The following is a 144,179-nucleotide window of genomic DNA, read 5'->3' on the forward strand; positions in this document are numbered from 1 at the left end:
ATGAATCTGTCCTCTTTCTTGGTTTTTTCTTTAGGTGACAATAAATTGGTCCTATCAAGACTCAGGACTCGATTCTTAGTCTCCATCAAATAGCGATAACTATATCCCCTTTGTACAAACTTGTTGGCTACCTCATCTAGAGCTGCTGGGAGTGTATCGTGCTCGCTGATGATTCTTGCAGCACGTAACATTTGTGAGTATGGTAAGGCTTCCTTCAATGATTTCGGATGGTGGCTACTGGCTTCCAATAGGGAGTTGTGGTCTGTATGTTTGTAAAACATAGATGTAGTAAGTCGTTCTCCTTTCAAATATACTGTGACATCCAGATAGTTAATGGTCTCTTTGTGGCAATTGTATGTAAATTTTATGGGTGTAGGACATTGGTTAATTTCCTCAACCATGGCTACAAATAACTCTCTCCCACCCTTCCAAATCATAAAGAGATCATCGATATATCGAATGTACCAAATAATGGCCCTCATTCAGACCCACTCGTGAGCGGCTGTCCGCTCGCAAGTGGGTCGATGGTCTGCACTGCGCATGCGGACGACGGAGGGACCTCCGTCGTGCGCATGCGCGAGACGCGACGAGCGAAGGACTTTCCTTCGCTCGTAGTGTCTCATCAAAGGGGGCGTGCTGTCGATGTTGACTGACAGCACGCCCCCTTTGGTGGGCGTGCCGGGGGCGTGCCTGCCAGACGGAGGCATTCCCAAGGGAACACCTACCATCTGAAGCCGGCCCCACTGACATCACTAGTGATGTCAGTGGGAGTGATTTTGGCTCTGATAGAGCCAAAATCACTCCTGGCCTTACGGTTGAGAACCTCAACCACAGGCTTCTACTCGCAGTTTCGATGGTCGCGATGGTCAAGACCATCGCTACCATCATCCTGCACGGTCGTATATGCTGTGGGTGGTGACCCACAGCTATACGAGCGTCCAGGAGGACGCTCCATATTTATGGAGGTGGGCCCTGATTCAGAGCGAGCGCTCTGGTCAGAGCGTCCAGCTCTGAATCAGGGCCAATATGTTTGTTGTATTGGTCATTATTCAAGAAGAAATTATTTTCTCTTTCAAACATGCAGTAAGGAATTTTCTCTTTTATCTGCAGTAAGGAATTTTTTAGGTGCTCTGCAGCATCCGTTAGAATTCGACGAAAATCTCTTTCTCCAGCTACTTGAGATTATACTTATGAACAACTATTTCTGGTACGACGGTAAATATTACAGGCAGATGAGTGGCTGCGCCATGGGCTCTAGTGTAGCTCCGGCGTACGCCAATATTTACATGTTTGAAAGAGAAAAAAATTTCTTCTTGGATAATGACCAATACAACAAACATATTATTTGGTACATTCGATATATCGATGATCTCTATATGATTTGGAAGGGTGGGAGAGAGTTATTTGTAGTGATGGTTGAGGAAATTAACCAACGTCCTACACCCATAAAATTTACATACAATTGCCACAAAGAGACCATTAACTATCTGGATGTCACAGTACATTTGAAAGGAGGACGACTTACTACATCTATGTTTTACAAACATACAGACCGCAACTCCCTATTGGAAGCCAGTAGCCACCATCCGAAATCATTGAAGGAAGCCTTACCATACTCACAAATGTTACGTGCTGCAAGAATCATCAGCGAGCACGATACACTCCCAGCAGCTCTACATGAGGTAGCCAACAAGTTTGTACAAAGGGGATATAGTTATCGCTATTTGATGGAGACTAAGAATCGAGTCCTGAGTCTTGACAGGACCAATTTATTGTCACCTAAAGAAAAAACCAAGAAAGAGGACAGATTCATTTGGTCCACAAAATTCTCCACATCTAGTCCGATTATCCCACGGGCTACTAAGGCGCTATGGCCCATTATATCTACCGACCAGAGCTTAACATCCTTTAAAGAAGTCAAGCCCATGACCTGTTATAAACAAGGGAGAAACGTACGTGATCATTTAGTAAGAGCGGACGTCACGGATTACAAAGTTCCAATAGGCATCTTTGGACAAAAGAAGAAACCGGGCTGTTATCGGTGTCCTTCATGTACTACATGTAATTACCTCATAACGGGAGCAGAATTTAGACATCCCCATAGAGACATCACGTTTCATATCAAATATGTACTATCTTGTTCTTCTAGATTTGTTATCTATTGCATCATCTGTCCTTGCGGATTGTACTATATTGGGATGACCAGCCGCATGTTTAAAGAACGCATGGCGTTGCACAGGTCTGCGGTTAGATCGGCACTTTCGGGGAAGGATTTAGACCAGCCAGTAGCCCGACATTTCAAACTCAAACAACACCCATTGGCATCGCTTAAATATCAGATAATCGATCATGTGCCTGAATCTCCTCGAGGCGGTGATCGGAATGCAGCACTACTCAGATTGGAATCCCGGTGGATTTTCAAACTCGATACAATCCATCCGAAGGGGCTTAATGAACGTATCAATTGGAGCGCTTTTCGTTAACAGAAGTGTCCTTTTAAATATTGATCCCTACAATGAGTGATACCCATTCCCTCCGTTAGGCATGGAGTGCTATTTACCTTCATATTGCATTTATTCTCTTTATGTTAGTGTGGTTCTTTCACTATTACACGTACTAGTGCGCAGACAGTGTGCGCAGAGTATGTGTATAACAGGTGTTTATAATTACGTTTTTCATTATGTGTGTCATACTATATTCGCTTCGTGTGCCTGATTGCAGCCTTGCTTTGACCTACACTGGCGACTTGTGTCTCAGCGCATCCCATGGAGGTGTGGCTTGTTCAGCGCCAGCCATGGGATGGAGAGACTATTTACAGTTGTTCGTATTTTTTCTAGCCGCATCCCGGAGAGTCAGACGGCGTCTGGTTGCTTAGCAACCGTGTGACGCGGGTAGTCCAGGCCGAAGAGTGACGTCATTGACAGGCGTCCCGACGTGCACCAGGACAAGGCTGACCTCCGGGATGGCGCGCTTCTGCACAGCGGTGGGGATATAAGGTAATCTGTTTTTTCTTTTCTTTTTCATACCATTATTGTATCTGACAGCCTGAGGACAGGACCCTGCGCGGTCCAGAAACGTTGCTGATTACTGTACACATGATGTTCCATTTTTGAATACAAGTTTCATGAAATTTCCTGCAGTGCCGGGCATGGTGTGTTTGTTTTCACATACACCGAACAGGATCTCTATCACATACAGCACGAGCACGCAGGTCGCTGAGCTTATTGTAGGAGAGTGCCGGATTCCCTTGGACAGTATATGTGTATATATATAAATATACATAGATATATGCATATATATATATATATATTAGGGATGTGCAGGCTCGGATAGGTTCGAGTTTGCACGTGGAGTTCGGATTTTTCCCTCCAAAAAAACGGAACTCAGAAAGAGGCAAAACGTCATCTTACATGGACGAACATCATCATTCCTGGACAAAGGTCCAGGAATGATGATGTTCGTCCATGTAAGATGACGTTTTGCCTCTTTCTGAGTTCCGATTTTTTGGAGGGAAAAATCCGAACTCCACGTGCAAACTCGAACCTATCCGAGCCTGCACATCCTTAATATATATATGCATATATATATATATATATGTGCACGTATATATATATATATATATATATGCATGCGTATGTATATATATATATATATATATATATATATATACACACGTATATAGATGGCAGCCCCCAACCGATGTTAAGGAAACATCGGTAGCTGTGGTCACAATCGATGTTGCTATCAATGGCCAACTATACTATATAGCATAAAAATTGCCATTTTTATGGTATACAGCGCTTAAAAAAAATTTTTTTTTTAGAAAATCATGTTGGATAAGTTTTAAAAAGCTGTTCCTGACCTAATTCAATCATAAAAAGACCCGACAATTTTGGAGCGGTTTTTGGAGAGAGAATTCGTCAGTTAAGTGGTTAAAGCACTCCTCCCAACATTTTGGAGGGGAGGGGTATCGGGACGTTGTGCACACAAAAAGGTGTGTGTTCATGCACCACAACTCCATTACTCATCACAATGGCGTCATGGCAGTGCATCACATCCTAATTACACATGCAGTGTGCAGATCAGAGGTGGGAGAGTTACCTTCTGGCCTTTCCCCCGAGGGACAATGTAGCCCATAGATGGGACACTGCAATTGTCCTGCCATAATCATGTCAGGAGGTATGCTTAGGTGTGGAGGTTAGCGGAAAAAACTGAGTGGGAGCAGCCTGAAAAAAGGGTCTGTACCTGGAAATGGGACCAAGTAGTGAGTGTGGAAGCAAAACACAAACCTTAGAAATTTGTATACTAATGGAAAATAGAAAAGCAATAACTCCATGCTCCGTTAATCCCATACTATCCAGGGTACCAGTTGCATGCCAATATAAATGTCCTAAATAGATGCAAACTGTTAAGTAAATCTTCCTTTTAAGACCGTTTATGGTGAAAGCAAAAAGATTTATTTATTGGGGTCCCACCATAATTTTGTGCACACCAGTGTGAACCTTCTACAGTGAGAAGTCAAAAGATTTCTTGCCTTCAGGGCAAAATACAATACAATTTATACATAACATTAGGAGATTATTAATAAAAGTGTGTACATAATTACATCACAATACAGAGATTTGATTTCTAGAAACATAACGACTTGGGGGCAAATTTGGGAGAAGCCCTTCAAGTTCATGGAAACATATGTGAAGTGTGGAGTAATCACTTTGAGGGGAAAACAAGAGTTCAATATAGTTGTTATAGCATTAGTCAAAAGGGGCCGGGGTCCATCTTGATTAGAGTGGTGTGATTTGGTTTCATCGATACTGTAAAGACTTTAATGATGAAAGCTGTATTCGTTTTCCATTACATGTATCCAACTGCCAACGTGTTCAGGCCTGATAGACAAACCTATAACACTAATTTTCCTCCTTCTACAATTAACCCTTTTCAAAGTCTCTTGGCCACTGCAAAGAGTTAGCTTGAAAAAGTTTAATTTGAACACAGAGATGCACAATCATTGAGACAATACAGAAGTATTTTGATTTAACTCTTAACAAAATATGAAAATACAGTAGTCAGCAATTTCTATTGTAAATCTGTATGTAGCTAGCATAAGTAGGGGTCAATTTTATTAAACGCAAAGGGGCATTGTTATTGTATTGGCGTAGAAACGGCAAAGCGACTCGCTTTCCTCATGGCCTGTTCTCGCCCTGGACTTAAGGACTTTTATATTCAGCCCTACTCCGCAAGTAGGTTGGTACCGTAACTGCGTCATATAGCCACACTTACTCGCGGCCATGAGTAATTTGCGGCTAACTGAATTGACTCCTTTTAAAGTATGTTTTAACCACAACAGTTAAGCTTTCTCTCCACTTCAAGGGTCCATATGCTTGCAAACATTAAGACAATTGGCATGGGTTGCACGATTAACTGTTTTGAGCATAATATTAAGTAATTATAGGTGTGTTGATAAACAGTTAATTATGTAACTAGGTAAACTAAAACCTATACATGTTTTTCCAGAGGCGAATCAGTGACCTCCCTAGTATGTTCAATGACCCTTTATGACCTCACCTTATTTGAATCTGTATCCGCATATCCACAGAAAAGGGTATGATCTCTGTCCTTTACAACAACCTACAGTAAAGCAAATCCCTATTAATAAATATAAAGGAAAGTAAACGTGTGTGTGTGTGTATATATATATATATATATATATATATATATATAAAATGTCACAAAGGCTGGCACTCCACATTTAAGCAAAAAAATTAACTGGCCCAGGTGCCATCCACCATGCTCCAAAGGAACAGTGTATGCAAAGTCAAATATAAATGGCGGCACTCAACGGGTCTTGTTGAAAAAGAATCACACTGACAACTGTGTCAAATCTTGTCCAAGATTTGACACAGTTGTCAGTGTGATTCTTTTTCAACAAGACCCGTGAGTGCCGCCATTTATATTTGACTATATATATTTTGGTCCACACTCACGTCATGAAGGTTTACTCTTGCTGGGGTGACACCTTTAGTGAGTACGGCAGCTCCAAATGCATAGAAGAAATTGAGGTGCATTAACAGTAGCAGTTTTCCTTTATTCACATGGCAATTAATACAGCATTGACGTTTCGGTCCTCTCTTGGACCTTTGTCAGGATACAATGAACAAGTCACACCAATCCCATATTATACACCTGTGACTGATTGAATCCAATAAGGACAAATCCACTCCTCAGTATACATAAAGTACCCATAACAAAAAAACAACATACACCTTATCAATATAGCGCTGGCACTGTGACCAAATAAAATCACAATAATCCCAAGTTATCTAAATGTATACCTGAGCATCAGAACAAGTCCCCCAGGCGTGCTCCCGCTGCATGCGCCTACAATTGACATCATATTCAGTTGCCAAAGAGCCGGTGTGTATCACAGCAGCGCTGGAACGCAAGCTGACTCATCACCCTGAAAGCCGAGTGATACATACGCAAGCTGCCCTCATTTGTCATGCATTAATACAATGCGGACTTGAGATACCCTGATATCAACACTTAATTAATCAATAACGTGGTCAAAGTGACAGCGTTCACATACAAGTGTATATACAATAAGTGGAGTAAAAAATCTCTTAGTTCTCCATATTAACTTATTAGTAACTGTACATTATCTACTATATATCCCCAATAGTGTCTGAAAAATCTTCCGGTCTATCACCTCCTTGGGGTCACTAGTATTGTTGGTAATGTATGTGCAACACTTTACACCAAATTGGGTGCCAAAGTTACACAATACCCTCCAGTGACAGCTGTTAAATAATTTAACACTAGCCTATGTTGCACAAGTACTTTATTATAAGCTTGTAACTCCCTACCTGTATACGTGTCATCATACATCTTGGTGATATTATCTATTACTTTAGCAAGATCTTGGATAAATCTAAAATGTAGTGTACCCTGAGTGATCCTGGTGGGATCCAATGCGACTAAAACTTGAAAGCCAGTTGTTTCACTAATCAATTGTGTGGCTTTATGTACATCACCAGGTATCATATTTCTTTTGTTTCTATGTTCATACTGTGTGTGAAGATATGGTGATGGTGTGTTTTTATGAATACCAAGCATTTCACCATGTGTAAGAGTCATAACCTCTGGGAGTACTCTTCCCAGATAACACAAACCTTCGGAACTCGGAGAGAGCCACTTATACGCTTTCCTTCCATATATAAAATATACATCATCGGGGAGAACATAAGGAATAGAATGCATCATGATCATCCAACACATTTCCCAAACAAATGATCCTATTTCAGGTTCTCCCATCTGGCTAATACACGTTTCTGGCTGGATATCCCTGGCACAGTACCCTTCTGGTACTCTGCCAACCATTTCTTTGATGTTACTTAATGTATACCGGTACCGCAAGTGTCTCCCATTTAACCTAATTCTGCGTAACAGTTCAAAATTTATAGGCTCATATTCAGCTCTTAGTGAGAAGGTCATCGTCTGGTTATTTCCAGTCACCTCCCAACTTCCTGGTTTATTGGAGTTGGAGATGTTCAAACATAAAAGTGATTTATCTACTTGGTACTGATGGAGTTTAAAATGAGGTGGTTTGGTGTTTAGAAATTTTCCATCCAGCGTCTTCCCTTGTTGTAATTCTAAGACCTCAGAGACATCCAATGGGAATGGCACTAACCCTACATTATGCTGTCCCTGAGGCACATGAGAACACACCCAGCAGTCAGTCTGGTTTAAAACTTTGCCCACCATAGTATGATAATCCTCTAAAGGATACCCACCACAATACTGGTTATACTTAGGTTGGCACTGCTGGATGCACTTCTCATCAATTAAGGACCCACAAAACTCACAAATAAAATAATCCTCAGATGATAGACCTTCACACTGTCTCTGAGTTTCCAACATAGCAGATCTCTTAACAATTACTGTACTGGGTTTGGTCAGATACTCCCCTGGTTGGTTTAGCACTCCTTCTCCCAACTCCACTGCATTGATATCACCATCAGCTCCCCTCTCCGTCCTCTGTGCTCCGTCACAGAAACCAGAGATCCCGAAACAACCCAAGATAATGAGAACTCTGGGAGAACACACAAAGATAACCACAGCAGACAAATCCATTGCTGAAAACAATGATCTACACATTTCTTTAGCTCAGGTGTCTCACTGTAACCTTTAACCTTCCCGGAACAGATTCGCAATTGACAGGTCTACGTTATCTCCCTCGATTCCGCCTTGTCTCTCCACTGGTTGTTTGACCTTCTTACAGTGAGTGGAATGGACCCAGGTATCTCTCTCCACCACTCATCGGCAACACCTGATATGGACCTTCCCACTGATCTGTCAAACAACCTGAACGCAAGAAATTTCTGATCATAACAAATTCTCCAGGTTCAACATCATGACAGTTTGTTTCAGGCATATCATGTGACAACAATTTTAGTTTCTGCTGTTGCTGTTTACTCATTGTTATAAGATACCTTACAGTTACCTCATTGTTACTTTTCAAATCTTCCTGCGGGCTTATAATCAAATGAGGTTGTCTACCAAACAGTATTTCAAAGGGGGACAGATTGAGAGGGGGTCTAGGAGTTGTCCTGATACTATGAAGGACAAGTGGTAGTGCTTTTGGCCAACCCAGTCCAGTTTCCGCCATGATTTTACTTAATTTATTTTTAATAGTCCCGTTCATCCTCTCCACCTTGGCACTGGCTTGCGGTCGGTAGGGGGTATGGAGTCTACTATTAATACCCATCAACTTACACATGTTTTGGAAGACATCACCAGTTAAATGAGTACCCCTATCACTTTCAGTAATTCTAGGGATACCATATCTGCATACAAATTCCTGAACTATTTTCTTAGCAGTGAACGCACCAGTATTAGTGGCAGCTGGGTATGCCTCAACCCAATTAGAAAACACATCCGTGCACACCAATACATACTTGAGATTCCTGCAGGGTGGTAATTGGATGAAATAAATTTGTATTACCTGAAAAGGTCCATCGGTCGGAGGAATGTGGGATGGTTCGGTAGGGATTGTTTTCCCAATGTTTTTCCTCAAGCAGGTCAAACAGGACATTGCTCTCTTTTCCGCTTGGGAAGAAAAACCCGGTGCACACCAGTATGCTCTCACCAATTTGCACGTACCTTGCTTTCCCAAGTGAGTCAGACCGTGCGCTGCCTCAGCCAGGCTTGGGGGCCACTGGCTTACCTTGTTAGTCTCTCCAGAGTCCAGAAGACTCTTGCCCACATCCCTTGGACCTCCAGGCTGCCTTTTTCTGCATGGAACACAAATTTTGCATCTCAATTTCTGCATGTCAATCATTTGAAACATCATTTGGTTAATTGGCACGTTCACTTTTAACCCTGCTGCCCATTTGGCAGCTTCGTCCTCCCTGTTGTTGCCCAGTGACACCGGATCATCCTCACATGTATGGGCTTTACACTTAATTACCGCCACTGCCTTTGGCAATTGGATCGCTGTCAGTAGGCCTTTTATATGTCTGGAATGTGCTGGTGTGCTTGCTGCTGTCATAAAATTTCTCAGACGCCATAGGGCACCGAAGTCATGTACCACCCCGAAGGCGTACCTAGAGTCAGTGTAGATATTAGCAGATTTACCTTCTGCTAATTCACAAGCTCTTCTTAGTGCCACCAGCTCCGCCACTTGGGCCGAGTGAGGTGGACCAAGAGTTTTGGCTTCTATGATGTCTTCATCATCTACCATAGCATAACCTGTACATAACTCTCCAGTGTCAGTTTGTCTATGACAACTCCCATCCGTGTAAAATGTCACATCTACATTTTCTAAAGGTGTATCCCGTATGTCAGGTCTGGCAGTAAAGGTCTGTTTCAGATATTCCATACAATCATGTGCATCAATATACCTGCAGAACTCACCTTCCACCAGCGACTCACCTCTCTCCACCCTTTGTGCATCCTGTTGCACATATGGTAAATACGTTGCTGGATTTAACGTACTGCACCGTTTGATGGTGATGTTTGCAGGTGCTATTAGGACTAGTTCCCATTTTGTGAACCTAGTTGAGCAGACATGTCTGGTTTGGGCAGAATTCAGCAACACAGATACAGCATGGGGTGTATAAAAAATCATCATGGCCTAATACTACATCCTCACTCTTACTGACCAATAGAGCAGTTGCTGCTAACTTCTTAAAAACGTTGGGAGTGATCTTGCCATAGTGTCCATTTGTGCACTGTAGTATGCTACGGGCCTACTGGCATAACCATGTTTTTGTGTGAGGACACCTGCTGCACAACCATTAGCTTCCGTACAGTACAAATCAAAAGGTTTTTCATAATCAGGTATTCCCAATGCAGGTGCTCTTGTCAAACTATCCTTAAGATTAAGGAAAGCCTGCTCTATTTCTTCTGTGTGTACGACACGATCGGGCTTTGAGGAAGAGACTAAGGACCTCATTCAGAGTCGGTCGAAGCGGCCGCACGGTCGTACGCCACCGATGTTCGCTATACTGCGCATGCGTAAAGTTCGCAATGCGCAGTGCGCAAACTAGCCGCTATGATCAGAAATTTCTCTCTCCTTGAACACAGCCAGGTCGGTAGTTTGAGTGACAGATTGAGGCGTTTGTGGGTGGTAACAGGGGAAGGTGCTTGAAAACGGGGGAGTGGAAATCCGAATGCAGGCGTGCCTAATTATGTGAATGGCGTTTTATGGGAGTGCATAATTAACAAAGTAGCATCATGGCACATGTGACATGGGAGGTTTTTACACTGACATGATCGTAGAGCTTAAGAGAGGGTATGGTCAACCTTAAGCTCTACGACCAGTTCTGATGGTTCCCGATGGTCTCGATTAATCCTTATATGCCCGGAGATGACGTGCAATGCGTACGAGAAGGGGGCGTATTTTTTTGTCTTCCGACCGCTTCATCCCCTTGGTTGGCCAACTACCGATCCGAACTTAGGGACGCAACTTGCGAGGGAATCATTTCAATATCCGGCCCCTTTTTCCGTACGACCGTGCGGCCGCTTCGACCGACTCTGAATGAGGTCCTAAGTCCTGTAATGGCAAGGCCAAAATTGAAAAACCTGGGATCCACATTCTGCAATATCCACACATTCCCAAGAAGGTACGGATTTGCTGTTGGTTCTGCAGCAGTGTCATGGTCTCTATGGCTTGGATTCTGTCATTGGTGAGATGTCGTAACCCCTGGGTTGGACAGTGTCCTAAGTATTTAACCCTGGACTGGCATGGCTGTAATTTGTCCTTAGTAACCTTGTGTCCTGTTTGTGAGAGATGAAGCAATAAAAGTTTAGTATCATTTAAACATAACATAAACGAATCAGAACACAACAATAAATCATCCACATATTGTATTAGAACAGATCCATTGGCAGGTTGAAAAGATTGTAAACAGTCGTGTAAGGCCTGGGAGAAGATACTGGGGCTGTCTATGAAACCTTGGGGCAATCATGTCCATGTGTATTGTAACCCCCTGTATGTAAATGCAGTCAGGATGAAGAGGGACAGAGAAGAAAGCAGAACAGAGGTCAAAGACAGTAAAATGGGTTGCATTTGGTGGGATCTGCATGAGAATGACAGCTGGATTTGGCACTATGGGGAATTGGCTTTCTACTACCTTATTAACCCCTCTAAGGTCCTGTACCAGCCTATGACCCCTCCCACCACTCTTCTTCACAGGAAAGATGGGACTGTTGGCTACACTTGCTGTACGGACTAAAATTCCCTGTTGTAATAACCGCTCAATTATGGGATAAACCCCTATCTCTACCTTCTGTTTTAGCGGGTACTGGGGAATTTTTGGAGCTTGCCTACTGCTTTTTAAATTTACCATTATGGGAGCTACGTTTGCCATCAATCCAGTCCTGTCCATCTTTGGTCCAGAGGGACCCCGGTATCTGAGATAACATTTGTTCTACTTGAGATGGATTTTTATCTGTAACAGTAGAGTGAAACATTAACCTTTGGGCAGTGTCCAATATATCCCTCACCTCGTGCGCCACTCTCTCTATATCTAAGAATATACCATCAGGGGTACAATATATGACACATCCCATCTTACATAACAAATCCCTTCTCAGTAGGTTAGTAGGGGCCGCTGCTGCCAGGAGAAAGGAATGCCTGGTATGCAATGGACCGATAGAAACCTTTGCAGATTTGGTTAAAGGATAATGTTGCACTTTACCCATTACACCCATTGCTGGTACTGTTTCGCTGGTCATCTGTAAATTAGATGGAGATTTTATCACTGATCTGGTCGCCCCTGTATCTACAAGAAAATAATGTTTAGTACCAGCTACATCAATTATCATTACAGGTTCTTCTCTAACATCCCCAGTTAACCTGACTGGCTGTAGACTACAGGTATGACCTGCCCCTAGCGTTGAATCTCACACTCCAATACAGCATTTAAGGCCACAACTGGAGCAGGTGACTGTGGAACATTCCCTGCATTCTGTATATATCCCTTATGTGAATATCTAGGTACTACCTGGTTAGGGGGTCCTACCCTTTTCACCTTACAGTTCCTAATTACATGTCCCACTTGGTTGCAGTTAAAACACCTTTGTGAGTGGGATGGGGGAAAAGGTTGTTGTGTGGGTTGGGCAGTAGAGAAAGATTGTGAGTGTGGGTAAGAATTTTGAGGGTAATATGGTGGCTGCGGGTAGTATGGTTTTTGTGGCTGTGTGTGATAATTGGGGTAGGGCTGTGTTTGTGGCGGTGCAGGATTGGCGAGGGCGTGTAGCTGTGCAGGTGCATGTGTGTCTGGTGGCTGTGATGGTATATTCCTTCCTTCTAGAGCTTGAATGCTAACAGCCATTAGCTTCTTTCTCTGGGTCTCTCTTCTTGAGGATGTTTTTATCGTGCTCAATAGCAGACTCCCTGAGTGTGTCTACAGTAACTCCCCTCCAGCCAGGTAGAGAGGTCTGGACTCGGGTCTTTAGATTGTCTTTAAGACAATCCATAAGTACTGTGATGACCATTTCCCTATGGTGAGTGCTATCTTTAATATCTTCTATCCCAGTGTACTGGGTGATAGTCTGCAGAGCTCGGGTGCAGTAATCTTCTGCAGATTCACTCTCTTTTTGTTTATGGTGAAAATTTTACTCCAGTTAACTACTACCGGAAAATATACACCCAATTGAGTTATTATGCAGGTAATGTTACCTTGGTTATCCTCGTCTGTTAAGGGGTTGTCTCCCTCCAATACACAATCCGTGATAAACTTTTTCACATCTGTATTTGTGCGGAAGACACGCCCTTAACACAACTAATCTTTATTGGTTGGCTCGTGAGCATTACCCAAGTTTTTCACAAATCTTTGGCATTTTGCTAATTCCTTCTTAGGGTCAAGGAAGTCGGTCATTATGGAATTTAGTTCAGCTCTTGTCCAAGGACAATGCATCACTACATCTCTTGTGGGCACCACACCATTCGCATCCGGATTCCCATTGGGAACAGTTATTGTCCGGATGGGATGTATGCCTTCCATAATGCTACCTTTGGCCAATTTACCTAGTTGAGGGTTCAGCCTACTGCTACTATATACGGTATTAGTAATCTCCACTACTGTTAAAGCGGGGGTTAAAACTTCCTGTACGGGTGGGGCTAACTCCATTTCTGGAACTAGGGAGGCAGCTACCTGTGCTTACTGTGGTGGTACATTTAACATTTGTGCAATATGGGAGAGAGCGGACATCACAACCGGGTCATCATCAACACGTTCCTTATAATTACTCAAGAGAGGGTACAGGTTACATTTTTATGGGTTTTGACATCGACTGTACCTTCACTCCCATCCGCATAGGGCGGTGGTGGTGCGCGTGAACTACTGACATTACCTTCCGCAACCTTGCTGTGCATGCACACTATGTTGCGGCATGCATGCAATGCTGTTAAGCGCTGCGTGCGCACTCCCCTGCATCGTGCAGGCGATGCTGGTTTGCGCCGCATGCACACCCCTAAGCCACATATCCCCCTCGTGCTGCCATAGCTTTAAACAATCGTTATGCTTTATCTTTTTCTTTCAAGAGTGCACCATAGAGATGCTATCTCGGACATTGGGCCTGATTCAGACCCGCTCGCGAGCGCTGAGCGCTCACAAGCGGGTCGATGTTGGGCCAGTGCGCATGTGCACGACTGACCCAGCTCGTCGTGCACATGCGCGAGACCCGGATATCGACGGGCAAGCCGCCGCTATGGGTCTCGCTACAAAGGGGGCGTGCTGTCAATGGTGAGTAACAGCACGCCCCCTTTGGTGGGCGTGCCGTGGGTGTGGCTGGCCAGACGGAGGCATTCCCATGGGAACGCCTACCGTCTGGGGCCGGCTCCACTGACATCACAAGTGATGTCAGTGGGAGTGCTTTTGGTTCTGATAGAGCCAAAAGCACTCCAGGGCTTGCAGCAGACGAGACCCTACCACAATGGTCTCGTCGCAAGCCCGATGGTCGCGATGGTCTTGACCATCGCGACCATCTTTTTGGCCGCTCACTATAGCTGTGGGTGGTCACCCACAGCTATGCGAGCGGCCAGGAGGCCGCTCTAAAATCAGGAAGGACGGCCCTGATCCAGAGCGAGCACTCTGTCAGAGCGTCCGGCTCTGAATCAGGGCCATTGTTCAATACCTCCTTATCAAAGCTGCCAATTCTGGGAAAAGGTTTAACACTCATTCTCGTCATCTTAAACCATACATCACAGTACATAGTTGCGTACGCACCGTACTTTGTATGCATTATATGCCGTGCCGACCCAACCAGCGCTTCCAAGAGCAGTACATCATCTAACATCTCTACCGTTTGCTTGGCTCCCATCTTGGGAAAAATAACACTAAACTTTTCAATAGAGATTTAAATCGGTGAAAGAATGTCAAGGCTACTTTCACTTACCTGTGAACGATATTAACAGGATGCGCCCACACACCTATGGAAGAATAACCAGGCTGCTTCCACGCACCTAAGCCCTTTTCGAGTACTTTGCACTGCTAGAATTTAAGCATTCCAATAACACCTACCCTTTTCAGTGATTTCGTCCACCACTACTCAGTTTACAATCACAATATGCCACAACTGTGCGGTTCAATCACAATGTCCAATAACCCTAACTGATCACTTGATGCTGCGATCACACTGAGAGCCGATACCTAACACAAAACAACAACTACACCTGCTGTGTGTATATACTTCGGTATCTACTACCGAGCCACTAGGCCGACACCAGGCGCCTAGCCCCTAAGGGTCCTACGATATCCCTAGCTAGGGAACGTTCACTGTTACACACCTTTTTCCTGCGCAGAAAAATAAATATTTTCCCAGATATGGCAGCACCGACTAAGATCTTTAAAACAATGCTATCACACTATCAATATCACAATGCAATCTCAACAGCTTTGTTTAAACACGCGGCAGCAATACAGGAAATACGTATACGCTATTGTGCGACTAGTCGCATAAACAATAATGCGACCGCTACACAAAACGTATTATTACCCTTACGCTATTGTGCGACTTCCCCTTTTAACATGAAGTTTTATCAATGAAGGAAAACAAACTTTTTCCTTCCTGGTCCCTGGGTTCTAATCAGCGCTCCTTGAACTCACACAATAACGGATAGTGGTCTCTCAGCAACAAAGAGGTAGCAGGTATTCGAAGGCACAATGCGTTCTTTCCTGCGTATGGCGCCTCCACCCTTTGCTGAGAGATCGATAACCGTGTGTCACCGTGTGAATGTAGCGTGATTTCACTATGAGCCCCCACCTATTGATTCCTACCTATTTATACAACCCTAAATGTCGCTATTTAGCGTTATAAGTCACACAAGAAATAATTGCTTTCCAGACTTTGATTTTGTTTCCAAAGCACAAAAAGATATTATTCACCAAAAAGCAGATAGTTACACGCTGTGATCTAAATACAATTAGCGCTAACAGATTATACAATCACTAGGTGCAGTGGAATACATACGCATGCGCTCTGAATCCAGATTCCCGGAATCAACTATGAAACCTCCGTCAACAGCAAAGAAAAAGATGACTGACTAGCAGATTCTGGGTGCTTGCATATAAACCCTTGCAGAGATAGGCAATACAATAGAACAAATTGGCATAATCCCATTGGTTCTTCTTCCTGGTTCTCCTGTTACGATGCAGTTCATAGGTCAGTTTGTATTGTAATAGTTCAGCCTCCAACAGCTTCTTTGTGTCCGTTTTCCCACCATTTTCTAAATACAATTGGCGCAAACAAATTATACAATCACAAGGTACAGTCGATACATACACATGCGCTCTGGATCCAAATTTCCCGGCATCAACTATGAAACCTCCGTCAACAGAAAAGAAAGATGACTAACTACCAGATCCAGGGTGCCTGCTTATGTATCCTTACAGAGATAGGCAATACAACAGAACGAGTTGGCATGTTCCCATTGGTTCTTACTCTTGGTTCTTCTGTTACGATACAGTTCATAGGTCAGTTTGTATTGTGATAGTTCAGCCTTCCAACAGCTCTTTGTGTGTGTTTTCCCGCCGAAGAACAAGTCTAAACTGGCTAATTAAATTACACGAACAGAGTACATTTCAATGCCTCTATGATCCATAATTCCCAGATGCATGTTGTGATTTCCTTGCCGATGGAACCGGAAATCTGCAAATGACCACCCACAGCTATAGTGAGCAGCCAGAAAGATGGTCGCGATGGTCAAGACCATCGCGACCATCGGGCTTACGACGAGACCCTTGTGGTAGGGTCTCGTTGCCGCAATCCCTGGAGTGCTTTTGGCTCTATCAGAGCCGAAAGCAGTCCCACTGACATCACTTGTGATGTCAGTGGGGCTGGCCCCAGACGGTAGGCGTTCCCATGGGAACGCCTCCATCTGGCCAGCTACGCCCCTGGCACGCCCACCAAAGGGGGCGTGCTGTCACTCACCATCGACAGCACGCCCCCTTTGTAGCGAGACACATAGCGACGGCTTGCCCATCACTACCCGGGTCTCACGCATGCGCACGACGGAGCCGGGTCCGTCGTGCGCATGCGCACTGGGCCAACATCAACCTGCTTGCGAGCCCTCAGCGCTCGCGAGCGGGTCTGAATTAGGCCCTCTGTCTCAGCCAATCATCCGGCTTCGACAAGTGAAGTATTCTCTTCTGGGAGGAGTACCAAACCTGAAAAGTTAAACTCCTGCAGTTACTCTTTTGAACAAGCGTACATTTGGTACGCATATTATCAAAGGATTTTCAACCATAATATTACACTGCGGGCCGACCCTCCAGATACGCCAATCTGAGAACCACCACCCATTACTTTTTAACAGGTTACCCCAGCACGTATGGTTAACTAAACCTGGTAACTGCCACCAGCAGAAAAATATAATGCTAAAGCATAAGGTGAACGTCTGCTCTTAACTGCATACACATTTATCAATACTTGGAAAAATAGGTAACATGAGCCATATGAGGCCTTGGGTCATAAAAACACAGATCCAGAATTAGAATTAATGTTTAATTGAAGAATGTCTTCAAAGCTTATGTACAAAAGTTTCCAAAGAATATAATAATGTTAAAAAAAAACATCACACAGTTACTCACACTTTCCAGAAACTCTGGATCATCTCTATCCTTCGATAGCCTCGTGCAGGATGAACCAATGGGTCAGGGTTGACTCACCTATTTATGTGTGCTTTTTCTAGGCACTCCCCTCACCCACTCCCTGGGGATGATGTTACCCGTTTTAGCTCAGAGTGGACTGTTCAGCTGGCTGAAGCTCATGGTTTCCTGGCCACCTGAGCAGGGGTTCTTTAATTACACACTCAGCTGTATTTGAAGTTTGGAGAACAGGCCTTGGTCAATAAACATGCCCAGTGACTAGGTGAGGAATTTTACACCTACGGAGGCCGAGTGTCACCCTGGTCCATCCATTCTTTTGATCACTGTCCTCAAACAGAACACAGGGTTCTTAATGACTGTTTTAGGAAGACAGACCTTCTTACATCCTCGCTTGCTCAGCTTCAAAGGGGATAAGTCAAGAGGGGTTTTGTCACCTTTCCACACACCAGACCTCATGCTGATTAGAGTACACAGACTCTAGAATAATGCTATACAAAGGATTGTTACATACAACTGTACAAGAGGAAAAAATACATATTATTGCCAATACAATATCATTTGCAGTTATGCCCATTCTGATGTGAAATTAGCTTTTCCGCTACACTATCAGGCGCTTGTTCTGTCTCCATTTGATTCTAGAAATTCTGTTGACTCACCATCGGTTTACTGCAAAACTGAGCTGCCACTCATCTTTTTCAGTGCAGTTTTTTGGCCTGTGGCATGGCCTGCCCTGTGCTCCAGGCAGCTTCTGATACTCAGAGGGGAGGCTGACCTTGTTGCTGCCTCACCTCTTCCTGTCATACTCCAATGAAAATAGCAGCTCACCTCTCATTTGCAAGTGGTAGGCGAAGTAGATGCTGAGTATAGATGGCACAGGAGCATTATGGCAGCGGCACTGCGCTGTTATAACCCTCTGCATATAGAAAATGCACGATTAAAGGAATATATATGTGTTTAACTTAACGAAGATGTCAGAATGCCAAGAGGTCACGTTATATAACATGTTATTTCTTATTTCATGCCGATTGTAATCTACAGGCTCACAGATGCTTCCTGAGATGGTGGATCATGAATGATAATGCTAAAAGATACTGTTCACCTTGCTATATGAATATCGCAGGCTAGAGATATTAAGGTCCATCTGTCACCAGTGATTGCGGTCTCAGATAACTTGGAGAAAGTCCACATAAAGGTGGCAGCAGCACAGATTAACACAATCCCCTTTGATAACGTTCACTGATGAATTGATTTCCAGAACACTGCAGGGATCCATCAACCAATCCATAACTGATGGGAGGATGCGAGGAAATGTGCCAACCACTTATATTTATAATGTCTGATTAAAAGCAACAGTCTTTAATTAAAACTCATTTGAATATCTAATTGATAGGCACAAGTACAGGATAAATAGCAGGACTGAAGTGTAACCAGTGGGTTAAATAATTCATTTCTACATAGGTAAATAAGTTGTAATACACAACCTGTGCTAGGCCCCATTGAGGTTTGAAAATAGATTGTATTCATGTAGTTCTAGTCTATGCATAGACTGGTCAGATTCACCTTTGGGGTCAGACAAGGCATATATTGGGGGGCCTACTTGTACCTGTCATTAGCAGAAATGTATAATGAGCCCTTAAGACCTTATATGGTGTTAGTTGTAGACATTCCAATAGAATAACCATTGTAAGATGTGTAGAGATGCTAAGCATTATGGGTTACTGACAGCGATGTCCAAATTCTTTAGACAAAGAGAGGCTTTGAGATAGTGTAACTCCAGACATTCTTGGACACGTCATAACTGTATTTCTTTGTCCTGAGTATATCTTAGTGCTTACTGAGCATGTGCAAGAGATAAGAATGGTCCATGCTATGTTGTACCAATCAGTGCTTGATACCCAGTATGTAACAAATATGGGCTTAATATCCGGAAAATCAATACCCATACAATGGTATATAAATCAAGAACTAGACAAAGGCTCTTCGGTTCGTACATGGACCTGAGACTGCATTAGAGTGTCTGCAATGTAAATTGAAAGACCTGGGCATTGTGAAACGAGGGCTCCCCAGATTAACATGAACTACATCTTATGTTGAAGATAATGAATCACCGGTGTCATCTGAACACATAAAGTATACTGTATACTTTGTATGTTAATTGTATGTTTGTTGCTTGTAAATACAGTGTGTTAATTTGTACTCAATTGCTTACAGTATGTTGTAAGCATTCACTTCCATGAGAACGAAACCCACCATCATGCCCTGAACCTATATGAATGAGAGCCTTTGGATTGAAGCCTTAGGCATGCCTAATATCAATATTGCTGATTTGTAATCCCCTGCTAAAATATTATATAAAAGAAGAATTTTCTCTTTACTTGGTTTGGAAAGCAAAAGTTATTTAATTGCTCTAATTCCACTGATGTGTATATGGGGACGAGAGTGAGAGACTGCACAGATCCACACAGTTCTCGGTTCCTGCAGGATGTGTACGACAGGTAGGGAGCGGATCATGAGGCATTTTGTCTCCACCTGGGCCCCCAGGTTCTTGGTTTAGCACCCTACAATGGTGATTTTCTGGTCCTCCTGGATGTTATCATTTTGTAACCCCTCACCCGGGCGCAAGTCTCTCTTGGCGTTACTGAAAGATGCCCCCTCACCCGGGCGCAGGTCTCTTCTGGTGTTACTGAAGGACGCCCCCTCGTCCGGGCGCAGCTCTCTCCTGGTGTTACTGCAGGCAGAGGATTTGCTCTGCTCGTTGATGGTATTACCACAGATGCCTCTGCCAATGACTCTGCAATCAGAAAGAGATCCAACATTGTTAGCGATATGTTTATGTGGATGGACGTACTCTGTGTCCTACAAGTTGCAGGTTGGCTAAGGCTACTATAACATGAAAAGAGCCACACATCAATTACACTACAGCGGCAATAACTCAAGATTGGTAACTTAATGATTGTTTTCACTAATGTTTCATTCTACCACATAAGTGAAAAATAAGTTATGATGTTAGATACTGTACTACCTAGTAATACGTGACAAATGACAGGGGAAGTACTTACCATCAACATCCTCCGGCTTCTCCAGAATAGAGGCACACTCTGCACAGGTCCATGTGCTCTCAGCAGATCTCAGGGCTGAGCAGGCGAGGTGGGTTCCCGCTGACCCACAGCAGTGACATCGAATTATATACCATTCACTGAAAGAGGAGACACAGAGGATAAATCTCTTCCCTACAGCTGGAGCTATAAATCTCAGCGATGGAGCATTTCGCTACAGGAAGAAATAGCCCCGAAGATACTAAATGTTTTGTGTCCAAATACCTCCTTGCGTGCCCCTCTAGTCGCCCGCCATGCTATGGCGTGACTCTGTAGTGCTGAGCGTTTTTGTACCTTCAAATTCATCTCAAGTCGCACAGTGATGCGAGTAGGACGCACAAGGAGCCTCTGATGTGGCATGCCTATATTCTGTGTGCGACTGCGGGTTTATCCGCATGCGAAATGCTATGTTACAGTGCCAGGGCTTGCGACACTGTAACGGCTGGTACGCCACCCAGCACAATGGATGAAACACTGCCCGGTTCCCCTCATTCTTTTATATTGTGGGCATTGGATATCATAATGTGTCTCTGGTGCCGAATAGAAGAGCAGCCGGGAAGAGAAACCTCCGAGCCGCCCAACCAGAACAGTAAAGCACGATAAAGAGAAGAACTGAATTATAGGGCAGAGGAAGAAGATAGAGGCGGAGGAGCAGGTAAGTGTGGGGTGAAACCAATAACAAAGTGGGCAGCGCTGTCAAGAAAACTTAAGGTACTGGGAACTCTCTGATAAAGAGTCCAATAATACAATTTATTGAATACACAATAGATTCACAAAACATATAAAATATGGGATACGTTCAGTATCCCGGCGCATCCTGTACCCATCCCATAACATATATGATAACAGAAAACAATTATAGTAGCGAGGTTCTTGGTGTCAGCCTCTTAGTAAGCACACAGTAAATGTGAAAGATATCAGCCTCTTAGTAAATACACCGTCACATATATTACTCAAACACCCAGTAGATCCTTAGCTAATAAACGTAGGGGCCTATTTATCAAGAGTCTCGGCCGCATTAATCATGCGGAATGAGCAGTGGAACCTTCCCAGGGGCTGCTGCTGGGCCATAGCACACTGGCAACCTTTAATAAATAAAATGCAAAAAGTTTTACCTGCCGCTCTCGCTGTGAGTTCTCCCACGGTCGCAGCGGCAGGGATCTACGTCACACTGTTGGTGGACCTGCAGCAGTTCTCCGAAGGCATTGTTCTCCAGTTCCCAGGATGCATCTCTGAAAGGTTAATGTGAGTTAATATCGCTGATGTAATTAATCAATGTGACATTACAATGCTTTATTCTGTCTGTTTTATCTAGTCCAGCATTTCCCAAAAAGTGTACCATGGTGCCCTGACGAGCCGCAGTGCACTCTATAGGAGTGCTGCGCAGGCACGGGCCTGCCTACCGCGGGGTGTTTTTTTTTTTATAAGCTATTTTTTTTATCAGGCTGTAGGGAAAACAGTGACTTCTCCCCAGCTAGTCTCTGGGACCATGCGGTTCTCCTGATTTTGGGAGAACCGCATTAGGGAAGCGCCACATGGTGGTGGGAGATACAAAGCAGCAGCTCTGGTCATTCCTTCCTGCTGCTCTATGGTGAGGATCCAGGGTCAGAGAAGCCTGTCCTGAGCCGTGATTGGTGGAGCCCAGCACATGCTTCTCTGACCCCAGCAACTACAGCGGCATGTCCTGGCAGCATGGAGGAAGGAGCTAATGGCTCCACATCAAGCTGAGAGGTACCGCAGTTTGACCCTCCCTGTCTGCATGTAATGTATGTGTCTATATGTGACCCTGCAGGTATGTATGTATGTAAAGTATGTGTCTATGCGTGACCCTGTCTGTCTGCATGTAATGCATGTCTCTATATGTGACCCTCCCTGCCTTTATGTAATGTATGTGTCTATATGTGACCCTACCTGTATGTATGTACAGAATGTATGTCTGTATGTCTTATGCACACATAAGATGTTATTATTGTTATATAACCTCACTTGCTAGTATCACATTAGCATTAGAATTTCCAACAGAACCTCAAAACTAATTGAATCTATTCCTTGGCCTAGGGGTGTAGAAAAACAATACTGAGACAGTAAGGGTGCCATGATCCAAGAAAGTTAAGTTTGGGAACCACTGATGTAGTCCTTGCCAGCAGTGGCGGGCTGGGCCGGGGGGCAGGGTGCCATATGCCCCCTGGGCCGGTAGACTTTTGCCTCAGTGAGGGCCGGTATCATATGACTGACGGCCGGGTGACAGGCAGAAAGTGCTCTCAGTCGCTCCGACTATAGCAGCATCAGCGCGGCTGGGCAGCATTCTCTGCCTGTTACCGGGCTGTCTGTCACCCTATGTAGCTTGTGGCTGCACACTGAGCAGCACTCCTTCCGAGGCCGCTCCGCTGCAGGGGCTGTGCACCTACCTCTCTGTGTCCTCTGTCCCTTCCCCGGGCTCCTTCCTCTCCCCGCCCCCTCATCGGAAGGTCCCGTCCCCTCTCCTACCCTGATTGACTATATTAATCCATCACCTCCTGTCCCTGCTGAAGACCCCGCCCCCTCACCACGAGTCTCCGCCCCTTCACTGGTCTATCCTGTCTGTGTGATCTCTTCCTGTACCCTGGAGCTCCGCAGGGACCAGAGACAGAGCAGCCTTCCAGGCAGGTAAGTGCCAGTGGAGGTGTACATGTTTAAATGACATTTGAGAGGGAAGGGGGTGTTGGAATACTTATGCAATGGGGGCTGTAGTTATTTTTATCTTTGGGGGATGGGGTGTTTTAATACTGTCGGTGCTGGGGGTGATGTAATAATGTGTGTGAATGTGGGGGGGGTATTATTATTGTGTGTGAGGGCTACTGTATATTCATAATACCTGTGTTATATGTGGGTCACTGATGATTTCTGCATAATCTGGTTATTACTGCATTATCTGGCAGCCATTACAACGCTCCCTGATCAGGTGGTCACTGAGAACCTCTCTGCATTATATGGCAGTCACTGCGACACTCCCTGATCTGATGGTCCCTGCGAACCTCTCTGCATTATATGGCAGTCACTGCGATATTCCCTGAACTGATGGTCCCTGCGAACCTCTCTGCATTATATGGCAGTCACTGCGACACTCCCTGATCTGATGGTCCCTACGAACCTCTCTGCATTATATGGCAGTCACTGCGATATTCCCTGATCTGATGGTCCCTGCGAACCTCTCTGCATTATATGGCAGTCACTGCGATATTCCCTGATCTGAGGGTCCCTGCGAACCTCTCTGCATTATATGGCAGTCACTGCGACACTCCCTGATCTGATGGTCCCTACGAACCTCTCTGCATTATATGGCAGTCACTGCGATATTCCCTGATCTGATGGTCCCTGCGAACCTCTCTGCATTATATGGCAGTCACTGCGACACTCCCTGATCTGATGGTCCCTGCGAACCTCTCTGTATTATATGGCAGTCACTGCGACACTCTCTGATCTGATGGTCCCTGCGAACCTCTCTGTATTATATGGCAGTCACTGCGATGCTCCCTAATCTGGCTGTCACTGCAAACCTCTCTACATTATTTAAAGCACACCCACATTAGGCACACCTTACTTACAGAGGCTATTATCATGTGTCTTTTCTCCATTGCAATGCGCTGGTGGAGAAATCGGGCCACTTACTTGTGTCTGCCCCCCAGGCCAAAAGTTGCCAGCCAGCCCCTGCTTGCCAGGCACACAGCAATATTATCAGAAACTGGCATCTGCATGGGCCTCCCACGACTAATACAGATGGCAGAAATAATACATTATATCTGGACACTGTGCCAGGTCCTTGGTATACTCCACACATAAATTTGTCTCAATGTGTCCAAATCTACAGACCTGGCCAAGGAAACTGGGCCTGGCACTGAGTGTCCAGCACTGTGACTATATAAAAACCTCACGGCCATTGCGCACCTGTCTGGCTATCAATTATGGCTGTAGGAAAGAAGCCAGAAGACTTTCAGCTATGTTAGAAGTGTGCAAGCTGGAGCATGGTGTGTAAGCTTCCAAAGAGAAGGCACATTGGTAGTTACAATGACGGATGCAATAGACTTGTCTCAGAGCCATACTGATGCCGTTCGCGCCATTATTCCGTTGATAGCTTTCAAAAAATGCAGCTAGCACCGTGTTCCAGAAGCGATCCCCAGAAACATAGCATCTGCACCATATGTACGGATATAACGCCAGATTACTGCGCATGCACAGGGGATTCTGGGTAAATTCCAGATTGTTGGTGATGTTCTGCGCATGCGCCAGTGACATTTTTTTTTCAGGGGGAGGGGGCTCACAGAAATCCTCACATGGGCCCCATCCAGTCTTAAAATGCCCCCCGGGTGGCACATGCATATAGCTATGTGACCGAGCGAGAGATCCGGCAAAGCCTCTGTGATGGAGCTGGATTCTATGTTCTAGATAAAGACAATTGTTACATATACCTGTGGGGAATGTAAATTCCCATTCGCAGCATCTCCTGCTGGAAACTCGCCATGTTCTGGCATATGGGGCACTTCAGGAAATACTTCCCTGCGTTTAATGCCTGCATCTGTAATGTAAGAAGTTCAGATGAAATACCAAATATATATCTACAGTCATAAAGCAATCGTCCTGCACAAGAGCTGACGAGCAAGGACAAGCCGACCAGCCTAACGTCAGGCCGCATTCGCCATAATCCTTCATATACACAGAGCGGACACCGCAATCAGCTTCAAACCCTCCACTCCATTGGCCGTCATGCCTCGGATCTCTCCTGGTTAGCATCTTCCCGGTGACTCCGATAGTGAGGAGTAAATAGTAAAGCCATAGCTCACCTGCAGGCAAGTCCTGTGGAACCAGGTGTTTTTGCAGCAGGGGCTCTTAATCACATCATATGCAGGCGCGGGGGTCAGCTCCTCCAGGCAGATGGTACATAAACTTACTCCGTCCTGTACCGCAGCCTTCTGAACTGGCCGATGCCTTGGGCAAAATGATCTGCAGGGAAACAAATATTACAGAATAAATTGTGAGAAGTACAAACAATAAACCCCACTGTAACGGAATGTTTGTAATACCAGCGCTGTGTGAGCCTGTAATACCAGAGCTGTGTGAGCCTGTAATACCAGAGCTGTGTGATACTGTAATACCAGCGCTGTGTGAGCCTGTAATACCAGAGCTGTGTGATACTGTAATACCAGTGCCGTGTGATACTGTAATACCAGCGTCGTGTGAGCCTGTAATACCAGCGCCGTGTGAGCCTGTAATACCAGCGCCGTGTGAGCCTGTCATACCAGCGCCGTGTGAACCTGTCATACCAGCGCCGTGTGATACTGTAATACCAGCGCCGTGTGAGCCTGTAATACCAGCGCCGTGTGAGCCTGTCATACCAGCGCCGTGTGAGCCTGTAATACCAGCGCCGTGTGAGCCTGTAATACCAGCGCTGTGTGAGCCTGTAATACCAGCGCTGTGAGAGCCTGTAATACCAGAGCTGTGTGAGCCTGTAATACCAGCGCTGATTGCCAAGAAGTGGGTCAGCGTCAGTGTTAGTAACTGGCACAGCTCTGGTTGGACCTCTCCTTCTGACTGTCCACTTAGAGAGAAGAAATATAAAAGCATTGTCTCCCACTGTGCATAACACAGACAGGACAGCCTAGGGCATTGTATAGTAGATAATATGTTTATTAGACATATCCCAGTATTAGGTAATATTGTAAGAGATGCAGTCAATGCTACTTAAAGGACCAGGAAATATAAATAGAACAAATAGATTTTGTTTTATCCCCATTTCCAACCAATATAACCCATGTTCCTGTTCCCCTAGTTGTGCAGGGATTCAGCCAGAAGCCCTGCTGGAGAAACAGTTCCCCCACTAACAGTGCACCGACTTCAGCTCATAATTACACCAAAGCCATTTCCTCCCAATAATATAGTAGCACAGTATGCTATCACTGACATGTCACATGGCTTTCTGGGACTTATAGGGCATTATAACTATGGGCCCGATTCAGACCCGTTTGCTAGGAAGCATTCGCACGCAGATTGCCGATGTTTGCATTGTGTGCATGCGTATGCATTGCAGTGCGCGAACCAGTCCGTGCGATCAGGAAGCGCCGCTCGCTGCGCATAGACAGCCCGGCTGAATGACAGGAGAAGCCATTTGTGGGTGGTGACAGGGGATGGTCAAAGAAAACGGAGGAGTGGTGGTGCGGACGCAAGCATGCCCGAGCGTCTTAACGCCGTTTCAGAGGCGTGCATAATTAAGAGGCAGCATCTGAATTTTACACTAAAGTGCTCGCAGTGCTTACGGTAGGGTATGGTCCGCCACAAGTGCTGTGTTTGCTTCCGATGGTAATCCATGTTACCGATGGTTGCATACACATCCTGGAGATGACGTGCATAAGTGGGCGTCTTAAGACAGGCTGTGGGCGTCTGCATACACAGCGTGATCGCACGCCAAGACATAGTGGGCGTGATAATGCCTTGCCGTGCAATCGCCTGCCTTGCCGGATTTGCATACTCCAGCTGCGTGCGAACGCATCTAGCAAACGTGTCTGAACCGAGCCCTATATACCTAGAAGCAAATGGATTACTCACGGAAACTCCTTGAAGTACTGGAATATAAATTCCTTTTCCTGGCCACAGGGGAAGTGCACGGTCTCAGCGCAGCCCTTCCTGCTGCAGCGTATGGAGGCGCCCGTCCTCTTGCACACTGTGCAGGGCTGCAAAACGTGATTAACTAATTACAATACTGAGCAAAACACGAACAATGAATGTAAATAGGTTCCCCACTATAAAAAAACCTTTGTTCTAGACTCCTTTACTTCCTAATAATGGAACAGTCACTGTATATAACACTCAAGTATAGCCAGGTCCTCTGCAAACCACCTTAGTGGAAGAGATAGCAAATAGCTCCTCTAAGGTTTCCAATCATAGCTGCTGCGGCCGATCGGCTGTCCTACAGAGAGACCTATGGCACATTAATCCTTTTTCTTTATTTTTATTTTTTTTATTTTAGTGAAGTGCAAGTGCATGTCTGAGCTTCCAGTCCTCTGTGCATGCAGGAGCCGGCAAGCTGGATCACACATGTGCAGTTAGCAGCACACTGGCTCGAGGAAGCAAAAAAGAACTGCATTACCGCTGACAGGCGGCATCACTCATCTGCCCCCAAAGACTTATTGGGGAATTGCGTTAGACTAGCTACAACCCCCACCTCCTCCCCCGTTTCTTTCCACAAGCACCCACTGTCTGCTCTGCATCCAAATACCCACTACGACCACAGTCGGTAAACCATCAGGACACATGCAAAGTAAAAAAAACACAATGGCCAACTGCGCCAACACCTGCAATGTATTCACCTCTGAATTAGGTCCATAGACCCAAACATTTTATATAAATAAGACTCCCCAGAATCTGTTGGCCACCTTGGGAAAACACTTCTGATTGGCTGAGTGGCTTTTGACCTTCCTGGTCACTGCAGTTCCACAGTCATTCTGCACCGCGGTTCCAGGCGGAGCCGTTCTCACTGTGGTGTCACAAAGCTGTTTATTTTATTCTCTGTGGATTATCAGGGAATAGAATAAACTCCCAATTAGGCCCAATGTCATTAAGTTCTCCGGTGACTTCCTTAGCGCTGGTCACATAACATGAGAAAGTATCGGCACGATCAGCTCCTCACCTGCTCTGCCGCACGGCTGGCTGCCTGCCGCACGTCTGGGTACAGGAAGCCATAGAAGCCTTGCCTGTCACTGCCCCTCTGCAGCACACCGCTGGATAGTAACTGGATAGGAGAGAGGGGAGATGTACTTATGGCTGTCACCACTGCTGCATTATCTCTAACAATTCGGAACCCTTGTATCTCTAACATATGCTCTAATGCAGGTTTATAATGTTTTATGCACTTAGCATGTTAATGAAACTACACAGATCACTACATATCCTTAGGGGAGGGCTCCAATAATATTTAATGCCTAAAGTTAAAAATTAAAACAAAATATGTTTTTTTCAATTTTTCCACCATTTTAATTAACAGAAAATATATGGTTTAATTTGGTAGAACAATTTGCTGCTTTTATGTGGGGGGGAGCAATCACACTGATTGCGCCCCCCCTCCCATGGCTTTGCGCTAGGCTGAGGGGCTTACAGCGCCACCCTCCCCAGCGCCGCAAAAAAGGTTTTTTTTTATTAAACTAGGGGGGCATGGCCACGCCCCCCCCATGGCTTTGCGCTAGGCTGAGGGGCTTACAGCGCCACCCTCCCCAGCGCCACAAAAAAAGTTTTTTTTTCTAAACTAGGGGGGCATGGCCACGCCTACCACAATTAGGCCACACCCTTTCCCCTGGGCGCGGTTCTCTACATCCCTGCCCAAAACACCCACAAGCTATCTCTCTGCTTCAAAGACTCACAGTGACTGGGCTCTTATCGGCACTGGCCTCCTGGGAAGAGGAGATTGATAAATTTGAGCAAACATATACATTATCACCTTGCGAATATAGGGCCTGATTCAACATGGATCGTAAATCTGCAACCGCACGCACCGAGCCGCTGTGAAAATATGCTAATGAATGCTTTCGCAATGCGATCGCAGCACTATACTCAGACGCCCACCACTTCAGTAAGCCGCCCACTTCCCAATACTTACATCTGCAATACCTATGGTAGTCTGTGAAAACATCGGTAACATAGAGTAACATCGGACCCATACGCACAGTTGTGGTAGAGCTGACCTGACTCAGAAATTGCTAAACTTCCTGTCAGTATCTAGAGCTCAGGCTGCGCATGACGTCGCAGGGGCTTAATTATGCACGCCCCTGTAATGGCGTTCAAATGCACTGGCACACCTGCGTTCCTTCAACCACCCCCCTCTCTCCGCCCCCACCAAAAATGTAACTTCCTGTTAATCACTGACCGATGGGACTGCGTGCTCACTGCGATCGCTTCCCGATCGTAGCGGCCGGTTCGTACACTGTGATGCCTAGACATGCGCAGAACGCAAACATCGGCAGGGTGCGTGTGCATCCGCAGACTTGCGTTCCAAGATGTATCAGGCCCATAGGACAAAATGATTATCACATAAATATTGCAGAGTGTGATAAATCTGCACCTTACTCTGTAACAGGCTGATTTCAGCTGCTATAACTCATCCATCATTACTTTCCATACTTACCAGGCAGTAGTGATGGACGGTCAGCTTCTCCTTGGCGGTACTCAGCAGCTCTCCATACTTGGGCACGTCATTCTCTGCACGACCACAGAAAATGCATGCTGTGGAAGCAAGGCAAGACTTTATGTATGGTGTGTTCTTCATACAAAACACAAATAACACATTAAACCAGAACAAGTACATGCAATATAGGTGAGGGAATGTAGTTGTGAGACAGAGGGTTGAGAGAGCGATGCTCGACCAGGTGTGTACTCAGCTTTACTCTATGTCAAATTTACAGATATATTACTGAAGGTTTATAAAGACTTCTGGCTCCTGTCTTACCTGGATCGGCTTCTAGCGATGAGCTTGATGCCGAATCTCTATTAGTCTTCCTCTTTCTCTTACTAAAGATAGAGATGCAAAAACAAAATTGTAAATTATAAGTGCAAATAATAATCCTCCTTTATGTATATGTCATATGTAATCTATTCTGTGAGCTGGTGCTTTAGTAGAAGTGGATCTCAAGGTGCTGCTGCTGTATAAAATTACCTTTGTGGACAGTGTAGCTATTTTTATGGGACCAGATAAGCAGGGGTTAAAGTGAGCTGGAACATGGCGGTACTGAGTTCAGTCAGTTATATTTGAAGGGAAAACAAGTCCTTCCCCTGCCTGCGGCCCTGCAGCTGCGCCCAATGCCAACTGAGTGACTCTGCCTCTGAGAGGAGTTACTAAGTGCCAAGCGTCATCCCATGCTGTCTGCAGTTAGTGCACAGCGTCACCCCATGCCATCTGCAGTCAGTGCACACGTCACCCCATGCCGCCTGCAGTCAGTGCACAGCGTCACCCCATGCCGTCTGCAGTCAGCACACAGCGTCACCCCATGCCGTCTGCAATCAGTGCACAGCGTCACCCCATGCCGCCTGCAGTCAGTGCACAGCGTCACCCCATGCCATCTGCAATCAGTGCACAGCGTCACCCCATGCCGTTTGCAGTCAGTGCACAGCGTCACCCCATGCCATCTGCAATCAGTGCACAGCGTCACCCCATGCCGCCTGCAGTCAGCGCACAGCGTCACCCCATGCCGCCTGCAGTCAGCACACAGCGTCACCCCATGCCGCCTGCAGTCAGCGCACAGCGTCACCCCATGCCGCCTGCAGTCAGCACACAGCGTCACCCCATGCCGTCTGCAGTCAGTGCACAGCGTCACCCCATGCCGTCTGCAGTCAGTGCACAGCGTCACCCCATGCCGTCTGCAGTGCGTCACCCCATGCTGTCTGCTCATGTAGAGATGGACTCGCCTTTTCCTCCCAATCCAGGTACTATTGTAAGCTGTGCATGCACACCACAAATCTTATGTATCAACAGGCTTGTCGGCAGAGACACATTTTAGGATTACTACCCCCTATGGTAAGGCGGCCAAAGTACAGTATGAGCGCCTTCACTTTAAAAATACGCCCCATAACGGGCAGCAGCAGAGTCCAATTGGCTGAATGCGTTTTGAGCATGTTTATGCCAATATACAGTAATGTTACTGTTATTATCTATTTACATTATTACAGTGATATTGGTAATGGGTTTGCAGTAATAAGGCATATACTTCTGCAGCTCAGATTACATTAGTCTTAATTCTAGCACACTTTGGTCTGTGTATCAGCAGTGTGTTGCATCAGCTGAGTGTGCTAGAGGCACCAGAGTAGAGAGCGACACCCCAGGCAGAAAAAAAGGAACAGCACAGGTTGTGACAGGTGCAGGGTGCTAGAATGAACACTATTACATTGGCCCCTGAGAACAGAATTTTGATACAGCATAAAACTGTTCCTAATATTCCAACATGACAAACACAAAACAGAACAAATTGTTTCCTTGGATCATTTTGAATTTAGCTTTATAAGCGGATTGGACAGTTTATAATGAGGAGGATGAGGGCTGGTGTGTTTCCAGACTTATCTTAGAGACAACTACATTAAAGAAGTTTGTGTAGAGCCAACCTGTGGCTCTCCAGCTGTTGTGAAACTACAAGTCCCAGCATGCCCTGGTACAGTTTTAGCATTCCTTAATAGCAAAACTGTGGCAGGGCATGCTGGGACTTGTAGTTTCACAACAGCTGGGGAGCCACAGGTTGTCTAGGCCTGGTGTAGAGGATGAGAACTCTTGTTTAGTAATATTAAAAGAATTCAAGTGGTTTCAAATGAAAAAGAAAAGAAAAAAAAAACAATTCTATAATATGCTATTATGTAATGGATTGATGTGATATTCTATTTAAAATAAAAAAAAATTGTAATTGTAATTTTCTATGGTGTTTCAATAAAAAAAACCAATGACAAAACATAAAAATAATAACAATCCCCACAAAAACAAACAAACAGTGAAACATTAAAGCATCTCGGCTTCTGTTTCAAAGAATTTGAAGCACAATTATAAGTTAATCAATTTTGGATGCTATCAATGTTTGTGTAATTAGTCACAGTATTGATGTACTTAGAGAAATAAATTAGCTATAATTGGTGTTCCACATAATTGTAAATCTGATCATAAATATTACATTTGTAACAAGGAAATCCCTATTTTTAAAAACACAACACAGTCACTTACCTAGACGAGGCCATGACGCCTCACATTTAGTCTTACAGCCTCTCAGATGCTTCTCCAGTAGTAAAATTAGAGAAAAATGCGCTTTATAATAAAAACGATGCAACTTGCTAGGATTCTGTAACTATAATGCAAGTCTGCTGAGGGTGAGCCTCACTGGCTGTCCTGTGTTATGACATCACTGGCCACTGTGACATCACTGATTTGCATAACCATGGCAGGTCAGATATCTGACACAGGGTCTCCATCATGCACATGCAGGGGCTCCATCAGAGGCCGGACTGCCGGGGGCCCGCTGTGGCCAGAAACACAGCCTAATTCCTCTGTACTGGGCCCCATATTTCTCCGTGCACATGTACCTGCTGCCCGGATCACTAGTTCTCTCAAGAGAGTCATTCTGGGGCAATAGTGAGCTCCTTGTAATAATAAGCAAAGATAAATCAGGGCAAGTCCGTCAACTTAAAGTTTTCTTCCTGAAGTTATTGCCACTTAGTGTAGCCCCATGTACTCTATTAATGCACATTCACATCATACTCTGCAATAAGCCTGTGTACCAAATTTGCTGACTTCCGAGGTGGCAGACAGGTTGGCTAAGCAGGGTGGAGAGTCCCACGGGAAAACTGGAGCCAGGTCAGTGGTCCAATATTTTTTTTATTAAGTTGGCAAGGTGCAGCAATGAAGCGGCTGCATCTCTTGTGCGCCCTAAAAGGCTGCACCCTGGGCCTGGAGCAGATGTTTGTTTGCTCTGTAGTAGTACAGAATCCGCACCATAGTTAGGTGACGCAGTTGAGCTATGCCGCATATACACCACGCCCCCTAACCTCTCCTCAGTGCTGCTGCTGCTGCTCTGTTGGGGCTAGAAGGGAAATTATGTGCTTCTGATGGGAAGTTTGTTTCTATCTGCTCCATGAACAGAACTCCAGTGTGCCCCATGTCCTACAGAGTGCCCCACACCACATCCACAGCTTTCCAGTATGCCCTGCGCCCTACACACAACACTCCAATGTAACCCTGGCCCTTCCAGTGAGCCCCATGCCCTACCCATGGCCTTCACATGTCACCAACAGCAAACCAGAGGTTCTCACATGCCAGCCCCTGCCCACTAGCATTTCTATCACATGCCCCCTGTGTGACCAGAGCAGTCTCTGGTTCTGACTTACTTGTCCAGATAAGTTGGATGTCAGGTGGTGCTGCAGGCAGGTGCTGCTGCTACATCTGATGTGTGACTTCACCGCTATACGGCTGTGGTCCAGACGGACTCTCTGAGGCTGGAGGCTGTAATGTAAGAAAACAAAACAAGTTATCTAAAGCAAAAGCAGTGACTTCATATATATTCCTGTCTAACCTATTATATGCCCACGCCCCTCCTGCGTCCCTCCTTACTGACGCTGTCACTGCTTACTGACACAGCCACACACTGCTTACTGACACGGACACAGCCACACACTGCTTACTGACACAGACACTGCAATGCACACTGCTTAGTGACATGGATGAATCCAATTAGGTGCGAATTGTGAGGCGCGAGTTGCCGTTTTCTCTGCAAATTCACATAGCAAATTCATGTTGCAATCCAATTAGCAACTCACACTGAACCCATCAGAGTAAACTCAAAGTTTTCCATCCGCACCTCCCTGAGGGTGAGACAAGGGGCCATATTCAATTAGATGCAAAAAGCCGAGATCCGCAGAAAAGTATCTCGGCTTTTCGCGTGGCGGAAACTTATCTCCGTATTCAATTCCAGCCGCTTTTCGTGTTCGCGGAAAGTCAATGAAGTGTAATAGGCGAAAAAGATTCGCCTCTGAATAGCAGGAGAAAAGAAGTGCAAAATTTTTATTTTGGGGTGCAAAGGTGGGGAAACCACTCAGAACCCTTGGGACAGCCCCCCAAAGGACAACTGCATAAAAAAAAAAAACTTAAGAACACCCCAAAAATGTACTTTAATTTTGGGGGTGAAAAAGTAAAAAGTGGGCGGACAAGCATAAACACTAGCGAATAGACTTTTTGGGGGTCTGCAAGGATGGGTCAGGTGTTTTTAGGATTGCAGGTGCATGCAACAAGAGCGTTTTTCAAAACTTCACTTTAGCGACTATAAAACATGCTAGCACCCATTTTCAAGTACCCCAAATTTGCCAGGACTACTTATTTTCACCCAAAAATACTGCTTAATGCCATTCTTCACCACTTGTGCAAAGGCGCTAATAAGAAGCTATTGAAACAACTTAAGTACCCCAAATAGCTTTATTAGGGCTATTCGGGCACATCTACATTGATCCCCAATGTCAGTGCATCTTATTGGGGGGTTCAGGTAGAGTTTCCCATTTCTGATAGCACTTTCCGCCTGTTTCAACTTCGCGGCTTGCCGTTTTTGCGTGGTTTGGAATGGAATAGGCCGAATAGCGGGGGCACGCACGATAAGTTTCCGTGTAGAAAACACGCGATGTAGGTGGAAAGTCGGGCAGGCGAAACTTTATCGCGGACGTGAAACTGATTGAATACCGCCTACAGTAGGGAAAATCTTTATTTTAAGGATACAATGTTGGGACAATCTGCAGAACCCCTTGGCCACTCCCACCCTCCTCCCTAATGACTAATTAGGCAATTGGAGGTTTCCAATGAGCTTAATTAGTCCACTGATTACATGTCATTTTGGGGGGTTAAAAAATAGCCTCAAATTATCCCAAAATCATCTTGTTAGTTTAGGCACCCCAAGTGTAATTACAGTATTTTCTTTAATTGGAAAATAATTAAGTTTTATCATTTTTTTTAAAGTACCCTCTAAACACCCCAAAATCTCTTTATATCCTACTTTTTTTTTATACACACACCCCCACACCCTTAAGTACAATAATAACAAAAAAAATAATTCCATGCAAACTCAGAATTCTTTGTTTTTGGAGAGAGAGAGCATATAGTATAATCCCCCCATACAAAAGCAATTGATTGCAGCAATTCTGCAATTTGCAATCGATTGTGTATAAAAATCTTTCCCTTTTTCAATCGATTGTGGCAATTCTGCAATCGATTGAAACAGGGAAAGATTTTTATACACAATCGATTGCAAATTGCACGATTGCTGCAATCAATTGCTGATGTATGGGGACCTCAACACAATGTCAAATAGCATATCTTTTGCCTCAGAAAGTGGACAGAACACAACGTACTCGTCCATTTGAGGCACACACCACGGTTCTGACACAAACTTGCTTTGCTGCTTCCACAGGAAGTCAGATGTTAGCTTGTGAGGCATATTACCGGCAGCAGAGAGCTAAACACTCACTGGCAGCAAAACAGAATTCTCATTTCTGACGTTTGTCTTATTATTATTTTATTTTTATTAATTGAACTTGTCTCCAGTACAGGAGACAATTTCCTTGAGCCCACATCCTTATCATCAACCAGCTTCGGTCTTCAAGAAAATGGAGACCTCACCAGACCACTGTCAGATATTTGGGGACATGTTTTAGCCAGGCCAATCAGAGAGTGGGGTCGGGCCGTCGCTATGGTACCTTGAAAGCAACAAGCCTGGAGGGAGGGATGTGAGAGCACTGGTATGTGTGAGTAGTGATGGGAAATATAGTTCATTTTGGTGATCAATTCATTATGATCTAGTTCACTGAAAATAGTTCAAATGATCAGTTCATGTAGTTCATTTAGGTCATTACATCACTGGCTCTGAGGCATTGCTGAGAGAAGTGATTTGATACCTAGAACTAGTCTATTACACAAACAGTAGGGATTTCAACTACTAGCTCATTAGGTGAGTTAAAGTCTTGTTCAAATGGTCAGCTATGTTTAATATGTCTGATCTTTTAATATTTAAAAAAAGCAATATAATATAACAAACTACTAGTAGTAGTGACATGTTTAGCTGTATAGCTCTGCAATGTTAATTTCATTGTTGTTATAATTTTTATTTCCATAATATACAAGTGAGAGAGATCCAAATTCAGAGTATTGTAAGGTGTCACTTTTTTTTTCTTTTAAAATACAGTAATTACAAGGAAAAAAACTTTGCCTCATTTTTGAATTGCACCCATTAATGTCACTTAATGCACACCAGAGCTACTGTAGATTAACAATAGGGCGGGTGGGATTACAGCCTCCACATAAAAATAGGGGGATGGTCTCAATATGGGCAAGTTCTCTACTTGTCCTCTTTAGAATGTTTTATACATCACACCTATAAAATTGAGATTAGTACAGTAAAGATAGGAGGAAGATGTATCAAACCTTAGAGAGAGAGATAAAGTAGTTATGCAAAGCATAGTCTATAAATGACAGAAGCTGATAGGTTCCATTTTATCTCTCTTGAAGGTTTGATACATCTCCCCCTATGTCTTGTGGAGTAAACAGAAGTACAGTATATAGCATGCAGGACTCAGCACTGTGTCTTAAGCTGATTAGGAGTGTATCTTGTGAATTAATATACTAGGAGAATGAATCCTAACAATGGGCCTGATTCAGAGCCGCTTGTAAGCAGCCGCTCGTTCGTTCCGACCGATGTTCGCACAACTGCGCATGCGTACGGATTTTAATACGCATGCGCGAACCAGTCAGTGTGGCCGCAAAAATCGTTTGTTCGCTAAATAGCGAATGCCTGCTATTTTGAGTGACAAGAGGAGGCATATGTGGGTGGTAACGGGAAGGTGCTTGAAAACTGGGAGTGGAAATCAGAATGCAGGCGTGCTTAAAGGTCAAAATGGGCATTTTATGGGTGTGCATAATTAATACAGGAGCTTCATTAACCACGTCACTTGGTTGATTTATAGTCGGAACTGCTCGCAAGATTGTGGTAGGAAAAACCAACCACAAGAATAGCGAGCAGTTCATACGCTGTTCGATGTACTCGATTAATCTATAAAATAGCGGACATGACGTAGGGTGCGAGCGGCCAGGGGGCGTCTTTTTCAAAATTACGACCGCAAGTTTTGTTCGCTCGTTCAGACATAGAGGCGTGAACAGACCGCAAAGTGCGAACGGTTCATTTGAATAGCCACCCCTTTTTAATGAACGAGCGAGCGCAAATAGCGTCCGGCTCTGAATCAGGCTCACTATACATCAGATCCATACAATGCATATGTCTGATCACAGCAGTGCCCCCTGTGGTCGTTTAGCGGTATTGACTCATAACTGTATGTGAGAGAGCTAATGGGGAATGTATCATGTGATTTTTGAACTACTCAATGGGCACGATTCTATTCAACGCGATGTAAATAGCGCCGGGAGTGAGCTCCCGGAGCTATTCAATACACCGCGCTGCTAAGTCCGACTAATTATTTCTTCTCTCATCCCTTCGGGGATGAGAGAAGAAATCCGACAAAAGTCCCGGCGCGAGGCTGTTTTCTGCCCTTCGCGCCGGGAAGTTAGGTCGGGGAATGCCCGTTATCGCGCCTAAACACCGTTTAAGGTTCAAGAACGAGCCTTCCCCGACCTGACATCGCGATGAATTGAATAGCTCCGGGAGCTATCTCCCGGCGCTATTTATATCGCGTTGAATAGAATCATGCCCAATGAGTCATCATGACAATATATTTCAATCAGCTCCACATGAGTCACTGACCTATTCGAACTAGTGAACTAGAATGCCTGAATCTAGTTCAAAGAGCTGCACAGTCACACACAGTCTGAGCATAGCAGTGCCACCTGTGGTCGTTTAGTAGTACTGACTCATGCCTAATGGAGCTGCTGTGCTCTCTCTATCACTGTGTCTAACTCCTCCCACTTGTTTTAGCTCCTCATGAACTGATCTTTGCCAGAGCTGTGAACTGAGGGCCTGATTCAGAGCCGCTCGTAAGCGACCGCTCGTTCGCTCCGAGCGATGTTCGCACAACTGCCCATGCGTATGGGTCGTAATGCGCATGCGCCAACCAGTCAGTGCAGTCGGAAATCGAGCGCTCGCCAAATAGCGAGTGCCTGCTAATTTGAGTGACAGGATGAGGCGTTTGTGGGTGGTAACAGGGGAAGGTGCTTGAAAACGGGGAGTGGGGATCCGAACGCAGGCGTGCAGGCGTGCCAAACGGTCAAAACTCTTAGCCTGAACTGTTCGCATGATTGCGGTAGGATAAACCTACCACAAGCACTGCGAGCAGTTCAGATGCCTTTCGATGTACTCGATTAATCAAATAAATAGCGGAGATGACGTAGGATGCGAGCGCCCAGGGGGCGTCTTTACAAAATAGCGAGCGCGTTTCGTTCGCTCGCTCAGACATAGAGGCGTCAACAGACCGCAAAGAGCGAGCGCTCAATTTAAATAGCCGGCCCCTTTTTCTGACCGAGCGAGCGCAAATAGCGTGCGGCTCTGAATCAGGCCCTGAGTGAACTAGTTCATTTTGAACTGATCATTCCTGAACTACCCATCACTATGTGTGAGAGGGACTGGAAGGCTCCTGCATCCACCTGCACCTATATAGTATTGCTGGGGAGCTGCTCCTTCATGTCAGGGGTACTTTATATTATACATTTAGGGGTATTCAATATGGAGCGAAAAGTCTTTTTTTGCCATAATTTCGCAAAAAATGACGTCATTTTCGGTGGTTTTGGTTTTACACTGTATTCAAAAGTTATCCCCGTGTTTTTTCAAAGACTTTTCGAACCTGCGAAAAGTCTTTGAAAAAACACGGGGATAACTTTTCACCACTGAATAGGTGGCGAAAAAAAGTGCAGAATTGGGGTTTAGGGGTGCAGGCTTAAAAAAAATAGCCTGCACCCCTGGGAATGACATTTTAAAAATAACTGTGTCAAAAAGTTTAAAAAAAAAATAGGGACACCCCAAAAAATTAATGTAAAAATTGGGGTGAAAAAAAAAATGGGAAAAAAGTGTTTAAAAATAGGGAAATAGGTTCAGGGCTATTCTGCAAGTATGCGGCAGGTGTTTTCTAGAATAGGCTATAAGCGGCAGGTGCATAGTTGCAGAATTTTTTAAAACTTACTTTAGGGACATAAACATATGCTAGTGCCCATTTTCATGTACCCCAAATTTGATGGGACCACTTAAAAAAATGAAAAAAATAACCTAACTGCTCTTCTGCAACACTTCTTCAATGTCGGGAAAAAACACCTGCTGTGGCTATTTAAATCCCCGACTTTCATTTACAGGCTAAAACGGGGGTACCCATAGTGATCCCCCATGTTTTTACAACTTTAGGGGGGGTCCTACAATTTATTCCAGGAAAAATTCATTTTTTTACGCAGATCCCACTTCGCACGTTCCCGTTTTCGTAGGTTTCATATTGAATACGGGGATAAAGCGGGCACGCGCCCGATACTTTATCCCAGAAAAATCTCTGATGTGGAGCGAAAAGTCCAGCACGGACTTTTCACTCCCATATTGAATACCCCTCATAGTGTTTTTTAGCAGGACTAGGCAATGTGAGGCACTCCAGCTGCTGTGGAACTACACCTCCCAGCATGCCCTGCCACAGCTTTGCTGTTAGAGCATTATAACCCTGTGGAAGGGCATGCTGGGATGTGTAGTACCACACGAGCTGGAGTGCGTCACGTTGCCTAGCCCTGTGTTTTTATAGCATAGAAGCCTGATATTATCACTAATGCATGGGGTGTGACAGCCCTGATATCAGATTTTTACAGTGGGTACAATTTTCTGGATCTGTCTCTGGTTTCTTACTGCACGGTACCATCCGGTCCAGCCGGAGGCTATGCTCATTATCTATTATTATTTGGTCTTTTTCAGAAGTGGTCTATGTCTGCCCTCTAGTCCAGGCTCAGACGGTAGTGGTACTGCAAGTTCCAGCATAACCTGCCAGTTACCCAATTCCTTAGGCTTAATCCAGAGTTGCACGCAATGTCAATGTTGGACGCAGTATGAGGATATTTTTTGCCACTGCGCATGCATCACAGTCGCACTGTGCACGTGCGGCTATGCTGTAGTGATGGTCGCGGACAGGATTTAAGTTTAATTGATGTCTAATAGCAAATTTGGTTGTTACATAAAAAAATGGTTTCCAACATTGGTGCAAGTGAGACGTGTCTGTAACGTGCGCCTCACGTAAATCAGGCGCATAGGCTCCTGTCCCCGACCCGCACTTAAAATAGTCATCGGCGTCTCTTTGTATGTGGTTGCAATTTGTGATTATTTTTTTTTTGTGAACCTAATTTGCGTTTGCGATCGAATTAGAGTCTAATATTTTTTTGTGAAGTAAAACCACTAAAACAATGATCCTGGACATGTTCAGCCGCTTACATATTTCTCCATTCCAGGACCAGCCCTAGTGTAAGCTCCGGAGATCTGTCGCCCATGGAAATAGCAGAATGAGTAGAAGTACTTGTGCCACCGCTGCCTTTATGCTGCAGCGCATGTAACGCATGGGAGCTGCTCCAATGACATTATCCGAGATGAAACTATGCTGAATGTGACAATGGCTACAGAAGTCTCGTTCCAGGATTTTCATCCACCAATGGATAAACACTTGACGGGGTACAAGCAGAGAGATCTGTTCCAGACTCGTTTCTTCAAGGTGGCCTGCAGGACATTTGGACCTCCAAAGTCAAGGACACGACGCATCATTGCTCCCCCCCATGGAAAAACTGCAATCTGGGTTAGTAGAGGTTTCAGAACCGTTGCTTGTGACTTCTAACAGCATCATTAAGTCGCAATATGAAAGGATGGCTGAGATCGGAGAGACTAGTAACACCGGTCAGAGCATTTCAGACTGGTTACTGGAAAGACAGAAGTTCAGGACCCAGTTGGACAGTATGGGGGATATAGAGAAATGGCCGCGTGGAAAACCGGTCCTGACAGACCTAGAAACCTGGGTACAGGATAGGATGGATTAGAAAAGTCTCAAAAGCCGAATGTCCCTAGAAACCACTGAAGAAACGGTGGGTTCAGCACTTAGAAATCACAATTTTCAGCAACTTTAGTCCTATCGACAGCCAAAGGGCCAACTTATCCTTCAGCACTGGTGCAGCTTAAGGTGGGACTGAACCAGAAATGTGAAACACTTATACTTAAACTCTCAGCAAATGCCCATGCAAACCTTTATAGTGTTACACTGGTATTTTATACTAACTTATATGAATCTTCTCCACCACTCAGTGGGAGCTGCCATGTTGCCAAGTGTGTTTTACATACTAAGAGCTAAGACCATTATTGTTACAGAAGGACAATATTCTTATTTATTAATAGGAGATGTAAACAGGTAGTGGATGGTAAAACATATGTTCATTTATTTATTGACCCAAATCAGTCATTAAAAATGTGGGGCATGCTTTCAATATGGTAAAGCTCAGTAAGCAACTTCTGAATACTTTTCTGAACACTATATCTGTGTCTGTGCATTAGAGTTCCATTTTAAACTGCTTCATCTTCTCCTGGCACCATTGTTGTTAAATTGGGGTCTATGTACTAAGCCTTGGATAAGTACCAACTAATCAGCTCCTATACTTCATAATATTAGCACCACTTTGGGTCATATATTCATGTGTTTCTAAATTGAAAGCTAACTCACCTGGTGGCACCCCAGCATCCTCCAGTATGACAAGAATCAGCATTCCCTCCAGAAATTACTCACACACACCCCTAATAGAGGCAGCATTTCAGTTTACTGATTGAATCTCTGCTTAAATAATTAAGAGTTTTCAGGGAACTTGCATCGGCTGGACTAAGAATGTATCTGCTGTGGTTTGAAACATCTTTTCACTATTTCTAGATACTTGTGATATCTGATATTACTCAACTAGATAATCCCTGTTACCAGCTATTGTGCTTCCAGGCATATAAAACTGAGGCAGGAGGTCGCAGCGTTATGAGGAGCTCGCAGTCCCGTGTGATGACACCCACCATCCAGCAGCCTAACCCGGAAGCCCTGGCTATCCTGGAAGGTTACCTGAATCAGTGCCGGCTGCGCCTGGTAGACCTCTATAAACAGACAGACAAGAGTAAGAGTAAGCAAATCTCCAGCCATGACCTGAAAACTGTGAGAAAAGAGGTGAAGATTTAAGAATGGTGGTTGGGTTGTTTGGTCAAAGGATAACTCTTTCCTAAGTTCTTATTTTCTCTTATTTATTACTTGTAGATAAATACATACTATACTAGTGTATCCAGTGGTGCTGACCCTGATATAATAGGCTCCTCAGTTCCTTCATTCAACCTTGGATATTTGTGGTGTTTATCGAACTGACTGCTGGACTGTAACGCAAGCCCTGCTCTTTCCTAGGCTAATATTCCAATCAGTAACTTGCAGTTTGATGACCTGGTGATCTCACTCAGCAATAAGCAGCCAAATCAACTCAACTACAAGGAGCTGTCAGTGGGACGTTATTCCTGGAGGAAGAAGAACATGGAAGACCATAAGAATAGTGTAACAGTCAGCCCAGGTAGACTAACACGGTCATCTCCTACACACCCTCACCTCAGGAATCCTTCCTGTGCAGAATAGTTGCCCATAGTCTTATTACTGACCAAATATTGGTTTTCTAGCTAACAAGTGAGAGACAAAGCTGAGAGTATAATGAGTGTAGTAGTTACATCATTCATCCAGCAGGTAGACTCTTCATGGCTGTTTAGTTTTTGGGTGGTGTTACATAAGAAGTCTCCAATTAAATGAGTGGATAGTGATAAAATGGAAGAAGACATGGGGTGACCATACTTACACGGTCCATGGCGTGGACCATTATGCCTGGTGGTAACATCATGCTTTGTGGGTACAGAGAACAGATTGCTCCTTCTCGACAGAAAAGCATAAGTACTGTTTTTGTTTGGGTGTAACGTGAGCTGCGACACTGTGTATTTTGTGTCTCCGTTGGCCATTATCATGTTAAACATAAGTTTCCTCTGTCCTTGCAGCCGCAGTGAGGTATTTCCAGCCTCCCAGCGACCACAACACTGAGGGAGGCAATTCCCAGCCTGTGGTAACCCTCTCTGGGATGCTGGATGGCCTAGGAAGCATAAGAACGGAATCTCGGCCAGTTCACAGTTTGCAAAGTGGGGGGAGCGGGTCACAGTTTCTGCAGGTGCCCCCAGTCAGTTTGGAGGAAAGAAGACCCCTCAGCTATGAGGACATGGAGGACATTGGGAAGAACTACAGAGAGGAAGTGCAGAGTAAAGGTGAGGACACCACCAAAGATGGAAATAAATAGGCATGGCCACCACTCCCGTTGTTACTGAACTACAATTCTCAGCATCCTTTGCCAGAGTTATACTTTGTACAGTAGTGGCAGTCATCACTGTCAGTGGCACTTACCCCTACCCTCTACTGGGTACAGGAGATGCGTCTGAAATTGGCATCTACTGTGCATTCACACGACTCATACTAGAACGCAACACAGCAAGCCAATGGCACACCCACAAAATGCACATCCATATTGTTGACGCCCATTTAGTATTCATACACAAAATGGCGTAACACTCTGAATAGAACATATATTCACATAGATGCATGTGCAGCCTGCAACACATGCGCAGTCTGCGAAAATTCACTATATGCGGCCGCCTACTAATCTGTGCGCGATTCAGGATCAGGCCCTTAGTGTTAGGCTTAGGGAACCTGGCGACAGCACAGTATAACCATTCGGTATTCACACTGTCTTCCATACCCCCCCCCCCAGAGTAACACTCGGCTTTCGGACTGGTTAGAGCAGTGCCATTTGGTGCGCACCGGCAATGCTGCCGTGGATGATCATGAGGTGAGGAACCAATTTTATTATCTGCGTTCTAGCCACTTGATTGGATGTGTGAAGCCACTGCTGCGAATGCATTAGCGTACATCTCTGAATCAGGGCCTGGGAGCAGCAGTATTAAGTAATGGGTGATAGGCAGGGGCACCACATAGCATCCTCCTCCTAAAAACGACTAGATCGGAAAAGGAATGTTTTACTTTTGTGTGAGCCCCCAACAATTACCAGTCCTGTGTTTTTAGCAATAAGTTTTTGTTGGTCACTTACCATAACCCACAGCTCTGCCAGACAGCTGGAGACAAGGAGTGATGGCTAGGGTGGTTTGGACTTTTAAACTTTTAATTTGTTATCGCCCATAAAAAGGGCAAAAACCACAGGAACGTGGATAATCCATCCCAGTAAGAAAAATCAGATACTGTGTCCAGGCTCAAGGCATACATTGCCTTTATTTATACAGTTTCATGAATAGAGGACAAGTGGACTCTGAGCCTGATTCAGAGATGTACCCAATGCTGATATTTATGCAGATCGAGCGATTGTTTGTCATTGCGCAGGCGTGTCTGAACGTGTAAATGGCATTTCATGGGTGTGCATAAATTAGTCATTGCAATCTCCTTCGCAGCATGTGAGCTCTCTGGATGACAGGAGAGCTGCTGTGTTTGAGATAGGTCAGACTTGCCACATTTGCTGCATGGTGCGTGACTGGTTTGTGACATCGGACGGATATGAGAATGCAGCAGTGGGCACCCCTATGCTTGTGTAAGATTTGGAAATATTACCATATTTTCACAGCTGCAATCTGGGCAAAATCGCAGATGTGATTGCATTAGCATACATCTCTGAATCATGCCCTATGGGCGGATTAAAGAAGAAAAAGTACTGCAATGAGATTGGACTTCTAGGTCTTAGTGAAGTATAAATAGACCTGGGGCTCCCTCTTGACAAAAAGGATGCCAGTGGTACTTTCTTATGGTGATAAACCTCTCCATGTGGCACTTATGTATGTTATAGCTGGAATTGTGCTTAAATGATCATATATTCCATGAAAGAGTTAGAGCCAATATAGGAACTTTGAATCTCCAATAACTTCCACAAAGCTCCCTCTGCTCTAAGCAAAGAAGCACACACTGACTGTGACTACTACAGGTACTGGGATTTTATTCTTTAGAAGTGGGGGTGGTAGAAAGCTCTGATCAGCACATAAATACACTAATGGATTAATCTGAGAGGAGGCCATCTCAATCTGTTGTGTTTGTGCCCCTCTGCTGATAAAGGTTAAGCCCAATGTGTATTCCGCTTATCTTCAAACTAAAAGCACACTTCTTCATCATGGGAGGACAATAAACCTAAGCTTGACACTGCCCACAGGAGAGAAGGGCCTCCAAACAACCAAGATGGTGGCTCCCCGTAGATACCCTAAATCCAACACTGTATGAGCAGGAAGGGGGCAAAACTTTTGGTGACAGGTGTTGTTGAGAGTCTGCAATTAGCAAGACTTCTGTTGCAGTACCCAGAGCCCTGCTAATCATTGCACTTGTGTGTTCTGCCTAAAAATGGAGAGATATTTGTGCCAGATCACTGGCTTGCTGACAGAGGGGAGAACGATCTTTCAGCAGATGGCTTGCACCTACAAAAGAAATTCAGGGTGTATGAGAGTATTGCTTTCTGTATTATATGCGCTTCAGTTTATGTGTTGTTATTGTATACAGTTTAAATTAAAACTTTCTTGAATAGTATATATTAGCATTTACTACTTGCGGAACCTTAAACAGAGATAAACCGAACTATAACAGTAACAATAGTGGTAAACAAGAGCACTTTTAGTGGATATACTTAATACCTCACTCCAGGGCCGTAACTAGGGTGGTGCAACATGTGCCATGGCACCAAAGGGCAGGGGGTGCTGTTTGGGCCTGTCAATCATTCTCACTTGTAGCTACCTCTTCTTTTATCCCAGCATCACCTGGCCTCCCCTATTTCTTCCCTGGCCCTCTTTCAGGTCCACTATCTTATGTCCCTATTTAAAAAAATGGGGGGCGCCAATGCTCTCTCTGGCACAGGGCACCAAAAAGTGTAGTTACGGCTCTGCCTCACTCTATACAGATAATAGCAATTAGGCTGGGTAGACATTCTCCTATTTTATGTTTGTTGCTAGGTGGGACAATCCATTATAATATTTAACATGATTCTCCCATAGGTGATTAAAAAGCTCGCCAAGCCGCAACTGTGGGTTTAGATCAGTCCCAGGCAGAGCAGAAATAAAGGTACTGTAGTTTGAGGAAGTGGTTGGGAGGCTCTCAGCCAAACTGTCAATGTTATCTCAGAGTTCCATGACCTGGATAAAATCACTTGGCCTGTGGCCTCAGACCTTTTATATGGTAACTTTGAATATCCTTATAATGTACTGTAGGGTGTACATTACCCCATATAGGCGCCAAGGCCCATCCTAGACAACAGTGTACTACACTGTAGGATTTCCTTTGATTTGAGCTTCGTTAAGACTCTATGGGGCCATAGGCAAGTTACTGGCTCCCCCATTCACATTTTAGAAAACAAACAAAAAAAAAACAACCACACATAGAAAGCGGGTTAGTGTAATCTGGGCCACTCAGTGCCCACTGGGCCCTGGGCAACAGCCAACTGTGCCTAATGGATAATTTGGCTCTGCCTTTAATGCACCTGAAGTCTGGACTGTAAAAGTTATTACAGAATTTAGGCACCTACTGTATATACACCTAGTCCATTTATCTATCATCCCACTTCATGTTTCAATTCCTCCAGCACCGAAATTGTCTCCCCATTCCTCCTACCACAACGTCGACCTTTCCCCACCCCTTTACATCAGCCTTCAGATCATCACCTCCTCCTGCCTTTCTCCGCTTCCGTCACTCAACTGGCCCATAGCTTTTCTCTCAATCTTGCATCCACTATTTCCCCCCACATCACCAGCACACCCACACACTTAGGGGGCTTATGTCTCGCACTCTATCTGGGCTGTTGCTAGGTTACTGTATTTGTGATGTATCCAACAAGCCGGAAGGGAACCATGGTGATCATAAATCAAGCACATCCACAGTATCCGCGCATGCTCAGTTTCTTAGCCGTGCTCTCGGTGAGCCCAAAACAAAGATGGCGGCGCCCGTGGGGCCGGTGCGTTTCTGGAAGCCGGGTAAGACTGGCGAGCGTAGCGTTTGCTAGGCGCCGTTTGTGTGAATGGTGTGTGCTGCATGGAGTTAATTAATCAGACAAATAAATGACATCGGAGGTAATGAGGAGTCGGTTGTGATGCTCTGTCTTTTTAAGGTTATTAAATGCTGTTTATGAGCTGCTTATCAATCCACGGATAGATCCTGATAGGTCAGACTAGAATAATTTCTAATTAATTACCCAGTCTGCAATATCCTTTCTTTGGAGAAACGGCGTTAATCACTAAGTGGAAGATATAACTGATTATTTGCTATCTCCCACATCTTTCTCTCCACGTTTAATTATCCCAACTGCAGGGTCGTAGAAATCATCAACCATATATGTGGCTGATTTGTATTTAGAATAAAACCGAACAAATAGTCCTAATTTAGTTTTATTTTATTGTGATACAGGACAGCATATGTTATTTCCTATCTCTGTTTAATGGACCATTTCCTGAATATTAAAAACAACAATAATAATATATGAAGTTTATTCCTAGCTTTCTGGGCAATATATCCTGGTGCAGGATTACTGGAGCATAAAGCAAAGAACAGGGCCTTGTCTAATCTCTGTTTCATGTCTGCACCTTCTTCATCAACCTTCTATGAACATGCTGTTTCTATGTGTGATTTGTTATACCCACTGCCGGAGCTGCAGAGTTGTGGCACCTTCCAAATAAACAATGTCTATTAAGGGTGACTCTATAATAGTAACATACCCATCTTTGATTATTATAATGCAGATGAAATATTTCACACCCCTGCTGTTATTTTAGTTTTGCCCTTTACTTTAATTATGTACCACTTACATCACATGGTATGGAACAGTATTAGGGTTGGGCTAATATTCGCTTATCTTTCGAGCTTGTAGGAATTATCTATCTATCTATCTATCTATCTATCTATCTATCTATCTATCTATCTATCATGTTTAATCCTAAAGTAGTTTAAAGCTTGGACATATTCAGCCAAGACAAAAAAAAGTATGATTGTGTTTTGAATTGTCACTGGGAAGCTGTTGTGTTTATGTAGTTATATAAGTATTTGTTTTTCTACACCGCTACTTGTAGACAGTTCTAATCAATGTCTGCTCACATTCACCCATTGTGTGTCTACAGGTACAGAAGGCCCAGGTGCGAGTCTTGCTGAGGAAAGGCAGAGTAATGCTGAGGTCACCTCTGTCATCTATAATCCACATACCTCTCTTTCCATAGAGCAGCAGAGGCAGAAACTGCCAGTGTTTAAGGTACATACTGTACATCTGCAATAGATTGCAGCAATTCACCCTTTGCAAATTATTGCAAAAGCAAAGCAAAAAAAATCAATATATGGGGTACACCAATCTACGATTCTGACCAAAATGTGATCGGAATCTGTAACGCAGGTTGTCCAACATGTTGGATTTCACCGACCAAACTGGGCTGTAAATTGCTAGTTTATGGTAATGATTAGCCGACTGTTACTTGTAAAATGATGAGCCTTTCAAGATTGGCAAATCTCTTTCCTAAATAAAAAGATCTGCAAATCACTGAAAAATATCTTTAATATACGGGTGCAGATTGTTGGATTTGGGAATCTAAATCAGGGAAAAAAAAAATCACAGAATCTGTGAATTATGTTTTAGGGATTGCTAATATACAGTATGGGCCCCTTTTGACAAGTTTTGTCTTTACAGCTCAGAAATCACATCCTTTACCTAGTAGAGAATTACCAGACTGTGGTGATAATTGGAGAAACAGGATGCGGCAAAAGTACACAAATACCACAGGTAATTAATAAACCTGTTTTTAGTGCTGAAAAAGACTGTATGAACATAGCTGTCATGTTTGCATCCAGGCTTTTATCCTGCTGTCTGAAAAATCTGTAGAACGTATTTAACTCAATAAAAAAAAATACCCTGAAAACATTGCAGATCAGCATTTTGCAAAGACATCCTAATCCCAGCTGCAACTCAAGTGGAATAAATCTTTAGTTTTCAACAGCTTGTACGCAAGGCTGCAATCTGGTACATGTGGTACACCTGTATGGGGGCGGGCAGACGGGGGCTTCAATGATGCTGATCGCAAACTGCTTTTGATTCTGTGAATCAGAAGTGGCTCCAAGCTGGGATCATTGGTGCCTGCAGTAGGGACAGATTTTTATGTAGGTACCTGGAGATTTTGATACAAGTAATCTTAAGTTTTTTTTTTTTTTTTAATCTTTTACAGTTTTTAATATTGATTTTTCTAAAATGTTTTTTCAACTACACTTTAACTGTTCATTTTTCACATGTGGGAGATATTGGAGACATATGGAGGGGGGGGGGGGACTTCATAGCATGCACCTGCTCTGGGTACCATGCATGGCTAAACACCACATCTCTGAGTCCACCAGGCGTTTGGGGGTGGGGTGCCCTACCTTTTTCCTTTGTACTGGGGCCCACAATTTCTGATGGCAGCCCTGCTTGTACATGTGGCACTGCCACCATGCAATTTGGATAATGTATATATTGTAAAAGGACATTTTATATACAGAGTATAATTATATAGATTCTAAAAAATAACCAAGGTTTGTACAGGAGAAAGTAAATATATGATCGGCAAAAAGAAAATATTCTTAATCTTCACTAGTGCTAAAAAGATGGCGCAGCACACATACACTTGGATAGTGGTATGGGACTGGCTTTTACAAACTTGAGTTTTACTTCGAATATGTAGTTTTTGTTAACTTGTTGGTATTCCCATAGCCTTACATCTCTGCTGTTTTATGTAAAAGACACTGATAGCAAGCTTCATGGCATCACTGGTGCATATTGCCCATAGGAGGGTGGTTGCCCTATTGGGTACTTTACCTTGGTGAAAAAAAAATCTGCTTGTGTAGGTTGGAAGAGTGCTACTTAGAGCACTATGGGGTAATAAATGAAGAGTTTAAGGAATCTGAGTGTTTTTTTTTTTTGTGAGTTCTAATGCAAACCCAGCCGTAGAACTAATTGGCACTTTAAATTTAGCGGCGAACTTGCAAAAAAAACACTCCGGTTCCTTAAACAGAACCTGTTAAATATATATATTACACACCCAACAGCCATAACATTAAAACCACTGACCGGTCAAGTGAATTACATTGATTATCTCGTTATAATGGCACCTGTCAAGAGGTGGGTATATTGGGCAACAAATTAAACAGTCAGTTCTTGAAGTTGAAAAATGGGTAAGCGTAAGGATCTGAGCGACTTGAACAAGGGCCAAATTGTGCTTGCTAGACGGCTGGATCAGAGCATCTCCAAAATGGCAGTTCTTGTGGCATGTCCCCGGTATGCAATGGTTAGTAACTACCAAAGTGGTCCAAGGAAGGACAACTGGTGAACAGTTGACAGGGTCATGCGTGCACAAGGCTCACTGATGGACATGGGGGAGTGAAGGCTAGCCTGTCTGGTCTGATCCACAGAAGAGCTACTGTAGCACAATTTGCTGGAAAAGTTAATGCTGGCTATGATAGAACGGTTTCAGAACACACAGTAGCCACAGACAGGTCAGAGTGCCCCAGCTGACCCCTGTCCACCGCCAAAAGTGCGTACAATGGACACTGGGGTGTCGGAACTGAACCATGGAGCAATGGAAGAAGGTAGCCTGGCCTGATGAATCATGTTTTCTTTTACATCATGAGCATGGCCAGGTGAGTGTGCGTTATTGAACGGCTGATATATCGCACACTGTGTAACCAGCTTAAAGGAAGTGTATTTTCAAATGTTGCAGCCTAATTGCTAATGAGATAGCAGTCAGTTACTCTCAAGTACATAAGAATAGTTATCTGCTCTGTTGTTCCCCAAGAAGTTGTTAGCTACAAGTCTGAATGCGTTCCAGACTGATTCCTCATCACCTCGGATGATCTAGTTAAAGTGTTCATACTTAAAAAGCTTCGAGCTATGAAAACACCTCCCCTTATTTTAGCCTTGATTGCCTTGAAGTTCAAACTTTTATTGCGTAATGAGAAAGATACGAAGGAAAGTAAACAAAACACGCTCCTAGTAATATGTACTGCATCACGAAAACAAGAGCTAATACTCCATTTAGTGGTCATATTCTCTTTTAGCGTATTCAATTTAGTCAAAATGTACTAATTTCATTGCTGAAATGGGTTTTTTTTGCTGTTGACCAATGTATCTGTGTCTGTGAAGTAGTTCAGTTATATCCATACATAGGGGCAGAATCATTTAGTCATAAGGGTCTGTTGGAACCCAGGGTCTCATTCAGACCCGCTCGCGAGCGCAGGACGCTCGCAAGCGGGTCGATGTTACCCTAATGCGCATGCGAACGACGGAGGGAGCTCCGTCGTGCGCATGCGCGAGAGCCCGGGGAGCGACGGGAAAGCCGTCGCTCCAGGTCTCGCACCAAAGGGGGCGTGCTGTCGATGTTGATTGACAGCACGCCCCCTTTGGTGGGCGTGCTGGGGGCGTGGCTGAAGACGGAGGCGTTCCCATGGGTACGCCTACCATCTGGGTCCGGCCCCACTGACATCACTAGTGATGTCAGTGGGAGTGATTTTGGCTCTAATAGAGCCAAAATCACTCCAGGGCTTGCGGTCACCGGGCCCCTACCGCAGGGTCTCGTTGCAAGCCCGATGGTCGCGATGGTCTTGACCATCGCGACCATCATCATGGACGCTCGCATAAGCTGTGGGTGGTAACCCACAGCTATGCGAGCGTCCAAAAGGCCGCTCCACATTTAAATAGGACGGCCCTGATTCAGAGCGAGTGCTCTGGTCAGAGCGTCCGGCTCTGAATCAGGGCCCCTGTACAATGTGTGCTTGTGCAGGTACTGGGTTATCTTGCTTGTTTGCATGCGTCTCCATGGGATGTCCTGTTAGTATAACCCACCTAGTTTTAGGATGCAATGTCCTGATGGACCCCTGCTGTATTAAAGGATCTGCACCATTAGCAGTTGAATGTAGACAATGTTGCTTTATGTATTTCTTGCAAAAGGTTTTGAGTCCACTGAAATTCTAGATTCTCTTGTGGCAAAGCAATATTTGGTGTGTATGTTGGAATGTGGGGGTTGTGCTTTAAGATGAGTAGTAGTTCTAGGAGTATGTTGCTTTTTTTTTTTTTTTTGTATTTTTTTTTTTTATATAGTTTTTGGTAACCGGTTAATGGTGTTGTGTAAGTTCAGATTAAATGTACACATGCTAATATGGGGCTGAAGCAGACTGAGAACTAACCGAAAGCACTTGTGTAGGGCACACTCGCACTGCACATGCATAGATAACCCGCTGCATGGTAATGCAGATATGCAAGATTCTGAAATTATAGGTTGTGACTCAAGAGTGGGACAATGGAGGCATGGGGCATTTTATCGTAGGGTGAGTGTACAGTAAGGGTACATTCACATAACTGAATAAATTCTTGTCCAAGCTGTATCATTTACGGGAGCCTCCGGGTTGATGGTGCCTCTATGCTTATATAAAAAGAGAAGCTCTATGATGTCTTATCAATAATAATTTTTTGTCTATGTCACAGTACCTAACAGAAGCTGGGTGGACGGCAGAAGGAAGAGTAGTTGGAGTTACACAGCCCCGCAGGGTGGCAGCAGTTTCGGTAAGACTCAAGAAACATATTTTTACATATATACATCATATTCTTCTTGAGCCGTCCTTAGTAAATTGCGACACTACTATTACTAAAGCTAATTATACTAAGGCATATTCTTTCTGTGAAACAGCTAACAAGTATTGCCTGGTAATGGTGAGTAGGGTAATAATTTTCCTCCAAGCCTACCTAGATTTTGCACTGAGATATAGGGGTATATTTACGAAAGCTTCTAAAACAGACAAGTGGTGGTATTGCCCATAGCAACCAATCTGATTCTGTGTATCATTTTATAGAATGCATAGAGTATGATAGCTAGATCTGATTGTTTACTATGGGCTACACCACTGCTTGTCTGTTTTTAGAAGCTCTAGTAAATCTTCCCCATGGACCGGGCTTCTTTTGATATTGCCATTTTTTCGCTAGGCAGTACACAGTTGCTGTGTTTGTCACCCTTGTGGTTATGGACGCTTTAACTGGATCTCACTGTCCCGTAACAGCAAGCGCAAAAGAAATTAATTTGCTAATCTTCAGAAACATTAAGTCCTTTTTATCCTGTTGGAGGATATGGCTTCTGACTGATTACTCCCTCTGTGGTTTGCTCATTATAGGTAACCTCATATTTCACTAGGATGTATTACATCTCTGTGTGGCTGTAGCTACCTCTTCAAAAGAATTCCCATTCATTTGTTAATGTATATGTGACCAAATATTAGTACTCTCATTGATTAGCACACTGCACATGTCTAATTTTTTTGCTCCAGCTATTTTAGTTTCTTTTTAATACCTCGTATTGTATGTGAGAAACTGATTACAACTTCAGTTATTCTTTTTCTGTGTTGTTTTCTTGTAACATTACTGTAGTACACTGTGGTATGTGCATCTGTACATCATTACAATTAAATGGTGAAAAGTGGATAATGGACCTAATTATGAATAATAAATAGATCTCATGGATCTATTCATCTAATAGCATACACTGCTCAATTATTGCCGAAACCACCAGAAATCAGCTGATTGGGCCAATAATTGAATAGTGTATTGCCGCGGCCGAGCAGTATCGGTTTGTTGGACATGCAGAGATCATCCAGCATGTCAGAAAGATTTGATAATTGGTCGGTCACATCTAGCAGTGTATGCGCTGCTGTGGCCGACTTTCTGACACGTCCCCTATTCTTTTACAGTGGAAATATGTTCCCTTCCCTGGGGAACCATGCAGATATCGTGGTCATATTGTAATATCTCACAGTGTAAGGCCACGATATTTGATGGTTTCAGCTTGTCTGATAAAATGTCTGTCGGTCTGACAGAAATTTTATCTCAGTGTATGCCCAGTATTAGTCTACAGTACCTTGCAAAAGTATTCACCCCTTTGCATTTTTCATGTTTTGTTGCCTCACAACCTGGAATTAAAATGGATTGTTTCAAGTGTGCATAATTTCATTCACAGAACATGTCTACAACTGTGAAGTTGTGTTTTTTTTTTTTTTTTTGTTTTAATATTGTGAATCAAACAACATTTAGGACAACATAACAGAAAACTTCAGCGTGCATAACTATTCACCCCCCTAAAGTCAGTACTTTGTCGAGCCACCTTTATGCGGCAATTACAGGTGCAAGTCGGTTTGGATAAGTCTCTATGAGCTTGCCACATCTTGCCCCTGGGATTTTTGCCCATTCCTCAAGGCAAATCTGCTCCAGCTCCTTCATGTTGGATGGTTTCCGCTTGTGAACAGCAATCTGCAAATCTGACCACAGATTCTCAATTGGATTGAGATCTGGGCTTTGAGTAGGCCATTCCAACACATTTAAATGTTTCCCCTTAAACCACTCGAGTGTTGCTTTAGCAGTATGCTTCGGGTCATTGTCCTGCTGGAAGGTGAACCTCCGTCCCAGTCTCAAATCACATGAAGACTGAAACAGGTTTTGCTCAAGAATATCCCTGTATTGAGCACCATCCATCTTTCCCTCGACTCAAATCAGTTTCCCAGTCCCTGCTGCTGACAAAACATCCCCACAGCATGATGCTGCCACCACCATGTTTCACTGTGGGGACGGTGTTCTTGGGGTGATGGGATGTGTTGGGTTTGCGCCAGACATAGCATTTTCCTTGGTGGCCAAAAAGTTCAATTTTAGTCTCATCTGACCAGAGCACCTTCCTCCATACATTTTGGGAGTCGCTCACATGCCTTTTGGCAAACTCAAATTGTGTCGTCTAATTTTTATCACTAAGTAATGGCTTTTTTTCTGGCCACTGTTCCATAAAGCCCAGCTCTATGGAGTGTACGGCTTATTGTGGTCACATGCACAGATACACCAGTCTCTGCTGTGGAATTCTGCAGCTCCTTAAGGGTTACCTTTTGGTCTCTGTGCTGCCTCTCTGATGCCCTCCTTGCGTGGTCTGTGAGTTTCGGTGGGCGGCCCTCTCTTGGCAGGTTTGTTGTGGTACCATGTTCTTTCCATTTGATGATGATGGATTTGATGGTGCTCCGGGGGATCATCAAAGATTTGGATATTTTTTTTATAACCCAACCTAGAATTGTACTTCTCAGCAACTTTGTACCTGACTTGTTTGGAGTGCTCCTTGGTCTTCATGGTGTGATGCCTCTTGCTTAGTGGTGTTGCAGCCTCTGGGGCCTTTTAGAAAAGGTGTGTTTATACTGATAGATCATGTGACACTTAGTGAAATGAAGTCCACCTGTGTGAAATCTAATTATGTGACTTCTGAAGGTAATTGGTTGCACCAGAACTTTTGAGGGGCTTCATAGCAAAGGGGGTGATTACATATGCACATGCCAATATTCAGAATTGTATTTATAAAGATTCTTTTTTATATATTTTTTTTCACTTCACCAAATGAGACTATTTTGTGCAGATCCATTTATATAAAAATTCTGATTAAAAAAATAAAAAATAAATTACAGGTTGTAATGTAACAAAAAAGTTAAAAAGCCAAGAGGGGTGAATACTTTTGCAATGCATTGTATATGTGACAAGTTACAGAATTATACAAAGGGCTGAAGGCAGTTTGTTCAAGCCTACTACTCTGTCTGAAAGTGTGTGCTGTGTTCAGGTGGCAGGACGTGTGGCAGAGGAGCGAGGGGCTTTACTGGGACATGAAGTTGGCTACTGCATACGCTTTGATGATTGCACTGACCCGCAGGCAACACGCATCAAGGTGAGATCAGAATTTTTTATTAATTTAAACTGCTTATTTTTTCAGTCTGTGCGCTGGCCATTACCAATTGGATAAATGACTCATGTGATTGTTCCCATTCTGGTTCAACTCTGTGCCTTCTGAATAATATTTTTTTCTCCATTTGTTTGACCTGTTCTGCTACTGACTTACCAGATTTGATCTATGTTATGCCTAGTTTTTTTTATAGCTATGATTCTTGTCTATTAGTTTCTGACTGATGGCATGCTTGTCCGAGAAATGATGTCTGATCCATTGCTCACCAGATACAGGTAAGCTCAATCCTGTGTAGTATTTTTATGTACCCTGTTGAGAAATACATGTCATTTTTCTTTTCCCCTCTTGTTATGTGTTTAGTACAGCACAATAGCTTGGGATTGCTGCGTTTTACTTGGCATCAAGAGATATACATGTTATTATTATATTGTATGAAATGCTAATTACCTTCAAGGTTATTTTAAATGCCTTATAAGTGGCATGATGCACAATATAAGCATATTAGAAGTTGCACATGAGTTCTGTGATTTATAGAACAGGCTGAGTGCTTTTATAGTGGTCATGGAACTCCAAGGTAACGTCTGATATCCTTTATATTTCTATAGGATCCATTTATACTTTATAATACCGGAGTGGGAGTTTAATGAAGTATACATTTAATATTTATGTTAACACTGTTATTCCTATGAAAGCCGCAAACCCTGAATAAATGATGTCTGATTTTTGTTATAAGTTGCTATAAAGAATTTATAATTTTAGAGTACCATTGCAGCCACAATCATGCAGCACATGTCTAGAGATGCTTTGGAATAGGCTCTGAGCACTATCTGTATTGCGATATGCTTCCCCTCCTTCAACCCTCTCTATCACACACCTCCCAAAATGACCCTCTCCAGAAGGACACAATGCTCTAGTCCTGGGCTTCCCTGGTAATTTATGATTGGTGGTGGCTCCAGAGGTGAGGCTGCAGCACAGTCCAAAATTCAAATAGGGGAGTCACACCAACTGCCAGTGAGTCCCAGGCAGTGTGTGAAATGACAGTTGGTGCTGGTCCCCTATTTGAATTTTGAACTGCGCTGCAGCCCCGTCTCTTACCAGGAAAGTCCACGACCAGAGCATTGTGTCCCTCCTGGAGAGGGTCATGTTGGGAGGTATGCTATCATGATCTGCTGAGAACTTTGGGAGCCTCTGTCTGTGTAGCAAACTCAGTGATCCCTCCCATAGAGGTTTTGAAAGGAGGATAGCTAAAAAAAAAATGATTATTAGATTGTACATGTCTAAAAAATACTTAAATTGCTATTTAAAGATGAAAAACTGATATATAAAGCAGCAATCCCACATATCTAGTTGTGTTTTTTTTTTTTTTTTAACATGAAAGAAAGCTATTAGCCTGTCGTAAAGCTTTTGTTTTATTTTACGGTGAAGCTTGTACAGTACATGGGGAATAATTGGGGTGGGCAGTGGAACTTGGGAAGAATTGGAAGTTATGTAGCCTTCATCTGAGAACACTAATATGAAGGAATATAAAAGAGATGCAAAGGCATTGCTCAAACATGGTGTATGAATGAAGACAGCATGATAGCACAGTGGTTAGAATTGCTCCCTTATGATACTGGGGTTGTTAGCTCGATTCCATTTTAACAATGACCCCCTATCTGTGGAGTATGAATAATCTTCCATTGTTTGTGTAAATATCCTCCAGGTGCTCCGATTTTTCTTATGCACACGAAATCATAGTGGGGTGGCCGAGAAGGCCCCCATCCCCTTCCTATTACAGCGGCAGCTAATGTTGTTTTTGTTTTTCTTTTATGCAGCAGAACCAGCTGGGAGGGGGTGTCATGGGAGGCAATTTACGGGGGCATGGAGATGTTTGGGACCTCTTGCTGGCTCCTGGAGGCTTCTGCTTCGGGACCATCCAACCCTGTCCGTCATGTATGGATATAGGGCCAGAGCCGGCTGTGTTTATGCAGGGCCGCCCAATAGCTGTGACAGGTGGCTCTGAATAAACACAGCCGGCTTTGGCTCTGCCTCTGCCCCCTTCATGACGGCTGAGGCCAGCCTGTTCCGAAGCAGAAGCCTCTGGGACCCAGCAGGTAGCCCCAACCTCTCCACACACACAAATTGCTGCCCATGACCCCCCACCCCCATCTCCCCGCTGGCAGCTGCAATAATGAAGAGAGGGGGGGTGGGAAGCGGCCAATAACGTTGTGCCTAGGGGCAGTGTGACCCACAAATCCGCCACTGGTGGTTGGTTAATTTGCTGACTATAGTTTACTCCAGTGTTTGTGTGTTATGGAAATTGGATTGTAAGCTACAGTGGTGCAGAGTATGATGGGAATTACAAATATTCTCTCTGTAGTGCTGCGTAATTGGTGACACTACATATTTGTCCTCAAACACTTTTGCTGCAGTCACACAAAACGTCCCATCCCGGCGCGCCAGGTCCTGTGCGACTTGTGTTGTGCGTTCTTTTTGCTCGAATGTGCGGCTGAGTCTGAATCTGTATACAAAAAGCTACGGTGCTGCGGCTTGCTTTCACGCCAAGTTCATTTGTGCTTCGTGCACAGATTCAGACTCCGTTACATACAGATATACGTGCGGCATATCAAATTAATCGGTGCAATCTCTTTAAGTTGTTTGGCGCATCTGATTGTGACTATGCTGCACATTTAAAGCAAAAAAGACATGAAAAAGATGCTCAGCGAGACTCAACTCTTGCCAGGCATCTGGTGCCGCATGGTGTATTGAGGCTAGGTGTATGAGGACACATCTCTTTAAACGTGAAGTATAAATATGAGTCAGAAGCCTGTAAGTTATATCAGTCAGTCTTTGGCATGGATGAGATCTGTCTTAAAAATGACAAAGTAGGGAAATATTTTAAAATTCCTGATGTCAGAGAGTGACAAAGATAAGGATGTCTTTACAGCTATTTATTAGATTTGCTGATCACATCAGTAGCCTGCATAACCTGTTTTCTTGTTTTAAACCCATAGTGTGCTGATGTTAGATGAAGCCCACGAACGGACGCTATACACAGACATTGCTATTGGTTTACTTAAAAAGGTAAAACCTGCATTGGAGAGACACATTTCTGTCATTTTTCTACGATACCTGGTTTTGTTTTGAAACACCACATATATAACCAAAATAATACGGCCATCAACCTTTGAACAAACTCTCTTCTCTAGTTGGCCTAAGCCATTTTGAGTCCACCAGTCATTTTTGACGTACTGCCATATTTAGCAGGTGGGAGGGAAAGCTGTCAGTGCCATTAAAGGGTTGAGCCTGAGATCTTAATGGAACATCTGACTGAACACATCATGTAATATCCAAATATCCATGTGGGGGTCTCTTTAAACGGTTTCATACATAAATCTCTCCACTCCTTACATCTATTTCAAACAAAACTTCCTTTTGTCCTCCATATACAGGTTCAAAAGAAAAGAGGAGATCTAAGGCTGATTGTGGCCTCAGCAACACTTGATGCAGAGGTAGGTCTTGACGCATTCTTGCAATTTCAGGCATGTCTTGTTTTACCTCTGTATCCCACTTACAATTTTACAGTCCGTTGCTTCATCTCCATGAAACTTCACTTGTTCTTTGGATGATTTTGATCAGATTGTGTTTGCTACATTCTTCTAAACCCTTAAGCTGGCGGCATATGGATAGATCCTGCCCTTGCTCTGTGACAGGATAGCATGGATGAGAAAATGGAACAATATGTAGCATCCAGGCTGTTTACGGTATCAGTTGCCAGACTATGACCTATGACCCTGCCCACAGTGACCATCTCCAAACTGCTTCTTCAATATACTAATATTGATTTGATTGATTTTTAATGGGTTGATTACCAGGCATTGCAGTCAGATTTAGCTTAATTAGCCATCATTTGCATATCTGCCTCCCATGCCATTTTCTGCTATCTGAGGTTTTTGTCATGAAGCAAAATTGAAGTCCAGAAGCTGTATCTCCTTTTTCTCCCCACTCTCTTTATTACCACTCTGCTACCATGTCATCAGGCACAGCCCAAGTGACGAAGGAAGCGTTTTGCATTAGTACATATAGCCTGTGCTATAGTTTGTATATGAGCTATCTTGTGGAATAAAATACTGACTATGTTTTTGAATGTCCGCATCCCTGTTCATATCAGTAATACTAAACCTCTGACTTTAATCACAGAAATTCAAGGCCTTTTTCAATCAGAATGACACTAACGACCCCAATAGAGACACGTGTGCTATTCTCACAGTGGAGGGCAGAACGTTCCCTGTAGACATTTTCTATACACAAAGGTGAGGATATCTTACTAATGCTATGTTAAAGGTTTCCTTTATTCCCTGAATGGATAATGAGAATCTTATAGTTTTATGCTTTTCATCATTCAACTTTCTAACCAAATTGTAAATATCTTCCCGTACAGCCCTGTTCCAGATTACATGAAGTCTACTGTGCAGACGGTGATGAAAATCCATCAGAGTGACCTGGAGGGGGATATTCTTGCTTTCCTAACTGGCCAGGTAAAACAAAGGAAAAATTATGCCCAGACTAAATGAAGCTTCATACTGAAATATTCTCACATAATATTTTTACACAAAGATAAGAAAAGAATGTGGAAGTTTTTATGTTTTCTTTTTCTTGGTTTTTCTTCGTTTAGTGAATAACATGACATTTTGTGTAGAATATAACTGCTATCTGGTTTGATTTGTCTATTCAAGCAATCTTGAACAGCTGCTGCTTTAATTTGTTTACACACATAGCAATTTGAATGGGTAATTTGGTTGATTTAGTTAGAATTGGCCAAAACTGCAGCATCAGAGATGCTTGAAGGTCAGGACTGCTGGAAAATCTGGTTGGCCTGGTGACTGCAATCAGCCAGAGTGAGAAGTAATTCTGTCTTATACAAAGCCTATATATAATAGATGTAGCCATTTTCTGTGCAGATCTCATAATCACTTTGTAAGTGTCCCTGAGCAATTTATTCCAATTCAGTGACAATATAAGGTAAGAATCAAATTTCCACCAAACTAGTTTCACTCACAAAATGGCCTCAGTAATGTCACTGGTTCCAAGTGAATCCATACGCTGAATTCTTATGAGTGTTGGTACAGCCCACAAAATGTCCACTGTGTAGAGTCCTTTCCATTAAAACCTTGATTGATGGCAGTTGAGCAGTTATTCTCTATTGTCTTTCTCCCATTTGACAGGAGGAAGTGGAAAGTGTGGTATCTATGTTAGTAGAGCAGGCCCGTATCCTTGCTCGGTCGGGCATGAAGAAACATCTTCGGGTTCTCCCCATGTATGCAGGGCTGCCTGCTTCTGAACAGATGAAGGTGTTTGACAGGGTTTCCCACAATGTCAGGAAGGTAAGGTGGACACTTTGCTGGTTTATGAAGGCCTGTCTAAGGAAGGAAGTCAGATGAGTGCTTTATTTGTACACGTTATCTTTCATTTTTGCCCTCAGGTAGTTGTTGCTACTAACATTGCAGAGACGTCCATCACTATAAATGGAATCTCCTTCGTTATAGACTGCGGTTTTGTCAAGTTGCGAGCATATGACCCTAAACGTGCAGTGGAGTCTCTGCTTTTGGTTCCTGTTTCACAAGCATCTGCCAATCAAAGAGCTGGGCGCAGTGGTCGGAACAGATCAGGACAGTGCTACAGGCTCTATACAGGTGATATATTATCCAGACATTTGTCAGATTCTGTGGATATATTGTCTGGTCCTTGTATTAATATCTCCATGGTCTTTGGAGTGTGTGTTAGATATTCAGACAGGCATGTCCTCATATATTTGATTGCTCTCTACAATATTAACCGTGGCAGACCACAAAATTCCTTTCTTTGCAGACTCCATGGCAATCCTTACAAATGGGTTAAACGCTCTTCTTCCGAGATGGACATGAAAAAAAAAATTTACATTCCCTCTGGAAGTATACCACTGGACTCCTCCTCTGCCATCCTTGGGGGTTTATTTATGAATCTTTTGATCGTCTTTATGCCTGATATTTTAAAAGGGCGATACTTATACTGACAAAACAAATATTGAACATAAACGCAATCAGAAGCGCCGGGTTTTACAACCCGATGCTTCATAAATAACCCCCCCTTTTTTTTTTGTCTTGATGGTAGATAGTTTGAGAGCCATGTAGCTGCAAGCAGGATGTGTCCAGAGCACTCACAGTGCCGATCCCTGTGTGCAAGGTCACCATGAAAGCAGAGGATTGACATGCTGCTAGCGTTTAGGAGCAGCGCCCCAAAAAAGCACTGGCTCTGGCTGCGTGATTTAACCAGACATCTATATAATAAGCGAGAAAACTACTGTCTGCCCGTGCGTAAAGGATATACAAACGGACAGTTTTGGACTTCGCTCCACCAAATTTGGTATGGTGGTGTAGTTTGACCAGGATTAGGTTTTTTGCCTAGGTTTGAACTTTGTCAGGGCCACACATTCTCACACAAACCCTAAAAATGGGGACACTATTAAATTACACAGGTTCCAGGGCTGGCTCCAGTGGAAATTGGCAGTCCGCCAAAAACCTGTGAGAATGCAGCAAAAGTATCCTTTTAGCTTCAGTCAGAGCAAATGTGATGACTCATGCAAGTTCATATTAAATCCAGAGCCTCTGTGTTTGCATGCAAGGGCGTAACTATTACTTTGTGGGCCACATAGCAAGATCTTAAAAGGGCCCCCCCAGAAGTAAAAAGAACGCATGCATTTCCCCCTTCACATTATACATGTGTATAATGGGTGCTACTGTGTGGCATAACCTGAATGGTTATGCCACACAGTAGCACCCATTATACATGTGTATAATGGGTGCTACTGTGTGGCATAACCTGAATAGTTATGCCACACAGTAGCACCCATTATACAACGCAGTAGTAGTGCCCCTTACACACAGTAATGCCCTTTACAGATTATGCCACATAGTAATAGAGCCCCATATAACACATTTCACACAATAATAGTGCCCCTTACACATCATGCCCCTCCCCAGCAACTCTCCTCCCTCGTGTGCCTCCAGCAGCCTCTCCCCCTCCCCTGTGTGCAATCAGCAGCCAGCAGGTATGGATTTGGGGCCAGGCCGCCATCTAATTAGAGCTGGCTCACTGGTAGGCAGTGGCAGATATGGACAGACAGCGCCTGCGCAATTTGAATCTGGCACCGTTCTGCAGCCTCCGGTTGCCTCGCGTCAGGTGGCGCTCTATCTCCACGACTGCCTGCCAGTGCGCCAGCTGTAATCAACTGACTGGCCGACACCAAATCATCATTGCTGACATCTGTGCCCCCCTCGATGGCCCTGACTGTACCGGGCCCACCTTGTGTGCGTGATTGGGTAAAGGGAGAGCAGCGGGCACCGTAGCAGCCTCATCCCTTGCACCTACGGTAGTTACGCCACTGTTTGCATGCATGTTAGCAAACAGTGGGGTCCTATTCATGGTGAATGGAATGGGGTTATAGGCGAGGACAATTTGAACAAATCAAAACTGCAGGTGTACTTCAGGGTTCAATCTTCAACTCTGGCAACACTGGGTAACCCAGCTAGTCCTAAATAACCTGAGATTTACTCAGATGTCCAATGGTCACTCAGTTGATCTGATGTTGCTTATAAAGATGCAGCGGCTGTGCCAACTGTGTCCATCTCTGATTCAGGCCCTTAGTTCCATTGTAGCAACTCCAGTTTTTGTGGATTCACATAGAAAACAAGATGGACAAAGCATCACTTTCAGGAGAGAGGAACTTCAAGATTCAGGTTGTGGCTCACAGGATACAGTTTTGCAAGAAGTCTTCTGTGAGGGCATGATAAAGGCTTTTGGGGATATTTTCTTCAGAAGTTTCTTCCAGGCAGCTAAAAGGATTCGCTCCTATAAGACACCAATGGTGGCACCATGTGATCTGGATCTAGTGCTAAAAGCTTTGACTGATGATTACTTTGACCTTTTACAGGAGATTCCTTTGAAAATGCTAAAACCTAATGCACTATTTTTGGTTGCTATACCTTCTGCCAGAAGACATGGGGAACTCCATGCTTTATGGCACAATGACCAGATTTAAATATTTTAAATCTATACAGATAGAATGGTATTAAGAACGGACCCCCAATGTCTTCCAAAAATCTCACAATTCCTCCTAATTAGTAGATTGTTTGATTATATCCTCTGCCCTTGAATGTACAGGAACAAAACCAACACATTCTGGGTTTAGTCAGAGCAATTTCTATATATCTGGAGAAAACCAGGTGAATTTGGAAGACTGATCATCTCTACATTCTTTCTGAGGGGTCAAGCTCCAGCAAAAAGTACCCTCTCATGGTGGATAAGAAAAATTATTGTGCAGACTTCTAAGAAGAGAAACAATATTGAGAGCACACTCAACAATGGCTATCACTACATCTTGGGCTATAACAGACGACAGGCATCAACTTATGAAGGCAGTTTGGTCTTCTTTACACACCTTTCCAAACAATATCTCTTTGTCACCAATACTAGAGATCAGCAGTTTGGGATGAAAGTTATATGAGTCATTGAGCATTAAATGTGTTATGCCCTCTATGTTTACTACTTTGGTACATCCCATTCGTCAGGTCTGCCATGGGGTCTGCAAAAGAAATAAGCAAATGATGTTCTTCCCTGATCATTTATTTTCTTTGAAGACCCCCATGGCAGCCCAATACAGTATGTGTTAAAATGTCTTTCAGAACCATCTTGGAATGTCACTTAAGACAAGGAAGGAAAGGAGAAGTCCAGTGTAAAGGGGCCTATACATCTGCAGTTTAATTGGGGCAATTCCCCATTCTGCTGAAGCTAGGGTCAAGGGATCTGCTAAATCCAACATGTTGGACAATCTCGTTTATCTGATTCTGACCAAAAAATGATCGGAATCGGTGAGTTGGGGGTTGTTACCATGCAGTATTTTGCCGATCCCATGAGAAATTAGTGATCATCGACAAATCGGCAGAACAGGGAATCTCCATTTAGATGTATGGCCCGCATTATACCTTCCAGGGGCGTGTGTGTTTTTTTTTCTTTTTTTCGTCAGGGCTGCTATGGAGTTCTTCAAAGAAAATAAATTATCAGGTGAGAACATTTATTTCTATGGCCTCTCTCTGCAGTTATTGTTCTGAGGAGGTATAGAAATATGCTTGGACCTGCATTTGGGAATATCTATGAAAATTAGAGGTACAGTGGGTTTTTTTGGGACCCCCCCATCTTTAAATGTGCCTGTTACTTACTCACACTGGAGGCAGCACCTTTATCTGTTTATTGACATCACTAAATAGAGGCATTGAATGACCTCAATTTTTAGCCCACAATATGCCTGCTATATGCAGGTGACAGGTAATGCTTAATGAACCCTGTAATTCTCTGTCAAGTAGTGGCTGATAAGCAGATCCATTCTTAACAGCATGTTTATTTAGAATATTCAGGGTTTATTTCTTTATATAAAGAAATACAGTATGTATGTACCTCATACTTGAGAAGCCACATTAATGTATTGTGGATCGCCTGCATACATTGGGCATTGTGTTTCTGGTAATTCTGACTTTCATCCCTTTCTTTGTGCTTCCAGTTCTCTCCCTCAATACTTCCGTCTAACCTACACCTCCAGGCTGTTTTGTATTGGGATTATGCAGAAACGGAGATCCTATTCATACTGTATGCATACATGCTGCCTCATGCCCACACACCCTGTTCTCTCACAGGTGTCTTACTGTGCAACATTTCAAAACTTGGTGTAATCACCCGCGTCTCCCGCCTTAATTGTTTAATCATTTAAAAAATAACAACTATGAACAAAGCTCCTCTTGATGTTTTCTGAATTGGGGTTACTAGAAAAATGACTAGGAACATTACCTGTCTTGCTGTAATCTATACGTATAGTGTCCCAAGATTTAACACACAAGTATGTATATGTATTAAATCATGTAAATATCTGTATAAACAGTGAATTCAGATGTAATTACTCCAGTGTTCATTAAGAAAATGTGTATTATATGCTGTTATTATTACGGCTACTAGAAGCCACCACTGATGTCTGTGACCTGTATAAAAGCATTTGGTCTACAGCCTTGTGCTTTTATACTGTATGGTCACTAAATTCATTGGTGACTGCTCATATCCCTATAATTTATAATAGAATTACAGGCTGACTTTTTGTGCTGGCAGTAGTGACCGGCATCACTATACACATGTCTGTATGGTGGTCCAGGTCCTTTTTACCACATTTCTGTATTTGCCTTGTAAAATGGGATTGTGATACATCATTGCGATGAATGTAGAGAATGTGTATTTGTAATTGCTCTCCTGTACTGTGTATAGAGAGGAGAGGGTTAACCCCTTACCATCTGGCTCCCGACCAGGCCATTCTACTGCTGTCTGCTAACTACGCGTGTGCTAGAGGACATTATCGGGGTCTCTCCCGAAAACTTTTATCTAGCACCATCTGAAGATGACATTCACTATTCTGGACTAAGTTGTGGAATTTGGCATTTAGCAGCCCCCATACAATTTTCTGTTTTTAGAAATATTCCCTTTAATCAATTTCATGTGTTCTTCTAAAAGACAAAACACAGCTTCTGTGAATACATTTATAGGAGTATTCAATATGGGTGCGATAACATCGTTTTTTGCGTTAATATCACTTGTTTTAGTTTTACACTGTATTCAATTTCAAAGACTTATCGCAGTTTTGAGAAGTCTTTGATAAAAAACGGTGATAACTTTTCACCATTGAATAGGTGTCGAAAAAAAGTGCAGAATTGGGGTTTAGGGGTGCAGGCTTAAAAAAAATAGCCTGCACCCCTGAGATTGACATTTAAAAAAGAACTGTGTCAAAAAAAAGTTTTAAAAAAAAATAGGGACACACCTAAAAATTAATTTAAAAATTGGGGTGCAAAAAAAAATGGGGAAAAATTGTTAAACAATAGGGAAATAGGTTCAGGGCTATTCTGCATGTATGCGGCAGGTGTTTTCTAGAATAGAATTATAGCGGCAGGTGCACAAATGCAGAATTTAAAAAAAATTACTTTAGGGACACCAAAATATGCTAGTACCCATTTTCATGTACCCCAAATTTGATGGGACCACTTAAAAAAACGTAAAAAATAACCTAAGTGCTCTTCTGCATCACTTCTTCAATGTCGGGGGAAAAAAACACCTGCTGCGGCTATTTAAATCCCCGACTTTCAATTAAAGGCTAAAACGGGGGTACCCATAGTGTTCCCCGATGTTTTTACAACTTTAGGGGGGTCTTACAATTATTTAAAGGAAAAATTTGTAACTTTACGCAAATCCAACTTCGGAGTTTCCCGTTTTCGTATATTTTTTTTTTAATACGGGGATAAGCGGGAGCACGCACCATACCTTTACGCAGAAAAAAACTCCGATATGAAACGTTAACTTTGCCAGGGAAGTTAACCTTTCATATTGAATACCCCTTTAAGTGTCATAAGAGTTTTTATGAGTCTTTAATTTTTTGTAACTTGGGTCATCTGTAACCACTCTAATCTATAAAAAGAAACAGACTAATTGGAAGGCATTCTGGTGTAGTACTGTTATATAAATGTATTAAAGCCTGTAGAGAGAACTGCTCACAATCTACAAGGGAAAACAAACTTATCTGGAGGCTTCTGAGGGGTTGGGTACGGGATGCCGACGGTCAGAATTTCGACGCCGTCATCCCTTACAGGCTTAGGATGATGACACTTGTTGGTCAGTATTCTAACCCTCTCCCTACCCCTAACCCTAACGCTCCCTCCCCGTTGCCTAAACGTAACCCTCCCGCCTAGTGCCTAATCCCTAACTCTGCTACTTACCTTCGGGATGCCGGCGCTAGGATTCTGACAGGTGTCGGGATATTGCTGTATCCCCCCCTGAGGCAGCTGGAGAAATATAGAGGGACCATTTTGTACAGAAATATAAAACCGTAAGGCACTAGGGACCTGAGAGCTCATTCAGACCCACTCGCTAGATGCGTACGCTCGCACCCAGCGTATGCAAATCTGGCACACACCCAGCAAGGCAGGCGATCGCGCGGCAAGGCATTAGCACGTCCACTATGTCTTGGCGTGCGGTCACTTTGTGTATGCAGACGCCCACCAGCCTGTCTTAAGATGCCAACTTGCGCACGTCCTCTCCATGAAGTGTATTCAACCATTGATACATCGGGTACCATCGGATGTGATCGCAGCGCTTGAGGCAGACCATACCCTACCGCAAGCACTGCGATCACTTCAGTGTGAAATTCAACCAGGTGACGTGTACTATGACGCTGCCTGCTGATTATGCATGCCTCAGGAACGGCGTTAAGACACTCACGCTGCCTTCTTTCGCACCTCCACACCCGTTTATAATGTCCAGCCCCAGCCACCACCCACAAGCGGCTTCTCCTGTCACTCACTCTGCTGGGCTGTCTATACGCAGCGAGTGAACGCTTCCCGATCTCTCGCATTGGTTCGCGTATGCGCATTGCGATGCATGTGCAGAATGCGAAATCGCCCAGCTACGAGCGAATGCTTAGCGATCGGGTCTGAATGGAGCCCCCCCTCAGTCTAAGTTGTACGTAATGCCAATACGTGCAACTTAGATGAGCCTTTTTTTTTTTTTTTTTTGCTACTGCGTGAAAAATCCTGAAAACCGCGTAAGGCGCTTGCATTACACTGTTTGCACAGTGGCGTCGTTGTGATTGAAACACACGGTATTAGAAATGTATTGAAAATGTGCTGGGCGGTGACTAGGTGCTGGCTATTCAGATGCATAAAAATGGTTCATCTTATGGGCATGACGTTGACGTGTTTATGTACACAGACGCTTAATCGCTCACTTTCAAGGCCATACTCCGAAGGATAATCTCCACCTGCCATAGGGCTGCTGCAAGTTTTGATGGTGCGACCGATGGTGGCATCTATAGACGTACCAAGCAGTATTACAGCATCTGAAGATGCTCTAAGTGGACGTCTCAGTCCTTGCACAGTCAGACCCATGGTTGTACACCGTGAAAGGGCTGATACTAGTATTAGCATATAGTCGCAGATGCAACTACAGCAAAATCCACTAAAGCGGTCTCTGCAGTGTGCGACTCAAAACCAGAATGAGTTCCCACCTAGGGCCTGATTCTGTGTTGCTAAAGGTCTTCTTTTGATATTGTGTCCTAGAGGAGGATTTCCAAAAACTCCCTCCCTCCACAGTCCCAGAGATGCAGAGAAGTAACCTTTCACCTGTGATCTTACAACTGAAAGCCCTGGGTATAGACAATGTGCTGCGCTTCCACTTCTTATCGGTGAGTGAGAGGACAAGTCATACTGTCATTGATATACCACAATATGATAAATATGATAAAACTCGTATGTTATAACAGTGTAGAGCTCTAGTATGTGAGAACTGTTATGTCAACCTTAGGATTCTTCAGACACCCTAAATAGGGGCACCTGCACTGCTTGTATTTATTTATTACCATCTGATTTGTACTGTTACTTGTGCTATTTGTTCACTTAACCTTTTGTAATATTTGTATAATAGTTTATAGCTTTCAAACGTGTGATAACAAAGTGTTTTATGGGGTGAAGCATTGGGCTTGTAATCTCACACCAGCTTTGTATGTGTCACTCATACAAAAAAAAAGAAAAAAATAACACAAATTATCGTTACTACCACCAGATGGCACTGGATAGTACTCTAGTTATGTCTTTCTTATGTGCTTTATAGTGTAGTAGTAGTATTATTAATAATAATAACTATTTATACAGCGGTAACATTTTCTATTGTGCTTTTACAATTTTCTAATTGTGAATAAAATTATATATATATTTATACATTTGCTTCATTGTGTGTTTTTATTTTTTCCCATCCAGCCACCACCTGCTCAGTCAATGGTTCAGGCGCTGGAGTTGTTGTATGCATTAGGAGGTGAGGATTGCCCGATTCATGACATCACTTCCCTTTTCTGTCTGAATTTTATTAAAGGGTTGTGCCATTAAAATACTGTTTATCCCTTCCCTTACTTTATATTGTTAAAAACTTAATTATGCTAATTGTTAAAGAATTATGGCACTATGTCTTCCTATTTCCTCTGTCTAGTACTGGCCAGGATATGTAATAGTGCATGGCTCTCAGTTAAATGGACTAAGCAGTAGTATAAATGATCTGCACGTTGCTTCCTCTATCTGCTACTCTGGTACATATTATGGTGTGGAAAGCTGGGCAGCACGCTGGTGATGGAAGGGTTCAGATCTCTCCATTGGGCTTTGGGCAGAGGAGAGCCAGAAGTTCTGTGCGTTACAATGCGACTACACAATGTGTTTACCATCCAGAGTGTGGATTATTACAGTGCCATCTATACAGACTAATCTGAAACCATTTGTGTTTTTTCTCTAGGCCTGGATAAGCACTGTCGTCTGACTGAGCCCCTTGGTGTACGAATGGCAGAGTTCCCCCTTAATCCTATGTTTGCCAAGATGCTGCTGGAGTCTGGTAAGTTTTAGGTGGGCATCTATAGCTACTTGCAAGCCCTGGTGATCAAATAATAAGCTTATAAGCCTCATTTGATTTTTGGGTCACTGCAGACATAGGCACATTGGTTTATGAGCGGTATCTGAGTAGTGAATTTCTATATTAAACGCCGGAAATACTCATTTATTTTAAGTGCCGCCTGCATTGTTTCTCCTTCAGCCTCTTGGTGTACTCCTACTTATGAACGCTAATAGTACAGCCTGAGTAAAAGCCTTATTGTAATGTACAGTTACTGTCATACAGCTCATTTTTAAGGGAATGCGTCTTGCTGAAATGCCCTGGTTATATTAAATCAGCTGCTTATATTTTCTAAAATGCCAGTGACAATACCTCTCAGCTATTGTCTGATAGCTGGTAACTACCAGCAACCATCCGTAATAATGCTTTGCTGCCAGACTAAAGCTGGGTACACATTTAACGATGTGTACCCAGCCGACCTATCGTGAGGCATAGACACTTGCCAATGTCGGGAGCGACGGCGCGGCAGCGGGGGCCATGCTGCATTAGGCATCATGACCCCCGCTGACGTTGGCCCCCGTCAGACTTGCCTGCAGGCCCGACAGACGATGTTGCTGACGGCGCGCGAGAGCATGCAACGTCAGTGACATAGTTTGTACACACTGGATGATGTGGATGATACGTCGTCTGCATATCGTCTAGTAGTGTGTACCCAGCATAAAACTCATGGGGCCCCAAATAAGATATTGGGTTGGGGGCTCTGCCATCATTAAATTAACACTGCCAAATTAACTTGCTTTTTTCTTTCTCCTGCACATTTTTTCCCACGGCATTCTAATTACTCACCATTTTTGATCTTCATAGTGCCCATGAGCACTCCCATGACCCTAGTAGGCACCATCTGTAGTAGAACTATAAGCCCCAGCATACTAAATATGCTGGGCTATGCAATTCCACAACAACTGGAGAATAATGGGTTGCATAATAATGGTCTGCTTCAAGTTTTGACTACATATGGCTACAATTGATTCACCATGGAATTGTATTAAAAATACTGTACTCACAACTTTCACGGCTACTCTGGTTGGATGTCCCAACAGTAATATTAAGATACTTAAACCTGTCCAGCTATCCGTGAGGCTGTGCTCCAGAAGTCAGATAAACATGCATTGAGTCCTAATTGGAGGCGCTAAGCATGCGTAGCAGCTGGGGAACCTGGGCAGTATGCACAGTTGCTATTGTGGCTCAGACTTGGTAGCCATTACTCCTAACCCCATCCAAACTCAGATTGGAATCAAGGTCATGTTGAAAAATAAGTTATGGTAATCTGGCAACAGGTGGGGCTCCACAGCAATGGACTTTTTTGCTTTCATTCGTTTTCTGAGCATAAATTCACACAAGATGTTACTCAAATGGGAGTATGCTCATCAGCTCAATTTACTCTATGTAGAAAGATCTTTTTTTTTTTTTTGTTAGCAACCACAGGGGACTCTGGAGTAAGTACTATGGGGTATAGATTGGGTCAAGAGAGGAGCCGGCACTTTTAAGAATTTAATCAGTGTGACTGGCTCCTCCCCTTCTATGCCCCCCCTACCTCATCCCCAGTTTAAGAATTGTACCTTGAGGGAGCCGGATTCCCTGTGCATCTACGCTTGTAATATATATGTATTTTTAATATTTATTTATCCTTGAGGACTCTTGCAGATAGTTAGTCCCCGTCTGCCTGTGCAGTAGGAGCCGCCGGAGGGACCGCCGCCACTTCCTTATGCCTGCGTCCAGGTCCCTAATCAGTAGCTCATCGGTGCTGTGGGGATCCACCGCAGCTGCGTGCCGATGGGTCCAGATCCCCATGACTCCCCGCCTCTGGGAGTATTCCAGCCTTCCCGGCCACTGGCAAGACTGGCTATGTGGGGGCACTTACACAGCATCGCATTGTGTCTGGGAACAGGCGGCCATTACATGGGCAGGGTGTCAATCAAGAGGGGGTGGAGCTTCTACCTCCACTCTACGGGCCAGCTAGACAGGAAGAGCGTGGTTCTCTCTGTCTCCCGCGCCCTGTTCCCATGCAGCAGCCATGTTGGTCAGCTCTTCTGCCTGCAGAAATGCTGACCCCAGCACACAGCTCCAGGGCTCTCTGCATTGCCAGCTTCTTCCTCCAGCTCCTGCTCACAGCATCCTCTTCTAAAGGGCAGTGAGTGTACTGTCTCCTGGGTGTTCAGTATGACAGGCGAGGGAGCAGTGTCTAAAGCTTCACAGAAGCTATATGCCTGCAAGAAGTGTAACTCTAAGGGCCTGTTTCAGACCCGCTTGCAAGTGGGTCGATGGTGGCCCAGTGCGCACGCCCCGTAGCGAGCGCAAAAAGCACTCGCTCCGGGACTAGCTACAAAAGGGGCGGCAGTCCATGTTGATCGACAGCTCGCCCAATTTTGTAGTCGCGGCGGGGGGGTGGCTTCACAAACAGAGGCGTTCCCGTGCGAACGCCTGCCGTTTGTGGGCGGCCCCACTGACCTCACCAGTGAAGTCAGTGGGAGAGCTTCCGGCTCTATTTGAGCCAGAAGCTCTCTGGGGCTTGCGGCCACGAGACCCTACCACAAGAGTCTCGTCGCAAGCCCGATGGTCACAATGGTCTTGACCATTGTGACCATCATCATGGCCGCTCGCTATAGCTGTGGGTGGTCACCGCTCCTAAAAAAAAACACAGCGCCCGCCCTGATTCAGAGCGAGCGCTTGCTTTTTGCGAGCGCCTCTGAATCGGGCCCTAAGTTCACTTAGGGGACTCTGTTGTGTGATACGGGGGACCCTGCTCCATCCAGGCCAGCCCCTGTGCAGGACCTCTCCTTTGATTTCTACACTGACAGGTGTTATGTCAGATCTCTCTGCGAAGTTAGCAGAAACGTAAAGAGAAGCTTCCAGGACGCAGAGTTCCAGTTCTGGGCGATTAGTGGCCTAGCAGACTAAACCGGCCTGGGTGCAGACATTAGCCCGGTCAATGGACAATTGGGCTCAGGTGGTAAGCTCCTCATCACAGGGTCAGGAGCCACCACAACCGCCACCTAGAAAGAGAGCTATTCCGGCGATTCTGCAATCAGATGAGTTAGAGGAGTACCGTGCTTCTCAGGTAGAGGAAGGAGAATTCCTACAGGACTCAGATGAGGAGTTGTTGGCTGAGGAGAATCCTCAGGAGCTGGACGTCGATCTTCAGGGGTTGGAAGCTCTCATTCTCGCCATACGTCAAGTCCTTAAGGTAACGGACGATGAGTCCCCAGCTCAGTCATCCTTTCTACTTTAGGGTCCATAGGGGGTCCACTGGGTTGACCTTGGGGTATAGCTGGATCTGGATCCATGATGGGCACCATGCAGTTAAAGCTTTAGCTGCTCCCAGGATGCACTTGGGTCCGTCCTCCTCTATACCCCGCCCCCGAGCCACAGGCACCTTAGTTTTAGTTGGTGCCCGGCCGGAGTCGGGTCGCCCTGGCGCAGAGGGGCTGCAGTAGCAGCCTCTAAGCTTATTTGTAATTTTTTTTTATAAAAAAAGATTTTATTTATTTTTTCTATCTTCAGAGCGGCAGCATCAGACTGTCCATCTGGACGTCCAAGCTGCCACTCCAACATCCCTGCTGGCGCTGCGACGCCAATACTGATCTGGGGATCGCAGCGGGACCCCGCAGTCAGTACTAGCGTGGCTCCGGGACCTCCCACTGACTGCTGCCGGGCTCACGGGGACAAGGTAAGCCGCGAGCAGCGCTGCTTCCGCTGCTCACGGGGAAAATGCAGTCTATTGCTGCCGATCTCTGGGGACAGACCGGCGGCGGGCTCCCCCTTCGCAGGAATACCCCACGTGACCGCTGGACCACCAGGGTGTAAGGACCGGAAGGGAACCTGCATCCCTGGGGTTAAACACTAGCCAGGGGAGGCAGCCTTCCCTGGTTTAGCGGCTCCTCCCCTCAGCTTAGCGCACCTTCTCTCGTGTGCTGGCGTCGCTGAGCTGCTCTACTGTGGCCACTTCTCCTCAGAGCTCTCCGGCGGCCATCTTCTATAGGCATCAACGCAGCAGATCTCCCACGTCGGTACTGACCCTGTCCCCCTGCGTACCTCTTCCCTGTGAGGACAGTGTACACAGCGCTATAGCCCTCCCAGACACTGAATCTGGGAGGTTGATTGTAGTGTAAAGGTGCAGTGAGTATATATAACATGTCCTCTGCATTGTATGTGACTAGTGCTAATGCTGCCTGTCTGTGCTTTTTCTGCTTACTGTCAGCTTTTACCTGTCCCTTTTCTTCTCCTACGGCCCGATAGGTGTGGGGGGGGGGGGGAGGGCTTTTCTGTAGACCTCACTTATATAAATCAACTATTTGTGAGGTCGGTCACATACAGTTTAATGCTACACAGTGCCATATCGTGGACTGTTTGTGTTGCATACTTGTGAGTGCGCTGGTGTCTTCCTTGTGAAGATACAGATTTATTGCATATTTATTGTGTCATGTCTGACAAGGAAATTGAGCACTCCATGGCTCCTGTGTTGCTTTCCTGCAGACGCTGTTCTGCAGGAGTGGATAGGGAGGAACTATCTCAGGATGGTCTGTGCAGGCGGTGCTAGCTGGTATCTGGGCCCTCTAAACCCCCTATGTCGCAGGATCCTCCTTGGGCGATGTTTTCACAGGTGCTGGCGTCAATTGTGGACCGTTTAGCCGTTCCGCCTGCAGTACCTATCAGGGCGTTGCCCCATTCTCCGGGTATTCCGCAATTATTGCAGTCTCCCCCCAGGTCTCGGACTGTGGGTCCTTATGCGGGGTTACCTGTGTATGTCCAGTCCCCCCTGTGACGCAGCAGTCTGTGGTGCCTTTTCCGGGTATTCATCAAGCGGCTCCTCCACCATGGGTGGATGTCCTCTCTAACTCTGTGCAGAGTTTGGCTGCCTCATCTTCACCTTTTCAGTCGATGTTGCAGAGTGATTTGCCCTCTAAGGCGTCCAAGCGCCCCGTAGTGACTCGGATGTGTCCTCAGATGACTGAGAAGTCCACGAGGACTCTGACTCAGACACCATGGCCCAGGAGATGGAGACTAAGTCGTCCATAAATGTGCCAGCATTGGTTTGGGCGGTTCGGGCTATCCTGAATATAGAGGATGATGCACCGGCCCCTAAGTCTAAGTACCCTAATTTTAAAAAGACCAAGGTAACTTCGAGTGTTTTTCCCTTGTCTGACCAGTTGACGGATCATATGGCGGGGGCCTGGCAGATGCACAGTAAGAGATTCCAGCCTCAAAAGAGGTTGGCACCTAATTACCTTTTTCCTGAAGCTCATTGCAGGAAGTGGGAGACCCCACCAGCGGTGGATTCCCATGTCACCCGTTTGATTAAGAGTGCTACGCTACCGTTGCCGTCTATCTCCTCCTTAAAGGATCCCACAGACAGGAAGGTAGAGATCTGTTTGAAATCCATTTACTCCCTGTCAGGGGCGGTGGTGCGCCCGTCCATGGCCATCTCGTGGGTGGCTAAAGCCATCGAGAGCTGGGCTAACGCTTTGGAGGATTCATTTCCAGAAGATGCTCCGGATATCCAGAGAGCATTAATTGGGAAAATGAGGGATGCAGCTTCCTATATAAGGGAAGCGTCGTTGGATGCTAGCCTGCTGACCTCTAGGGTTTCGGCTGCAGCTGTGTCTGCTCGTCTGTCCTTGTGGCTGAGGTCTTGGCGAGCAGATACGGACTCTAAAAAGGGTCTGGAGGCCTTGCCTTTTAATGGAGAGTTACTATTTGGTCCGGACTTGGACAAGATAGTAGATACTTTGGCTAAATCCAAGTCGGCATTCCTTCCTTCGGCTTCAGCGCCGACCAAGGTAAGGAGCTCTGCCTTTCAGTCCTTTCGGGTTCAAGGTAAGGCCAAGGGTCAGTCCTTCCCGAGACATTCAGCGACCAAGGCCGCACCCAAGCCCAAGAAACAGGCATGGGGTGCTCGGCACCCTTCTTCCAAGCAGGAGGATAAACCCTACTGCCTGATGGGACGGGCCTCCCTCTGGGGGACCTCAGAGTGGGAGGCCGACTTCTCCAATTCGCCCAGTGCTGGCGCAATACCACCACGGATGCCTGGGTTCGAGAATTAGTCTCTCGGGTACGCCCTGTCCTTTCGGCTCAGGCCGCCCCACCAGTTTTTTTGCACGAGTCCTTCTCTGGACAAGACCAAAGCTTCCCAGATTCAGGTAGCTATAGAATGCTTGTTACAAGCAGGGGTCATTGTTCCCGTTCCGCAGTCTCAACGCGGGACGGGGTACTATTCTACTCTGTTTCTGGTATAGAGGCCCAATGGTTCTCCTCGTCCTATCCTGAATTTGAAGTCTCTGAACAAATACCTCAGGGTTCCCAAATTCAGGATGGAAACATTACGTTCCATCATTCTGGCAATGGAACCCGGGGATTACATGGTCTCCCTGGATATCCAGGACGCCTATCTCCACGTGCCCATAGCACCTGCACACCAGTGGTATCTGAGGTTTGCTATCCTGCAACATCACTACCAGTTTCGGGCGTTGCCTTTTGGCCTTTCCATGGCTCCGAGGGTGTTCACCAAGGTGATGGCTATTATGGCCGCCCACCTTCGGGGCCAGGGTATATGGCTGCTGCCGAATTTGGACGATCTTCTTCTGCTAGCGAGCTCCCCGGAGGTACTTCTTTGACATCTCCACCTGACCATTGCTTGTCTTCAGGCACACGGGTGGTTGATAAATTGGAAGAAGTCATCTCTGATCCCATCACAACGGATGGTTCATTTGGGAGCCCTTCTGGATTCTCGTCAGCAAAGGATTTTCCTGACTCTGGAAAAGGTGTCTCCCTACAACTGCGGATACACAGTTGCCCGAGCAGTGCTAGGGTGTCGGTCCACTCGGCCATGAGAGTCCTAGGGTCCATGGTGTCGGCATTCGACATGGTGGAATTTGCCCAGTTCCATTCCAGGCCCCTGCAGGGGAAGATTCTATCGGAATGGAACAGGTTACCTCACCGGATCCAATCCCAGACTCTGGTCTTGTCCTCGGAAGTGCGCCAGTCTCTAGCTTGGTGGCTTCAGCCAGCTCATCTCATTGAGGGTCGCCCCTTTTGGATCCCGGACTGGGTTCTGCTCACAACAGATGCCAGTCTCCGGGGTTGGGGGACAGTGACCGGCTCGTTGTCCCTTCAGGGCCGTTGGTCTGCGGAGAAAGCAGTTCTTCCCATAAACGTGCTGGAACTGCGGGCCGTGTACAGGGCTCTGCTGTCGTCAGGCACCGCTCTTCACGGAAGGGCAGTTCAGGTGCAATCCGCCAACGCCAACACGGTGGTGTACATCAATCACCAGGGAGGAACTTGCAGTCGAGCTGCGATGTCGGAGGTCTCTCAGATCCTGGCTTGGGCGGAGTGCCACCTTCCAGCAATCTCGGCAGTCTTCATCCCGGTAGTCCTCAATTGGGAGGCGGACTTCCTCAGCCATCACGACGTGCATCCCGGGGAATGGTCACTTCACCCAGAGGTGTTTCAACTTCTCGTGGACAAATGGGGACTGCCGGAGTTGGACCTGATGGCCTCCCGTCACAATTACAAGTTACCCGTGTATGGCTCAAGGACAAAGGACGCAGGCGCAAGCCTGGTGGACGCGCTGTCTGTGAAATGGACATTTCACCTAGCGTATCTGTTCCCTCCGATCTCCCTGCTACCTCGGGTACTAAGAAAAATCAAACAGGACGGGGGCACGTTTCTGCTGGTGGCTCCAGCGTGGCCCAGACGTCCTTGGTACTCCGACCTCAGGAGCTTGTCCGTAGATGCCCTGTTCCTTCTGCCTCAACGTCGGGACCTGCTGTCTCAGGGGCCTTGCCTTTTCCCCTGATCTGGGTCGGCTGTCTTTGACGACGTGGCTCTTGAGACAGCCGTCTTAAGGTCCCGGGGCTTTTCAAGCTCTGTCATCAGTACCATGCTGAGGGCACGTAAACCTGCCTCTGCACGGATTTACCACAGAGTGTGGCACACTTACTTTCAGTGGTGTGAGTCCAGAAACTTTGATCCTCAGGTGTTCAGGGTTTCTAGGATTTTGGCATTTCTGCAGTCAGCTCTTGACCTGGGCTTACGTCTTGCATCCCTGAAGGTTCATGTATCGGCTCTGTCTGTGTGGTTCCAACGTAGAATCGCTACACTGCCTGACGTTCACACCTTTTTCCAGGGTGTTCTTAGAATCCAGCCTCCCTTTGTGCCTCCAGTGGCTCCGTGGGACTTGGCGGTGGTTCTTTGGGGCCTTTTGAACCTCTTGAGTCGGTTGACCTCAAGTGGTTAACACTTAAGACTGTGTTTCTCCTGGCAATTGCTTCGGCCAGGAGGGTATCCGAGTTGGGGGCACTTTCCTGTAGTCCCCCCTTCTTAATTTTTCACCAGGACAGAGCAGTGCTTTGCACTCGTCCTGAGTTTTTGACTAAAGTTGTCTCTAAGTTCCACATCAATCAGGAACTGGTGGTGCCAGCTTTTCAGTCCCCTGATCTTAGAGCTGGTGAGGCTTCATTGGACGTTGTCCGTGCTCTCAGAATTTATGTTGATCTGACTGCTTCTGTTAGAAGGTCCGATTCTTTGTTTGTCCTCTGGTTCTCATAAGAGGGGTTGGCCTGCCAACAAACAAACTTTAGCCTGTTGGCTTTGTTCTGTTATTAGGGAGGCTTATATACAGGAACGTTTACCTGTTCCAGCCTCTGTTAAGGCTCATTCCACTCGGTCTGTGGGTCCCTCTTGGGCTGCTAGACGTGGTGCCTCCGCTGTTCAGCTCTGCAAGGCAGCCACTTGGTTTTCCATTCAGACGTTTTTGAGGTTTTATGCGTTTGACACCTTTGCCTCTCAGGATGCATCCTTTGGGAGCAGGATTCTCCTTTCTGCACAGGAGCCTCCCCGTCCTTAGTTGAACTGCTTTGGGACATCCCCAAGGTCAACCCTGTGGACCCCCTATGGACCCTGAAGTAGAAAACAAGAGATATGGTAAGAACTTACCTTTGTTATCTCTGTTTCTACGAAGTCCATAGGGTCCACAGGGCACCTGCCCTGACGCACCTGGCTTCAAATGGGCTGTGTTGCTGGTCACCGGTTTTCCGTCTCCCATTTCTGTGAGTATGGTTTCTTGTGTGTTCCAGTCTTCCTTCTCTCTGTTTAGTCTCCTCCTCCGGCCTTGGCTGCTTACCAACTGAGGTGCCTGTGGCTCGGGGGAGGACGGACCCAAGTGCATCCTGGGAGCAGCTAAAGCTTTAACTGCGTGGTGCCCTTCGTGGATCCAGATCCAGTTATACCCCAAGGTCAACCCTGTGGATCCTATGGACTTCGTAGAAACAGAGATAACAAAGGTAAGTTCTTACCATATCTCTTGTTTTTTTTTCTAAGACACAGAAGTCATCTAACCCTTTTCCTTTTTTACAGGGACAAGATGATCAGCTAGCGGTGGCTTGGAAACATTCGGACAAGAGGTTCCAGATCTCAAAATGTTTTCTGTCATCCTACCCTTTTCCCTCAGAAAATAGGGCTGGGTGGGAATCCCCGCCACCAGTGGATTCGTCTGTGTCCCAATTGTCCAAAAAGACTACTCTTCCGGTACCGGGGCAATTGCCCTGATGGAAGCCTCTGACCGTGAGTTAGAATGGAATCAGTATGTAATACCTGTGTTCAGCCCCGGTTCAAATCCCGAAACGAGAAGCCCGATAGCAGGAGATCCCAACGCCCGCTGGTGAGTACCCTTGCGTATCTATGTGGATCGCACGGCTGGCTTGCACAAGTCTGATTCCTTGTTCGTTCTTTATGATGTGGCCAAGCGTGGTTGACCTGCTTCTAAACAGACTTTGGCGCGTTGGATTTGCCTGACAATTCATCAAGCTTATTTGGCAGCCTCTCAACCTCCACCAGCTTCCATTTATGCGCACTCTACGCGTTCTGTTGGACCTTCCTGGGCGGCTGCCAGAGGAGTCTCTCTTTGTCAACTTTGCCGGGCGGCCACTTGGTTGGGAGTTCATACCTTTAAGTTCTACAGGTTTGACACCTTTGCGCCTTCAGATTCTCAATTCGGTCGTTCTGTTCTTCAGGTGTCGCAGTGCTCTCCCTCCCGGGCGGGTAGCTTTGGGACGTCCCCATAGTACTTACTCCAGTGTCCCCTGTGGTTGATAAAGAAAATGAGATTTTGGTACTCTCCATAAAATTGTTTCTTTGAAGCCACAAGGGACACTGGATGCCCACCCTGCTCTGCTCTCTGGTTGTGTTCTGGTGTGACTGTTATCTTTCCAGGCTGTCACTGTTGTTTTGCTGTTCTGTTTCATCTTCTGCTCCTCCTTTTCTAGAGTTGCTTCTTCTCAGTCTGATCTCGGCTCAGTTCTTTAGCTGGGTATGAGAGGTTGCATAGAGGGGGAGGAGCCAGCCACACTGATTAAATTCTTAAAGTGCCGGCTCCTCTCTTGACCCAATCTATACTCCATAGTACGTACTCCAGTGTCCCTTGTGACTTACTTCAAAGAAACTAATTTAATGGTGAGTACCAAAATCTCTTATATATATATATATATTTTTTTTATAGTAGTCTTTCTTTACCACTGGGGGAAACTTATCAAATCCTGGAGAGCGATAAAGTGGAGAGAAAAAAGCCGGGTACACACTATATGATTGTGCGAACCAGCAATGCGACAAGTGATGCAACGAGACACTGCATGATCTGGTGTAAGAGGTCTTGATGCATCATTACATGCTGCATATAATTACACAGTGTTCGTTGAATCAGTGATCAACGGATGATATTGTATGGTGTGTACCCAGCTATAAAGTACTAGCCAATCTGCTCCTAACTGTCATTTTTCGAACACAGCTTTTTAAAATGACAGAAGCTGATTGGTTCTCTCTCTCTCTCTTTCTCTTAATATATCTCCCTTTAATGCAGTCTTTTCGGTCTTCCTATAAACATGAGTTGTTACAAGTATAACCATGTAAATTAGTTAGATTTGGTGATAGAACCTTTTGAGCACATACCTGTAATTATCAAGTAATGTATTTTACTTCCCAGGAAATTTTGGATGTTCTGCTGAAGTTCTAAGCATTGCAGCCATGATGCAAATACAGAATATCTTTGTCTTCCCTGCAAACCAAAAAGCTCAAGCGGTGAGTAGAATTAGAATAGTAAGCCCCTTTAGATTTGAAACACAGTACTGCATAGTGTGTAGCAGTCCTGTTATTTAATGTAAGAAAGTACACCTATGCCACTGTGTATTCTTCACTGACTTACCGTATATACTCGAGTATAAGCCGACCCGAATCTAAGCCGAGGTACCTACTTTTACCCCAAAAAACTGGGAAAACTTAGTGACTCGAGTATAAGCCTAGTGTGGGAAATGGCAGCAGCTGGTTGTGCCCCCAGTAGTAATTCCCCCTGGTTGTGCCCCCAGTAGTAATCCCTCCTGGTAGTGCACCCAGTGGTAATCCCCCCTTTCAGTGCCTCCAGTGGTAATCCCCCCCCCTGGTAGTATCCCCAGTGGTGATCCCCCCTTTTAGTGCCCCCTGTAGTAATGCCCCCCTGGTAGTGCCCCCTGTAGTAATCCCTCCTGGTAGTGCACCCAGTGGTAATCCCCCCTTTCAGTGCCTCCAGTGGTAATCCCCCCCCCTGGTAGTATCCCCAGTGGTGATCCCCCCTTTTAGTGCCCCCTGTAGTAATGCCCCCCTGGTAGTGCCCCCTGTAGTAATCCCCCCCCCTGGTAGTGCCCTCTGTAGTAATCCTCCCCTGGTAGTGCCCCCTGTAGTAATCCCCCCCTGGTAGTGCCCCCTGTAGTAATCCCCCCTGGTAGTGCCCCCTGTAGTAATCGCCCCCTGGTAGTGCCCCCTGTTGTATGTGTCCCCCCCCCTCCCAGTAGAGAGAGATGTGATAACAATAAAAAATAAAAAAATCACTTACCTGAAACTCCAGCTCCTGGTCCCGCCGCTATCCGCTCCTCCGGCCGCTTTGCATGGGAGAGACGTCGTCATGACGACGTGTCTCCCATTACCCACTGCGGGAGCCGGAAGATGGCTCCCGCAGTGGGAGCAGCAGCAGCCGCTGAGAGTCTGACAGACTCTCAGCGGCTGCTGATTACAGCAAACACACAGCTGCCGGCTCCGGCGGCTGTGTGTTTGTGCTGTGTAGCGCTGACCGAACTCCGTCCAGTCAGCGCTACACTTCACTCGAGTATAAGCCGGGGGGGAACTTTTTCAGCATAAAAAATGTGCTGAAAAAGTCGGCTTATACTCGAGTATATACGGTAATTATAGTAGATATGTTTTTTACACAGGAATTGAATTGGTACTGGCATGCATGCACTGTGAATCTTTCATTTTTACATGCTTTCTTACAACTTTTACAGAGTACATTACTTTTATTTTTTTGCTTATTTTTTCTGTTTTATTTTTTTTCATCATAGCGCTCCTCTTAGAAGATACTTTTTTTTACTTTTATTACCATTGCATATTACTCAAAACCAGTGAATGGAAATTTAATATACTATATATACAGTTGTGCTCTCTTGAGCCAAACAGCCCATCTTGGCGCGCCAGGTCCCATGAAACACTGCTAGCGCCGGGTGTCTATTTTTTCATGTTGTGTTTTTTTTTTTTTTTTTATTGCCGAAAATGCATCTAAGCTGTAATGGGATGCGACTAGGATGCACCAGGAGGCTGTGTTAATTACTTTGATATGACACTTGTATATCTCTGTGTGACAGTCTCTGAACCAGCATGCAAAGTGCTACGACACAACTGCCGCAGCTTTTTTTTTGCTTTTCCTTGCCAAGTTCTGTTTACAGACTCGGTCGCAACCAGCTATACAAGTGTCACATATCAAATCAGCAGTCTCCTGGGGTGTCCTAGTTGCTTCGCATTCTGACTCGGACACATTTTCGGCAAAATAAAGATACCCGATGCTAGCAGAGTCTCACAGGACCAGGTAGCTCAATCATGCCAGGCATGTCACGCTACGTGGCGTATTGAGGATAGATGTAGGAGGACACAGCTATACTAATGTGTCACTCTCCATCCTTCAAAGTGAGAACATTAACTTTCATTTCAAGAATGAATGACAGCCCTAAAACACAACCGTGGCAAATCCACATAACTTTATTCCAAAATTTCCTCCACATGCCCTTTAGTTGCCCTAAAATTCAACTTCATCTTCCACTTGCTCCAAAACAGCCTCAGCACATGCCACATATACATGTTTTTAAAACTACTCCCCTGCACAGCTACAGATGAAAGATTGATAACCTGAGGTGCAGAGTACACTGTACCCTCTCCTCCTCCACTATGTGCCGCAGAAGCCAGCAGCTAACATTCAGTCTTATTCTCTGCTTTGTTATAGCACAGAGCTGGGGGGAGTAAAGGCTCGCCAGGCCGTCTGTTGCTCATTATTGCTGAAAACTTCTCTCTGAATACAACTGTATCCTGTGCATTGAAACTGATCTGTGTTCTATTCCAGATCTGTTTGGAAAAAGTACTATTATTATTTTAATAATTGTTAAAAAACTTTTGTCTTAAATTGGAAAACCCATTTAAAAAGTATAAAACTATCATTTATATTGACTTTTTATATTGTTTTTTGAGACCTGTGGAGGTATGTAAAACCTTATATTGTTTGTTTCCACATTAAGAGGTAGTAGAGCCACAATCTGAAATGAACTAAGTGATATCCACCATGCCTACTTCTCGCAGATTGCCATGCTAGGAGAGAGGTGCTTCTCTATCTAAGGAGGCAGGCAGGGAGTGTGGATAGGTTGATTGATACACAGAGCTAGGTCAGTAATGTCACAGAAACCCAGTCTCTGCTTTTTTATACCTGTATTCTAATGATGTGGGAGCTGTCTGTAATGAAGAGGAGGTAATGTTTCACTGCTGTACTAGTGTCAGGTTAACCCTGAACAATGTATTATTGGATGGTCCTATAAGTATATGGATAAAATGTGCATATAGCTCCGCTTAGTTGGTGTTATGTAATCTGTACAGTTGATGTGATCACAAGGAAAACAGGAAGTGAAAGTAAATGTAAGCTGACCTATTAATTACCTATTTTGCTGTACCTTTTGCCATTGTAAATATTCCTTACCTTTCTTTGTTCACAGACTAGAGAACATCGGAAATTTGCAGTGGAAGAGGGGGATCATCTGACCATGTTAAATGTGTTTGAGGCTTTTATCAAGGTGAGCATTTGTGAATATTTTACCCACTGACTGCTATTTAAACAGTGCTCAGATTGGTAGTAAATGGCCTAAACGATCACCAGCCTGAACTGTTGACTCAACGCAGGATAGATCCATGGATTCATGTTGTTTACTCCAAATTCTGACCATAACATCTGCATGTCTCAGCAGAAATTTAGGTTCGTCAGACCAGACAATGGCCCTGATTCAGACCCACTCGCGAGCGGCTGTCCGCTCGCAAGTGGGTCGATGTTCTGCACTGAGCATGCGCACGACGGAGGGAGCTCCGTCGTGCGCATGCGCCAGACGCGACGAGCGAAGGAAAGTCCTTCGCTCGTTGTGTCTGATCAAAGGGGGCGTGCTGTCGATGTTGATTGACAGCACGCCCCCTTTGGTGGGCGTGCTGGGGGCGTGCCTCCCTGACGGGGGCGTTCCCACGGGAACGCCTCCCGTCAGAAGCCGGCCCACTGGCATCACTAGTGATGTCAGTGGGAGTGATTTTGGCTCTGATAGAGCCAAAATCACTCCGGAGCTTGCGGTTGAAAACCTCAACCGCAGGCTCCGGCTCGCAGTTTCGATGGTCGCGATGGTCACGACCATCGCAGGCCATCAAACTGCACGCTCGTATAGGCTGTGGGTGGTGACCCACAGCTATACGAGCGTCCAGGAGGACGCTCCATTTTTATGGAGGGTGGCCCTCATTCAGAGCGTGCGCTCTACTCAGAGCGTATGGCTCTGAATGAGGGCCAATGTTTTTCCCAATGTTCAACTATCCAGTTTTGATGAGCCTGTGTCATTTTCCTGTTCTTAGTGGAACCCGGTATTGTCTTCTACTGCTGTAACCCATTCACTTCAAGGTTCGACCTACTGGGCATTCAGAGATGCTGTTCTGCATATCCCTATTGTAATGCTTGTTTATATGAGTTACTGTGGACTTCATGTCTGCTTAACCTGGTCATTCTCCTATGACTTCTCATTTACAAGGCTTTTTTGCACACAGAACTGTTGATCACTGTTGTACATGAAAATACCAGGAGATCAGCAGTTTCTAAGATACTCAAACTACCCTATCTAGCACAAAAACTCATTCCACATGCAAAGTCACTTGGATCATATCTCCTCCCAATTCTGGTGTTTGGGCTAAACAACTTGACAATGTATGCATGCTTTTATTCATTAAGTTGTTGTCACATGAATGACTAAATATTTGCAGAGACAAGCAGTTAAACCGGTGTGCCAAATGGATGGATCGATTGATCTACAGCTAGAGAGAGATCAATCTACAGCAAGATAGATTGATGGATCTACAGTTATATCTACTGATAGATATAGGTCTACTGATACATATAGATCTATAGATAGCTATGTAGTGATTAGAGTTAAAGTGAAGCAAATCCATTTTGTGAAAGTCATATTTTTCTGTGAATTAAAAAAAGAAAACCATCATGAGATCTCTCCTGCTATACATGCCTCCAATCCATCTCAAAAGTGACTCTCTTGGATTTGGTTCACTTTAACTCTGAACCCTCCTTATAGGTCCATAGAAGATTGATGTAGATCTAAAGATTTATATAGATATCTAAACCTATACATTTCATAGAATGGGTTTTGGTGCCCATCTAGCGTACGCATAGTGAGAAACTGGAAGGTACCTGCCCCCTCCTGTTCTCCCCACAGGTTTCACTGGCACTGTGGTGGGCACAGTTACATACTAGTGTGTGTTGTGGTAGAATGAAGCTAGGTGGCGCTGGTGAGCCACTGAATGTGTGCCATGAGCCACCCAAACAAGTTTGAAAAGGGGTGTGACCACACCTATCTGCGGCCCAGAGGATACAGCCTTGGTGAGGCTATGGCAGCCAAGCAAGCCAGTGGGCCATAACTGCTAGAAGCAGGCAGGACTGACTTTGCGTGCAGTTGTGCGCAGACTAGCTGCCTTTGATAGGACTGAAGAAGTGAGGTAGTGCACTAAATGGGGGCTAGGTTGTTTTCTATTTTCTGTTGCTGTATGCTGACGATAGTAAAGCACCATTTGGTTTGTTTTAACCTGAACATGCTGTATGGAGACCCTTATATGAGCATGCAAATACTACACCACTGATATATCTCTGTATCTATATCAGAGGTTCCCAAACTCCGCCATTGCAGCCCAGACCATTATATCTTCTCCCTCTACCTTTTATAGCTGTCATTAAACCATTGAGGCAGTAAGCATTCTCCTGGCATCCCCAAACTCAGATTCGTCCATCAGACTGTCAGATGGTCATGGGTAGAGTGCCAACGAGAGGTGATGGGGGACAGTGGGACTTCTGAGGAGCTGCTCTTATGCTGACTCACAACAGCTGCAGCACTACAGGCCCTTCACTGATGGAAAGCGCAGGCATACTACCGTCAGGTGTCTGAGTGAAAACCTGTAATGGAGGAAGATGATGTCAGTCAGGAGCATCCTGTGTAGGGGGTGGGGAGGGGTGCGTACCATATTAAATAGGGTTGGTCTGAATCTGCAGATTGTGAAGTAGGGTTTGTCCCTCCAGATAACTTGTCTCCACTGCTCCCGGTTCCAGTGGCAGTGTACTTTACACCGCTCAAACAGACATTTTGGCATTCACTGGTGGTTATTGTAAGTCGCAGGGATTTTAACTAGATTGTTTGCTCTGTGTTAGACCGTTTCAGAGCATCAAATTATGATCATTCCTTTCTCGTGGTTTTTATATCCAGTTTAATTTGTGATCCATCACATGCAAGTAACCCAATTCTCTTACTTTGTCCCCTAAATTGGGTTTATTTGATGAACTTCAAATACATACTGTAAGGTTTACAAACTTTGCTTACTATACGTCATTGTGCAATAAGCTCAAATACCATTTTTGGAACCCTTCTCTACGGTATACGTTCAGGAAGCCGGCCATCACAATGCCGACAGTCTGCTTCCCAACTACTTAATCCTGGCGAGGGTTAAATGACAGGTGTCTAAATCTAGACGCCTGTCATTTTACCGAGACCAGCGCCCGGCATCCCGATCGGATGCTGGGCGCGGACAACCGCGGGTGGGGGGGGGGGAGGTGGAGGTAAGGTTTGGTGCTCCCGGGGGGGACTTAGGGTTTAGGCACCCCCCTGGAAGGTTAGGGTTAGGCTAGGGCGACGGAGGGTTAGGGTAAGGCACCCCCAGGGGGAGGTTAGGGGGACTTAGGTTTAGGCGGCGGGCAAGGGGGGGGGGGTTAGGTTTAGGCACTTAGAGGGGGGGATTAGGGTTAGTCACAGGGGGGGAGGTTAGGGTTAGGCACCCTAAAGGAGGCTTAGGGTTAGGTGGTAGAATTAGTTTATACTTACCTTTAGGACTATCGGGATTTTCTCCTCGTTGGGCTGACGTTGCCGGGATTTGGCCAGCAGTGAATTGTACTCTACTACCATCTTTTTTTTTTAATTGGAGGTATCTTGTTAGTCATGCCTTAGGCCTTTATCTGAATGGCCTACTTAGGAAATTCCATGATATGTCAGAAAAAGTATGGCAAGTCAAGATAAAATTTCACATTGCATTTAGTTTTTCGATGTAGTGTAGTTATGATGTTTTTGGTTAGGACTGTAATATCGCTGGGTGCAAATGATTGTGGGGAAATTTTTATTATTAACCGTACAGTTTGTGTAAAAGCAATTATAAAATGTGTAGCCAGGCTTCTCAGTATTAATCCAGACTCTTCAGTCTGAGACAGGTGTAATAGTAAACAGAGGATTAACACCTCTCTGGTCAGAGATGCTTCCAGTTGATTGATGAGTTTGTATTTAGGGCCATAGTCAGGTAGAGTGACTGCAAGATTCAATGCGAATAACTATATGAAACATCAGCTGATCATGCTCCACTTTGACTTATGACCTAATTAAGCAACACGTTAGCTCACTGTTTGGTGTGTATTTTGCTGATGCGATTGAGGGGTGAAAGGACACTAGCACATATTACTTTTGAAGCAAAACTGCTGTGGGAAGTTGGTATAAGGTCAATCACTCAATTGTAACTCCATGTTTCATATATGCAAAATTGGCTTTTAGATTTAATTGTGATTTCATCAGTTTATTTTAAAGACCTGTTCCCCTTATTGATGTGTCTAGTGAGCACTGTGTATATCCTGAATAATATGCTTTGCACAGTTCTAGAGTGTCTCCTGTCACCTTTTCAGTTTAACAAGAGCTCTCAGTGGTGTCAGCAACACTTCCTAAACTACAAGGGGCTGATGAGAGCAGTCACAGTACGGGAACAGCTAAAGAAACTTCTCAGCAAGTTCAAGGTGCCCAAGAATTCCAGTGAAGGTGAGCTCTATTGCGAACTGGAGATTGTGTGCTGCAGTTTTGGTGATGACGAGGGGAGCCCTAGGTCCATTGTTTGTACATGGTATACTAGATTTGAGTGGGAAATGAGATTGGGTTAAGGCACATTTTTCTATCCTATTTATAAGCATTTCTGTACTGTATATTTTTATTTGATGATTCTAGGAGACCCGGATCCCATTTTGCGGTGTATTGTGGCTGGATTCTTTGCCAATGCTGCCAAGCTTCATTCCACAGGAGTTTACAGGTAATTGCACCATTTAAAAATGCGACTTAAAATGATTTCACCTGCACACAACTCACAGATGTATATTGAGCTGAGCAAATCTTAGAATTGCAACCCCTTGTACTTGAGGAGGCGTATCAGGGTTGCTCACTTGTAAGTTCTGTACAGTAGGGGTGCACAGTCACAAGTCAACCATGCACCTTATAGATGTGTCCACCTTTTATTTGCATGTGTCTATACAGCCGGATTACATTAGATGATGTCTTCCTAGCACTCCGTTGCTGTGTCCAACGGGGGGGGATGTGTCATACTGCTAATGACCCGTGGGAGCGCGCATGTCATGGGCACATATCATGGACCTTTTAGGATGTCTCTTTGAACGTCTCATAGGTTTGGTGTATCTTTCATGTTGATGATGGCTTCATTTTTGCCATGGATATATTGATAGATATCATCTTGCACATCTGAAGATACATGCAGCTCAAAGTGCAGATACTATTAACTAAATGCCGGATACAGTTGAAATTTTACGTAGAACCTGAAGTCCTATTCTGTGTCTTCTTTTTCTAAGGACACTTCGCGATGGTCATGAATTACATATACACCCAACATCTGTGTTATATGCAGAGAAACCTCCAAGCTGGTGAGTACGCTGAAAAAATCCTGTTTATGTCCCTGTGCAGCATAGATGAACGTTCTTTGTGTGCCAACCATATGCAAATTACAGTAATGTAAGTATACCTTTCTGCCAAATCTTTATAAAATGGGAATAGTCATGTCACCACTATCCTACATTCAGAACATTTCTGAGCTCTAAAGCATAGTATGGATAGAGGACCTATGAGATCACAATGGTTGTAGAATACTGTCTTATACTAAGCTCCTTTATCACTTCTAATCTTTAGTAGTGACTGTTTAATAGTTGGATAATGATAGTTACTTTTCACCTATGTACCTTATTTATTAAGTGTTTTAGGGTAGTAGCTCTGCTGTAAGAGTGTTTCCAGCTATAGTAAAACAAATGTTAACCCTCTAGTGCAGAGGTTTCTAAACTGCTAATTAAGGCCCTCATTCAGAGCCGTACGCTCTGAGCAGAGCGCACGCTCTGAATGAGGGCCGCCCTCCATAATTATGGAGCGTCCTCTTGGACGCTCGTATAGCTGTGGGTCACCACCCACAGCCTATACGAGCGTGCAGTTTGATGGCCGCGATGGTCTTGACCATCGCGACCATCGCCACTGCGAGCCGGAGCCTGCGGTTGAGTTTTTCAACCGCAAGGCCCGGAGTGATTTTGGCTCTATCAGAGCCAAAATCACTCCCACTGACATCACTAGTGATGTCAGTGGGCCGGCTTCTGACGGTAGGCGTTCCCTTGGGAACGCCCCTGTCAGGGAGGCACGCCCTCGACACGCCCACCAAAGGGGGCGTGCTGTCAATCAACATCGACAGCACGCCCCCTTTGATCAGACACAACGAGCAAAGGAAAGTCCTTCGCTCGTCGCGTCTGGCGCATGCGCACGACGGAGCTCCCGCCGTCGTGCGCATGCGCAGTGCACAACATCGACCCACTTGCGAGCGGACAGCCGCTTGCGAGTGGGTCTGAATCAGGCCCTAAGTCACCTGTACTCAAGCATGTATATCCTTAAAACCTGGACTGTAATAGCAGAGTTGGGGAACCTCTGCTCTAGTGAATAACAGTACAGAAAAATCGCTAGCACTGCCTTACTCCTATCAATATTTAGTCAATTGTGAATTTAAAGCCTACAGTACATCAAAGCAAATCTAATTCTTATGTGAACACATATGGTGAGCTAGTAACAAATAACCAGTGGGGGCTGCTGCACAGGAAGACCCACTACCTTTCACTCTGAATGAGGTAAATACTGACTTTTCAGGTTTGTAACAGTGAATCCAATATATGGCTGAAATAATTATACAAGTATTAACCATGTAGAAATAACAGGAGAATCACTGACAACTTGTTCTGTTCAGCACTCTCATTTCTTTCTACCACCTATGGACTACATAGTCTAATCAAGAAATTCTATTTTTTTTTTTTTTTGTATATATATTTTTTTTTTTTAACACAGTGCGTTCCACGATCAAAAGTGTTTAGTACATCACAGCGCTATTGTGAACCAACTTGGAATAATGTGACTACATCCTTGTTGGTTAAGAAGCCATTCCCCAACAAAGGAAAGAACGATTTGGATTAACCCATAGTAGAGCGCTATGGTTGTCTGTCACCTACCACAGGCATCATGTTATCATGAGCTGTAATTGTTAAAGTCCCAGTGTCCATTGCTATTGTGTTGAGACCATAGTATTGGAGATCATAGCAAAGCTATGACAAGGGGCAAATGGTAGTAGCTAAATAGTAAATTACTACAGTGCTCTCCTAGTCGATCCCTCCTTTGTGGGGTACAAGAAGTGAGCATTACTCCAAAAAAAACTGACATTAGGATGGGAACATTTAAGATATTAATGTCTTTACTAGTACTTTGTTGACTAGTTGAGGATGATTGTCTTTCCATGTACATGGTAACTGCTATATATCTCCATCTCATGTTAATAAACTACTTCCTTTTATAACCTATGCACACGTTTCAATTCATTACATATCAATAGAAAATCAGAAAAAAGCATTTTGATGATCTCACAATCTAGTTGCTGCCCTCCTGCTTTCACAAAGACTTGAAGATTTTTTGTATTAAAGAAAGATGTAGACATATGAACAGCAAACTTTTTATATGTAAAACCATGTACTGTAACTTTTCGAATTTGAGGACTAAGCAACTTATAATCATGTCTCATTTTCATATGTCTAAATAGTATATATAGTAGTAGTATATACATCTCTGGAATAAAAAAAGTTCTGCTTTAATATTAAAGCATGACAGTCTAGATAACACTGTTTTTACATGTAGGGTGCTGTTTAGTGAAGTGATCCAAAGCAACAAATACTACATGCGGGATGTGACTGCAGTTGAGTCGGCATGGCTGCTGGAGCTGGCACCACATTTCTACCAGCAAGGAACGGTACGGCACACAATTTGCTTAATACCTAGTAGATCGGTAAATCCATATATTACTGTTAGATGTAAAACATGCCATCCATATCTGTTTGAACATAGTAATAACACATTTTACATTGCAGGTGGCCACATGATAATAAACAGCAATTCTGTTAACCCATTGTGCTGTACTGGGGACGATGTACCCAGGGTAGTCTTCAAAATAAATAAGCAGATGTGAAGGGATTCAGTTCTGAATAATTTTTAATACTGTGGGGTCTATTCATGTAAAACATGAACTGGCTACCAAAAAATATCGCTATAGTATCACATCGATGTGATTTATATAGTGATTTTTTTTTTTGAGCCATTCATGTACACTTAACTGCCTGGTGTCTTCCTCCGGTAAATGTCACCACCGCGATCCCTGGAAGTCTGATATGTCGTCTTCTTACTGTGCATGCGCCGGCGTTTAAGAGCAGCAGGTCACGCCAGACCTGCTGCAAAGGACGCTGGTCTACGGGGGGCGGAGCCAGCGCTGGGTGCCTGGTTCCCTGCTATTTGCTGCACAGATTACGCTATCCTGAGATGGGGGATCTGTACGCACCAGAGGAACAGAGAGCTGAGTTTTCCGTTCTATGAATTGCACTCACCTTACTAAAGTATGGTTATGTGATGCTTAAACAAAGCAGAGGCGCGACAGGAGAAAGAATAGCTTTCTCTACGGTAAGCCGCTCTATGAATAGACAAAGACAGTGTAAAGCCCTGTTTTCAGCTAAACGGCTTTTCACTGCTACATGAATAGATCCCCTGTAAGCGGTTTGATTCTCTTCATATCTAATTCTTTGTAGCACTCTATTTCTTCTCACAAGAAGACTTTTTCAAAGACTATGGAGAAAAATCTTCTAATGAGAAACATGTCAGAGTAGAGTGGTACAAAAATTACTGTTTGCAGAGAATAAAGGGACTGATTAAAAATAAAGTGAATGGAATCCTGAGGTTATCATGTAGCCCTAGAAACTATATCTATACTAATATTATAAGAATGTTGTGTCTGTCTGTTCCAAGCTGGAGTAAAAATGACTGAACCGATATTCACATCACCACATTTTGTAGTGGAAACTCCCAGATATAACCTGCACTTGTTTTTGTTATTACTCAGCTGAGATGAAACAAACTTTATTATCATCAATACAAAAGATAGGTGTGACACCTTGTGCACGGCTGGTAAGGGGGTGGGGGAGAGGTGCTTTGGGCCCTCGTTCAGTTGAATAGGATAGGCTACATACAGATGTGTCCTCATACATCTAGCTTCCTTGCGTGTTAAACAGTCCTTCTATTTGCGCCATGGCGTGACTTGGCAGCGCCAAGCGTCTTTATGTACGACCTTTATGCGTGTTATTCACACATCGATGCAAATAGGATGCACAAGCAGCTTCTGATTAAAATGATATGCGGCATGCCTGTATTCTGTGTGTAACTGCGGGTGTATCTACATGTGAACTGATACGTTACAGTATCACAGCCGCTGACACACGAACGTAGCATTTTGGATGCAGATACACCTGCAGTAGCACACAGTGTATATAGGCATGCCGCATATCGTTTTAATCAGCAGAAGCTACTTGTGCCTCTTATTTGCATCGCTATGCAAATAGGACACATCTGACAGTAAAAGGTTGCACGAAAGACACTCTGCAATACCGAGTCACACTGGTCTCGCGCGTTATGTGTAACTCGACTTGTAGCGCACCGAGGAAAGATGTATGTGGACACATCTGTAGCAGTCTGTGCACAGGGCACACAGTGACATTGGTGTGAGTGGTGGGTGAAGACGATGCTGGTCATATAGGTCACTCCCGCAACAGGGCCCCTATGTAAACCAATACAACTATAACTCTTCAAATAAAAAAAAATGTTAGAAGCAATTTCATCGTGGGAGAAGCCACGGGCAGCAACTAGTCTTTTATAAGTCCTTGATAGATATTCTGTACATTTAAACTGTTAGGATAATTATTACTATTACTATTATCTGAAATATTTTTATTATCTGTATTGTTATCTTATGTTTTATAGTCTATAACTTTTATTGAAAATTAATGTATGCTAAGCCCTTTTAGTTGAGTAAATTTTGCCATACTCCTTTTAATATAGTGCAGGTCCAGTTTAAGTTATTTTATGCATTCAGCTACAAACCTAATACTATGCAGTTGGTAGATACAGCTATAGTTATAGTGTCTTTGTGCCATTTATGTAACTTATTCTTTTCCTCTAACCATACAGCATCTATCTAGAACCAATAAACGGGCCAAGCTGGACAATTTGTAAGCCCATTTCATTTGTATGTGATCCCTCGGAGCGAGAATTTACTCCAGATTCACCAACATTTCTACGTCTGACCTCAACTCCCATGGAGATCCGTCTATCTGCTTCCCTACGAGGACACCGTTCTGGAACCTCTCGCTGACTAGTGGGGCAGATTATAAGCCTAGCACCAAGCATAATCACGTCGGCATATTCTGAGCAGTCAGCCTGTGTCATTCTATACAACATCATACTTAGACTCATAGAATATATATTATATATACAGAAAGCAGCTTTATTTTTTTAAGTTGTAAATGATGGATGGAAATGATTAGAGGACAATATGCCTTTTGAACAATTTAAGTGCTGCATTGGTGTTATGACATTTGTATCATACATTGTATCATGTAAATCCACCACCATATACCCTGGTTTGTGAAAGTGCAAAAAAAACTAATTTCAGTCAGGTTCACATGCAACTGGCTTAAGAACTGTTTCACTGTGACAAAAACCACATTAGCACAGCACAGACTCTACAAATCACATGGAGCTGCAAAACCTTAAAAGACAACAAACAAAAAAATCTGTGTATCTGTCCCTTGGCTCTATACTTTTGTTTTCTATAAATGTCTGTATATCGTCACAATAAACCGGAAAGTACCTCACCAGTGTATGTGTGTGTGTTATGATCTTCCAATGAACATAATAGAAGCATCACCATATATCCTGTGTGGTGACATTGTTATTTTAATTGATTTTTTTACTGGATGGAGACAGTTACTTGAGAGATTTCTAGTTTTAAAGAGAAGAAAATAAATAAAAAGTTATTGTATGAGTAATGTCAACTAAGAGGTTGAGACGGAGAGTAGATTTACTTACTAAAGCTTCTAAAAATGAAAAGTAGTGGTGTTACACACAGCAACCAATCAGATTCTGTCTATCATTTTCTAGGGTGAAACAGAGAAATGATAGCTAGTATCTGTTTGGTTGCTATGTGCAACAGCACCACTGTTCATATTTAGCAGCTTTAGTAAATCTACCCCAGAGGCAAGGAGGTGTGTGTGAAAAGAAAACAATGTAGCTTATCAGTGTGGTGTATGTATCTATGCCAATGAGAGAATAATCGGCTACAGTATGTTGGGAAACAGCAGCTGAGTTGTCTTGCTAAATTTGGCATAAGGTATAATCTCCACCAGGGAAGGCTGTCCTCTGACAAAACACTGGCTATTTCCATGTTTTTTTTTTTTTGCCCCCTTTTAACCAGTGTGGTGATTGGTATCCTGATTAAAGTTCAGCAGTGTCTAGATAAACACTCAGACCACTCAACACCAGATGGTCGACAGGCAATAGGTCTACAGGGACAAAAGGTCGACACATGTATTTTTAAGGTGAGGGTTAAGGTTAGGCACTTGCCGGAGGATTGGGTTAGGCTGCGGTAGGTGACTGTTAAGGTTAGGCACTAGGGGGATGGTCAGGCTTAGTTGCCAGGGGGAGGGTTAGGGTGAAATTAAGCTTAAATTGAAAAGAGTTGATCATTTTTGTGTTGACTATTTTCACAGTTGACCTTTTGTACCTGTCAACCTATTGCCTGTCTACCATCTGTTGTCGATCTATTGAGTGTCTGGCCGTAACTAGGGTGGTGCAGGTCAGGGGGCGCTGTTCGGGCCTGTCAATTTTCAGTTTATAATAGTTCTCACTTGTAGCTCCCTATTATTTTATCCCCAGCATCTCCTGGCCACCCCCATCTCTTCCCTGGCCATTCCCCATGAGGCCATGCCCTTTTTTTGGTTGCATTTTGTCCCTATTTGAAAAATAGGGAGGGCGCAAATGCTCTTCCTGGCACAGGGCACCAAAAAATCTAGTTACGACTCTGCTAGGCACTGTCAATCTTCTATACCAAACCCGTGAAGATTCACAGTACTTGTTTACAATAGTTGTGCTGTATGTCAGGTAAAGCCAATTTTCTTCTTCGGGTTCCATAGGGTCCACAGGAATTACCTTGGAGTATGTGGTTGGAGTGATCCAGACACCAAACAGTTACAAGCTTTAGATCCCAGGATGCACTGGGTACTCCTCCATATATACCCCGCCCCTGGCTACAGGCACTTAGGGGGAGATTTAATAAAGCTTGGAGAGAGATAAAATTGGAGGTAAATCGCACCAACCAATCAGCTCTTAACTGTCACTTTACAGGCTATGTTTGAAAAATTACAGGAGCTGATTGGTTGGTGCTATTTATCTCCAATTTTATCTCTCTCCAAGCTTTATTAAATCTCCCCCTTAGTTTTTTGTTTGGTGCACAGGATCAGTGCACCTTGTAGACAGGGGACTGCTCGGGCAGTCCCAAGCTTTGTTTTTTTTTTTTTTTATTTAAATGAGTAAGCAGCGCTAGCGTCCGTATGGACACCCGTGCTGCTGCTCCATCTACCCTCGCCGGCACCGCAACACCAGTTAGGGAACTGGTGATTTCGGCAGGTGACAGCGTAGTTTCACTAGACGCTGGGCCCAGGACTGCAGCCGGGTGACTCGGGGATGCAGGTAAGGATGTTCCCCACTTGCGGAGGTCGCTGTAGTGGGGAACCAGGGATGACTGCTTCTCCCACTAGACCACCCGGGCAAAAATTTCTGGTTCCGGAGACAGTGGCGTTAGCCATGTAAAAAGCTTGGTGGATTGATACAGCCTAGGGGAGGTAGGCTCTCCCCGGCAGCCCCTCCCCCAGCCGAGACGCCGATGCAGAGATGAGGTTTCCCGCGTCTGGGTTGCTCCTCCCTGGTATATGAGACGCTCAGAGACCACTTTCAAGTGCTCTACTGTAGCTGCGAATCTCAGGAGGTTTGGTCAGTCTCCCTGTATACCTCTCCTTTGGTGGCCAGGTTATACAGAGCTCAATATCCTACTAAGCTTTTCTACTTTTCATAGTTGACTAAGCCTATTGTGCGGTTCTGGCGCTGTTTGTGAACCGTTTATCTACACCCACGCTGACCCCTACTATGGGATATCCTCAGCAGCTACAACCTGCTATGTTTATGCGTCATATGCATCCATCCTGGATGGATCTTTATGCCCACTCAAGCCAGAGTATGGCTCCGTCTCCCACTGCATTTCAGCAAATACTGCAAGCAGGCAGGCTGGTAGTACCTAAAACCAGAAGGCGGTCGGCTTCTTCTTATCAGTCCGTCCATTCTATAGATTCTGATGTATCTTCAGATGAATTTGAAGACGTACAGTGCTCCTCTCAGGAGAGGAGGACCATCTGCCAGCAGTGGATGTTCCCTCCTTGATTAGGGCGGTCAAAACTATTTTAAACATGGATAGATACTGCAGAGCCAGCACCTAGGACCAAGGGTCATCAGGAAATTCAAGCAGTAGGGCGGCATAGTAATACTGATATCCCCTGCTTGGTCCAGGTGCCATTGGTTCACTGACCTTCAGATTCTCTCTGCAGACACTCCATGGCCTCTTCCTCTAAGGCGGGACCTGTTAACACGTCCCTGCCTGCATCCGGACCTTCCCCGTTTGTCTTTAAGGGCGTGGCTCTTGAATCTTCCATTAAGAGCCAAGGGTTTTACTGCCTCTGTAATTCAGATGATGCTTAAGGCACGAAAGCCTTCCTCTGCCCGCATCTCTTACAGAATTTGGCACTCGTACAGTCAGGTGCATAAATATTGGGACACTGACAGAATGTTCATATTTTGGCCTCTATTCACCACCACAATGGCTTTGAAATGAAACAAACAAGATGTACTTTAACTGCAGACTTTCAGATTTAATTTGAGGGTAATTACATCCAAATCAGGTGAACGGTGTAGGAATTACAACGGTTTCTATATGTGCATCCCACATTTTCCCATGGGAACGCCTACCGTCTGGGTCTGGCCCCACTGACATCACTAGTGATATCAGTGGGAGTGATTTTGGCTCTGATAGAGCCAAAATCACTCCAGGGCTTGCGGTCACCGAGACCCTACTGCAGGGTCTCGTCACAAGCCCGATGGTTTTGACCATCACGACCATCTTTTTGGCCGCTCGCATATGCTGTGGGTGGTCACCCACAGCTATGCGGGCGGCCAGGAGGCCGCTCCATTTTTAGGTAGGAGGGCACTGATTCAGAGCGAGCGGCTCTGAATCAGGCCCTGAGTGCCTGTAGGCAGGGGTGGGGTATATATATGGAGGAGGACCCAGTGTATCCTGAAAGCTAAAGCTTGTAACTGTTTGGTGCCTGGATCACTCCAACCACATACTCCAAGGTAATTTGGGCCTTATGTAATGTGGACCCAATGGACCTCGAAGAAAAAGAGTTAACAAAGGTATGTTATACCATAGCTCTTATTTTTCCCTTGTATTCATGTGAGGGCACCAGGTTTATGTATGTGTGATTTTTGCCCTCTCTCCGTTCACCACCTTGAGAAAGGCAGTGGTTATAGCGCTCTTGCACGGTACCCCAGGTCCTTTTATCTGAGTTGCTTTGGATCGCAGAGGAATGACACAATAGCAAAGGTACAAGGTTACCTTTATTTTACATACACACTAGTTACCGTATACATGTAAAAACAGCAACTACTAACTATTATACAGTATATACAGAATTGCCAGTAGTATTGGCTAAACCTTGGGGATCCCACACACATGTCCCTACAGCAGAGGGTCCTTTTGTGTTAGAAATGTGAACAGTTATTCTGTCTCGCTTACCTGCCTTGGCTGGGCAAAACTACACTTGCGAGGGGCTGCTGTGTGACTCCATGCTTCTCAGAGAAATGGCTTCTCCGTTCTTGACTTGCTGATCCCAGCCGCTCAGTCTGATTGTCCTCTGCTTGCCAGTCACCTAGCTCCAGCTCGCACACCAGCTGCACACCTGGGACCGCTCCGGTGGGAGCATACGCGTTGGATGCGTATCTTTTGCCAGACCTTAGCCGGGGCCGGCAGGCTGGGTTGATCTCCCGACTCTTCTACCCAGCTCTGCATGTGTCGTGCCACTTAGGCTAGGGACGCCACTCCACTCTAATCTCAGATTTTCCCACGATTAGGTGACACCCCTGAGCCCTGCTATTGAGTGATTGAATGCAGGGGCTGGATACTGAGCAGTTAGTGAGTTGAGTTTTACCTTCCCCCTGTGGATTTCAGGTGCTGGACAGTCTCGCAAAGGCCACACTAGTACAAAAGAAACTTAATCATATGGATAAGATAGTTGGCTCCCCTGGGGCCTATAGAAAGTGTCCCTGGTACCCCTTTCTACAATCATATGTAACCAGACATTTTGGTGCCCTGAAAGAGCGTTGGCGCCCCCCTCATTTTTCAAAGGGACATAATGCACCCAAAAAAGGGCAATTGCTTCATGGGGAAGGGCCAGGTAAGAGATAGGAGAGGCCAGGAGATGCTGGGGATGAAATAAGAGGAAGCTACAAGCAAGAATGATAATAAACAGAAATTTGACAGGCCCAAACATCGCCCCCTGACCTGTGGTGCCCTGTGCGATGACACCGGCTGCACTACCCTAGCTACGGCCCTGGTCGTTCAGTGTAGGTCCCTCCCTCATCACTGAACATGCACAATCTGTCGTTATCGTCAGATTGTGCTGCATGTTCAGGCAATGGACAATGTAGGAAACTACCATTGGGAGCGAGCATCGCTGGTCGTTTCCGTCATTATAGTGCACAATTACTGAGCGATTGCACGATTACAATGTCGTAATCGTGCAATCACTCAGTAATATCACCCAGTGTGTACGCACACTTAGAGTGCTCTCTGACACGACATTTCAGAGAGAGAGAGGGTGGGGGTGATATCCACTCCCCCCCCCCCCCTGTATCCATAAAACACATATACACCATTAAGGAGATGCAAGGGCACTGTTCCCTAATGACCTATCTAAATACAAACATTCCACCATCATTACACGTCATATGCATCCTATAAGTGAAGGTTTTAGGGATATTATACACTGATAGATACAACACATCATAGGGACTATTTCCCACAGTGGAAATTACCTATTACACACAGTAACACAACATGTTCAGGCTCATTGATATAAGGTCCTATTAATGTCCAATACACAGTTCTGTCCTTCCTGCCCTCATTTACTGTAAAGCAGAACTAGGCTGTAAAAAGTACACACTTTTGGGACAAGCCAAGCTGCCGGGTTAGTAACAAGCTAGGGAGGGAGGGGAAATTGAAGAATTATACCACAAGCTATATTTATGATGCACAACAGCATACATTACATGGCCAAATGTATGTGGACACCAGAACATCACAACCATACCTGTAAGTGCATGTTGAAAATCTCCTTCCAAAACCATGGATGCTAAAGTGGAGTTTGTCCCTCCTTTGCTGCTATAACAGCCTTAATTCTTCTGGGAAGGCTTTCCAATATATAGAACATGACCGTGGGGACACACATCCATTCACCCATGAGCATTAGTGAGGCCGGGCATTGATGTTGGGCAATAAAGCCTAGCAGTCTGCGTTCCAATACATCCCAGAAGTGTTAGATGGTGTTAGGGCTCAGTGCTGGCAATCACGTTCTTCCACACCAACTCTGCAAACCGTTTTTTGATGAACCTCGCATTCATGCTGAAACCGGAAAAGGCCTTTCCCAAACTTTTGCCACAAAGTTGGAAACACACAAGAATGTCAGAGTGTGCTGTAGCATGGATATTTCCCTTCATTGGAACTAAGGGACCCAGGCCAAAGCATGAAAAATAGGCCAAAACCATTATTGCACCCCCATCAACCAACTTCAAACTTTACATATGATGATATGTATTCTGGCAGGAAGCATTCTCTTGGCATTCACCAAGCAACTTCATCCACCAAACTGATGATGGTGAATCGTGATTTGCCACTCCACCGAAAGCACTTCCACTGCACCAATGTTGCTGTGCTTTACAGTGTTCTAGCCAACATTTGGCATTGTACATTGTGATCTGAGGCTTGTGTGCGCCTGCTTGGCCATGGAAACCCAATACATGAAGCTACCGACAAACCGTTCTTGTACTGACCTTGTTTCTCAGAGGCAGTGAGTGCTGCAAATGAGGACAATCTTTTTGATTCACTTTACAATAACAGCACTTACTGTTAACCTTGGCAGAAATTTGACAAACTGATTTGTCGGAAAGGTGGCACCCTATGACAGCGCCACATTGAAAGTCCCCGAGCTCTTCAGTACGATCGATTCTAATGTTTTACTATGGAGATTTCATGAATATATGCTTGATGTGCTTGATTTAACGCACCTATTGGGTATGTGTGTGGGCGTATAATGCATAGGAAAATCGTTTTAAAGAAGAGAAGTCTTTCGGATTCTTAAGGTTTTAGAGTTTGGAAAAAAAATTGCAAACTTAAGTCTGCTGATTTGTATGTATTTTAAGACAGTGAAAGTTACATTCTTATTCTTTATTATCCTACACACATGAGAAATTAGTATCTTGGCAGAGTTATTAATAAATGTGAAACTTGCATTTTCCAATCCGATTACTTTTTATACATTTTATTGGAACCTTCTTACCTACAGTAGTTCAAGTAAGAAATTGGAATGGATAACCACAACTTGATCTATCTGAAATGGGTACAAGGACAGCCAGGGCGCAACACAAAACCCAAGCCCTGACCCACAACTAACAGCACAATGCTGCACTGAGCACCTGCAGATCAGAACAGACCTTTAGAATGACATAAGACCCAAAACGGCTCAGCAGGACCATCAATACAGTTCATGTACAGATGTTTTCTCATACACTACTGCTGTGCCAGGTTCTGTGCAACTCTTAACGAGACTGCACTGATTGATATTTGTGTAATTTGTAAATCTGCGTATGAATGAATCTGAATTTGTATACGAAGTGCTACGGTGCAGCGGGCGTACTTTTTTTTTTTCACGCCAAGTTCTAGTGTGCTTCAAATTGCAACTTTGTACATATTTAGAACTAATTCCTGTGTGGACCGGCGTCAGGTTTGCAAATAAGATGCAAAATGAAAAAAAGTCGTAACGCTACACCACTTGGTGCGGCTCACTCGCACCACATGGCATATTGAGGCTAGGTGTATGAAAACATGTTTAGGCTGCTTTGCGCCCTACTGCCTGGTACCTCAGAGGTATTGAAATAGCCATTCGCACCCCTCAATATCCTTATGATCTTGTGAGCCCATCATCAACCACTGATCCAAATTCTCAATAGGACACATCTGGTCACCATCTTGTACTCACTGACACATGCAACACTTTGGTCACATACACTGAAGTTTCACAAAGTTGTAACAGAAATACAGTATGCTTACCGAAAAGGTAAAATTTCAGGCACAGCCCTGTTATTGATAATGAATGTACAAGTCTTAGCTGCCCCCAAGTGGACATTATTTGAAATTACATTTCTGCCGAAGCTCAATCTGAGAAACCTTCACAATCCACTGGGCACTATGGCCCGAATTCAACTATCTGCAGGTGCCATTAATGCAGGTTTTTGACTCGCAGCCGCAACTTTTTTCTATTCAATCAGAAATCTACATTTATTATAGTTCTCAATGGGAGTAGAACAAATCCTTATTTTAAGGTAAAAATGTCAGAACCTGTTACCCCCTCCCCAATGAATAATTATGCTCTGGTAGGCATTTAAATAGCATAATTTGCCCAGTAATGACATTTCATTTTTTTCAGGTGATTTTGTTGTTGTTGTTGTTGTGAAAAGCTCAAAAAATGGCTGAATTATGTGGGACATGTTTTTTAGGGTGTTGTATAGAGGGTAAAAGAGGTTTTGAACATGATGGGAATGCTATTTCCCAATATTTTTGAAAATTGCTTAAAAACAATTAAACAAAAAATCACATTACAGACATTTTTCTGTACCCAAAAATAATTAAGCAGCTTTAATTTGGTGAAGACACTTGCTTAAAGTCATTTTTTTACTATTAATAAATTAATACATTTCAAGGACCTAAAATACTTTGCTTATGGCCACTTATAGCCTTCTGTACTGTTATTCTATGTTATTTGTCACATATTTGGGGTTCAGGGTGATTTCCCCACCTTTTCATGCACTTCCTTCAGGTCGCGCACTGTAGAATTACCACGTGACATTGCCATGTGTACTGCAAATAGGCTTTTATAATGAAACTGCATGCCTCACGGGAGCGTGCTTAATGAAAATAACCTGCAAACAGAACTCAGTTAATTGAAGCAGCTTAAGTATGTTTAATGCATACCTACTTGCCTGGCCGGGAGGCTCCTGACAATCAGGTGGCACTCCTGGCCACCCGGAAAAGTAGGCAAGTCTCCCGCACCCTCCTAGACAGCCCGCGAACCCCCCTCCACCCGCTTGCACACCCCTCGTGGAGTGGTCGCCCACTTACAGAGCACAAGTGGGCTCTCTGGGGGGGAGGGTAGATGACGCGATTCGCTGTGAATAATGTCATCGTAAATCCTGCCCCCCGCTATACAATGCTTGTTTTCTCGGCACTGTATAGCGGGGCCATGATGATGCAATTGTGCCACCACACCCCCTGCACGGCCAACTTTCCTGATGACCACTCCCTCTCTCTGCCGACCTGGCTGCCCACTCCAGGAGAAGGGGGCAGCAAAGTAGGTAAGTATGGGTTAATGCTAAATCTAATGTAGTCATCCTGGAGGATAGTTGCCATGGACAGGATTAAGATGACTGATATGCACAGTGACTAATGTCTTTTTCTCTTTCACCCCAGTGGGTGAAAGAGAAAAAGACATTAGTCACTGTGCATATCCAGGAAACCCTGAGATGCAGTGAGTGGAGAGAGTTTTATCACTTTCACATATAATGGAGCGTACACACGGTCAGATTTGTCAGATGAACGATTAAACGATTTGAACGATTTAAACGATTTTACCAAAGTTTTGAACGATTTGAACGATTTTTGACTGCATTAAAATGAATGGAATCGTCCAAGTCTGACTGCAAACCCATCAGATGTCAGATATCGTTATCTGACAAACGGGAACGCGCATCGTTGATCGTCCATCGTTCAGGCATGTCAGATATGAACGATTTTTCATCAGATATGAACGACTGAACGATTTTTAAATCGTTATCGTCCATATCTGAAGAAAAAATCTGATCGTGTGTATGCACCATTACACTCTAACTCTCAGGCCCCTCCCCCTTTATATAGCTCAATGACTGCAGAAGCCATTCAGTTTTTTTATGTAAGTGCTGAGGAGCTGGACACTTGTGTGAGGCTGTTACTAGCATTTTGGTGTTTTTTTTCTCCTGCAGTGCATGATGATTTTCTTTTATTTATTATTAGTGTTCCTCAGCAGCTGCTGGGACTTATGGAGTGGGTTGTGACTGTGAGGAATACTTGCATGTTCTCCTGTTGCTGACAGAGTGCTCCCAGGGAATCGGTAAGAAATACAGCTGGACGCATGTCCAGCGGTTTGAATCCTGACGCTGAAAGATCGGCAGTGAACATCCCGACAGGTAAGAATTTTTACTATTTACTAACCTAACCCCCCTCCCCACCTAAACCCCCCCTTAGGGGTGCCTAACCCTAACCCCCCCTTTCCTACAGCCTAAACCTGTCTACCGGGGGGTGCTAACCGTAACCCCCCCTTCCCCTAGCCTAACCGTCCCGGGGGGTGCCTAAACCTGAGTGCCCCCCTGGAGCCCCTATCCTAACCCTCCCCCTCCCGCGGCTGTCCGCTACCGGCGCTCCTGGCTTACCTTCGATCGGGATGCCGGCCAACGTGTTCCCGGCGTAGGTAAAATGACAAGCGTCGGGATTTCGATGACTGTCATTAGACCCTTCCCGGGATTAGACAGTCGGGGTGCCGACGGTCGGCATTTAGACTGTCGGCATCCCGACTATATACCGCTCCCAGCTTGGGACATCTCCTGGGGTAGCAGGAACTCAATCTGCTCTGGAGAACATGAGCTTATTAGCTTGGTGCCTATGGATGAAGCCAAATTGGTCTGGATGAACTAGTGTGGTTATTACGAAGCCAATATATTGGCCAATAGCTTGACAAACAGTTTAAGATATACATTAAATGACAACCTACAACTAGCGCACTGGTTGGGACTGTTGCCTTTTTTTTTTTTTTTACAATGTCCACTATGTTTGCTCCAGTAATGGTGCCTTCGACCAGTAACAAGGGGAGATGGCAAGAGGCCGTGAAGACAACAGGGCTTGAGGCAGTGTTGTTTTTAAGGGATTTAATGGGCTGGAGGAGTTCCTCAGCAGATATCTCCACACTGAGCGAAGTTAGATGAGATTCTGAGAGAGGGGACATAGCAATCAGTTAGCCCTTAATTCTAAGATCCAAGTCTTTAGAGTTGGGGGGTATGATGAATGTAGGTCATATAATTTGAAATAAAATTCACAGAATCTATTAGCAATTTTCTGGGAATCATAGAGTGTCTGGTTTAAAGATCCTTTTACAAAAATTAGTCAAATGCAACTTCTTTTAGACCTAAACTGAAGAGTGGGGATAGAGCTCACCTTGTCGTCTCTCTCTTAGAATATTTGATGGAGCCAGAGAAGGGATGCAGTCAGAATACCGGCAGGCGCTATCCCGTCCGCCAATATCCCGACACTGACAGGCCCGACAGGGGACTAAAGATAGGCGTTGAAAGCCCGACGCCTATTATTAGCCCAACTACAAAATACAGACACCCGGCATACCGAACGAAGGTAAGCCGGGTGTCTTAGTGTCTAGCCGCGGCGGGGGGGAGGTGTTAGGTTTAGGGACCTCTGGGGGGACTATCGGTTAGGCACCCCCCAGGGAGGGTTAGGGTGTGCGGGGAGGGGATCGGTATGAAATGCTGCCGGACCTATGTCAAATTCCGACGCCGGAAGACCGACAGCAGTGAAGATCCTGACAAGGGATTAAGGTAAGTAACTAACCCTATCCCCCCCAACCCTCCCTTAGGGGTGCCTAACCCTAACCCCCCCCCGTTCCCACAGCCTAAACCTAGCCCTCCCACGGGGGGGGTGCCTAACCATAATCCCACCTTCCACTAGCCTGACCCTAACCCTCCTGGGGGGGGTGCCTATCCCTAAGTCCCCCCCAGGAGCCATTAACCTAACCCCCCCAATGGCTGTCTTTCGTTCGGTAAGCCGGGCATTGTGCTCCCGGCGTAGGGTAATGATGGGTGTCGGGATTTCGACTCCTATCATTAGTCCCATCGGGATTGCACAGTCGGGAAGCCGGCGGTTGGCATTTCGACTGTCAGCTTCCTGACTGCATCCAGCAGAGAGGGGGAGTTAGGTTTAGGCACTAATGGGGGGAGAGGCACCACTAAGGGAGGGTTAGGGGGAGGAGAGGGGAGGGTTAGGTTACTTACCTGCCCCAGTGGAGAATTAGGTCCGTTTGGGTTCCGCTGTTGGTATTTGATCCGGGAGCTGAATAGCATTAAATACCAATTCCCCAGAGAAGGGTATTAGCTGCACTATCAGAAAGTATCTTATTGAACTGGCAGTTAAAAGTTATGAGTTTTAAATAGGTTTTTCATTTGTGGAAACATTTGTCTTTTTCTCTTCTAGCATTGCTATTCAAGTGAACTTTTTTCTCAATCAACACCATTCTAAAAAAGCGACCCATGAATTGTTGCCTTGTGTGCCTTCCAAAGTGTCATGGAAGAAATGTCAGGGATGGTGTTAAGTTGCCTGACCTCTACAACTTCATGGGAGGGACTTCTTTCTTTCTTGAGTAGGAGGCTGTCATTAAAGACACCATTGATACTGCAGGGAGTAGTTGCTGTCTTGTCAAGTATGAGAATGACCACAAAATGGACAGTCCAGGACACCAGGGAAATTTCTGAGGAGTGAAGCAAGGGTGGTGAGGAGAGGTCGTCCAACACTAAATGTGTGCCAAAGATCTTGTGGATGGGTTTAGGGAACACCAAGATATTATGCAGTTTACAGAGTGAAGCAAGTTTGTGAGAATATGATATCTTGAGTCTAAAGGCACTGAGGGAGAACAATCATGCTTCTCGTCAGGAACCGCATTGCAGAGACTGGAGATAAATAGTGAAGAAATATTTGGAAAAGTCACCCGTTCCCATGTCTGGGGCATATACTGAGGCAATTGTGATGGGCTGCTGTGAGTGGGAAATAGTGAGAATCAAGCATCTTTGAGTATCTGCAAATTAGTGGAGTCTATAAAATAGGGACTGCATTGTGAAAAAATATAGCAGTGCCTTTGTTTTCCTGTCCAAAGTGGCATAGTGCATGTGGATACGTTTTATATGTGAGGCCCGTATTTTAATGGGTAAAGTACAACTACTGTTGTAAGATTGTGTGGGAGTAGAGAGGAGTACCTGCGTACCTGAATCGTAGTCAGAAGCTCTGCAATGGTGATCTCCATGTAGTCTCTGGCTAGGTACAAAAGCACTTTGCTGATTGTTAGCCAAATGTATTCAGTGTCACCCCGCTCTGCTTCTATCATTACCTTTATAATAGCTGGGATGATATTTTTAAATAAGCCTCTTAGATCCATCCTAATCTGTAAGACATGGCACAGAAAATCAAAGATCATGTGCTTCTCAATAATGGCCAGCCGCTCCTTTGTGAGGACATTATTTATCATGTTATCCCAACACACAAGGTTTACCAATGGCATATCAGCAGTCATCCTCTTTTTCTTGTCTGTCTCAATAATGGCCAACTGCTCCTTCTCCTTTATGAGGGCATCATTGATCATGTTAATCCTGCGCACAAGGTTTTCTAATGGCATAGTGGCAATGGTCTCAGGCAAACGCCTCTTTATCAAAGGAGAGTAGAGGAGTTTCATGTCATGGAGCATCATCTTGGTGTTAAGTAAGCTTCCTGGGGGAAAGCATGGCTGGTAATTTCTTATTATTCTCTCCTCTCTCATGCAGCGGCATCACTTCAGATGAATAATTTTCCATCGTGTAAAAATCAAAAACTGTATATACCAGGGAGGGAGGTGTCTAAGTAAGTGTGACAGTGTTATCTGGTCCTTACCAGAAGATGTTCTTTAGTCTTTTTCAAGTCCTTATTGGACATGTCCATCAGGTCCTTTTTGAAAGATGTCAATCAGGTCCTTTTTGAAAGATGTCAATCAGGTCCTTATCGGAAGATGACAATCAGGTCCTTATCGGAAGATGACAATCAGGTCCTTATCGGAAGATGACAGTCAGGTCCTTATCGGAAGATGACAGTCAGGTCCTTAATGGAAGATGTTAATCCAAGGTTCGTATTAATAGTCGTTTTCCAAAGTCGCCTGACTAAAATAAGCAGAAATTATATATGAGGAGTTTGGTATAAAAGATCTACAAGAAAAAGATACACTATGTCTAGATAGACAACAGATGTTAGACAGGCAAAAGGTTGACAAGAACAAAAGGTGGACACACAAAAGATCGACATGGATGAAAGTCCCTCCTGGTACCTAACCCTAACTGTCGGGGTAAGTGCCTAATCCTAACCTTAAAAAAATAACAAAAAAAGTTAAAAACTGTCTCTCCTAGTGCCTCTAACCCTAACCGTCCCTCCTGGAGCCTAACCCTAACCGGTAAGTGCCTAATGCATAAAACAAAATGTGTTGAACATTTTTTTGTTGCGACCATGTCAATGTCGACTTTGTCAAACTTTATCAATGTCAAGTAAACTTGTGGTTAGATCATTGGATACAATGTCGCGGTTCCCACAATAGACTTCAATGGAGATTTCTCACCATTGAAGTCTATGGAGGAGACAGGCTGACCGCACACAGCCAATCAGTGAGCACCTCCGACGGCTGGTGGATCCTGCAATGACTGGCATACATAGGCCGCAGTCATTCACGTGGAGGAAAAGTATGTGTAAACACATACCTTTTCTCCTGTCCAGCATGGTTTTGGTAATTTCCTGTTTGTTTTTTTAACCCCCTGGATGCCTACATGGAACGAAGAGGACCTGAACTACGCATAGGAGAGGTGAGTATGGATTTTTTTATTATAGGTACCTGACCAGGTACCACTGACCTGGTGGAATGAGCCATCATCATGGCCGAGGCAAGAAGGTCCGCTGCTGCGTATGAATGGCGGATGGTTAAACGGGGCCATCTGGCCAAGATCTGCTAAGTAGTTGGCCAGCCCCGTTTATGAAAGCCATAGAGTACAAAAAGGGAATCAGACTTACGGATATCCCTTGTATACTCTACATAGATCCGGAGGGCCCTCACAAAATCTAAAGAGGCCTCCGCAGAAACATCCAGTGACTGAAAGCCAAGACCACAATTTCCTGATTGAGGTAAAATCTGGAAACTACCTTTTGGAAAATAGCCTAGCCGAGTCTGAAGAACGGCCCGGTCAGAGTGAAAGACCAGAAACCGAGTGACATGATAGCACGCTCAAGTCTTACACTCTCCTTGCCGAAGCAATAGCCAGAAGATAGTCTTCCACAAGAGCCAACGAATATCCACCGAGTCCAAAGGCTCAAAAGGAGAAGACTGAAGAGCCCAAAGCACCAAAGACAGGTCCCATGGAGCCACCGGAGGAACAAAAGGGGGCTGCAAGTGGAGCACTCCTTGAAAGAATCAAGGCAATCTGTCTCTGGAAGAGAACCAAATAGATCTAGGGTTAAGGCCCCTGGTAGAACACCAGGAGAAGTATGTACACCAAACCCAATGATAGATCCTAGCAGAGAGTTCTCATGCATTCTACATGGTACGAATGACCGATCGCAAAAACCTCTTACCTCTCAAGACGGATGTCTCAAGAACCACCCCGTCAAAGTGAGACAAACCAGGTTCGGGTGGAGGCATGGGTATGGAGATAGAAGATCTGACTGTAGAGGAAGATGCAGTGGAGCATTGATGGAGAGGCTCAGAAGATCTGTGTACCAAGGCCGTCACGGCCAACAGTGAGCTACCAGAATCACGGTGCCTCCTTCCAACTTCAACTTGCTGAGAACCCGTGGAAGGAGCGAAATTGGGGGGAATATGTACATGAGATGGAAGGTCCACCGATCCGCTATGGCATCCACCGGATCTCTGGTGCGAGAGAAGTACCTTGGCATCTTGTGGTTGTGCTGAGACGCCATCAAGTCGATCTCCATCAGGCCCCAGTGATCAACCAGAAGTTGGATGAAGAGGCCACTCACCTGAATGGACGTCCTGGTGGCTTAGAAAGTTTGCTTCCCAATTTTGGACCCCCGGAATGAAGACCGCCATCAGAGCCGGTGAATGACGCTCTGTCCAGTGGAGAATCCAACTCACCTTCTTCATGGCGTCATGACTGCGAGTGTTGCCTTGATGGTTTACGTAAGCAACCACCGTCACATTGTCGGACTGTACCTGGACTGGGCGATGCAGGAGAAGCTGCTGTGCTTGACAGAGAGCCCTGAAGACAGCACAGGACGTTGATCAGAAGGTGACCCTCCTAAGCTGTCCATCAACCTTGGAATGACTACTGGTAGTCACTGCCCCCCACCCGCAAAAATTTGCATCCGTGGTAAGGAGGACTCATTCCTGAATTCTAAAAGGGGCAGCCCTTGACGAAACGGGACCCTTGGAGCCACCATGTGAGGGAGAGACGGACCTCCCGAGATAGGATGATTGTTTGCAGTTTGATTTGTTGATGGGATTTGTTCCAGAGAGGCAGAACCTACATCTGAAGTGGCCGAGACTGAAAATGAGCATATTCCACCATTTCGAAAGTGGAGTCAAGTGAACACAGGATCCGCATGCAAGCATGTATTGACACATGGTGGTGATGTAAGAACCTGTAAAATCTTTCCTGCAGTTCTTGAAGCTTGTCCGCAGGGAGGAAGACCCTCTGAACCCTGAGTCCAGCAAGTCCCCCAGATGGAGCATCTCCTGAGACGTAGTCAAGGAGGATTTCTTCCAATTGATGATCCATCTGTGAGATTGGAGAAGATCTATTGTGAGACAGAGGTGCTTCCTGAGTACATCTGGAGACTGGGCCAGGATAAGAAGATTGCCATAACCGTCATGGCTTTCATGAAAACACAAGGAGCCGTGAAAAGACCAAAAGGCACTAAATTGGTAGTGCAAACCGGAGGAAGTGCTGGTGATTGGGCCAGGTAGGAACATGTAAATAGGCATCCTGGATGTCCACGAAATCCCCCATGTCCAGCGCAAGAATTATGGAATGCAGAGACTCCATGCAGAACTTGGGGAACTGTAAATACCTGTTGAGGGACTGTTGAGGATTGATCAGAAGGAACCGTTTGGCTTCTGAACCAAGAAGAGGTTTGCATAGAAGCCTTGGCCCTTCTGAGCTAGGGGGACTGGAACAATTACCTTGGAGGCCAGCAGAGAGTGAATGGACTCCTGCAGTGCTTTTTCTTTTTCTGGATCTCCTGGAAGATCCGTGGAACCTTGTAGGAGGACACTCCCAGAAGGTCAGAGCGTAGCCCTGTGAGACTACACCGCGTACCCAGGATTCAGTCGTGGTCGCCATCCAGGCTTTGGAGAAAAGCAGAAGCTGGCCTCCCACACTAAGGTCCCCCAAGGAGAGGCCCACCCCATCAAATGGCAGGCTTGTCGGCTGGCTTAGCAGCTGGGAGTCTGGTAGGCCAGGGCTGCTTGCTTCTGAGGTCTTGGAGGAAAAACTCTGGAACCTACAAAAAGACTGTTCCATGGCTTTTCCTTGCGGGTGAAAGGAGTGAAAAGTAGACGCTCGCTCCCTAGGGGCTGTTGCAGAAGGAAGAAACTCTGGGCCTGATTCAGAGCCGGACACTATTTGCGCTCGCTCGTTCAGAAAAAGGGGCTGGCTATTTAAATTGAGCGCTCGCTCTTTGCGGTCTGTTGACGCCTCTATGTCTCTGTGACCCCAGAACTACGGGGAAAATTACTAACTTGGGCTCATAGCTCTCTGTTTGCTGGCCATTCTGGTATCCTCAAGTCTTACAAGTTCCTTCAGCGTTCCTATTGGTGGCCCACAATGAAAGGGGATATTCGAGAATTTATTCTTTCATGTGTAAAATGCGCTCAGCATAAGACTCCCCGCAAGAAGGCAGCAGGTCTCCTGCGACCCCTGTCCATTCCTAATACTCCTTGGACCCATATATCCATGGATTTCATCTCTGAACTACCAAGGATACAATACCATATGGGTAGTGGTGGATCGCTTTTCTAAGATGGCACACTTTATTCCATTGATGGGTCTCCCTTCTGCTCCTCAGTTGGCAAGAGTCTTTGTTAAGGAAATATTCAGGTTGCATGGACTTCCTAAAGAGATGATTTCCGACCGCGGAGTTCAATTCGTAGCTAAATTTTGGAGAGCCTTATGTAGCACTTGTGAAACCAAGTTAAAATTTTCTTCAGCCTACCATCCACAAACTAATGGGCAAACCAAAAGAGTTAACCAAGAGCTGGAGACTTTCATAAGACTCTTCGTTTCCTCCTCACAAGATAACTGGCTGGATCTATTACCTTGGGCAGAATTTTCACACAACTTCAAATATCACACTTCCTCCAAAGCCACTCCTTTTTTTACGGTGTGTGGGAGACATCCTCGAGTCCCAGATTTTAAAAATTTGCCTACAGTAGAGGTCCCTGCAGTTTCTGAATTGGTGGAGTCTTTCGCAACCGTTTGGAAGAGGGTTCATTCCTCTCTGAAGCAGTCGTCCAAGAACTACAAAACATTTGCGGATAGACGTCGTGTCGCTGTTCCACTGCTGAGAGTTGGAGATAAAGTCTGGGTATCCTCCAGGAACATCCGATTGAAAGTACCCAGTATGAAGCTAGCCCCACGCTTCATTGGTCCTTACCGTGTTCGCAAGGTCATCAACCCAGTCGCGTATAAGTTGGAACTCCCTCCTCAACTAAGAATATCCAATACCTTTCATATTTCTTTGCTGCGTCCCCTAGTGCTGAATCGTTTTCAAACTTCTGCTCCCAAGTTACCTCAAGTGCAAACTTCTCAAGGTACAGAGTTCGAGGTAGGGAGGATTTTGGACTCTCGATTTACCAAATCTAACAACCTCCAATATCTCTTTGACTGGAAAGGGTACGGTCTGGAAGAAAGGGCATGGATCAGAGCCACAGAAATTCACGCGCCTCAAATGGTTCGAGCCTTCCATATTAGATTTCCTGGTAAACCTGGTGGGTGTCCGTTGTCCACCCTGAAAGGGGGGGGTACTGTCAGAGTTCAGCCGGGGATCGGCCGTCCCTTACCGTCCCGCCGGCTTCCTCTGACTTCCTGGGCAGTCGGGCGGCTGGTGCGGCGACGTGGGAGGTGCTAAGCATTCTCCCTGATGCTGGTGTCTCGGGCGGCCTGGTGCGCGGGGATCGGAGTTCCTGTCATGGGTGCTGCCATGACACTTCCTTCTCTGACTATCCTTCCTTCCCTGACAGTCTGGCCGGTCAGCTGACGCTGTGGACCAATCAGTGGGCTTCCAGGGGTATATATCCGGCTCCTGTGTATCAGGTAGTTGCCTGAACAACCATTGTCGCTGCTAGTGTTACTAGTGGTCTCTCGTTCCAGGTTCCCTTGCTTCCAGTGATCTATTCCTGTGTGCAGCTATATCATCCATCTCACCAGTGCTTTACCATCTCAGCCTTTGAGCAGCTATATATCATTCATCTCATCAGTGCTTTACCATCTCAGCCTGTGTGCAGCTATATCATTCATCTCATCAGTGCTTTACCATCTCAGCCTGTGTGCAGCTATATCATTCATCTCATCAGTGCTTTACCATCTCAGCCTGTGTGCAGCTATATCATTCATCTCAACAGTGCTTTACCATCTCAGCCTGTGTGCAGCTATATCATTCATCTCATCAGTGCGTTACCACCTCGCCTGTGTGCAGTATACCTCCATTCCACCAGTGCATTACCACCGCTGCCTGTGTGCAGTATACTATCCATTTCACCAGTGCTTTACCATCACAGCCTGAGTGTAGTTATATGTACCCACCTCTCCAGCGTCATAATCTCTGGCTGGCTCCAGTACCACTACCCACCTCATTACTGGACTCTGTGGTCCCTACCTAAGTGTTACAGTATTGCACCGTGGTGCACTCTTTCTAACCGGCAATCCGGTAGAGTGTCGCCGCAGTGCACACTTCCTTGTACCTCAAGTACAGTGTCCCTACGTGCCCCTTACTGGCACAGACCCTTTGGGCCACGAGTGTTCGTCTCTCCTTTTTCCCGCAGGCTTTGGTCACCTAGTCAAAGGACCGCGACCTGCTTACGAGGTGCAGCTCAACCCATATCCCGATTGGTGGGGTCACTGGCGAACACCATCTCGTGGGTTAGATTCCGCACCTTTGACTAGGTCTCGCCAACGACCGTTGGATGTATGTACGAATGTACGACCTCCGTGGATGCAGAGGTCGTACATTCAGGCCCCTCGCCTCCGTTTCCTCCCGCAGCCTCAGGCCTCAGCTTCCAGAAAACCGCCTCCCAGCGTGACACTACCTACCTAACAGTTTCTCAGACAGACAGAAAGATGTCATTTATAATAGATATCAGAGTTACCAGGACCTTTGCAAGTTGTAACTAATATTATATATGTATGTGGTGGAGTGTCTCACTCTGTATTTTCCCCATAGCCTGGCCCTTTGGTGGGAGGAGATCTGAAATTCTGAATACAGGAGACTCACACACAGGGTCACATGTGTGGGTCGTAGATAGTGATCATCATCAACCCAGATCCAGGCCAGCCCAGGCGGGACGGGTTACTGGATCACTGAGCCGCAGCCTCAGGTCGGGACTCGGGAGGACATGGCCCACATGGCTCTGTGTCACCTGAAGCTTGCATTCAGACATTACCTTGCCGCTTGGGAGAAGAGCTGTGGCTGTGTCAGGAAGAACGACAGGAGGAGCTCCGAAACAGAGTCCGCACCATAATGCCCCTGGGAAGGTGGTCAGTTCCAGCGGGGACTTGGCCAGGGTTGATGCTAGATCCTATGTGGCTAAAAGACCTCTGTGACGTATCAACCACGTGACCGCTGCAGGAGGCTGGACCACTCCTGCGTTACCATCCACTAGGGCATAGAGGGGGAATAAATATTTGTGGCGAGCGTAGCGAGCCACCGTGCCCGAAGCATAGCGAGCCTGCGTGGGGACACTTTTGGTTCCCCGTTACCATCCCCGCCCCTCCCCCTTTCATGCCGGGTCATGTGGGTGTGACGTCACAGGTCCCCTGCATCCCTCTATTCTAGTCATATTCCTCTGCTTATACCTCCCGAAGCATAGCGAGCCTGCATGGGGACACTTTTGGTTCCCCGTTACCATCCCCGCCCCTCCCCCTTTCATGCCGGGTCACGTGGGTGTGACGTCACAGGTCCCCTGCATCCCTCTATTCTAGTCATATTCCTCTGCTTATACCTATTTCTTGGGGTGGCTAAGCAGAATCCTGTACCACCAGTGTATCTAAACCATGACAAAATGTCTCTCTCCAGTATGTTCCATTCCGATTTCTCTATATGCTGTTATGCTGCCTATACACTACCCTTCTTTTTTTTGCAGATAGTGCCTTAAGCTGGGTACACACCTATACAATCATCGGGCCGTTCATCCAATGTCGAGAGAACGGCCTATGGATTGTTTAGGTGTGTATGCTGTCCCGATGCAGGAGCGTTAGCCGATAAACGTCTTTTAACACTCTCTTTTAATGCTCCTGCAATGGTTGGGATCGGGAGGTCGCATCTTATGTACTGTTTACTATTTATCGGTTCGACCTCCCGTTCCCATATAAGCCCAAACACTCTGTGCTATGAATACACAGTGTGTACACGGCTGACAGGGGGTCACAATGGGGACAGACTGCACTGCTGATCGGGACAGTTTTACCAGATCAGCCTGCAATCGAAAAAGTGTGTACCCGGCTTATCCTCAAACAATCCTCAATTCTCCAATGTTCAATTACCCCCACTCCACGCCTTTTTTTCAATTAGGCGCCTCCTCACTCTCTTCTTCAATTGCCCTCCACCTTCTTTTTCAGTTAAACCCCTCCCCCACTTAAATTACCTAGTCCTCTACTTCCACCATCACTAAAAAATCCAATACGTAGTGATGCGATTCGCATTCGCCTACATAGCAAGTTTTCCTCACACCCCATAGTTGTGCAACAAAACTTGTAGTCTACACTAATTGGGGATATGTGCCTAGACGGGCATCCTGGCGATGCCTGGCAGCACATTGGGTGAGATTTATGAACGGGGGCGACTAATGGGCGGTGAAGTCTGGTACTGCTTTGCCCATTATCGATGCGAATCCCGTCCAGACACCACCCGCATGTATTAAAATTTGTTTTGTTGAAGAGGGAGTGTGCTAATGGCATATTGTGCTCTCCCTCTGCTGGCTGTGTGACTGGTGCTTGCATCCTTTCTGCGCATTTTCTCCCAGCGGCACCCGGAGCTATGTTTAAAAAAAAAAAAAACGTTATTTTTTTTTGAATGCACAATCCCTGGCTGTCTGAACAGCCAGGGACAGTGCTGTGCAGTGAGGCAACGACAGCTGCAACTGTCGAAATCGATACCTGCAGTTGTCAGAACAGTCAGTGCCACTGACCTCCCCACTTCTGCGCCCCATCTAGCTGTGTGCCCCTGTCGTTCTGATCCCTACATTACTACATAATGTGCGCAGTTAATGTTTTACCCCTAACGTCTCTTCATACATCCACCCTATTGTGTTAAATTGAATTCACTCCATAGGGGTCAATCCAGTTAGGTGTGAATTGCGAGTAGCGAGTTTGTTTCCTGAAACTCGCAGACTTCGCATCGAAGCGCGCTCCAGAGAATTCTCCAATCCAATTAAAAATGCCTATTCGCACTACTCGCAGGGGTGCGAATTGACTGCCAAATGATGTTTGAGAGAAGTGCATGAAAAAGTGGGGAGACCATCTAGGACCCCCCAAAATAGATAATTTCGTTAGCAGGACCGTATAGAAGGCTGTTTCTGGGCATTAGGAAGGTACTGTAGGTTTTCGAAATGGTGTCACATGGCTGATTTGTGTTTCTTTTTTAAAATGCAAGAAAATGATAAAAAACTAACTTTTGGTTTAATCTCAAACTAATTAAACGAAAAATGCAAAACAAAGTAGTAAAAAAGGTGATTTTGGGGGACTTTGAGGACATATTGATAAATGTAATTATTTTTCAATTAAAAAATATTGTAATTAAATTTGGAGTACCTAAACTAATGGAAAAAGTTGATTTTGGGGTAATTTGAGGAAATTTTTTTCACCCCAAATATGACATGTAATTATTGGACTAATTAAGCTAATTGGAAACTTCCAAATGCTTAATTAGTCATTAGGGGGGGGGGTCCAAGGGGTTCAGCACAGTGTCCTGTCATTTTAACATTAAAATAAAGATTTTCCTTCCCAAATTCAGTCTGACTGATTCAATGCGAGTTGCTAATTGGATTGCAAAATTAATTCGCTATGCGAATAGTAACTCGTACCTCGCAATTCGCACCTAGTTGGATTGACCCCTTAGCGTCTAAATCTATCATTTCAGTTAATGGGGGAAAAGGTTTTTCTGAAAGCTTGTTTTGAAACACAAACTGTTACTATGTAAAAAATAGTATCGCCTAATACTATCGTACTCAATGTTATACAAAAATAACAATATTATTATTAATAATAATAATAATAATAAAAACACCAATTATTTAAAATTGTCAATTATGCGAATGTGATCTACCTCCCTAATACCGCTTTTATATCTAAATTCCGGGTCTGACCCGGAGGTTGGAACAGGGTTCCAAACCGGATCAGACCTGGAATTTTCCAGCGCCGACCCAGGATATTCCCGAGTCGGCACCGTTCACATCGGAGCCGGGTCTGCAGTGACCCGGCTCTTCCGGTGTGGAAGTGGACGCTTGGAAATTACGTCATCTCCAAGCTCCACGGAATGCGGCGCGCTCCGGGTCATTCCCGTGTTAAAGCCTGCAAGTTACCTGGGTTGGATTGCTGGATCACTCGACCAGGGAATCCAACCCTGTCCCCTTTTACATCAGGGAGCTACACGAGTTAACCCTGCAATAACCCGGGTTTTAGCTCTGGTGTAAAAGGGGTATGAGTGTGTTTGATGGTTGGGAAAATCTTTCAAACTCGGTCCTCAGGTCACCTAACTCACTGGCACATTTTAAAAGATCCACAGATGGAGATAATTATCTCACTTGTGATTCTGTAAGGAGACCTGGAAAACATGCACTGTTTGGGGTCCCGAGGACCGAGTTTGAGAATCAGTGGTTTAAGGTAAAAATGTCAGGACACAGTGCAAAACCCCTTACACAGCCCTCCTATTGACTAATTAGGCATTAAGAAGTTTTCAATTGGCCCAATATTTACATGTAATTTTTGGGTGTTAAAAATAAAAATGCTATCAAATTACCCCCAAATCAACTTGTTTCTTAGGTTAAGCAACCCAAATGTAAAGTTTTTTTTTTTTAAATGACAAGTAATTACTTTTTATCTTTTTTTTTTTTATTTTTCTTAAGTGAAAGTGGCCTTTTTTTTGCATTTTTCATTTAATTTGTTTGAGATTAAACGAAAAGTTTGCTTTTTATTATTTTTTAAAATTGTTTTTTTTTTAAAAAAAAGCACAAATCAGCCATTTGACACCATTTAAAACAGTACTTTCCTTATGCCCACTAATACCCCTTTTACACCATAGCTAAAACCCGGGTTACTTCTGGGTGTAAAAGGGAACAGGGTTGGATTCCCGTGTCGAGTGACCCGGCAATCCTACCCAGGTAACTTGCAGGGTTTAACACAGGAACAACCCGTTAAACCCTGCAGTATAAACGGCGTGATAGGGGTCACGATGACCCGGATCGTGCCGCATGCCTGCCGATTGGCCGGCTTCAGTGGCGCTTGGAGATTACATCATCTCCAAGCATCCACTTCAACGCCGGAAGAGCCGGGTCACTAGGTATAAAAGAGGTTTAACAGTTTAACAGTCTATTATTCTGCTAACAAATTTTGACACTTTTTTGGGGTCCAGGTGGTTTCCCCACTTTTTCATGCCCTTTTCCCAAGCCACATGCTATAGAATATTCACACACCCTCTCCACGTGTAGCGCAAGTTGGCATTTGTAATTGGATTGCACGTATCTCGGGAGCAAGCATTTGTGCAAGTGTGCAAGTTTCATGAAACAAACTCGCACATAATTGGATTGACCCCTGAAGCCGCGAATCCACATGCCGATAATAATGGATGACTGAACGATAATGACATCATAATCGTTCAGTCGTCCATTAATTGTGCATAAATCGGGCAGTTTAATGGCGGAAACGACAGCGATGCGCACTCCCTCTGGTCATTTCCGACATCAATCATCACCTGAACATGCCGGTCAATCTGCCGATAACGACAGATTGGCCATGTTCAGGGATGAGGGAGACTACCTGCACTGAATGACATATCGTTCAGTGTAGTCACTACAGGGGATGAGGAACGACTGTACGATTACGATGTCGTAATCATACTGTCTTTCCATAGTCGGGTAGTGGATACGCACCTTAAATTTCTAAATTACCTTCAGTCCAAATTCAGATACACAAATTCTACTAAACTATATTTTGGGAAATAATTTCATATTTTACCATCAGGTGGCACTATAACACCACATGTTGCATTTTTTATTTTTAATCATTGGATTAAAGCAAGTAGCTACACTTTTCTCCAAGGCCAGTACAATATTACAAATAATATACTTTTTATTACTCTGGTGAAAAAATGTGTGAATCATTTAGTTAGTTGTGTTTATACATTAATAATTTCTAGAATATGATCTGATCTTAATATTGAAATGTCATAGTACGATATAAGTACAATTCTTATAAAATAACATGCAGAAAATACACAATTTCATGTCTTTATATAGCACAAGGGTAGTCAATGCCCATCATTTCAGCTACTGTGATACTGCAAATCCCAGGGTGCCCTGTCACAGTTTTATAATGCCCTAATAGCAAAACTGTGGCAGGGCATGTTGGGATGTATAGTTCTACAGCAGCTGGAGTGCTGCAAGTTGCCTACCCCCGATATTTATTTTATTTATTTATTACCAGTTATTTATATAGCGCACACATATTCCGCAGCGCATTACAGAGAATATTTGGTCATTCACATCAGGCCCTTCCCCAGTGGAGCTTACACTCTATGGGCCTGATTCAGAGCCGGACGCAATTAGCGCTCGCTCGTCCAGAAAATAGGGGTGGCTATTCAAATCAACCATTTGCTGTTTGCGGTCTGTTCACGCCTCTAGGTCTGAACGAGCGAACAAAACTTGCGGCCGTTTTTTGGGAAACTACGCCCCCTGGCCGCTCGCATCCTACGTCATGTCCGCTATTTATTAGATTAATCGAGTACATCGAACAGGGTATGAGCTGCTCGCTATTCTTGTGGTTGGTTTTTGCTACCACAATTTTGCGAGCAGTTCTGGCTAGAAAAAAACCCAGTGACGTGGTCAATGACGCTGCTGTTTTAAATATGCACACCCATAAAACGCCCGTTTTGACCTTTAAGCACGCCTGCGATCGGATCTCCACTCCCCGTTTTCAAGCACCTTCCCCTGTTACCACCCACATACGCCTCATCCTGTCACTGAAATTAGCAGGCATTCGCTATTTTGCGAGCACATGATTTTCGGCCGCACTGACTGGTTCGGGCATGCGTATAACGATCCGTACGCATGCGCAGTTGAGCAAACATCGCTCGGAGCGAACGAGCTGCCGCTTACGAGTGGCTCTGAATCAGGCCCTATATTCCCTATCACATGGGCACACACATACACACTAGGGGGGTCTATTTGTGTTGGGAGCAAATTAACCTACCAGTATATTTTTGGAGTGTGGGAGGAAACCGGAGTACCTGGAGGAAACCCATACAAGCACATATCATAATAATTCAGCATTGACCATCATTGTTGGACAAAGTAGATGAACCTTTAGAGTTGGGGGTCTATGTATTAATAATCGCGGTACTGCCGCAATTATTAACGATCCAACTTGCCGGGGATATTTTAATTTTTAATAACAATATCCTAGTTATGTACTACGGGGAACTCACAGGGACAGCGGTTGCGGTAACCGCTGTCCCCGCTAGCTACATCCCTGACATTTAGGAGAAGTCTTTCACAGTAGTGAAAGACTTCCCCGGGGGAATCTGACGCTGTGAGCATGTCCGCTTCCGGGGGCTCTCTTTCCCCTGGAGACCCCATAGACAAACAGTAGTTTATACCATCTGAATATGGTGTAAACTACTGGTGCTAAACTCCGAAAAGCTTAGCTTTTTGGAGTTTAGTACATAGGGGTCAGATTGTAGTCCCCATAATATAATAATAATAGGGATTGTGTTCTGCAGTGCTAATTAGCACTTTGCTGGAGATGTCTGTGAAATCTCCTGCATTGTGCTTTTATTACATAGGATCGATACATAAAATTATGCAGAAACTTCAGTTTCTACATAATTTTATATAAAAATCAGCTTGATACATATGCACCTTATGGTGCATACACACGGAGCGATCAGACAGCGATAGCGATATAACTGTCTAATCGTCCTGCATCCTCCTGATGTGCTGGATGATCAATATCGATCATCCAGCACACCACCAACTCACCAACGACTATAGCGACCCGTGATCAGCGATTGCTGGTCCCTATAGTAACCTGTTCGATATCAACCAGGTTGGCCTGCATGCATGGGCGATGAACGATATCTCTATCGTCCATACGTGCCTGCGCATCGCAAGGTCATTGGGCACCGAAAAATGCATGATATGAACAATAACGATATCGATATCATTATCGTTCATATCGTCCATTTTAATTGTACCGTGTGTACGCACCATTAGTATCTTGCTGCATCACCTTTATACTTAATGGCTTCATCTAACTCTAACATGTACAAGCAAGTAAATACAACATATTGACTTTTAAATATTTTGGCCTGTGCCTTTTATGCGATTGATTCAATGTTTTTTGAGCTGTCTTGCATTAGCCAATGTAAGCTCGCTTCAGTTGGCCATTCCAAAAACTGACATTTTGTCTGCTTCAACCATTCTCTTATAGGTTTACTGCCAGATATCCGCGGATCGGCCACATAATTGTACAGTGTATTTCATGACCAATCACTATCAGTCGCCCGGACATGCAAAATCGTCCAGCATGCCCGATAGTCTGATATTTGGTCGGCAGCATCTGGCAGTGTATGCACTGCTGTGGCCGACTGCCCAACATTTCCTCTGTTCCACTTCCTTCACAGAGGAACAGGTAAATGTCTCCTTCCCAAGGGAGGAACACAGATGTCGTGAACATACACTGTGACATATCTCACAACCGGATGTAGTATGCATCCCGGAGTGTGGGATGACGCTCTGAAAACCAGCGCCGAAATCCCGACAGGCACCAGTATCCCGACCGCCGGCAACCCGAAGGTAGGTATTGGGGTGTTAGGGTTCGGTAGTGGGGTTATAGTTAGGCATTAGCGGGAGGGTTAGGGTTAGGCACCGGGGAGGGGGAGGTTAGGTATAGGCACTAGGGGGGAGGTTAGCGTTAGGCAATAGGGGGAGGGTTAGGATTAGGGTGCGGGGAGGGGGAGATTAGGTTTTGGCACTAGGAGGTTATGGTTAGGCACCGGGGAGGGAGGGTTAGAGTAGGGGTTAGAAAAATACTCAACGCTGTTCTCTATGGGATTCGGGCTTCTGGCTGTAGGGATGCGGCTGTCGGTATTCTGACCAGCGGCATCCTGACAACCAGGACTTCATAACCAACACCTCACAACGTATGTCCACAATATCTGCTGGGTGTCTGGCTATCAGATAAAATGTCTGTTGGTCTGACAGGCATCTTATCTGACCGTGTATGCTCAGCATAACAAGTTTTTCTCCCCTGTCCCCAGTATGTTTATCACAATAACATTCTGTAATTACTTTTTTTGTTTAAGTGATTCTTGTTGGACAGAATGGGATTTTCAATGTATACTAGTTACTAGAACTAGACCATGCATTCCTGAAAACCACAGCCCTCAGCAAGAGTTCATTATTTCAGTCTTGATAAATTGATAATTGTTTTTCAGATGTCCTCAGATTCTTTTTTTTTTTTTTTTAATCAGGGTATTGCTGCATTTATAGAAGCCTGTTGATAATTTATGCCTTAATAATACTGTAGCTAGTCATCCTAGAAGCTTACATTCCCTTTCTACTGCACTATGGATTAACATGTAGAGTACAGATGAGAAAAGTTTTGCTGTTTTTCTTTGTGTGTATGAAATGACTTCACAGGTTCTTACTGAATTAATAGACTGCATGCTAATGAACATTGGTTGAGCATACAAAATGGCTGCCTTCACTTTGAACAGCTGTGAGATGCTATTACCATAAGATGCTCTGTTTGTTTTTATAAATGCAAATAAGTACAGTTTGTCTACAGAAAATGATGCTACTTACAAACAAGAGGTATTCTGTTGGAAATACTGCCTTTATTCATGAATGAATATGTGTGGTTTAAAAAAGGAATAAAACATTTCTAATGTAGATTTTTTTTTTCTAGTAACTGGCTTCAATGCACATATCTTGTCCTGCAGGTCAGGATCCGGAAATTTACAGGTACAGTTAACAATAAATAATAAATTATCAGGGGACAATAAGCAGCGGTTAAAAGACTGTTTTGGAACAGGAGATAAACGCTGATCCATGTGGCCGTTTATCAGCAAGAGCATTAAAGACCAGAGAAGCACTTAAAGCAGGAGATATAGGGGACCCCAGTGCTGTATCGATCTTACACAGAGCTGTTCAAGGCCAAAACTACTTATAAAGAAAGAGAGGGCGAGAGAGCACTGAATTATCACTACAGTTAAACTGGAAAGAGAGGAGAAGGAAAGATTAGCTGCTAAGGTACTCTTGGTGTAAGAAATCATTTTGGCTTTTTAGGTTTGGTAAACATTTTAGATTGCATTATAATTTGCAATATGCTTATAAAAGATATGAAGTATGAAATCTCTGAATCTAATGGCAACAACTATTATTACATTTGTGTAGTGCATTGATGGTGATTCAGTGTGGCATGACATATGGAAATTCAGAAAAAAGTCAGAAAAAAATGGCACACCTTTTCGTGGCCAAAATTTAATTTCAGCCACCAGGTATTACCCAAAGCAATGGATGCCACTGAGCTGAATTGACTTGGAGAGAGGAAGGGTTAGAATACCGACCGACAGGTGTTGGTATCCAAACCCATGCATGCCTCTCTCTCAGAAGTCACGGGAGGCTCTGGATTTTTTAGGTAACCCCCCGCACCCCTGGTACAGTAGGCATTTCTCCCGCATTCCTGCCCACTTCCTAGTGTGAATTGGGCAGAATGGGGAGAATTTCCGCGGCGATGGCAGGTCTCCGTGTAGGGGGCGGGGTTTAATGACGAGATTCTTCATGAATCGTGTTATTTGGCCCCGCCCCTATTTAAATTTTAGCCAATTGCAGCAATTTACCACAAGGAGCGGGGTGTAATAACACAAATTGTCAGGCACCGCCCCCTTCGCCACCCTCCTGCTTCTCCTCCCCGTGCTTCTCCCGGGGAGAGAAAAACAAAGGTAGGCATGTATGTCCTAACCCTGTCGGGATGCTGGTGTCAGGATTGTGCCTCCGGGATCCCGAGTGCTGGAATCCCGTACCCATCCATTTTTAAGCACTTGTTGCATATTTTTGGTGAGGAAATAGCATAGGTACAAAAACTTGTTTTGTCTTTTTAAAGAGATAAATATGAAAATTGAATAGTGTTAAGTTAAAAAGGTAAACAGTCTTCTAAGTCCACCTTTGGTGTTTTTTTTGCTGTTGAAGGGCTTGATTAAAACTGACATATTAGACCTAAAGGGTGAACGACTGTCTTTGACCATATATTAGATACAACTCAACGCTTTCAACAAGAGAGCTTTCTCTACCTTTGTGCATAACATGCATTTTCTATGATTTTTGCTGTGGGATTTAATGCCCCAACTATCTACAATTTGGACAAATCGTTCTTCATTACTTTTAAAGCAAGACATCTCTTTTATGTAATACCCTATCTCTAACAATTCCTTCTTGAGTCGTCTTCTAAAGCGGTAGTAGGATGGACTAGCAAAGTACATTGTTACACTTTCCATCATATGTGTTTCCAGCCAAATTCATGTTGCTGCAAAAATAGGTTGAAAAACTTTTTTTTTTATGGTCAATTGCCATTTGGAATTTGGGCATGTATTGCTATAATCATGAGGCAAATAGATAGGCACATTTACACAAAATAGAGAGTAAAATAAAACACAAGACACAGAGGGGGTGATTCAGTTCTTTTATAGGGCACCTCAACTAATAGGCACCCAACGGAGCAATTCAATTATTGCTCCATCGGACATGCATAGCCGCAGGTAGACACATTTCTGTTCGTCACCTCCTGAGGTGGTGAGCAGTAATATGCGAGGAGTCGGTACTTTGGGCACCCAAACGAGAGTTTGGGTTCCCAAAGCAGTACTTCACATGGGTTTAGCCGCTTTGTCTGGCTAAACCCGGTGCTGTCGGGCATGCACACGCTGCACGGGCACCCAAGCGGAGCAACAATTGAATTGCTGCATCAGGCTCCCATTGGTACAAATGCCCTGATAAAAGAATTGAACCACCCCCAAAGTGTACTATTCACATGTGGCCAATGAATGATTGCATCAGGAAATCTACATCAGAGACCCAAACTAAGACAATTACCAATGAACAGTCTACGCAGAATTTATTTATTAACAAATGTTGTTGTATTAATTTAGCAAATACGAAGTCTCATTGTGCGATCACTGGCGGCTGTAGTGTAAGTAAGCATAAGCAACTTGTTGCTGTAGCTGTTTTTTTTAGGAAATTTGGTCTCAGTTTAAAGGACAAGCTAGGGAGCCACAGGTAGTGCACAAACCAGCAGGATGCTTACTTTTTGTATCCTTCCATGGGTGTGCCTTTCTGCAGCTCCTGGCAATGACAAGCGGTAACCTGCGGAACAAGGAATCTGATCCTCAGGGGAGGGCATGATTACTGAGCACAGGCTGCAGACATTAATGTAAGAGATGCAAGGGCTCACAAATAAGTTACAGAGGGAATGATTCCCCCTTGTGTTTGTTATTGTCTATTTTCTAGTAAGGAAAAATGCCTATACGGACTCAAGGAACATGTCATAGCAGATGCTATGGCATTGTCAATGTAGTAGAATCCTCATGATGACAAACTAGAGTAGATTAGATTACTTCAGGCTATAAATATAGGGTAATATTCTTTATATACAACATCAGCTCATGTGTCTCTACACATTTACAGCATAAAAGCCTATTAAAATGTGTGGGACTTGTGTGCATGTCTCTTAATTAATATACTGGAATAGGTTGAGATTAGAGGACCTATTTTTACTTGCTGCAAGTCTACAGGCTGAAGAACTGTTGTAGATAATCTAGACTATATTAAAGACTGCAGATATAAATGCTTATGGATTAAATTAAAGTTGTAAGGTACAGGTTGAGTCTCCCATATCCAAATATTCCGAAATACAGAATATTCCAAAATATGGAATCATTTTGGCATGACTGAGATAATGAAACCTTTGATTTTTGATGGTTCAATGTACACAAACTTTGTCTAAGGCACAAATTATTAAAAATCTGGTATAAAATTACCTTCAGGCTGTGTATAGGGTGTAATGAAACATAAACTTATTTCATGTATGTACACACACTTTGCTTGAGCCACAAAAATACTGAAAATATTGTATAAAATGAGATGCAGGTGTATATAACACATAAATGCATTCTGTCTGTATATTGGGGTCCCATTCCCAAGATATCTCATTATGGTATGCAAATATTCCAAAGTATGGAATATTCCGTTATGCAAAATACCCCTGGTCCCAAGCATTTGGATATGGGAGACTCAACCTGTACTGTATAGTTTAGCTGCAGCAATCATAAACTTATGGAAATATTTAAATTAATTATATGTACCAAATGTCTGAGATTCACTAAGGTCTGGCACACATCAGACGATATATTGGACGATTTGTCGTTTTGAGGCAAATTGGAACGATGTATCTTTAACATCGCATAGTGTGTACAATCAATCATGTGTTTCGTTCATCGCATCTTCTTATCTGATGTGCTGCATGTCAGATATGAAGTGTGTATGCTCAACCGGAAAACTACAAGATATATTGGTCCAATCTTTCCTCTGAAGACATCACCTGACCTGCCAGTGATCTACACAATGATTGCATAATGTGTACAGGAGATAGTTTTGTTTTTTGGAGGATGCATAGTGTGTACGCTCTATATTTTGTGTTCTGGGATGTAGGGAAATTGGTACGACCATCTTGTCTTTTATACATTGTTCTGATGTGTACCTAGCCTTACCTGCAGAGGGTAGTTGAAAAGGTTGAATGTGAGTTGCAGTGGGTAGTTGGTGAATAACTACATACCTCTATACTTGCGCTCAGGCTAATTCAATGTTCTATTTAATAATCTCACATTATACACACAAGCTCTGCAAATTCCTACACACATATAAACCATCTACATTTTGCATTGTGTAGCTTGTGGATGACATCCATTGCTTCCCTAATATTTTGTCATTTAGCTAAATGATATAACAAATCCCTACACAGGTTATAAAAATACTTTCTGGTAGAGGGTATAGCTAGGGGCATCCTGTGTTTTTATATACTTATTATATGCACAAATTTTGTGTGGTTTATATAATTGCTCCAGCAATAAACAGAGATTTTTTTGCAATATGCAGTTAGTGGGAACATGTGCATCTCTGTATAGATATGAAAAGATGATTATACGCACAGATCATGTGTTATTTACATAATTACCAGGGGTCAATATGCAGGCGTTAAACAGGCTACATGTTCAGTTTTTCGCTAGCGGCAACACACTGGCTAATTCATAAGTACATGGCTGTGTGCAGATGTCAATGCTTGTGGCGTGCCTCGTTGTTAGTTGGTTATACAATTTAATATGGGCAAAGTGTTCTGATTCAGTTTTTGTTGGGAACTTTTAGCATATGTATTAAAATATACTGGTCCATTCTAGTGGATTCAGGGCTACTTGTACTTGGCTTAGCCGAGATACAGTAAGTTGACTGGTGCACATATTCCTGTTGCTTGTTGTTTTTTGGTGGATCAGACCTATTGAATACAGCTCAGAAGAAAACCCCTTTAAAAAAACATTAATAGTGTATATAATATGGTATTGTATGAGTAATGTAGCTCCAATGTACTTCAGTATTAATGTTAGTCAAATTTAAAAAAAATAAACCATAATGCCACATTTATAATTCGGAATGCACTTTTCATAGTGGTGATCACAGGTTTGTAAGTTTAACGCATCAGATTTGTTCAGATTTCTATTACAGTACATTATTGTTGATCATGTTTTGGTTCTGCAGCAGAGTTAGAACTTGCTGAATATGCAGTTACTACTGATATAGTGAAACATTGGAGGGTTAGGGGTTTTGTGGTTATACCATGTATTAGAACACAGGTTCTCAAACTCGGTCTTCAGGACCCCAAACAGTGCATGTTTTTCAGGTCTCGTCACAGAATCAGTGAAATAATTAGCTGCACCTGTGGATCTTTTAAAATGTGTCAGTGAGCAATGAATACACCTGTGCACCTGCTGGGTGACCTGCAAATCGTGACCTGTGTGGGGTCCTGAGGACAGAGTTTGAGAACCACTGTATTAGACTTATAGGGGTGTATCGTCATATATACTCTAACATATTACTATAGCCCTTACCTTGGCATTCTCTTTGACATTTGTCTCATCTCCTTACATAATTCATCACCACCTTCTGTAACTGCAGGATTTAAGGGGCTTGACAACCCATGGCTTTTATATGAACTACGACTGTTATCAATCTTTAGATTCCTCGGTTGAGTTTTTATAGCCAAACAAATGCATATGCGCTTAGAACATGTTAAAACATTATGGATATGAAGTAATATCTGTTACACAGAGCAATTATAAACCGTAATATATTAATAAAGTCTTGCACTTGGAATTTAGAGAACACAAGATAGATGACAGTCGATATAATTTGTTTTTCAACTTTGGAGATAGCTTCTTTATCTATCTGGTATATACCTATAAGAATAAGAAAGCAATGTACACATGGTCATGATAGGTTTTACAGATATCTTTTACAAGTTAGGCATTTTCTTGATTATTGTTATTAGGTTAAACTAATTATTTATTCCTCTCAATTTGTAGGTGCAGCCAATGAAATATGGAGACATATATAGATACATATCAGAGCTGGATAAATTATAAGGTATGTTTAACCCTAAAATGGATTTTGAATGCAGCAGCTAGACTAATTTTCCTAATAGAATGGTTCTTCTACTGCTTCCTGTATTGGTAATGAGTTCAATATAAAATACATCTACTAACGTACAAAGCCTTACAATCATACACCATTTGTACACATCGTAGAGAGAATTTCAAGGGAAGAATTTCAAGGGCAATCGTACAACACATCTTACCAACTGAAAATCGCAACGTGTATGGCCGGCTTTAGACAACACTGCACCTACATAATTTACATCTCTGCAATTGTTTTACGTCAACTCCCAACCTGCTCTGCTCAAGATCTGTGCCTCTCATCGATACTCATTACCTGCTCCCATTGCTGAGCTTCATCCACTATGTGGAATTCAAATCTTCATACAACAATACTTTAGCCTCCAAACCTTAAAGTATTCAAGCTTATCAGATTCCTGAGCCTGCCATTTAAGCTTCTGAGGTTATTCTCCCAATTACCACCCCTCTACACAGTTTACAGAAAATGTACATGTATTTTCTTTTTATGCTCAAACAGACCCCAATCCAGATCCCGGATCATGGGGCAGAGGGCTGCGCAGTGGGAACGTGCTGCAGTTGCAGCTTTTCCAGGGGGCCCACTAGGTCTTGTTAAGTATATTGTCCCCACTTTACATGGTGTACATTTGCAGATCTGAAGTCTTGGACTATTGGGAAGACTGGAGTTGAAAAACACTGTTTTAGACCATAGGGTCTTAAGTGCCATGGGCCCACTAATCTGGCTCTGCCACTGACAAACATTGTTGTGTGACTACTGGATTGTTTAGCCCCACAAAGCACTTGTTATGATACCCAAAGCTTGCTTCATGTGAACCCTCTAGAACCCAGGCTAGCGAGGTCTTCCGCCAATAACAACCGCCCGTTGTTCCCTTAGAACAAGGCAACATTCACCGGTACTTAGGCGGCCACCTGGACTTATCACTCAGGGTAGTGGAGATTCACACGAAGGTACAATGGGATTCAGTGGTGAGAGGATCGACAGGAACAAAAACAGTTTCAGGTAGACTTGGGCATTGATGGTATGACTTGGTGAACCGATGGTGTGGCTTTGAAGCTATTGGCACGGCTTGGAGCCTGTAGCAGAAGAAAGTATATAATTGATGAGGCCTTGAAAGCCGATGATGCGGCCTGGAGCCGGTTGCAGAAGCAAGTAATAATCGATGTGGCTTTGAGAGTAGATGGTGTGGCTTGAAGCCGGTAGTAGAAGAAAGTAAATAACTGATGCGGCTTTGAGAGTCGATGGCGCCGCCAGGAGCCGTATGCAGAAGCGAGTAATAATCGATGCGGCTTTGAGAGCCAATGGTGCAGCTTGGTGCCGGTTACTGTATACAATTGATGCGGATTTCAGAGCCAGTACACAAGTTTGAGTACAAGTTTGTGTACTAATTAGTGTATTGCATCCACAAGAGTTGGTACACAAGTTGGTGTCCAAGTTTGTATACAAATTAGTGTACTGCGTCCTTAAGAGTTGGTACACAAGTTTGTGTACTAGTTTGTGTACTGAGGCTTAGAGAGCTGGTACATAAGTCTGTGTATAATGGTACGGCTTTGAGAGCCGGTGGCAGCACGGATGCTGCTGATGTGGCCAGGGAGCCATAGGAGAGGCAGGAGAACCGGTGGCAGCACGGATGCTGCTGATGCACTAAGGAGCCATTGGAGATACTGGAGAGCTGATGGCAACACTGAAGCTGCTGGTGCAGCTAAGGAGCCATTGGAGAGCCTGGAGAGCCGGTGGCAGCACGGATGCTGCTGATGGGGCTAAGGAGCCGTTGGAAAGGCTGTAGAGCCGGTGGCAGCATGGAAACTGCTGGTGTGGCTGGAGAGCCGGTGACAGCATGGACGCTGCTGATGCAGCTAAGGAGCCATTGGAGAGGCTGGAGAGCCGATGGCAGCATGGAAGCTGCTGGTGTGGCTAGGGAGCTGTAGGAGAGGCAGGAGAGCCGATAGCAAGTTAATACCGCTGGAATACCCTTCCACGAGGTGATATAGAATGCTGACGTTGCGGCTGAGCCGAGAGGATCTACAGGAACGCTATAGTCGGCGAGGCGGCAAATGGCTAGCGTGTTCAAATAGGAAGACAAACCAATCACACTGTGCTATGGATAGCTATGTGACCTCCTGAGGCGTGCAGATCGTCTAGCAACTGGGGGAACCGGAACAACAGCATCCTGAGAAGGTAAACTGTTATAGTGAGACAAGTCGTGACCGTGACTTGTAACAGCACTTTGTACTCTTCTAATATGACTCATCAATCTATATAATAAGCGAGAAAGTGTGTGTGTCTGTCTGTCTGTCCTTTATGCATGGCCAGAGTTTTGGACCTAGCTCCACCAAATTTGGCAAGGTGGTGTAGTTTGAGCAGGATTTGGTTTTGGCCTAGGTTTGAACCTCATCAGGGCCACACACTGCCACACAATCCCTAAAAATGGGGACACTTTTAAATTACACAGGTTCCAGGGCTGAATCAAGTGGAAATTGGCAGTCTTCCAAACACTTTTGTGAAAGCTACAAAAGTACCCTTTTAACCTCATTGGGGGAATTCAATTCAGTGCACTGTTGATAGTGCCGGGAGGGAACTCCAGGAGCTATTCAATTAAGCGCTCTGTTAGGTCCTACAGTTACAAGTTAAGTTATGATAACCAGCATTCGCCAACTAAAATGCCGGCTGCGAGGCTGTTAGCGCCACGCTAAGCCGGAGAACAACCTCACATCAGCACTTTCTCCTTGCACCCTCAGGAGGGTGTGAGGAGGAATCATTAGTTGGACTAAACAGTGCGCTGAATTGAATAGCTCCTGTTGCTCCCTCCTGGCGCTATCAACAACACACTGAACTGAAGTCCCCCCACAGTCTTTGTAACTCATGCAAGTTCATATTAAATCCAGAGTTAGGGCCTATGTAATAAACTTTGGAGAGAGATAAAGTGGAAGGAGGTAAAGTACCAACCAATCAGCTTCTAACTGTCACTTTACATGCTGTGTTTGAAAAATGACAGTTAAGAGCTGATTGGTTGGTACTTTATCTCTGTCCACTTTATCTCTCTCCAAGGCTTAGTACATAGACCCCTTAGTCTTTCTTAAAGTGACCATATATATGTTAGTCAGCCCTCTGTGTTTGCATGCAAGGGTGTAACTAGAACTTTGGGGGCCACATAGCAAGATCTTAAAAGCGCCCCTTCCCCAGAGGTAAAAAAAAACATACATTTTCCCCCATGCAGAGCCCATTCATGTTATGCCACACAGAGCCAAATCATGTTATGCCACACAGTAGTAGCCCTTATACACATAATGCCACACAGTAGTCATGCCCCTTATACATTATGCCATACTGTAATGCCCCTTACACATTATACCACACAGTAATGCCCTGTACTGATTATGCCACATAGAAGTGCCCCATAAAATGCATTACTCCACACAATAATATTGTTCCTTACAAATTATGCCACACAGTAATGCCTCTTATAGCATTATGCCTCACAGTAATGCCCCGTACACATTATGCCCGCCCCCCAGCAACTCACCTCCTCATCTGCCTCCAGCAGCCTTTTCCCTTCCCCTGTGTGCCATCAGCAGCCAGCAGGTGTGGATTTGAGGCCGTGCCACCAGCTAATTACATCTGGCGCATCGGCAGGCAACAGCAGACATGGTCAGACAATGCTGATTCAATTCTAATCTGGCGCCGGCCGCGAGCCAGTTGTAACTCACGGACTGGCAGCCAATCAGGAGCCACCACTGCTGATTGGCTGCCGATCCGTTAGCTCTTGTTGCCTCGTGACCGGCTGCGGTGTCTCTCCATGTCTGCCTGCTGGTGCACAGCTGGTGGGCCTCCAACAAATCAACACCTCTGTCACCTGGGCCCCCCTCGGCGACCCTGACTGGACCGGCCCACCTTGTGTGCGTGACTGGGTGCAGGGGGAGCGGTGGACCATAGAGGCACCATAGCAGCTGCACCCTTTGTACCCACGGTAGTTATGCCACTTTTTGCATGCATGTTAGCAAACAGTGGGGTCCTTTCCAGGATCAATGGAATGGGGTTATAGGCGTGAACAATGTAAACACATAAAGGCTGCAGGTGTACTTCAGGGTCCAGTCTTCAACCCGGGCAATGGCGGATATCCCAACTAGTATGCAATATGTGGCACTTACCCTCATGTATGAAAATACTATCTCATCCTGCAGATTTTAAACTTGCGAGTAGCACCCTCTTACCTCTTTGTCTGTTAATGACCAACCTTGTTTTTTTACTCTGTTTGTTCACAATTGTAATGCACTGCAGAATATGTTGACTCTATATAAATAAATGTTGGTAACAATTAACAGCAATGTGCAATGTTCCTATATTCTCTGTAAAAAAAAATAAAAAATAAAAATAAATATATATATATATATATATATATATATATATATATATTAGGGATGTGCAGGCTCGGAGATATGATGATGTCCATGAATGATGATGTTTGTCCATGCAAGATGAGGGTTTGCCTCTTTCTGAGTTCAGTTTTTTTTGAGGGAAAAATCCGAACTCGGTGTGCAAACTCGAACCTATCCGAGCCTGCACATCCCTAATAAATATAAATAATATATAAAGAACTGCAATATCCGGCACTCCGGTGCCCACAGGGTATACTTGCTCCGGTGCCCTCTCCAAGAAGAAAACTTCCATACACATTAACCAGGACAGGGCGGCACTCAGAGGCTGTAAATTTCGTGAATCAACTTAGGTATTTATTCTCAATGTTTCGGGGTACGACTCCCAGTCATCAAGATATAACAAAACATTGTACAGTGGTGAAATATATAACAAACATAACCCTTACCTTCGCCACCCCCTGCAGTAACCGTGGCCACACCCGACTCCCGTCAGAGCGTTCACTTCCGGTTTCGGCAAACTCCGGCAGCCGGAAGCTGTGTCATACTGGGCTGGGTTGTGGCCAAGGGAACACCGTTTTAGAGGCGTGCATAATTAACACGCAGCGTCATAGTACACGTCACATGCCTGTTTTTTACACTGAAGTCCTCGCAGTGCTTGCGGTAGGGTAAGGCGAACACAAGCGCTCCGATCGCTTCTGATTGTCCTCGATGTACCAATGTTTTAATACACTTCCTGGAGATGACGTGTGCTGGTAGGCGGCTCTGCCTGCGCGATTGGGCGTACGCTGGCCGCTCGCTAAGACATGGTGGGCGTGCTTATCCATGGCGAGCGATCGCTTCCCATGGCATCACTTTGATAAATTTGCATACGCTGGGGGCGAGCAATCGCATCTAGCGAGAGACTCTGAATGAGGTCGCATGTCCCTTGTTCAATTAGGGGAGGTAATAGACCTAAAAAAACTGATGCAGCTAGAATCCACATGGATTTTCCGTCTGGATACCTTACACCCCTGAGGGTTAAATGACTCTCTGGGTCTATCCAATTTTTTGTAATATGCATCTTTTTAGGTGGCATGATATTTAGTACTCAGCATAGTACACATCACCAGCAATGGACCTCATTAGTTCACATGTATGATAATAGTGTGACTTTTGTTTTGCTTTAAACATCTTTTTGATGCAGCTTTTATTTGGTAATGTCTCACCTCCACATGTATTGGTATTTTTTGCATTTTTAATATAAAGTTTTAAGGCAACATTCTGTTTTTTACATATTTTTACACTATTTAACACTTATGTTCCATTGTGCTAGTTTCAGCACATCTTAAATCATTATTTTCTTTTGCACTCATTGTATGTATTTATTTGTGCATACCATGTGTCACAGTGCATATATGGATGCACTGTTAGCATTTGGTGGCCATGACTATATCTGTTGCTGTGTTTACAGCGTTCCCATGGCCACAACCTAGCCCAGTATGACGCATCTTCCGGCTGCCGGAGTTTGCCAAAACTGGAAGTGGATGCTCTGACGGAGTCCGGTGTGGCCGCGGTGACCGCAGGGGGTGGTGAAGGTAAGGGTTATGTTTGTTATATATTTCAGCACTGTACACTGTTTTGTTATATCCTGATGACGGGGATTCATACCCCGAAATGTTGAGAATAAACACCTAAGTTGATTCACGAAATTTACAGCCTCTGAGTGCCGCTCTGTCCTGGTTGATATATATATATATATATATATATATATATATATATATATATATATATATATATAGTGGTTTTTTGCCATTCGTGTAAGCTTTGCTACACTTGCTGTAGGAACAATGGTCATTTCTTGCAATTTAAACAGTTTTTTCATGTAGACTTTACATTGTGGTGTCTTGAAGGAGACTCATTGCTCGGTGATATACATGGTAAGGCATATTTTTATATCCCAGCAATAATAATTGCTTCTCAGAGCCGTGACTAGACTTTTTGGTGCCCTGTGCCAGAAAGAGCGTTGGTGCCCCCCTCATTTTTCAAAGGGACATAATGCACCCAAAAAAGGGCCATGGCTTCATGGGGAAGGACCAGGGAAGATATAGGGGAGGCCAGGAGATGCTGGGGATGAAATAAGAGGAAGCTACAAGCAAGAATGATAATAAACAGAAATTTGACATGCCCATACAGCGCCCCCTGACCTGTGGTGCCCTGTGCGATGGCACCGGCCGCACTACCCTAGCTACGGTTCTGTTGCTCCTATTACCAACAGGGGCAGGTATATATTTATAAAGCCAGATATTTATTGTAATGCTCTTACATTTATTAAGCACTTAAGAGATAACATTTAAAACACTTCCAGAACTTAATAATAGAATGTAGTGTAAGCATCAACTTTTGCCCTATTGCTGTGGAGGAATGCAGTCATTAGGTCGACATTCACAATGTTGACAATCATAATGTTGACACCACAATATCAACAGTATGATGTTGACATTGTTGAAACTTCATCTTATGTTGTCTGGCAACATGTCAACATCCTCAGAATGTCAAAATGTCGACATGTGAATCTCGACTTTTTCAGAATGTCGGCATTAGGGTTAGGCATCAGGACAGGAGGGTTAGGGATAAGCACTTGGGGGAGGTTAGGGTAAGGCTGCAGTGGTGGAGGGGGAGGTGAGGGTTAAGCACTAGGGTAAGGAATAGGAGGAGAAAACTCAATAGAACGCCACTTTGTCAGATGCCTGCACAGGAACTGCTCCACACGTGACAGCCGGAAGCTGCCGCTGAAGACGCTAGGGATGGTTTGTAGACATTGTACAATGTCGACATTTCAGCAGTGTCCACAGGATAATTGCGACATGATGAACGCCAACCATGTATACTACAACTGCTGTTGAATATTTGATGCTTTCAAAACACATCAGACAATACCTCAATTTAGACTCTCAACCTGCAGACACATCATCTTCCATGGTACTTTACATTGGGTTTATGGTGGCTAAGTAGTATATATATTATTATAATTTGAGAATCTCATTCAGTCATTGTTTTGAATCTGAAATACAGCTGATATAGTTTTAATTGTCCAATGTGGGGTTAATCTAATGTAGTTTAATTGTTTGCTAAACCAGTTTCTACAGCTGCAGATTAGGACCCCGATAGTAGGACTGACCTTTAACATATTGCAGTCTCAATAAGCCCAAGACCACAGACCAACAATTCTATTCTATCTGCCCGCCCCCCCCGCCCCAATCCAGCAACCTATGGGTGCAGTCAAGAGTGTCATGTGGGGCCTTCTTAATTTATGTGTGCTATTCCCACCCTGCACTCATGTTGGATACAAAATTTGATCTAAAAACAATTAAAGCCTTTCTTTAAGGTCCATCCCAGAGAAGCTCTTAACCTTATGTCTTTTAAGCTGTCCCCTGTCTCCCAATAACAATACAATTTATTTTAGGCTTGCCATTGAGAAGCCTACCTGCACATGATAATGTTTAACAGCCTCCATTAAATAAAATTACCCTATTATATCTTGTCTGAATCCTCCTTTAACTCTCAACAGTCACAGATGAGGGCATTTAATACCTTAAATTAGACTGAAATGACCAAGTCTAATCTAAAGCAACAGACTGATGTTAAACATCAGTATCAGTGTGTTGCTTTAAATTATGTTTTAAGGTTGCAGATACATATAAACAATGTTTACTTTTTTATTATTAAGATAAAATATCAAACTGACTATAGCATTTTACATTTAGGACAAAGCCTATACTATTTACCACCTATCTCATTTCGGCCTCAAGAAAAATAAATTATTGCGACCTTACAAAAAAAACATATAGCGGACATATAACGGACATGTGTTTTAATACATACATAGAATAGCATTTATATACATATATCAAGTTAGAATTGCAGTTAGAAGGTGCCAGTTACAAAATAGTTAACTGCACATACAGTGGTTTACCCTGCATTCATAATATATGCATGTCTATATTTTGCATGTCAACATTATGACCATTTCAAAATATAGACAGTCAAAATATCGACATTGACAATACAGGTCACTGCACATACTATAACCTGCAGTCTAAATATAAGTAGGTGTACATGCTTTTTTTGTCATTTATATTAGTGCAACTAAGCAAGGGATTAGCATTACTGTTCTAGTAATTTATTTAGTGCTACTATGAAGGGCATTAGCGGTCACGGCAATTACGGCCATGGCAATTAATGTATGCTACTGCGAAACTACACATGCCAGCATGCCCTGCAGAAGTTTGAACAGGCTCTAACAGCAGCACTACCCTAATCGGGTTTAGAGGCTGCGGCAGTTAATGCATGTTGCTGTGGAACTACATATGCCAGCCTGTTCCAACAGTTTAATTTCAATTTGAGTTGCCAATTTGCAATCATTCTGACATGACAGACTCAGTGTTTAATGGTCACCATTAGTTCTTATTTTAATTATGTTCACATTTTGACTGTCGACATTTTGACTGTGTCTACATTTTGGTTGTTGATGTATGATTTATCTATATTTTAAATGTCGACATTTAACTGTGTCTACGTTTTAACTGTCGACAGTTTGATCCTTTTGATATTTTAAAATTCAATCGGGTCAAAAACATTTATGTCTATATATTGAATGTCTAAATTATGGCAATGTCTAAATTATATACCTGTCGACATTTTGACTGTCTACATATAGTCCATGTCAACATTCCATGTATAAATATTGTACCTGTTGACATTATGGTGTCTATGTTTTGAAAAAGTTCTGTTCTGTGATGGGATGAAACGCGTTGACAGAACGAGTGTTATACAGCTTGATTGAAATAGATCTAATAATATAATATCACCCGACGGAACTATTCTACACATTGTCCTGCTTGAATTGGAACCGTGAAGCCGTCTGTGTTCCTTGGCCGTATACACCACTAACTACGATACCACTGCAGTGAGTACTCACATTAACTTACATTGGGAATTATATCCCTAATATATGGGCAAGACTTCCATAAACCAGCAGTCCTGCAAGGGAGCCGGTAAGGGTATTAACCTTTGTGCACCAAATGTGAAATCCTTGCAACTCCGGCATTGTTATCAGCTTGTGGACAATAAGACTTCCGGCACAGACAGTGGACTTTAATGACTTATGCTGGGCATACACTGCCCAATATCTGTGCTCCGCCCCTGGGGAGGAGACATTTCCCCATTCCTTCCCTGTGCAGCAACAGGGGAAATGTCCGTCTGTTGGCCGCGGGTGGGCATACACTGCCCGATGCGGGTGACGTTCAACTTTAAAAATATTGAATCGGACGGACATGCTGGACGATCCGGCATTCCTGACCAATTGATATTTTACCCTCGGTCACCCGCACATACAGTACAATTATTTGGGCGATCCGCTGATATTGGGTGGAGCACCCCGATAATTTTGTAGTGTATGTCCAGCATTGCAATAGGTGAGCTACATAATATCACAGGCTGTTGCAATATAGTAGCAATTTATGTTTTTCTTTGTGTGTCCAATAGTTGGGGTATATTTACTAAAGTGCAGATTTTTAGAAGTGAGTGTTTAGAAGTGGAGATGTTGCCCATAGCAACCAATCAGATTCGACTTAACATTTATCTAGCACCTTCTAGAAGATAATAGCTAGAATCTGATTTATTGCTATGGGCAACATCTCCACTTCTAAAAACTCACACTTTAGTAAAGGAATCGGTATGATTCGTCCGGCGGTTGGAATCCCGACTGCGGCTGTCTGACATGGGTGAAAATCCCGATCGTCCCTAAGGTAAGTATTGACTAACCTAATTCCCTCCCCTAACCCTCCCTTTTGGGTGCCTAACCCTAACCTGCCCCCCATTGCCTAACCCTAATCTCCCCTCTAAGTGCCTAAACCTAACCCCCCTTTCACCGCCGCCTAAACCTAAGTCCCCCGGGGGGGGGGTGCCTAACACTAACCTTCCCTTCCCCTAGCCTAAATCTAACCTCCAGGGGGGGTGCCTAACCGTAAGTTCCCCCCGGGAACCCTAAACCTAACCCTCCCCCCACGGCTATCCGCGCTCGGCGTCCCTTCGATCGGGTTGCTGGGCGCCGGTCTCCCAGCGTCGGTAAAATGACAGGCGTCTAGATTTAGACGCCTGTCATTTAACCCTCGCCAGGATTAAGCAGTCGGGAAGCCGGCTGTCGGGATTAGGTCCGCCGGCTTCCCGATTGCATACCTTACTAAATATACCACTATGGGGCGTATTCAGTAGGTTGCGAGAATAGCAAAAAACCCGCACCTGCCCGGTTTTTCCTGCAGGTGCGGGTTTTTGCTATTCTGCTATTTTGCTATTTTTTAAAACATGCGCCGGGAGGTTTTTATTCTCGCACCTCCCGAGCAAGCGTGATTTTTCCAAAAATCGATGATTTTAGGTAAAATCACTGGGATTTGCTCTGATACCCCCGCGGCACCCCCCTGAGGACTAATTAAGCAATTGGAAGTATCCAATTAGCTTAATTAGTCCTTAATTACTTACCTTCGGCAGCGCTGTCTTCTTCATCCTGCGTCGGGAGCCGGCTCTTCTGCAGTAGGGGTGAGTATATGAGTGTGTGTGGTGTTTGTGTGAAGAAGAGACCAGGAAGCATCTCGAAACACATTGGCCCTACCCGTGCTATCCGGACATTGGACACCATTGATAAGAGACCCCATCACTGGTAAAGCTCAGGAGCCACGTGCAGGGGATCTGGTGCCTCTGCATGTTTATTATCTCAACACCTGAGGTTCCTCATCACAGTGTACGGTAGGAACTCTTCTTGCATGGTGTCATATAACCTATTTCCATATACTGTATATTTACCATATTGTTTGTGGTCATGGAGAACCTTAGCCTCTTCCCCATAGAGACATTCTGATTTTATTGTATTTAACTTGCCGTTTTTTATGTCCACCTCTGGCATGTTTTTGCCACATTGTCTATTTACAACGTTTGTATCCCTTGATGTTTATTGATTGCATATGAATTTTATTGTGGCACCCACCCATGACATAAACGCTATTTGTTTTATACACATTATATACATTGTTCCTTGCATCGGTTTATTGGGACTAGCGCCTTGTTTATGACATCCCCGTTTATACCTTCACAAGCTCAACCCTGTCCACCACCACATAACTGAACCTAAGGATGACAGATAAGCAAAGTTTACTTAATTTAATAATTGTTCAGATTTTTTTCAATAAGAAACTTTTGGCCTAGGGGTGCCGTGATTCAAGAAAGTTTGGGAACCACTGGGTTACGGGTTAGGATTAGGCACTAGGGCGGGAGGTGGATGTTAGGGTTAGACATCGGGAGGGAGGGTTAGGGTAGGGAGAGGGGCAAGGTTAGAATACTGACCAACAAATGTCGGTATTCTGACCCTGTCGGGATTCTGACTGCCAGGATCCCGAGCGTCGGCATCTTGTACCAATCCCCTTCTGCATGCCACTGTTGTAATGCATGGTTATTTGCGTTACTGTCAACGTGCTGTCAGCATGAACCAGTCTGCCCATTCTCCTATGACCTCTCTCATTAGCAAAGCATTTTTTCCTACAGAATTGCTGCTTACTGGATGGGTTTTATTTTATACATCATTCTCTGAAAACTATAGAGACTTTTGTGTGTTAAATTCACAGGCAAGCACCAGTTTCTGAGATACTCAAACCACCCCGTTTGGCATCAACAATCATTCCACGGTCAGTGTCACTTAGAGCACATATCTTTCCCATTATGGTGAATGGTTTGAACAACTACTGAACCTCTTGACTATGGACCTCATTCAAAGGCGCTCGCAAAATGCGAGTGCTCGCTTTGAATGAGGGCGGCCGCATCTCTAAAATGAGCCGGCCACTCGCTAAGCTGTGGGTGACCACCCACAGCTTTAGCAAGCGGCCAGGTTGATGGTCGCGATGGTCAAGAACATTGCAACCATCGGGGCTTGCGACGAGACCCTTGTGGTAGGGTCTCGTCTACCGCAAGCCCCTGTGAGCTTTCAGCTCTATTAGAGCCGGAAGCTCACCACTGACATCACGAGTGATGTCAGTGAGGCCGCCCCCAAACAGGCGTTCCGTCGGGAACGGCTCCGTTTGGCAAGCCGCCCCCCTGCCCTGCCTACAAAATGGTGTGAGCTGTCGATCACCATCGACAGCCGCCCCTTTTGTAGTAAGCCCTGGAGAAAGACAATTTCTCTCTCGCTCTGGGGCTTGCGCATGCACAGTGCGGCCGCTGCGTGTGTGCAAGGCCTCTACATCGACCCGCTTTCAAGCGCATCGGCACTTGCGAGCGGGTCTCAGTGAGACCTTATGTCTTTTTTGCATTAAGTTGCTGACACATGACTCAGGTTAGATATTTGCATTAACAAGCAGGTTGTATAGGTGTTTCTAATAAAGTGGCCACTGAGTGTATCTCATATTTAGCATTTTCAAGCCATAAATCCTGTTCTTGTGTGGTCTAAAGTTCCACAACTGACAACAGTCAAGTCCCATGACCATTTGATCTTAGTCACAGTCCTAATGAACTACAGATTATTGTGTTTCTGTTCTGTATTTTTATTGTGTGGTACTGCTAACTGTGTTCTGCTTCTCGTGTATTTTATGTATAGGATTGTCTTCAAAATTTAATATTATGTATAATATGACTGACTGGATGCAATTTTGTTTTCTGCATGCATATAGTACACAAATAATATGCCACTTTTATTTTTACATTGCAGTTTAGTGTAAAAATATAAATCTATCCACACAATATAAATTTGCTGTTATATACTGTAACAATGTTTTGTCAAGGTACAAATTGAACCCGCTACTTGCAATTTATTCTAACTTTAAATATTTCTCATTGTGACAAAATATTCATATTTCTTAATTAGGTTAATTAATATGAGAGACAGTGAGTTCATATATATCTTAAAAATTAAATGGTGGCAATTGCTGTAAAAAAACAAACATTTTCTTTAATGTGATGTTTTTATTTATTATTATTATTTATTATATTGTAATATGCCACAGTGCTGGACAGTGGGGAAAGCAGAGTATACACAAAATGGAAAATGAAGGGTAGGAGCCCTGCTTATAGAGCTTATTATAATCTGTTTAGCTGTATAAATATTTTAAGGCAGTGCTGTAGAGCAGGGTTGTTTTTGATTTGCCAGTTCTTCAGATGTATAATCCAATCTATCAGTATAACTTGTTTTGGGGTTCCCTTTCAGTGTCAGACCGTGTATTGGCATCCCACCTGGAAAAGGTTACTTGCCAAAGCAAAGCTGTAGAGCATCTATTGGTTGCTGTATGAGTTTCTCCACAGGTACTGGTGCCATTTGGAATTTTAAAGGTGTTTGTTGATCTGGCAATACAGAAAGCTAACAACTAAGATATCCTATACATCTACTATATATAAGTAGTACAAAATGTATACCAAATCTAAATTCTAGAAAGAAGGTATGACACCCTGTCTTGTCCTGTGATGGGTTTGGAGACCTTGGCAAGACACGGGTTAACCATGTACTTTCTCTGTTAGCAGGTTGTCAGTTTTATATCTCTGTGAATCACCCTCTCCATTTTCCCAGTAACTATCACAACCGGACAGTTCTAGCCATTCATCACAAGCGGCTAATCTTTTGCTTGAGGAAGTTCTAGGGTTTATAGCCAGTAAGAGAAATCTGACCCATGAGCGTCTCCTGTTGAGTAAATCAATCAGCAGTGACTTCTCAAGGATCCTGGGAGCCCAAAGTGTGAATGTAGCTTGTAAACTGGCAAGCGTACAACATAGAGAAGTTTGTAAAAAGGAACATAGATCAAGGCTTGGAGCGCAGCACGACTGATCGTCTCTGGGGGGAATAAAAATGGATTTTTACTTAGGAAGAATACAGCTACTTGTGAGAGGTTTTCCGGGTGGTTAAACAGAAACAGGACTGATTTTTTTTTTGTGGTATAGCCATGGATCAGTTAATAGAGTTATGAGGTATAGGGGGTGATTCAATTGTTTGTAGCTCCCGTCGGTTCCGTTTAAAC

General features: G+C 44.5%; 2 protein-coding genes and 1 pseudogene across 3 annotated transcripts; 2 read left to right on the forward strand and 1 right to left on the reverse strand.

Annotated features, from left to right (window-relative positions):
- Window positions 1–20,167: 20,167 nt before the first annotated feature.
- Window positions 20,168–35,667, reverse strand: LOC148514910 (E3 ubiquitin-protein ligase PHF7-like). Its single transcript, XM_088480770.1, has 14 exons — window positions 35,582–35,667; window positions 34,007–34,051; window positions 33,578–33,692; window positions 31,603–31,610; window positions 30,171–30,232; window positions 29,850–29,947; window positions 28,362–28,463; window positions 27,281–27,405; window positions 25,522–25,681; window positions 25,150–25,256; window positions 21,820–21,936; window positions 20,669–20,805; window positions 20,323–20,400; window positions 20,168–20,235 (listed from the first exon to the last, which is right to left on the reverse strand). Exons 1-14 carry the CDS (start codon window positions 35,665–35,667, stop codon window positions 20,168–20,170), a joined length of 1,308 nt encoding a protein of 435 aa, XP_088336896.1.
- A 5,113-nt stretch (window positions 35,668–40,780) lies between these two features.
- Window positions 40,781–44,817, forward strand: LOC148514911 (EF-hand calcium-binding domain-containing protein 12-like; annotated as a pseudogene).
- Window positions 44,818–46,942: 2,125 nt separating this feature from the next.
- On the forward strand, window positions 46,943–95,170 carry DHX35 (DEAH-box helicase 35). 2 transcript variants are annotated; one of them, XM_088480792.1, is made up of 22 exons: window positions 46,948–47,223; window positions 48,361–48,488; window positions 48,918–49,010; window positions 52,734–52,811; window positions 55,876–55,980; window positions 56,209–56,270; window positions 58,989–59,058; window positions 59,427–59,486; window positions 60,175–60,287; window positions 60,416–60,512; window positions 61,200–61,358; window positions 61,457–61,667; window positions 69,150–69,274; window positions 69,846–69,900; window positions 70,369–70,464; window positions 81,494–81,588; window positions 84,567–84,644; window positions 88,814–88,943; window positions 89,127–89,208; window positions 89,759–89,830; window positions 92,115–92,226; window positions 94,485–95,170. In XM_088480792.1, the coding sequence occupies exons 1-22, from the start codon at window positions 47,028–47,030 to the stop codon at window positions 94,527–94,529; spliced, it is 2,262 nt and encodes a 753-aa protein (XP_088336918.1). In that variant the 5' UTR covers window positions 46,948–47,027; the 3' UTR covers window positions 94,530–95,170. The 2 variants fall into 2 exon arrangements, with proteins under 2 accessions (XP_088336919.1, XP_088336918.1); XM_088480793.1 differs by lacking the exons at window positions 92,115–92,226; window positions 94,485–95,170 and adding an exon at window positions 91,278–92,098 and having other exon boundaries at window positions 46,943–47,223.
- The last annotated feature ends 49,009 nt before the right edge of the window (window positions 95,171–144,179 follow it).

Source organism: Taudactylus pleione, unplaced genomic scaffold (genome assembly GCF_031769625.1).
Source record: "Taudactylus pleione unplaced genomic scaffold, aTauple2 ptg000256l, whole genome shotgun sequence".
In the NCBI taxonomy this organism is placed as follows: Eukaryota; Metazoa; Chordata; class Amphibia; order Anura; family Myobatrachidae; genus Taudactylus; species Taudactylus pleione.

What these genes read in the sequence shown, in the direction of transcription:
- LOC148514910 (XM_088480770.1), bottom strand. Translation starts at nt 35,667, where the DNA reads ATGCCTCACAAGCTAACATCTGACTTCCTGTGGAAGCAGCAAAGCAAG. An exon ending in ATCGCTAGAAGCCGATCCAG is followed by an intron (nt 29,948 to 30,170) that starts GTAAGACAGGAG and finishes TTGCTTCCACAG; the next exon opens with CATGCATTTTCTGTGGTCGT. An exon ending in CCAGCCGTGCGGCAGAGCAG is followed by an intron (nt 27,406 to 28,361) that starts GTGAGGAGCTGA and finishes CACGTTTTGCAG; the next exon opens with CCCTGCACAGTGTGCAAGAG.
- DHX35 (XM_088480792.1), top strand. Translation starts at nt 47,028, where the DNA reads ATGTCTCGCACTCTATCTGGGCTGTTGCTAGGTTACTGTATTTGTGAT. An exon ending in AAAGTACACAAATACCACAG is followed by an intron (nt 49,011 to 52,733) that starts GTAATTAATAAA and finishes TCTATGTCACAG; the next exon opens with TACCTAACAGAAGCTGGGTG. An exon ending in CGCAGGCAACACGCATCAAG is followed by an intron (nt 55,981 to 56,208) that starts GTGAGATCAGAA and finishes CTTGTCTATTAG; the next exon opens with TTTCTGACTGATGGCATGCT.